This window comes from Amyelois transitella, chromosome 7 (assembly GCF_032362555.1).
Source record: "Amyelois transitella isolate CPQ chromosome 7, ilAmyTran1.1, whole genome shotgun sequence".
Taxonomy (NCBI): domain Eukaryota; kingdom Metazoa; phylum Arthropoda; class Insecta; order Lepidoptera; family Pyralidae; genus Amyelois; species Amyelois transitella.
In genome coordinates this window covers 8,792,511-8,936,689 of record NC_083510.1, presented here as the reverse complement: position 1 = coordinate 8,936,689, position 144,179 = coordinate 8,792,511, and the positions used below count along the sequence as shown (strand labels likewise).

The following is a 144,179-nucleotide window of genomic DNA, read 5'->3' as shown; positions in this document are numbered from 1 at the left end:
AATTCCTACAAGAAAGGAAATTAATGTGATTTTTCATTGTACGAAGGTAGTAACGCGGGCGTTTTTATAACTGACGTTTTTATAATTTAACAAACAACTGTCTTGTTGATAAGTACATGAATAAACTAAATAATTCAACAAATTAAACACAAATTGAAGTGTTTTAATACAATAAATTACGATTTTGGACTGCATAACATTAAAATATATCAATTCATAATACCGGGAAATGAAAATCATCGAAGCAATTAATTAATAAACAATCCTTGGCCCTAACCCTGCATTTGACGAACTTTATTATGTAGGCCGAGGCGACGCATCCACAGATCAGTGAAGATCATCTTCTTTTAGTACCTACTCTGTGGTAAATACCATAGAAACCGGAATAACAAGTTGACGTGCCTGTCACGTGCGACGCCGTTTTTATCGCGCGAAAAACTATCGCTGTTCCATTTCACGTCATAATAAAAAGCGAGACAACGATATTTTTTTGCGTGATAAAAAAGTCTTCAGGGGATGGTCAATTTTGTGGTAGTTTCAAAGGAGTTCATTCCAACGGTTAAGGTATGACTAGAAAAGCACGTTTCACAGGTTCAAATCCACCAATGACTAATTTTTCAAGATAATATATTATAATATTTTCCGAGTTCTCTGACCAATGCTCTTACAGTGAGGAATTATCGTGAGAAATCGTGAGAAAACCTGTATGTTAATGTGAGTAAGGTTCAAAGGTAACAAAGAGGAAATTTAAATTTCTCACAATTTAAATAAATAATGATATGTCCATTCAATGATTTTGTGAATTTTCGCTATGAAGTGAAAGTATTAATTTCAAACCACAAAAACATGCATTTCTATCTTCCCAGTTATTGCCGATCCATTTGATGCTGAAGAAGTAATGCGTGTCAGTCTACGGAAAATGGACGGATTAGACATCACAGAGGATCTACTAGGAAATGGGCATATGTTTGCAAAAGGTAATAAAAAATTTTAATGTAGGTATTTACTATCACTATGTGATAAGTTCAATTAGGTAGTAGTAGTAGTTGGCCTCTGTGGCGCAGCGGTAGTACGCTTGTCTGTGACACCGGAGGTCCCGGATTCGAATCCCGGCCAGGGCATGATGAGAAAAGAACTTTTTCTGATTGCCCTGGGTCTTGAATGTTTATCTATATAAGTATTTATTATAAAATATAGTATCGTTGAGTTAGTATCTCGTAACACAAGTTTCGAACTTACTTCGAGGCTAACTCAATCTTTAATAATATAAATAAAATTATTTATTCATTAATTATTAAGTGGCTTCAGAATAACAATAAGTTCAAGATGAAAATATTTAAATTAGGTACATACAGTAAGCAACTATATAAAAAATCGTAGCTATTTTAAATACGTAGGAGGTTTGAGAGAGGAATTCTTACTTATATTTGAAGCGATTTAGCCGCAAAACGGACAGACAAAAAATAGGTAGTAGGTAGGTAGTAATACTGAAGTATGGATACATAAAGTTTATCTTATTAATCTAATATACTCTTTTAGTACCAATTTGGCGTCCCCGTCGAAAAGTCATCGCTCCAATGCTAAGTCAAAAAAATTTGGAAATGTTTCTAGAAGTGTTTACGAGAAATAGTGAAAATATGATAGACAAGCTCACGAAGTTATGTGGACAACCTATATCCTTATCAAAGTATATTACGGCTTATTCAATGGATGCTATTTGCGGTAAGATCCCGAACACTTATTTACTATGTGACTTCAATTTAATAAATTATAATTATAATTTCAGGTAAAATTCATGTTGCAACAATATGTGGAGTTATTCATCAAAATAATTCACTTTTCAGAAACCAGCCTTGGAATCAAAATGGACATCCAAAATAATCAATACCATCCATTTCTATTGGCTTTCCAAACATTTGAGAAGATGGTTGTGGATCGCTTGATGCAATCGTGGCTCTACCCAGATTTTGTATATAAACTCATGCCTTGCTATCGCATTTATAAAAAACAGACTGATATACTCCAAGAATTTGTTAAACAGGTAGGTGATATCTAGGAATATAATTTACTATAATAGCTAGTAATAACCTCGCTGTTACTCGTGATGACAAAAATTGCCTTAAATTCCAACGGGACTTAAATATTTCGATTTCTATGGATAATATAATAGAGAGACTTCTATATTATCATCAGACGATGATAATATGGAGATTGAGATGAAAGACACTCAAATTCTCAATAAAAAAATAACCAATAACTTTCTTAATGCCAATGTTGATAAATATTGCATAAAGTTAAAACTTATTAACGCTATTAAAAAAGGCTACGCTTAACTATTACAACTGATCGATCGGATGAAATTACTGTGATTCCACTGAAAAGGTTAATCATTTAAAATTTCAGGTAATCTTAGCGAAACGGATAAAATTTAGAGACATTGAAAATGAAAACCTTGCGGAATGTGACCAATTGCAAAGTAAGTAGGTATATAAGAAATAGTTGGTGGAAATAAGTATAAGTATAATGATTGGTTAAATTTTGAAGACAAAATTTAAAATCTACTTTTTACCCGTAGTAAAGGTTATTTATTCGCATTTTATTCACAGACCAACAAAACAGCCGAAAGTCTTTCCTTGAACAGCTCATTGACATTGGGTATAATGACATAGATCTTCAAGAAGAAATGTTAGTTCTAATTTTAGCAGGCACTGACACTTCGGCGGCCGGCGCTTCGTTTACAGCTGTAATGCTGTCTCAGCATCAACACGTTCAAGATAAATTGTATGAAGAGTAAGTTTTTGTATTGAAATCTTTTCTTGCAAAACATTTTTAAATGTAGTATTTTTTTTTAATCTGGCCGAAGTGCAGAAACAGTTATATTGGGTAGTGTTGACCTCCCCTTATTTTTTTCTTAGAGTTTAATGGTAGTTGTGCACATTTGCTATTCTAATCAACATCTCTAGCTAGGTGCAAAACATACTTTATCCGAAATCCGCGTGTTCGCCCAATTCCAAAGTTATATTAGGAATACAAATGCTGGTCTAATAGTAAAGAAAAACATATTGTGTACTAGTGTGCTTCTATTCCTGTGCAAATTATGAAAGTCAATCAAGAGTAAGGCTAATAAATTAGGGATTCGTCTCTTTGTCGATGTGCTAGCAACCTGACATTTATGACATTTATATTTATGTATGTATACAAAGTGGATCTTACGCTCTCAAATATAAAAGCTAAATCGCACAGAAACCTGGGATCACCCAAAGGAAATTTTAGCTGATAATTAAGATTCGCTTTCCATTTCCAGACTAATGGAAGTACTCGGAAACTCCGACAGACCATTGGAACCTTCAGATATACCTCGACTTAAATATCTGGAAGCCGTTATAAAGGAGACTTTGAGACTTTATCCGCCTGTGCCAGCGGTTGTAAGAATGGTCGAGAAGGAATACATCCTGCGTAAGTTATGTTTTATCCTATTAAGGGTATTGACGGTTATTATAAGGCGTGTTTACGATATGGGAAAATACCATCAGGAAATCTGCTTATTCAGGCAATTGGATGTGAATCCATGTTCCAACATTTAAATCTGCTGTTCTTATTGTTTTTTTTTTTTTTATAATTTCGTTTAATGTTGTTAAATAATACACATTTTTACATTTCAGCATCTGGTTTCAAACTTGTGCCCGACGTAGGCGCGGTGATACATATTTGGGCTATGCACCGAAATCCTACGTTTTGGGGAAATGACGCAGAAGACTTTAGACCTGAAAGATTTTTGGATAATAATCTAAAGCATCCAGCTGCTTATATGCCATTTAGTTTTGGAGTAAGAAATTGCGTTGGTAAGATTAAACACTTAGTTACTTAAAACAAAGAAAAATCATTAAATTCAAACTGAAACAACTGTTATGTTACGCTAGTTTTCAAACCATGGCTTAGTTAAATTCAGACAAATTGTATTTAAGTTGGCCATATCCAAATCCAAAAGATTTACAACAAGTCATGTACCCTTATTGAATATTTTTTCAGCATGTAAACCTAATTGACTATTATTTCAGGTGCAAGGTACGCAATGACATCAATGATGACTGTTATTGCGAACTTAGTGAGGAAATTCAAGCTATTGCCACCGAAAAATGTTTATTCACATGGTTCTCAAAAACGCAAAAAGACCAAACCATTACGAACCAAATTTGACATTATCATGAGGCATGTAGATGGTTATGAAGTCCAAATTGAGGAAAGGAGATAGAATCATGGGATTTTTAATCTCATTAATACACTAAGCTCGAAGATTCTGAAGAAATTTCTATACTATAAAGAAAAGTGAACGATTAAAATATAAAATCTAAGTAAAAATTTTACTATTTATGTGTTTTATTTTGCTTTGCAGTTTGGATCCATAGAGAATTAATTTTCTATGAATATTAAAAAGCTAAATCCAAAAATCTAAATAATAGTTTGTAGCCCAGTGTATGCCTAGACCGTATACTTACAAATATTCAGATTATTTTAAGAACCTATCTATTCATTATTAAAAAAAATTAAACTTAAAGATGAGTTTCTTTACATTTTCACAACATGCTATCCATAGTGTATCTAAAATAGAAACAAGTTCTTATGAAATTATTTCTTTTATTACTACTACATACGTACATACAAGACCGCAAACCCCTGATCCATGAAGGAGCTTACAAGAAATGATAATATTATTTCGCAATTTACTACTATGTAGCTTTTAGGAAAAGGCATATATTTGTGTGCAACATTGATGATGTAATTCCAATATGGCCATAGTTTCCGGATGTCAGGAATCCTGCAGTTTCCCATGTTGAGATAGACGAGTTGCTGGTCAATTCTTTCAGGGGTTCTCAACAGTTGAGTATTTCCCGTGAAAGATTAAGTTTTTTATTTAACTTATAAGAAAATATACAAATGTTTGTTCAGCGCCGTTTATTGATTATTTTGAATTCTCTTTTCAAGACTTAGTTCAAAACTGATCTCAATATCAGTTGACGCCCAAAACTCGAAAACAAAAATAAAATAGCAAATGTCTGTTTATTAATGATTAGTAAAATGACTAATGACATGTTACAATTCCTAATATAATTACCTACGATTTCTCTTACGTTTGTGTTCAGATTTAGGTATAGATATTTTGTAAATAATAAAATAAAAAATTGCTGCAATAAATAAGTTTTCCATTCATTATCTTTATATTAAAATCAACGAGACAGATTAAAGATACCATTTTGAATAATTTGTAGTGCAATATTATATTAAAACGACCAGTTTGCTTGTATATTTTGCATAGGCGTGAAGTATTTTTTACAAGTACCAAATTAATTTACAAAACAGTTTATTTTAATGCATGATAGCTGGAAAAAATTGCTAAACCAGGCCAAGGGTTACTAAAATTATGTATTTGATTAGTAATTACTCAATGAAAATGTTTTGCATTGTGGAAAATAATTGAAGTATGTTACCCATGAAAGTCGTAATACGAGTAATGATATTATAAGCGTGGGATATAATTAAACAAAATATTTTTTTACGTTTCCACACCACTAATTTTATGTTATCTCGTAATATTTAAAATTTATAATAATACATACATACATAAAATCACGCCTCTTTCCCGGAGGGGTAGGCAGAGACTACCTCTTTCCACTTGCCACGATCTCTGCATACTTCTTTCGCTTCGTCCACATTCATAACTCTCTTCATACAAGCTCGGCGGTTTCGGGTACTTTTGAGCTGACCCTTTACCAGGACGTCCTTAATTTGATCAAGATACGTTCGTCTAGGTCTTCCCACTTTTATAATAATATTTATTATATTAGATTTTATATAAATAATATTACAATATTGGAAAATTTTCAGAGATTTCTGGGGGCCTAGAAAAATAGTTGAGCTTACCTGCAGTTCAGGTAAGTTCAATCAACTTGCACATGCACCTTGCGAGCTACCACAGTCGCGCGCGCGCATCCCGTCTGCACTGTCAAGGTAAGACAAAAATATTGTTATTCTAGAGTTCACAAGTTGGGACCTAGCCCTCCAAAGGGAACTTAAGAAATAAAAGGAATCTATGTTTACTTCAGGTCTAGTCATAAAAATCTGGATAATACCATGATATGAGTGATGAATTACTCCGATTTCTACGTAAGTTTGTGCGATAGTAGTTTTTGAAAAGAAATAAAAAAACAAATATCTTTTTTCTCTTTATTAAAGTAGTATTAATATTTATTTCTTTTACTATATTTACTCTACGTCAAAAGAAATTTACATATGTAGCGTAAAAAACTACCCCGCAAGGAATATACAGGTGATTACATGTTTGTGTGTAGGTATATATGATTACATATCAACGTTTATGCAACTGAACTTGATATGATAAGTTCAAATCCCAATTTTTATAATATTATTATTCCGATTTTAACGATTATGAACGTAATAAGAGTAGTATTACGACGCGCGCAAAAATAACAATTCAAAATTATAATATATTATTAATATTTTTATTTTCAGATGCATTGTTTCATTTGTGTTACGTATATGATGATCCTCTGCAGTGCACGACCCCCAGAAACAAAGGAATTATCCACGGAACATCAAAAAAGGTCACTCTTCCGTGACGTTATTGAATCACTCAGAATCCACACCCACTTACCAGAAGACACAAACCAAAACGACGAGAATAACCTTTATCAGAACGATGAACGATACTATGAAAATGATGCTCCGGAACTCCCAAGCGATACAGACTTCATACCTCGAAGAAATGATAGAATAGATACGCCACCACTAAAATACAGATTCCCTAAAAGTCTTGAAAACATCACTGAAAGGGAATCGGATGGTAATCATGAGGTAATTGTTTATATTGAAACAAGTACAGAGGTTAAACCAACCAAAAAACCTCACAAACGTATCAAAAACAAGGAGGAACAAAATGGCAGCACCGTAAGTCAAAATCCGTTGTTAGTACCTTTTTCTAATACAATGGCCGGACAAAGTCAAATAGGAGACAGAGAATCTCAAACAGTAGTAAAACCGACCGTTATAGTTAACCTACGAGGTACAGTCAGTCATAGAGATAGTGACATTAGACTACAGAAAAAGCAAAATTATACAATACCAGACATGGGTGGCAACGTTTTCAACGTTAAGCAAGAAATAAATTTGTATAGAGCCATGACTGAAGCGAGAAATGCAAGTGATAAAAATGTACAGAATACTGTAAAGCAAGAAGTGAAAATATATGAAAATGTAACCAAAAAGGAAGAGGACATGATGATGTGCGAGACAGCTGGTTTGAAAGCGCAGAAAGGCGAGCAAAAAGGACGCAGTATTGATGTGTTGCAAATATTAGTTTCTGTTTAGCTCTCATCAAATTTGTCGATTGTCATTAGAAAGTGTATTATGTAGGTTAGTCTATGTAGATGTTTTCTGCTATAAATTAGCTACTACTATTCGATTTAATTGCTCTGCATTAAAGAGTTTATAATATTTAGTTAAAAATAGAAATTTGTGGTCTAGTGATAATAAAGTAAGTAAATATTTGAAATGTGTATCGATTACGTTCATATCAGTATGTCATTACATATTTCATTTATAGTTGTACATTGTTTTATTTTCACCATTTCTTTGTAAATTAATTACTATTATTTATCGATTTCAGTACATTATCGGCACATTAACAATATTAAAGATTTTATTTAAATCGAAAAAATATCCATACAACAGTAACACAATTCATCACACATCACTACCAGATTTATCTTTTTAGATTTATAATAATAAGGCTTCAAAGAAAGCCATAATTTGTGTAAGCTTATGAAAGCATTTTAACAATTGAGTGTATTTGTCAAGGATATACACAGCAATGCATTCTAACTCCTAATTTAATGTATAAAATTTTTTGTCACCAATACCCACCCGATATTGTATCCTGAAGTCTGTGAGATCACATCCCAACAGAAGATATTCTATGGTATAGATACTATTATACTATACTAAACATTTTCCAAATATAATAATTACTGAACTTTTTAATGCACAAAACGTATAATTTACAAAATAAAACCGACAATTACTATCTATTTACATCAGAAACATTACCAGATGAAAGTTTTACTAATTGAGGAAGATGTAAACAGGTTTTTTATAAAAATATTCTCCCACGGCACCGCACTATGGAATACTTTACCTGATTCCAGTTCACTTCCACGTAGGTACAAGTACACTTAACAATTTTTATATATTTTATTGAACGAACACACATGAAAAGATTGATGAAAGATGATGAAGCAAAAAAAGTATGTAAGGATCGTGACTAGTAAACATGCATTAGCAACCTTCCGAAAAATAAAAAATTTTTTTAAGGAACATACACTTACATACATATGGTCACGTCTATATCCCTTGCGGGGTAGACAGAGCCAACAGTCTTGAAAAGACTGAATGGCCACGTTCAGCTATTTGGCTTAATGATAGAATTGAGATTCAAATAGCGACAGGTTGCTAGCCCATCGCCTAATAAAGAATTACGACATCCATGGGAAAGAGATGGAGTGGTCCTATTCTTTTTTGTATTGGTGCCGGGAACCACACGGCAGGAGGTTTTTTTAGGGAAGTTTAATATAATTTATGTATATTTTCTTTAATAGTTTCCTTCTTTCTTTCACTGAAAGCTTAAATATATAGCCCGACGAAGAGGAATTTTCCCAAAATATCTCGATTTTTTTTCTTCTTCTTGCTTAAGACATGTACCGTTACTCGTAGATACGCAAACACAGTCATAATATTCTATCTTCATAGTTCGTGAGATAGATAGATCTAAGTACCAATGTAGTTTCCAGGTTAGAATGTCAAAAGATTGCCATGACGACTGACATTACACTCTGTTTTATATCCGGGATTACAACAAAGACATTTTAAATCAATTGTTATATTTACACGCTTCTAATGCTATGATAATTAGCCGCAGCCAACGTTTTTGTTTTATTAAAATAAATAATTACAAACGTCAGCTTATTATTTAATGGATTCGTGACTTATTTTGTCTTTTTTTAGGTTAAAAGAAGAAGAGTTGTTCCCAAGCTGCCGACTGTATTTAACTTTGCCAACTCATTTCAAACGGCTTAATTTAAATAATGCAGTTGGTTATACATACTAAATTGGACCGAAACACAGGCTCCAAAGCATAACACAAACATAATAATACAATTATTTAAAAACTAAGAATACTCGGTTTAAAAAAATCTGCAAACATCTTAACTTTCGAAAATAACTTATACAAAAAGTATTACTTACAAATATACTTACATACTTTGCACATACGCCTGAAAATGAGATGCTTCATTTGTAGTCGACTAATTAAAAACCGTCTTGTAATTTGTCCTTTTTATCAGAAAACATCTTGACTGCAACATGCAAAGTTTATTCAAATAGGATGACCGTCCACAAAGCTGGAACTAGGTTAAGATAACTATCTTATTTACGTATACACATGCACAACATAACAATAAATACATTTTGTTATGTTAAAATTTATATAGAATAGAAAATTTACCTAATTGAAAATTTGAAACAAATTCATACATACATACATATAGTCACGTCTATATCCCTTGCGGGGTAGACAGAGCCAACAGTCTTGAAAAGACGGATAGGTTCAGGTTTTTGGCTCGATGAATGAGATTCAAACAGTGACAGGTTGCTAGCCCATCGCGTAAAAGAAGAATCCCAAATTTATAAGCCTATCTCTGAGTCAAAACAAATTCATTTGCAATCACATTCGTTTAAAGAAGTTATTTGTAGGTTAATAAAGAAAGCGAATAAGAGAATCAGTGGGGTGCCCATACATACATGAAGTTTGATCGACAACGGCGCAGGTTACAATCCCACCACAGCCATGAACCAATTACTCTTTATGAGTTATGTACATCGTGAGGAAACCTGTATTGGATGAAGAAGGATGGTGGGCATAGATGTACCTTAGGCTCCTCTCCAAAGAGGTGAGAAGTAACCAGGATGAACAAAAACCAAGATAGTGATGAAAGTAAATGAATAAAAATAAAACAAAATCTAAACTAAATTTCACTTTGCTAATTCAACTTTAAGTCAATATTTAAATTTCAAATTGCTAATATATATGTTTTAAGTATAGTAACAGAATGAAAAATTAAGTTATTCATTAATTAACATCTTAAGATAAAATCTTAATTGGGATATAAACATCAAGTTTTAATTTTATAGCTACTTATATTAGCGAATCATAAAATCTGTTTAGAGCAGGCAATTTTCAATCTGAATTATTTCAATCGTTTGTTATTCATCTCTACTTTTATATAACTTCATACACAGATACTCGCGAATTTTTAAAGCGGTAACACTTACATATGACTTAGGAAATAAATAAATAATAAGTATTGCCAATCGTAACTTTTGTAAGTAAAAATGATTTTCAGTAAAGCAATTTGACATGAGTATGAGAATGCACAAAATTTAACCACTTCGCCACGGAAGCAAATTGATAGAAAAGTCTTTATTGTTATTAAGAACTTTGACTATAATGAAATCCTTCTCATACTCGTATTATAAGTGCAAAGTTTTCAAGGAAGGAGGAGGTACTCTTTTGACGCAAAACATACTCAACCGATTTTCATAAAACATTTCAGTAACATAAGCCAAGACATTGGAATAATATAATAAGTTAAAAGTACAGGTGGACGAAGTCGCGGGCAACATCAAGTACAGTAATAATAATCGGCCTGATTGTCGTCAAGAGAAATTAGTATCGACAAAACATGTGAATAAGATCAATTCGTGAGGGGCAATTAATAAATCACTGAACGCGCAGCGACTTTCGCCTTTCGCATCCCTGACGATTTACTTATGAAACTCGATTCAACTCTGGCGAAAATTTTAAGTCTCAAAATGTTTATAGGATTCGTTATTCTTTAACACTAATTTTACAGAATGTTGATTAGAATTTACCTATATCACAAGAACACGCTGATGTAGTGTCTTTAGGACAACATATAAAATTTAATTAGTATTTATTTGTAATCATTAAGTTTATTCAATAATTATTAATATAAATAAAAACATAAAAAAGTATAAGTTACTTCTTATTGTTTATTTATTTTCTTGTATTAAGGAATAAAAACAGTCTTTTAGATGTGGAAGAAGATAAGGAACAATCACACAGCGTAAGTTCATCTGTGTACCATTCTTGCCAAGGTCAAGGCTGATATCGACCAATGTTTTAACAAAATAACGACTCAATACAAAATCGAGAAAGCGACAAATGGTAAATTTGTTTTGAAGCGTATAGCAAAAAGCTGCGGGATGTACCCAAGCACCTAACTTGCGAAGTGACCGTGAGACCGCACGGACGTGGACATCAGTTCTAAATTTAAACATATCGATATTTTTGGAAATGGCGCCTCAGTATTTCTCTGGATTATTGGTAAGTTAATATTTTGTAATTTTTTTTTACTCTCTTTAAGGTGCTACCTTATTTTACTCTTTGACTACAAGCATTATTTTATTAATAATTGACTGTTAGGATTATTTTTCTTTATTGATTTTTTTAATATTTCATATAGGTACACCAATATATAACCTAATATAACCAATTTTTTTCACAAAACATGAGTGTAATAGGAAATGTGTCTACAATTGTTGATTGTATTATTCTCAAATCCAATCGATTTTATATTCCTACATCCAATTATCTATGGGATGTAATGAATTGTAATAACTCCTATTACTTGGTGTCCACCAATTTGAATAGAATGAACTCGTGTTACATACTTGCAAATTTTCCCTTAAAATTAATCAGAAGTTTGTAATTGATAGTATTTGCAAATATATTATAATAATTGAACAAGATGGAAAGATTACGATACAAAAATAAATGACTCTAATGCATTGCATTTAAAATTGTACATAAGTACCTGTAGGCATTTCAAGTAAAGGCTCATTTGCATATTTTTTATTATAAAATAATGAAGATATTTTTGTTACGACCGCTGTCAGAAACGAATTTATAAATTGAATCCCGACCAAATTGCTAACACTAATTCATGAAATTACCATACAAAAACATGCACATTAAGGTCTGCTTCTGCTGTATACTTTTGTTTTGTTTTTATTTCGATTCTAGGTAACAACGTAATTGTAGCCCACTCCGGTTTTCAAAAGGCAAACTAGTTGAAGTTTCGTCGCGGTGTGCAATCTGACCTTTCTATTTGTTATACTTTATTGACAAGAGTGAAACGTTATCTAGCGTGGAGTAGTACACTACACAACTTCTCAGTCATAAAATTCACGTAATAATATAATTCTCAACATATTTGCGAGCGTTCAGTGTTAGACATATTTTTCTTCCTCGCTTGTTCAATTTCAATTTGGTTCTAGTTGTGCCGAGATTCAAATCGTAGTCCAAGTCCTAGCAACTATTTTTTTACCTGCTTTCTAGTTTTGTACGACTTTTTTATAGGTTCGAAGTAACCAAAATAATTTTTCGGGCTTACTCTCTGTAACAATACGTCCAGCCCAACGCTGTTGCAGGTATTAAACGTTGTATTTAAACAAGATAACAAACCTAAACCTAAACTAATACTGCGATATTATGCCGACAAAAAATATTAATTTGTGGGAAAAATTCTGCTTTTGAAGGCACTCTGCACATATTTAATTCATTCCACAGACATATAAAATAAGTTATTTTCACCATCTTGGCCCCCAGTGCAGAAGCATTTTTCAACACTGTCTAAATGGCAATAAACAGCTGATGAAATATTATATATATATATATATATATATATATATTTTGGAAGATACTTTACAGTAATACAACTCATACATATTGCCTATAATTAACACGCACAAAGCCACATACAGAAGCTAGTACTAAATAAAATATGCTATCGATGCGTACGCTCAGATACCTGTCTTTTAAAAAAGTTAAACCACCAAGATATGTAGTTTTATGCAGTCATAAATTTGCAATGTACATGTACTTAAAAAGCAAAATTGGAATTTGTATTCAATGATTGTCGTTGAGAAAAACAAGAGTCAAATACATAATGGAACTAAGGTATTCGGAGAATTGACAAAAACTATGTTATTCTCCTACTGTCGATCAGTGACTTTTATTCGATATCTTACCTCGTTAGATCACAAATTAAAAAATATAATTGTACCTTACAAACTTCCTCACATACTCCTATCACTCGTTCTCTTAAAGATATCTTTAAAAATAACTAAGAATATAAAACGTATGACTTACCCATTTCATCCCGTTTAGGAAATGTAAATCGACAAACAAAGCGCCATTGTCAAAGCGATAGCCATAGATAAATTTATCACTAGATGGAGTGACACCATACAATCATAGCTTAAAAAGAGGGCAATAATTTATGCAAAGCTGCTACGCGGTTTCTGAGGAATAATAATCTAAGACGCCAGCGGCTCGTAATATAAAAACGCTTCCGAACGCTTAACACTTGGCTAAGGGAGCATTATCATTGTCAAAAGACACATCTTGTGCTTTTCTCCAGAGAAGTACACTTGTCAGATAAACGCCAGGAGGAATAAAAGTATAAAATATTTCACATAAAAATAAGAAAAACATAAAGAGTTTTAACAAGACCTGTCTTATCAAGTCTCAATTTTTACAGACTTCAAAGCCGGACATCTATCTTTTTAAAGTTACATTTGATGACAATGATGACCCTACAATTGTGTCGTCAAGATAAACGGCTTGATACTTTTTGTTTTCCAACTTATACAGGTCATGACGAGCTATTATATACAACCACTTTCATAAAATGCAAGTGTGTCACTTTACTATTATAATTGTATTTGTATAAAACGTTTTAATTGAGTAGATTCTATTTAATAAACATGACTTTTGTGCATTTTATTATATCATTTTATTCTTTATGAAGCACTGAGTGCAACATCCAGTATATTTGATCAGTAATAAATATTAATGTATAAAAAAGTCTTGTCTTATCGAGTTACTGCGTTACTTAGTAAACGTATGAAGTTATAATATAATTATATTACTCTAGAAATATACAAAAGCATTAATTAAGAATATTTGAAAATCCCATAGGAACGAAAATAAAAGAAATTTTAGTTAGACGCGGGTTCAGCTGTGAGTAAAAGCTAGTATCTGTCTAAAGTGATTTGATTGCAATTTATAATGGCTTTGCCTTGCCTTGCTTTATCTCGACATTTTGGGGACAACATCGTGCCTGTAGATTGCTAAGCTTTTATATTAGACAATGCCAACGATTTAACTTTTTTTAAGATAGGTATTGTTCTATTTTATCTTTTGAACGTACATATGACCGCGACTCCGTTCGCGTAGTTTTACCAAACAGCGAAACAAATCTTCTCTTGTGACTGGTTACGTAAGTTTAATAAACAAAGTGGACTACGGGGTTATATCGAATCTTCCCACGAATATTTCGGAAAATCTTGTCTTAGTTCACCCCAAGAAATTGTAAATGGCCTTATATTTATTTTGTCGTTAAGTTTTTAGCTGTAAGTTTTCCAAACATATAACATCATAAATAAATAAAGACCATATATTGGAACCTACACCCCAAATCAAAATCTCTAGATCCAGCGATTAAAGCGGTTGATATGTCAGTCAATCAGTCGGTAACTTCCTTTATATTTCCTTCCTTTGTCTGCGACTTCACTCGCTCACATTTTCGTTCCACGACATCGTTTCGTTAAGAAGCGATACTACATTGTCTAAGCCTCCTGCACCTTTTTACGGGATGAAGTATATAGTTATTTCTCAGTACCTACTAAAAATACGTGCATCTTTATACGAGATTTTAACTATAGTTAGCTCGGGTGTTTAAAATCTCGCATCTCGCATGCACTATAGTGCACTAATAAAGCCAAATTCAAATTTCGAAGACTCATACCACGCTGCCATAAAAACCGTATGAAACTAGGTGAAAATATATGTTTACCATAAACTTTGGAGCTTAATCTTAAATAGTATGGACAATAATGGACAAGAAAGGTAGCTATCGCCAAATCGAACCTGATAACGGTGCCTCCTCACTCGACCTAGATTTTCGCCTTCAACGGTCAACGACACAATGACTCGAGGCTACTTGCCAATTGCCAATATCAACAGCTTAAATTGAAAACTTAAAGATAAGCTATAAACTATGATTTCGTTCGCCACAAAAGTTTACTGAAAAAGCTTACCCCTGTATTTCGCCCTTTAGAGAGTTGGAGGGGGAGATTTTTTTGTATACCAGTTTTCAAGCTGGACCAAGTAAAACACGTCTGCGATATAAAATTAAACAATCTGAGTCCTCTATAACGTTTTGCCATCTAACTGAACTTAAGTCTTGTACCTAATAATAATCCCTAATTTATTCAAGTCCAATCCAATCCCTTATTTATTAAAAGGTTAGGGATAAAGACGTGATAATATTTTTGTTTCTTTTAAAAATAGGGCCACTCCATCTTTTTCGTGGATGTCGTAAAAGCGACTAAGAGATAGACTTATAAATTTGGGATTCTTCTTTTAGGCGATGGGCTAGCAACCTGTCACTATTTGAATCTCAATTCTATCAAGCTGAACGTAGCTTATCAGTCTTTCAATTTGATATGGGTCTGTCTACATACATACTCGTACATACAGACATCACGTCTATGTTCCTTGAGGGGTAAAACTTAAAACAAAAATAAAACAAAACTATAATACAAGCCCAAGAATAATACAAGTTTTATTCTTGGGCTATAACCGCATATAAGTGCCGTCCGTTATTATTGGTTGTAAAGTTTTTGTATTTGGTAATAACTGGTAGATATAATACGATGGTAGATAATCCGTTAGTCGACTTCATTGGCCATATTGAGAAATAGGAAAAATAGCACAGATCCCACCAATAGTATTCGCACAAACAATAAAATTTAACAAAATTATTAACACGTCATATGAACTTGTGCTTATTTTAATTCAGACATTTCTTTTGAATTCAATACTGATAATCTTATCTCAATTCTTCAAAGGCTCTTGAATAAAATATTTGTTTGATAAAAACCGTCCGAATTCAAATGTAGTAATGTTTTTCCAATTTCGTATCTTTATTAAGACCAGTGAACTTTATACAGTGTTATTGACCGAAGCGGACCTAACATGTTTTGACAAAAGAACAAAACCCAGTTAATTGGACACCTACTTGTAAAATTAAAAAATAAAAAAAAAAAAACACATCGCACATGAACGCTACCAGTTTTTTGCTCAATCCTTTATTCCGAATGATAAATATATTTTTCCATCTGTCCAACACACTTGCTTAATTTTCAAAGGATATAAACTTTATTTTATAACATGTGCTAACGGTAGAACTTAGTTGTTTGCATTGTGTTTTTTCTTATTTCAACGGTATTTGATCTTATTGACTATTTTAAAAAAATAGACTTATGTTTATTAAGGAAAAATGAATCGAAATTTTTGTCAGTTTAGCTATCAATGTAATGGGATAAAACTAAATAAATTGCAACTAAAAGAAATTTAATAATACTGTTATATTATTACTATTATCATAAGATAAGGTAATATTTTTCCAAAGTTGTTCTAGTTTTGTTGATATATTCTACAATTAAAAAAAATGGTAATAAATTTTATAGCCAAAATAATAGCTCTAAAATTACGAAGCTTATAGACTTAATTCTATTTGGTTAGACCATTAATAAGGATGGGCTATTCTTACAATCTTAAACTATTTTTAGTGATTTCTTTTCGCTTTTACACTATCGTGCAAATATTACACATGACAAACTTAACAAGTTTCTCCTCACACGAACCACTTTCTTTTTCAAAGAGAAACATAAACAAATAATACTTAAATGATAATTTGGATCCAGTTTCCTCTATATTTGCATTATTTCATCGATGAGTTTATTCAAACTAGTTTGAAACTAGAACTCATTTATTTGACAAAGACTGTATTTTAAACATTTTCAAACACGAATGAGAAAGACGCAGTCTACCATAAAACTGTTCCAAATTTTTCAAGCATGTAAAGTATCACTTGTTATCAATGTGAATGATATAAAATACACGTCACGATGAGCGAGTGAAACAGACTAATATACATTTTTTTGGTTAATAACATGCATGCATCTATAAAACTTGAGCAAAGCATGTTTTGAGTCAAGTTTTGTTTCAAATATCCATTTTACCAATATCGTTTTATCGCATTTAGCAAACAATTTTCTTCTTCTTTTTCAGATCCTCTGTACATGTTTTCTACTAGAAGTGTCAAGTCGTCCGTCGAGTAATGAGTAAGTGTTTTTTTTTATTTTATAAAACTTTTAGAAGTACTTAGTTGAAAACTTTAAAAGATGTAACAATGCTTTCTAAAATGTCGTCTCGGGAAGTTAGGCTAGACAGTTAGATATAATATAGGTTTAGTGCTTTCTAAACTCTGTCTTTTGCGTCTTCTCCTATCAAATTTAAAATCGATACCGTACACAATAATCTTACCTAACTGATAGGTTATCCGTCTATCTAATCTTACAAACGGAATGAGTAGCATAACATTAAAATCGGTATATAAAAATACAATCTACATTAATATTAAGAATAACTTATCGCTCTTTAAGATCAATCTATAATTATGATTATAATAACTTGTCGAAAAGGTCTATATTTAAACATAATCCACACTAGTTAAACCAAAAAAACTAAACTCACTATAAATATAGCACTGAAAGCATCACTAACAATAACAACTACAGCAAAGGCTTTTTTAAGCCTTTATAAGGCAGTGGTATATTCCCAACAAATTAAAATTTTCTAACGTGTATGTAGTAATATTACAAAGTCAAATTTTGAATATATCTACCGCTTTATAAAGAGTTCCATATGTGCACTGAAGTATCTCAAGAACACTTGGTTCAGGTATGCCCTCTTCTAATTTATATTTATGCTTTTAATCACTGCTTTATTAGCGTACATGCAAAATTAATACATAGCTGGGTATGGTTTATTACATTTCAAAAAACTGTAATTAAATTTACAAATTTCTAATTTTTCAGGTTGACGACGCCAACAAATATAGAAGAGGATACAGAAGGAAACGAGGCAAAGCTATTAAATGAAAAAGAAAAATATTTAACACTTCTTGACAATACAAAAGAAATTTTAGACAAAATAAACATTGTGAATGCAGCATTAAAAAAACCAAATCGAAGACAACAAATAAAATACAATACTGAGTCACCAAATCCTGGTGGATATGTTCTTAACAGAGATATTTTAGAAAAATTACAACAAATCATTGCGTCTGGTAAACTACAACCGCTTTTAGAAACGAATAATTATCAAGAAAGTAATTCGTTAAATGATTTCCATAGAAATATCCAACGATATTCAAAAAGCTTGCCATACAACCCCCAAATTATGGCAGGAAATCAAATTACTCCTTCTGTTATACCACTACCATACGTTCAAAATATCCCTGTACTTGTTATGCCTACTTTAAATGCTTATAATCCAGGATCAGGACATGATTACAATAATGTTGATGGAATATCGCACTATCAAAACAGACAAGGGCTGCCATCATTACCCTTCCAATGGCCTTTGGCACCGTACTTTCCTATATTAATCAAAGATCCTTTCCTAACATTCCTTCAAGGAGGTGGTTGGAGCAATATCTTTGAGGCAGGACAAAACGCTGATGTATGCAGTAGAAAACAGAAATCTTCTGAACAAATAAATGAATTGACATTTCAAGATGCATCTGATAACGAAACAGAAAGCGATGACAACATAACAAAAAAGTTGACCATCAGCTCTAGGGAAGGAAGAGCCCTTAAAAAAAGAAACGTATCTAAATCTACATCTACAGATGATTCAAAAACTCAACAAAAGTCGGAAAAATTCCTATTAAAGCCGAATACAACCCAAAAACCTGCAAGGCCACAACCTGTTTCTTCAATTGAACCAACAAAGGATGTTAAAAATACTAACGAAGATGACGGTGATTTGCGATTTGGAGCGTTTACATTTTTCGGCGAAAAGAAGCCCGTGGCTCCCAGTCCAGGTTTTTTCATCAATAGACTTAAAGTTCGAAAAGGCGGTGTAGCAATCGCTGGGCCAGGAGGAGTTGCAACTGCTGGAAGGGGTGGAACAGCTATAGTAGGACCGGGTGGACTCGCCTACACACAGCCTGGCGGACTTGCAGTTGCTGGACCAGCCGCTCGCGTAGTAGCATTATCGCCAGACAGCAATCTCTCGTCAATAATCTCCCAGCTACATCACTTGTCAGCAAAAGATGGTTCTGTACCAAGATTTTTAAAAGAAATACCTGAAGGGAAAGTCGTTGCGACTGGCCCTGTTATTTATTATAATTCAAATTTTAATGATCAATCTTAATTTCTTTCTCTTATCTATTATCTTCACTTCATTTTTCATCTATCTGTATATTAACTTTCGTCTTTCTTCCTTCTTAGATTATTCCGAGGAGAACAGCGAAGAGGATTCCAAGGAGATAACGGAGAGTATAAGAGGGAAGAATATAATTGGAGGCCAGACATTTACCACTACAACCGTGGCAGATTTGTGAAAGAAAGACATTTAACAATTCATCCTAAGTTTATGCTCTTTGTGAAACCAAGGGCTTTCGCACTTACTAGCTCTGGTGTAGCTATAGCTAATCCAGTATCAAATGTAGTGATCTCTCAAAATGAGACAGCATCGATAGAACATGCTCCAATGGCAACAGCTGTGGCTGGTCCTGGGGGCATAGCTCATGCTCAATCGGATTTAAATTTATATGAATACATTAAATATTAAAAAGTTATACAGGATATGTGTAAGTCGACTTCCAGAGACTTAATACTCAATCTTTTATTCCTAAAATGCATTTAAGTTAGAAATAAGAATTAAAATTGTAGAATCTATGCAATTTCGGAAACCGATTCGACTGGATACTTGAATTATTTTCTGAATATAACGTGCATATATAAATATTTGTAAATTAGGCTTTAATTTTGTATCCTTAAAAAAAATTAGAAATAAAAATATATGAACGTATAGACTCTTTTATTTCTTCTAAACTCACAACTGTTACAAAATAAATACGACTTAATATTTTACTTACTGTTATATATATAACGGAGTATTTAATAATAAAACTTGGATTCCTAATATTTTCAAAGTGAATTTAATTTCAAAAAATCATTAATATTCTTTTTTATTTTTATTAGTGGCTCAGTACAATACTTACCCTTCTACGGCGGGGGCAAGGGTATGTACCTAGAAATAAAAAAAGATACATCAGGCAGAGTCATAAGCGAGTTAGTTGTATCAGAAGACAAAATCAGCATGGACAGTGTGATCAAAAATAGCGACGAAAATCTTCTTGCGAAGGTGCTTGCAGCAAATTTGCAAAGCTTAAAAGTACTATCGAGCAGTACACTTAAACTTCACAATTTGGGGAGGAGGACTGGTTCTTTAGACAATGCTGATAAAGAACGATTTAAAAGCCAATTAGAGAAACTTGGAGAAACAGCGTCGAATACAATTAAACTTATTGAAGAAGTTTCTGACAATATTGATGGTCTCTTCAAAAGTAATCCCAAAGTAAGACAATATCAAGAGGACGAGACAGATGAGGTATTTTTTTATATTTTTGTATTCAATAATTACATATATTTGTCACAGATACCAAACAAATTTTAATTTTTTATTTTATTTTTCGCAACTATGACAATTTTAATATAAATTTTATTTTTTAGATAAACGAGGAAGGCATCGGTATAGATGCCCCAAATGGAGATGATTCCTTTTCTGATGCTCTTTTAGGAGGTGCTACCGTTGCTGAGGCCAAACCAGTTGGTAAGAGTTTATACTAAAGTTAGTTCACAAATTTGACTTCATTTTTTAATTCCCTGTTCTGTGTTTATACCATAATAATAAACGTCACGTTTATAGTAAAGGCGCACCCAGGGCTCCTCTCCAAAAGAGTGAAGATGGACTAACGCCAGGAGGAATAAGACCTTTAATAAATATAACAATTTATACTCGCTTTCCTGAATTAAGAGTGATACGCCAATGAAGTATCAAAATGAACCCTCATTAGTTTAATTTTCTTCATATTAAACATGTTTTATAATATTCATTCCAGGTTTAGCTGTTATTGGAGAGAATGGTTTAGCAGCTTCAAGACCGATAGGCACAGCTGTAGCAGTATCGGGTATAGCTATTGCTAGACCAGTAGCTACTGCGGTCGCTGGTGTCAACCCTGCGGCCTTAGGGCTGAATTTATCAATCAACCATTCAAAAAACTGATATGATTACTCCTGAAATACTTACAATCATGATAAATCTAAAAAAGACATATAAAATCTAAAAGATATCTTTAGATTAAATAAGTGCCATAACAGTTTTAAAACAAAAGTTAAATTGATTTAGCAAAATTAAAAATTGAATTATAATCGCAATGAGTGATGGTTAATGACTCACATCATGATTTTTTACCCATTTCCATTCTAGGGTAATTTCATTTGCTCCTCGTATCCATTACGCAACTTAATGAAAATTTTGTCACATTTATTCCCCTTTATTATAACTTAAATACTTAAGAACTATGAAAATAAGTAAACGTGATAATAATGTCTAAATGAGACTAAAAATCATTGTAATAATGATCTACTTATAAATACAATCAATATTTATTATTTTTATTCTTATACTAATGATTAAATTATTTCCAATATGTGTCTTTGTCAATTCCTCAATAACAACCTCTGGTATGTTTGAAGGGTGGCAAATTCCCAGATTATTAAAAAAAAACCTATTTTATAGTACAGCATTTTTTAAGAAAGACGAGTTGGATATTTCATGATTTAGGTCGAAATTGGAGTTTGTTGAGGTCATAGGTAACGATATCTTGACTTTCTGTGATATAACAGAGATTAACCAAGCTCACAAACCGTTGCCCCATATTATCTATAAAATAATTTTTCACCCGATTGTGTTCTTGCCTGACTGGAGAAAAGCCTTATAGCCTATGACCACGATCCTGTATTCTACTACTCTACTATCTGCTATCCTTCTTCAAAACACAATACTTTTATGCAATCCATGAGTAACTACTTACATACATACATAAAGTCACGTCTTTGTCCATACCTACCCATTCGATTTTCTACTTATTGACTCAAAACTTACATAAGTCAACACCTAAATTTATTTCTTGAACCGATTCCCATCAAACAATGGAGAATTCTTCAACTTTATAATTATTTCAGACTTTCCATCCTTAATATCCATCTTGATTCTACATCACTATGCATAAGACATTTACTTGATAGCATCTCTATACTTACATGGCAATAAACAACGGTATCATATCAACGTGATATGAAACTATTTATTGTACATTTCATTTTACCAAGTAGTAGATTAACACCTTAAAAAAAAACAAAATTGGTACACTTGGTATAAGAAAATGTGTATATTGTTTTCTCAAAACTAATAATTTGTCTAAATTTTATTAAACCAGTATCTAGACTGTACTACTTCGCGCCTTTTAAATTTTATATAGCAAAATTCATGACAAGCATTATTCCCTAGGTAGAGTCTAGTTCTCGTATATAAAGTGTAAAGAAAATTATGCCCACATCTGAATTAGTGGCTTTACAAGTATCAACTCAAAATTCCAACTAAAAAGGTTTCAAAGGTTGATCCCGCCTGTGGGTTGCGCAGCTAGAATTAAGAAGATAAATAATAAGCTATTAAGTCTAACAACCTTTATTTTTTTCTGCTTTTGGCTTAAGTACCAGTTACACTCTCTTCATTCTGCAGAGGAACCAGGCTTTTGATCATGGATCCTGGATTGGTTGAATTTAACAACTTCTTTTTTAAACTGCTGTGTTAAATATAAAAACGGAATACGATTAATTTGTGGCGTGTGGTTTCCGGGCACTTCAGAATAGGACCACTCCATATCTTCCCCATAGACTTCATAAAACGCGGCTAAGGAATTGGCTTGTAAACTAACCTGTCACTTTTTGAATCTCAATTCTATCATAAAGCTATACAGATGAACGTGGCCTTTCAGTCGTTTTCAAGACTGTTGGCTCTGTCTACCCTGCAAGGGATATAGTCGTGATTATATGTATGTATGTTTAATTTGATGGTTTTACGTCTAATCCTACTCATTTACATGTTAATTTTACACGTGGTATAGAAAACAGTAATACGATTGAACACAAACACAATATGGATTATTGCATTTATTAATGAGTTAGTTTCTGACCGCGGTTCCGTCCGCGTTTCTCTCCCCATTTAATTCTATACTAATATCTATTTTACAACCACTTTCTCTGCATATGTCAGGAATAAGAAGACATCATTTAGTGACAAGCTTCATAAAATTTTACAAAAATCGGTTTAGCAGTTAACTTGCGAAAAAAGGTGAAACAGACAGAAAGACAAGGTTGTTTTCGCTCTTACAATAATAATATGGATTTAGTGCGCAGTAGTAACTTGACTCATTTTCCTGATTAAATTAGAATAAAGATACATAATAAAAACATATCTAACTAACATTGTATCGAAATAAGTTTTTAATAAACTAAAATGTGTCATAAATTTATTTAAATTAAAGTTATTCACAATCTGTATTTTCTGATTTTAGCCTAATAAAATTTGCAAAGTTTTCAAAAATCTACATCTATACTTATAAAGTAAGCTTATTTGTAACCCAGACAATGCACTGAACCTATCTCTATGAAATTTTGCATACAGAGAAGCGCGTAGGGTAGTTCCACGCGGGCGCAGTCGCGGGCAAAATGGCGAAATGCGGCATGGCAGCACTGTGAAAGTATATCTGTAAATTCCCACGGGATGGAAACATTTAAAACTATAAAATGGTGCTAAATGGTATTTATCATATATTTTTTCCAAGCAAATGGAACAAAATTGTGGTTTTTAAATTTCTAGTATTAGGACATCGATATAAAGGTAAAATATGCGTCGGCATTGGAAATCCCATTTGACTCACCTTACAATAATATGTTACTTCAAACTATGAACCACCAGGAAAGGATTAGTAATTGTTTTGTTATAAATTTTATGAATTATATAAAGTTTTAAATTAGCTTTTGATTGAATTTCTAGAAAAAAATCCTAATGTTACTCTTTGAATATCTATTCTACATAATATCTGGGCCAAAATTCGTAAAAATAAGTCTCGTAGTTTTTGAGTTTATTCGTTACAAACAGTTGCAGTTGAACCTTTACTCATATAGGATAATGATTGCACATCCAGTTGCCTGAATGTGCAGGTTTCCCTTACCGTAAGAGCATCGGTTAGTTTTCAAACTATGCATATATGTTCCGAAATATTCATTGTCCATGGTGGGATTTGAACGTGTACCCTTATGCGTATCAAACATCACGATTTGACCACCGATACTCTGCAGGTGACTGTGTGTAAGTACATACGTCACTTAAAAAATATTTCTAATTAATAGAAATTTGCTTAAAGTTAAATAGGTAACAAAAATTATAATTATTATCAATTTCCTTTATGAGTAATGATTGTTTGGCAAAAATATATTTTAGTTCCTGACTGTCTCATGCAATAGGTAAGTACTTTAGCCTTGTGGTTGTCGTGATGAGTAAACGCACAGAAAGTGCAATACAGTTTTGAGAAAATACGCAAACAAGTATAAAAGCATTCCAAGAAAAACCGTGTAGCTTTTTGTATGGAACATTTTGCAGTTCGTCATATATCACAAAAGAACGTTTATTTCTCTTATTTTTTTTTTCAACTGACTTCAGAAAAGAGGGTTCTTATATCGACTGTTTTTTTATATTTCTTACCCGATTTGTCATTACATCAAGTCGTGAACAGATTTTTAAAAGTTATACTCTCGACATCATCTCGTCGAAATATGATGATGGCAACTTGGATAAAACGAGAAGACTCTTTAAATTTTATAGACTAACTAGCTTTAACCAGCGGCTTCGCACGCAAGAATTTAGCACATTCTATAAAAGAACCTAGGTTTTTCGCAAATTGCACGGGATCATTAGTTTTTATTGGGACAAAAGGTGCCCAATGTCCTTCTCAACTTTCAAGAAAATCGCTTCAGTAGATAACGCGCTAAGAGTTAACTAACAAATAAACAAATTAGTCAAATAAAGTTGGGATTTAATGTAACTTCTAAAGGTAATCAATCATTTGCATCTGGTAATCATAATCTCAAATAGAAGTTTGAAACTTTTAAGGGCTTGTTTAAGAAAAAGTCACCAAAGTATCTCTGGGTATTTCCACATTTTCAGCTGTTATTTCTCGGATTCAATAAAGGTGAAGAATTTAACATTACCACAATATTCTTAGATGAAGATTCTTGGCTAAATGCCAGAAAAGTTTAGTCATAAAGTGAAGTCTTACAATAAAGTACCTGTTTGTGTGAAAATGTATTGCTTACTTCCGTATCGTCTGTTAACTGTATTGATAGACACCTAGGATTAAAAATTCGTTAAAATATTTCACTAGGCACTTTAAGCCGTTGATCACACAATTATAACGTGTATAAATAATATTACTTTTGCATACCTTGCGGTGAAGACAAAGCAAATAATCACAATTAACATTTGTGTTCCTTGCCATGTCACTCAAAACTTTGACAGCAGTTTATGCAGAGTCAACAATTCCAATAGCAAGCGACGATCAAAATTTAAGTTGTTAAATTTACATCATATAAGTACTTATCTCGTTTTTATCTCTTATGCAGTAGGCAGAGCCAATAGCCACAAGAGTAGAAGTCACATTAAGCCTGAGATTCATTCGTTAGTGACTGGTTGTTAGTCAATCAACTACTCGTAAAAGGATTAATCTCAAATTTAAAGGCTTTCCCTTGATTGACCGTTACAAAAAACCACACCATGTTTTACCATCACTTTCAAATCAGCGTGGACGCGCAAAATTTGAAGATGCGATTAATTTCATTTTTTAATGTTTGTGATGTTTTTCATAAGTTCCCATACATGGTGTTTACAACGCGTGGACAGACAGACATAAATATAAGAGGATTGAGTCCCGCGGCACATATTCTCCGTGCGAGTGGCGCGTGCGCGTGTTTCCCGCGCAAAAACTCTGTTTTCAAAATGGCCAAACACGTTGTAAGTAATTTTAAATTATTTTTTTAATAATTAATGTGGATGATAAGTGGAAGATTGCAAGGATTTTTTTCTGATTTTCACTCTTCTTTTTTTACTTTTTTTAATCGGCTTCCGGGGATATTTCTGAAATAGTTACTCCCGAAAGCGCATAAATTCATACAATTTGTTTTAGATTTTTTTGAACTCATTTCTTACAAACCTAAACAGCATGATCTCTAATATTTGTCTTAATGTAAACTATTTTTTTAGTTTATCAGATAAATCTGAAACTAATTTATGTAAAATAAACAAGATATTTAGTGAAAAAAAGTAAACTACAAATTAAATTATAAACTGCAATTAAAATGAATGAGACTTGTAATATTCATATCCATATTCATAAACATAGTTAAATCAACACTACTTAGTAAAGCACTATGTCCCATAGATTTTCAAGTAGCTAAGTTATGATGACATTCAATTTAAATTATTAATCAACATACAAATAACGTAGAATTTGTTAACTCTGACTTAATTTTCGTGAATACATTAAACACTCATTCTTGTATTCACATTTTTGTTAACTGATAGCAAGTGCCAAATTTGAAAGGTTTAATTATCAGTGCGGGAAAACATATATATGTTATTGATTATGTCGACAAAAGCTCCACCCGAGTAAAGAAAAGTTTCATTTATTTCCGATTCTCGTGGGAATTTCCGTATAAACATTTAACTATGCCACAGCTTTTTCAGTATTTTCGACTGTACTTTGTCTATCTTTAAATAACGCAACATTTAATTTTATAGGCATTGATTAATTGATGAGTGTTGCCCTAAACTGTAAAAGTAGCTAGGAATTTCTTATTTAACAGTTTACTTTAATTGCATACTTTAATATTTTTTTCCATCATTAAGTTATTAACTTAATAATATTACATGTAAAATAATGGTAAATATCATTACGCATTCTCCAAATAACAAGTTCACGAATGTATATTTTGTTATACCATACGTTAGCTTTTACCTCAAGTTAACAAGAATGACTAACCTTACTAGCTTAGACAATAGGCCATAAGGAACTAATTAGGTTCCGTACATTATCCACTATGCTGGAATACCATCAAGATACGTGATTTGCCTATTATTTACTTACATGACTCGATTGTAGAGGCATGTAATCAACCCCTACTCATGTAAAAGTAATATTGAACTTACAAATTTGTTCGGTTCTTGCCTTTATTTTTCTATATGTAATAAGTTTTATGCACTATAAAAATGCATAAAATAACACAGCTACAATAAAGCTACCCAAAAAATGCTTTCCCTTCTTCTAAAGCTCCACAATACTGTCTATTTCAGTTTCTTACAAACAGTTTATCTGTGTGTTAGTCTTAGTGAAAGTGAAAAATCCACTGATAAGTCAAGAATATTTCATAATTGTTAGTACTTTTTCTTAGTTCTACAGTTACCAGTAAAATCCAGTTGTTCGCCGCGTCCAGAGACAAGCGTTTTTTTTTACAAACAGAAGTAATTTTTTAAATTGTCAAACGACTACTATTACTTGATCACCCAATTAATACTTATTTTTTAAATACTCATTCAATGTACACTCATACTTTTTAAAAGTATATACTATTCAAAAATGTAAGTTACCCAATGTAACATTAATACCATTAAAACATAAGTTTTTTCAAACATAGGTACATGTACGTACGTACAGATTGAATTTATCAAAAAGGATGTAATATAAGCGTTGAAAACTTGTAAACATCTTATATCTTCTTGATAGACATCTGACTGTATTAAGGAGGATGTTAGCATTGGGTGACATTTTGTAATGGTTTATATTAACTGCTTCCATATTAGTAGCTTCAGAATTTTAATAATCTCATTGATAAACCAAGCCCTGTGGGAATGCGATTAAGTTTCTTAACCAGTTTTATTTTAAATTATTAATGATTCAACAATATATTATGAAAATTTAAGAAAAGTCGAATAACATCGGTAGATATTTGGGTTAGTCTAATGTACAGAATAGTGAAACTGTGTCACTAAAGAAACTTACAAAACTGACACATTTCTTGAAATAAATACTTTTTAAAGAAAATTAAATAAATAATTTTATATGTTATAGTGTCACTACTACTAAACTTCTTGTTAAATTATCGATGAATAATCCTATCAATTCTTCTTTTTAGTCTTGTTCAACCAAATCATGTGTTATAGCCTCCTTCAGTTGTAGCTACATTATTTCTTGCTATTTAGGCCAATTCAGTTGTTAATTTAAATCAATTAAAATTTGTTAGGATAAAATAGCTATAACATATATCTCAAATATTGAATTGGAACTTCACCTTACATTGCATAAGTAAATATCGATTAAAAATCCATTTCTAAAACGAGACCCTTCAGTACATCATAGCTTCAAAGCAACCGTGAAAACCAGGTCAAAAGGTAGCTACACTGAGCAAAGTCACCGGCGCGAGTCCTCTTCTGTCACTTCTTGCAATTACCTGTAAATTACATGCACTCGCCTTGCTTTGTGATGCAATAAGGAATGAAGACGTTGACATGCCCGCTGTTAAAGTGTGTGTGACAGTTTCTGCAATATGGGAAGGGGCGTTTTTGAACCGTTTTGTTTGGTCGCGATTTGTAACGCGTAACGAGGTATTAAATCGTCTTGGTTGTGGGACAGAATATAAATTTGTTTGTTTGTTTGTAAACTCTGTATTGCACATAAAAATTATTATATCAAATTACAAAACAGTTATTGGATTAAGGAGAATATGTACAATAGCGGACTTATTCCAATTGGGATTTTCTTTCAGTAAACCAAAATATATAGGAAAAATCATTAAAAAAGGCAGCGCACATGAAAAGCATTGATGATTGATTGCATGAAAATTCTTTCGGAATCTGGAGTGGTGGCTCCAACAAATCAAAGAAGAAATTGTGGAGATTGTGTGTGATTTACGATAAACAACAATGTTTATGTTGAAACGTAAAATTTATTTTGAGATGAATATAAAAGTACCTTAATACTCATCACTTAATAAGATTGATGTTTAGAATTCAGTAGCCAGACAGGTAATGATGGTTCATGATCTTTTCCTAATTGCCGTGGGACTTGGAAATTTAACTTATAAATACTGCGAGGTTATTTATATACAGCCGAAAATGTTGTCGATCCAGATCTCCTAAACGTTACTTTACGTAGTCATAAAAAATTTTTGCTAAATGTGGGAACGTAAATAAAATCTAATTCCAGGTAATCGTAAGAATGAATCTCATGATGAATCATGCGTGTCGTGTAGACGCAAGGAAGAGGTGAATGTTCCCGTAATAGTAACTGCTCAGCATATTGCTTTGGATGATATAATTTTGCAACAACAAAAAAGGTTCTGATAGCATGCTCAGAAATGAATTGTTTTTAAGTGTTAATAAGTCTTTGATCAACTTAAACGTTGAATTATTTTGATTATAGGTTATATTAAGAGTCAGAACTGAATATATCTGATTATTTTTTCCACATTTGGTTAATTACACAGTATAGAATATCTTTCTAGAATTGCCCTTAATAACTATGTATATCTTTCAGATGTTCTTCGGTGATTCTTTACTCCAAATTTGTACGATTCTAATCGTGTCCACTTGTATGAATTCTTGTGTTACGACGATTTTGGAACATGTACCAATGACGACACTATTGATAGTGAAAGGAGAGCATGTATTGTCTAATCTAGATGACGAATTCGATGACTACGAAGGCTGTAAGGTCGTAAACACTGTAACACGCAGTCCATACAACGAAGCTTAACTGGGTGACGGCCAGACGGATCCTACATACTAAATACATTCATACTTTTAGGTTCCTTCCGATAATATCAATCTTGTTTAGTCTAATCTGTATTTGGAAGCGGAGTTTCAATTAAGCTGATTAAAGTATATGTTATACTTATTGATAAGATTTGAAATGAAGGCAGTTTTAAAATGAAAAAGTGGATATATTTCACATTTTAACGCACAACGGTAAACTCGAAAAATATTTTACAGACAACAGAAATTTGGTGATGACCACACACAACATCAAAGCGGCTTTTTTTAAAGAGGATTACATAGAAAGATAGAATACCCTTTGTTGCACATAAATTGTAACAAAAATACATACATACATACATACATTTGGTCACGTCTATATCCCTTGCGGGGTAGACAGAGCCAAGAGACTTGAAAAGACTGAATGGCCACGTTCAGCTATTTGGCTTAATGATAGAATTGAGATTCAAATAGTGACAGGTTGCTAGCCCATCGCCTAAAAAAGAATCCCAAGTTTGTAAGCCTATCACTTAGTCGCCTTTTACGACATCCATGGGAAAGAGATGGAGTGGTCCTATTCTTTTTTGTATTAACAAAAATAACTTATCATAAAGTTATACTAAGGTGATGTACAAAAGTCGACCTTATCGCATTATGCAATCTCTTCCAGGCAATCACAAGAACATACCTAAGCCCCCTGGGTCACCTTCCCAGTGCAATCAGTCTCCGCAGGGCAGCTTGTGGCGAGCTGTTGGGGAGTAGCGACCCCACGGACCTGAGTGCTCCCAGGGGAGGCCCCTGTTCCTCGCCTCCGATCTTCCTTCGCCAAGGTCGGAGTGGAAACCGATGAGGGACAGGACCCCTACCTCTGGCTTGCCTTAACCGGCCGGTCAGAGTGGAGTCGCGAGAGCTATACGCTCGAAGGATGGAAGTGTAAAATGTCATAACGCCGGGGGTGCCTGACTGGATCACCATGATTTCACGCCCCGCAGTCTCACCTCTCGACATCCTTAGCCACCCACGCCGATGTTGCCCCTTTGTTACCTATCATGGTGACTGATTTGAGGGGCCCATTTAGTGAGTGGCGAGTCACCACCTGCCACATAATAGTCACGTATTCATGATTATGGCAGGTGTCCGAACTTCTCCAACAATAGCCCAGTTTAAATCCATCCAAACGTCAACTCCATAACCCATAATCCTTTTCCTTATTTTGTAATAGCTCCACCTCATAAGAGAGACAACATAACATCAACTTCTCCAAAGGGCCTCTACGTGTTGGATTTATATCCCCACGCAAGCCTCTCAAAAATCCGGGGTGTATAGACCCGTGAAATCTAAGAGGAGAAACATAATACCTAGTGTAGATTGTAGTCTAATTTCGTACACAAATTTCCTTGCATATTTTGATTCATCTTTCCTTGTTTAGTTTTTGATATATTTGAGTATTAAAATGTATCTTACCTCGTACAGGTACATAAAATCATAGATTGTACACATTGTTAAGTAGTGGTACAATGATTGTTCCTATAATGAGGTGACGGTCAGCTAATGTTCATACTTTTGCCTTCCTTCCGTCAAATAATAAAATAATACGTGTGCACATCCGTTAAGTATTGTCTCAGTTATATAATAGCTAGCTTTTATAAGCAGGATACATAGATTGTTGTTTTGTTGTATTCATTAATTTAGTTAGATACTCAACAAACATCTGTTGAATAAAATATTCAATCAATGTCACTGTTTTTCACATAGATTTCTCTAATACCATCACTTTTAGATGCATCTATCTTATGTTTGTCTGTCCCCAGATGCAACGGATGTTTACTTTGTTATTTCAAGTGAGTTACGAGTAAAATATCACCATTTGACAATTTTTATTCTGTTTTACAATATTTTTATGTTTACTTCGCTTTAATGTCTAATAAGTTATTGTAGATTAACATCCTAAAAGACGAAGGTTGACTCCTAATAAAATCACTGACGGTTGCTTTTTGTATCGCAACAAATGAATATGCTTACTAATTTATAAGCTCTATAAGTACTAAAAAACCCAGCAATCAACTGGCGCCAATCAGTGAAAAATCTAAAGAATGCATCGATGGTCTATCAGTAAACAATGTTATGTTTGTTAATTTATGTCTCGATGCTCTATGGTAATTGGCGATCATGTCATCGACAATTAAATCATCGTTATTTACAGTGATGAAACAGATTCCGCTAGAAAATATGTAAGAAGAATCATCATCACAATTTCCAGCTATTTGTTTCGAAGTTCTACTGTTCGGTCGTTTTGCCAATAAGTCCTTTAAATACATTCTTGACTCGATGGGTTATATTTTTCTAGATTGTTCGGCTTTCGGTCTTTTTTGGGTTGGGGCTTCAAAAGTGCTCGCTACAAATAGTTTTATGATACTTTATTGCTCTGAAAGAAATTGGCAAAGGTGTTATGACCAATGAAGTGTTCAGATTTTCTGAAGCTAACATTGTTATTGCTTTTATAACTATCCACATTTATTATCCCGATTACTTTTCTGTCATCTTCACGAAATGAGACGTTACATTCCTATTCTACTCACACAAATATACTAAAGAACCATCATTTACTAAAATTTTGAGCCCTATAGTTACTGGAGCCATCTTATTAATAATACGGGCCGAATAAAATCCGAAGAAAATTGATAGCAGTTAGACTATTTCGAAGGATTGCTGACAAACCTTCATTGCTAAACAGCAAATCACTAACATTATCATAACAGTTTATATAAAAGTTCTGGAAATATTTTAACACAATCCCTATAAATGTATCATGTCTAGTAAAAACGTAACGTATTTTTCACATTTGTTTACAAACAATCAATAGTTAATGCACATTGTAGCTGCGTGTAGGAAGTTCTATTGTGTAACACAAGTATGTTTACTGCATTGAATAACAATTACACTTTTTAGTAACCGTATGCTAGTTTACGTACTTGCATTTCTATGAATGTGAAAAAAATTACTTACCACGTTTTTTAACTATTTAATACGTATGTTTTCGGTATGTCTCATATGTTCTTCATTAAAAAATGTTTGTGTAAAAATGAATAGACAATAAGAGTAATCTTTAAAGCGAGAGTGAAAGAAAACTCGTAAAAATATAGGTACTGAACTTATTTTTGCAAGCTGATAGCTTTTCTCTAAATCTCAGACATTAGTTATGTTGCAAGTCCTAATTGCGTAGAAACATTATATATATTCAATCATACATTAATGTTTGAAAAAAGAATCATCCTGATCCCCCTGGGCTTATTCCCGGTTGCGTCCTTTACTCTCAAAAAAGATAGCGGGGTCCGTCTCAGGTCATAAGAGAAGCGACTTCCATTTGATATTGAGATGCACTTTAAATCCTAACTTATGTAGTTAGGATACACATTCAATCTGGTGAACATGCAAGTTTCCTCACGATATTTGCCCCGCTATAAGAAAATAAATTCATTAAGAGTGTCTACCTAATTAATATTTCGAACTCGTCACATATCAAAATCCTCTAAAACACACGTCCTTCAAACTCCTTCCACAAATTCAGTGCACGGCTCATTTCCACCATAAATCTCCAATTATTTGCCGTCCCGATCCATGGTGAGGTCGCGATTTTGCGAGTGTTTCGTAACCCTTCATTTTCCGGCCAGTCGGCCTCTGCAGACCCCGGCGAAGGTGAAATGGTGTTAGTCACACATTTGAATTATAATTAAGTCGTATTGTTTGATTGTCTCATCTTTAAAGAGGCAATGAGTTGACACGTACTTGGTTTTATCAGTGTCTGATGAAATCTCAAATTTCATTGTTTTAATTGCAAGCTAAGAGAATTAATCTATACTAATATTATAAAGCTGAAGAGTTTGTTTGTTTGAACGCGCTAATCTCAGGAGCTATTGGTTCGAATTGAAAAATTCTTTGCGTTGAATAGACCATTTATCGAGGAAGGCTAAGGCTATATAACATCACGCTGCAACTTTCCTAAAAGTTCAAAAAAAAAAGCGAAGAAATAATGGAAAATGTGAAAAAAGATACATACATATGGTCACATCTATACCTATCCCATGCGGGGTAGACAGAACCAACAGTCTTGAAAAGACTGAATGGCCACGTTCAGCTATTTGGCTTAATGATAGGATTGAGATTCAAATAGTGACAGGTTGCTAGCCCATCGCCTAAAAAAAGAATCCCAAGTTTGTAAGCCTATTCCCTTAGTCGCCTTTTACGACATCCATGGAAAAGAGATGGCGTGGTCCTATTCCTTTTTGTATTGGTGCTGGGAACCATCCGCGGTGAAAAAAGATGGGGAAAATTATTCATCCTTGAGGGCTTCAGTGATGCCCAAAATAAATATTCCACGCGGACGAAGTCGCGGGCATAGCTAGTTAGCATATAAAAAAGTTTGGTATCAAAAGCATAAAATGATTAAAAACACTTCTTTTTTTATTAATGTAAACTTTATTGCAACTAAAATAATGTAGATACTTAATGCCATAAGGCATTCTATACCAGTCGAACCTTTAGTTAGATTGGGTGGTTAAAAAAAAGATCAATTTGTGATAGAAATTCAACAATCTAAGACCTACTTCAAGTTTAAGGTGATTCATAATTTCTTCACTTGGTGGATATTGGTACAACAATCCGAAAAACTATAATTATTATACCAATTTCAACGGGTGCAGCATTTTTAAAGTAACAAGTTAATGATTAGACGTGGTAAAGTCGACATTACTGGGCGTAAAATGCTGAAATCTGTCATGTTTTTTTACTTGGACAGTTTTAAACAAAACAGTGGACAAGTTCAAAAAAAGTACGTCTAAATTTCCATGGAAACGGGTAATATATGGTTTTTTTACAGGAGAGCTACATCCTTAATCATTTATTAAGTCAAAGGTATAATTGTTGTTTATTATAAGTAATTCATATTCTATAAGTAAAGAAAATAAGTGCAGCTATTTACATAACATATAATTACATTTTATTTTTTCAGTACTTACTATCTTGCCTTTGGCTGGCTGTGAGTGCGGCGCCTCCTTCACCCCCGCGGCTCTACCAGCAGCAGGCGCCTGCGCAGCTTCAACAAATTAACCCGTAAGTACTGTTAAAAAGTAAAATTGTTTTTAGCTACTTGCTCCAAATACGAATACCAGCCATCATATACTTACCAACAATTTTCTCGTATTTTACAAATTATATATGCATAGCTAAGAATGCTTTAACCGTATTGCAGTGTATGTAGTTATTGTACCATCCAACATACCTACCTACCTATTAAAACAAGCTGAACTCGTTAATATATTACCTATGTCAAGTTTCGTGTGAACTACAAACTTGATGCAGAAACAATTGAAACATGTTTAGGAATAGGTGCGCAACATTATTAATTATTATTTCTACAGAAACACAAAGATTACTAATTCATTACTTTTTTTTTGTTCCAGTTACGATTACTATTTGGAAAATCAAGAAGTTGCCAACTATTACAATCAAGCTCAACAAAAACAAGGTAAAGAAATACACTGACAGCAAACACGTACAGGCAAGTTTTTTTGCCTTGAATATTATGAAAGGATTAAAATAAAATTTTGGTAAAAGATCAAATAAACAAATTAACTGGGGATTGCTCTTTTAGGCGATGAGTTAACGACCTGTCATTATTTGAGTTACAATATATCATTGAGCCACAGAGTCAGTGGAAAAGATTGAAAGGCCATTAGTCTTATCAAGAGACTTTGCTCTGATTACCCTATAAGGGATAAAGACGTAATATATGTATCTATGTAACTAATGCCTTCCATCACTCAGTTCACTTGTCCGAATTTTGTTAAGACTTGATAATAAAATACTTACCAACTTTTAAAATTCTTTGGACTAGAATATATACCTTGAGAACATGTACTTATAGGTTAGGTTGATTTTTTTTTTTCTTTTTTAATGTATATTCGTAATTTATATTTGACAGATGTAGCTACAGCTAGGCTTGTTTATTTCAGCTATTTTCATAGCTTGTTATCTTATGGTTTACTTTTATGGGGTAGCGCGGCTGATATACAAACTATTTTTATAATTCAGAAAAGGGCCGTTCGCGCAATTTACGGCTTAGGACCAAGAGACTCGTTAAGACAACTCTTTAAGAAAATAAACATACCTACAGTAGCGTCCCAGTACATTTTTGATCTTATAATGTATGTTAGGAAAAATACCTCTTTTTTTCAAAAAGTTAGTGCCACAACTGATAGAAATTTACGTAATAAACATAAATTAGTCATGCCGTTTCATAGGCTTAGCAAAGTCAGTAAATCATTTATGGGGAACTGTATACGATTTTATAATAGGTTGCCGGAGTCTGTTCTTGATATGCCCAACCGAAAATTCAAAGAGTATGTAAAGAAAGTACTTTGTGAGAAGGCTTATTATAGGACTGATGATTACCTAAATGATAAAAACATCTGGCTCGAGCTTGGCACAGGAACCTCGTAATTAATTGTAGTTTAATTTGAACTTAAATCAAAATTTCAGTACACTCTGTACATAAATCTTTTTAAAATTGGCAATCCATAAAATATATATATATATATATATATATATATATATATTTTTTCTTTTTTCAATATTAAATCTCACAAATATATAAATCTCCCGTGAACAATGTATTCTCCCGTCCACATTCTATTCTAAGTATAAATTAATATTGTGAAGTTGACGTTGTGAAGAAAATGCTGCAGTGCAGTTTGTTACCGCTTCTTCTGCACTGACGCCTTGGAAGCGGCAGTAAACTTAGTTTTTAAGTAATTTATTTGACGTCAACCAAGTTGTTAAACCATACGACAATTATTAAGCGATATAATAATATCCTATAATAATGAATAAAAAATTTTGAATTTTGAATTAGCGTCACAACTTCTTCATGCAATGTTGGATTGGTTTCAGGAAACCCGAACGCGGGCTCGAACGGCGCTCCCTCCAGACTTGAGACCTTGGAGCCCGACAGTGAGGTCGAGCTGATCCCCGGGGCGCAGACCCCGCAGCAACCACCACAACAGGTGAACAAATACATACATACATATGGTCACGTCTATATCCCTTGCGGGGTAGACAGAGCCAACAGTCTTGAAAATACTGAATGGCCACGTTCAGCTATTTGGCTTAATGATAGAATTGAGATTCAAATAGTGACAGGTTGCTAGCCCATCGCCTAAAAAAGAATCTCAAGTTTATAAGCCTATTCCTTAGTCGCCTTTTACGACATCCATGGGAAAGAGATGGAGTGGTCCTATTCTTTTTTGTACTGGTGCCGGGGACCACACGGCACTGAACGCAGGTGAACAAATTCATACTTTTATCGTACATACATACATATAATCATGTCTATATCCCTTGCGCGGTAGCCAGAGCCAACAGTTTTGAAAATACTGTTAGGCCACGTTCATAATATTGAGATTCAAATAGTGATAGGTTGCTAGCCCATCGCCTGAAAGAAGAATCCCAAGGGTATAAGCCTATCCCTTAACGTTCATCTATATATATTTAAATCTTTGCTAAAATTATGGACAAATTAACTTGTTAAATTTTTGAATTAGAGAGGGATTGTGGAGAGATTTTTGTTAAATTTAAGTTGTGCTAAAGTATTCTTTATGCATAGGAATGAGACAAACACGAACTAAAAATAATGAAAATGTGAACATGATAATTTTACATTTACAGAATCCAGTCTCGCCCAACATACCCGGATTGGTTCCCGGGCAACGAGTGTTCATCGTCCATATGCCAGTACCGGGATACAGGTCCCGAACATTCACATATTTGTATAAACTAAGTATACATTGAAACAAATTTGTATAAACTAATTATACATTGTGACGTTGAAGTAAACGTCGCAAGTTGAGGCGCGACATCACAACATACATATGTACTGCAAAGAAACTTGAGCTCCTATGGTTTTATCATATTATATATATATATATCCACTTACTTATCTGACATAACATTATCTGATATAAAAAAAAAAAGCCAAAAAAATTAAAAAGCCGGTTTTCGTTATATTATTATTAGTAAAAACTTTGTGTCATTTTATAAAATCACTTACATTCATACATTACATACATTCTTTCTTTGGGTATGAGAAAATATAATAATAAGAGAGAAAGAGATCTGGCCTAAATCTTAAAGTAGAGTAATAATGCCAAAAAAATAAAAATCATATCCGGCTTTTATGTGATATGCTAAGTACAAAACAAAGACAATCAAGAAAAAGATATTGTTTCAACTGGCTTAAAATTAAGCAATTAAAATAACCAAATTTATAGAACTTGATCACTCAGTTTAAGGCTTGTAATTTTATATTTTCTTACAGACCGGGAACTATTGGAGGTTACCAACCCGTGTACATTGTGGCCGCAGCTCCCCAGGGTAACTCTGCATACCCCGCTAATGGTGAGAGCATTAAGTACATCAATCTCATGGCGTTTTTGTTAGTTGTGCCTACACAAGAATGTATCCAGAAGCACATATCCATGATTTAGTAATGGTAAAGTTTTGGTTGATCCCAGGATCTGATGTTCTGATGATCCCAGAAACTGACAAGTGCATTAATAGATAAATTCCTTACTTAAAACTTAGAAGCTTACAGACCTAAAAGTTGAAAATATTTAACAACCGCAAAATTAAATTATCTCCTCTCTTCTACTAAGAGTGAAGAAGAAGAAGAAGTACGCTCCATTTTACTCCACCAAAATAGGCTATATGCACGTAACTTTTAAATATAAAAAAATACTAAATCCAGAAGAGTACCTAGTACCTAGTTAATTATTTTATCGTTTTTACATCTTATTAATTACTCTATCTTTCTTACCGCAGGTTACCAAAATGCGGTTCTCCTGGACCCATCAGGACAAGCCGTGATTTCTCCTATAGTTGGCTACCCCAGACAGTTTGGGATCGCCCAGGGAGGGAACCCAAACCTCCTCCTCGGCAGTCCACTCATCAACAGACCTTTTGATCTGGGGTACCAGGAACCAGTGATTGCCTATCAGTAAGTCTTATGTATTTTTTCATATACAAATCAAAAAGAAGTTTACAAAGAAGTATCCACATCATCATTCGTAAAAAAATACTACCCTAAAAAACCGCTATTATGTAGGATAACATTTTATTAAAAACTTTCGTGTTTACAAAAAGCAATGGATGTAAAAATTAAGATAAGGGTTTATTTAAGTTCTTATAATGTCAAAAAATTACTCGACGTACATTAATATAATATAACAATTTAAATCAACTCGTTCATTGATCATTGATTAACTGTTACATATCTTAATCCGGATTTGATAAATTAATTTGTTAGTAAGATGGTTGGTTATGTGTGTCTAAATTATTTATGTTCGCCTGAAATTCAATACATATAATATAACAGTATGTAACGACTAATATATTCCTTATATTATCATTAATGTCTAAGATGTGATTACATAAGTAAATAACCTATTAATCTTATCATTATAATTCAATTATTTCATTAGGAAGAAGTTTTAGTCTACAACATGAAAAACCCAAAGTCTAATTTAAAATCCATGCACAAAAAACTTTTCGATCTAGATTTTATACTTAACAATTCTTAAATTAAAGAATATATCTTCATTGTTTTTTTTTTTATTTAATTCATTATTTAAATATTTATTTACAGACCTGTGCCTGGCCCTCAAGGCGCTGAAGGTCCTAGAGGATCAGTCCGTTTGAACCAGTTCGTGGGTCTGCAGGGAGGGGGCAGTCCTGCCAACAATGCCAGAACCGGGAACAATGGTATGATATCCAGACTTGATGTATTGGATGGAAACTTTGGAATCAAATAACATAAAAAAAACCTAAGATTAGTGAGAGAATGAAGAGGTGGTTTCAGAGTTATATAAATTTGATAGAAAGGAAATAAGACTATTTGGGTAGATACTGAGATGAGAGAAGATAACAGCGTAGGTATTATGGGCAGTGAAGAGTCATCGGTTCAGAATGGGCTAATGAACTTTAACTTCTCCTTAGAACCTTACATCACGAATCAAAGCAGATCTGATTCTGAAAAAATGTAAAAATAGACAACCAATACACCAGATTTTAATTATTATTTATACTACATACAAAATATATATAAGTTAACCGTTCAACTTTTTCACCAAAAGTATCTATTACTTTGATAAGCATTTTAAAAATATTTTTATCGAATAAAAACAAAATTAAACAACCTTAGAGAAATCTTAAAAGAACTGTAACATAATATATATATTTTTTTTTTGCAGAATCCGAAGCCCTTACTGAGCCTAAAAGACTAGCTGAAGCCAGCGAGAGCAATGAAACAAAAGACCAAACAGAAGAATTGAGACGCCGACCAAACTCTGCTCAACAACGAAACAAAGTCAAGAAGTAAATAAGACACTTGAAGCCATGAAAATAACAACTGACTCAAAACAAGACTACCCTTGGATTTAAAAGAAAAACACTTCTACTAAACAAAAACAAATAGTAATTAAATCAAAACTGGTTAATATTTTATTTAAACAATTTGATAATTTAATTTTAGATACGTAACAAACTGAAAATATGAAGAGGGTTTTATTGTATGTTAGTAATCGTAACTATAGGTGATACAAAAGTAGTTTTAACAAAAATGTTCCTGATTTGAAATTAAAATTACGTTACTGCAAATTGCTCAATAGGTTCAAATGAAAAATCACATTAAAAATAGTGAACATCGTAGTACAGTAAATTTACATTAAAATACAATGATACTTCTATAATATTTATTTGCACGTTAGAGTGATTGGTTCATTTGAAAAAAATGTTCAGAATTAAATTATCATAAATTATACATTTTTATCGTACCTGATTAATGAAATATCAGATGTGTGCATGTAATATTGAAATATAATAAAAAAGATATTTTTGATGTTTTTTTTTTATTTTAAAAATATATATAAGTTTTAGTTTTAGTTTCTCTCTAAAAATCTAATAACAAAACAATTTTTAAAAAACAATACTTTACCTAGTTGAGATAATAATTTTATTTATCGGTTATTGTTTTCACATTTTAGATAAAAGTTGATCATTTAAATAACAGACTCATTTCTATTCTTATCACTTTCAGTTTATATGATGGAAACTATTTTTATCATTCAGAAATTCTGTTTTACAAAGAATAAAAACATAATGGTTTTCATCGATTTTTAAGCTATCCATGTTTCATGATATAGCCAAGATCTGCAATTCAACAATTTATTTACAACAAGTTTTTTTCTTAATAAATACCATTTTCTCACGTTTCCTGCTCGGGTAGGGATACCTACATCAACCCAACGGATATGAACTGTTCTTTATAGTAATTATGTGCTTATACATCAAATCTGTAAGGCAGATGATTGGGTGCAGTTGAACAGGTTTAGACATGCAAAAACCGGGATTCCCTTATAGCTGCGTTAGACCGGCCCTTGAGATATGGAGCGATAGCGCACCAGGCCGGTGCAACGGGACGACTTTCTACTACAGGGCTGACTATCGGTTGGATTTTTATATTTTACTACGCTTTTATTAGCTTGGGTTGTATATATGTATGTATGTAACGGAATCTTTGAGCTTAATTTTTATTTAGGCAAAAAGCTTCAGGTCTACATACATACATATAATTACTTCTGAATCCCTAGGGGAGTATACCGAGCCAACAGTCTTGAAAAAAACTGATAGGCCACGTTCACCTGTTTGGCTTAATGATAGCATTGAGATTCAAATAGTGACATGTTGCTAGCCCATCGCCTAAAAGAGGAATCCCAAGTTGATAAGTCTACCCCTTAATCGCCTTTTACGATATCCATGGGAACGAGATGATGTGGTCCTTTTCTTTTTACTATTGGTGCCGTGAACCACACAAAATGACATAGATTTGTTAAGTATTATGGATAAATAAATAAGTACCTTTTAAACAAAAAAAAGTATTACTAAATAACCATATTGAGATGAAGTAAATAAAATTTACATTGCAAGCCTATCTAAATTTTACTACCTATATATTTAAAGAAAAGAAAGAAATCAACAATTTATTGACACCCCTATAATATCAATGGCTAGTTTCCTAGCGGTTCCAATGGCACCTCGTCTGGGTGCACGGGTGCTCACAGGAGACGTATCGAGATAAGATAATAGTTGTTTTATGTCAAAATGCCGATCAAACTAATTTTGTATAGTAATGACCGAAATAGATAGACACGTTAGATTTCCGCTCGTTAAAATCCCTATCTCGCTTCCATCATGTGAATTTCTGGTTAGTATACCCCGTGAGGGATAAAGACGTGATATGTAAAATCCCTACAGGTTTGTCATGGTGGGTTAACACGCTTTTACATTTAATTGACATTATCATGAATGATAAAATAAATAAAACCAGCCTTAATTTTGTAGCTACAACACGTGTATTCTTATCAATATCTATACTAAAGGGTACTACGAATATGTAAAAAGTCCAACTTTTGTAAGAAGTAAAACCAAATAGATCGGTTGAAAATCTTAGAAAAGATTATATAAGTACACCGATTTTCATGAAATTTGCTGAGATATAGACTATACGTTCAGGAGTAACCACTTAGATTTAAATTACTTTTTTCACTTTTTAGAAATCCTTATAAAGTCTAGGGAAAAATCTTGTAAAAAATTAAAGCTCTGAAATGTGAAAAAGAAGATCGCCCTACAACTCGCCTCATTCAAATGCGTGATTGGCCACCGTTAGGTACTCAAAGTCATACTTTATACATCCCTGCGCGTGAGTAACGGTCATATATCCTGCCTTCATTAATAAAAATATATTTTATACAAACATACAACTGACTTTCCTTCAACAAACTGGTGGGCCTTACACTTGTAATATTAAAGTCTCGATTTGTATGAAATTTAAAAAAGTAGTAGCAAATAGGAAATTATAAGGGCAACCAGGTTTATGAAAGAAGATTATACATTATAAAATAGAGTAATGTTTGTGAAATATGCTAAGAGGAAATTGAATGTTGTCAGCTGTTCTAGCTAGCCTTTACCGTTCGGTAAATTATGTCATTTTTAAGGACATGTAGAAACATAAAGTTGGTACTAGTTTTGTATAAATATTTCTAGGGATTAAATAACTTTTTCATTATTAAACCCAATGTGTGTATTTACTTTTCATAAAAAACAAGAATTTTGTTTTTTTTTTATTCCAAGGCCTTAAATTTGAAATTGCTTAGTTGACCAATTATTATATGATTTTTCCCATTAACCTAGACTGTTAAATGCTTCTTAGACAAATTTTGTGTTAAACTTAAATTAACCCATTTCACCAATTCATTTTAATCATTACAAGAACAATACAACATCGTTAATTTCCAACGCGGGAGCTATTTTAAATGCGAAGTAAAAAGGCAGCCGTCACAGTACCGTAACTAAAGTCGACACGACCACACGCTACAAACCGAAACCATCATGTCTCCACGCACCATAATGCTGTTGGTAGCATTGGCGTGTATGTCACAAACATTGGCCAAACCGGTGCGAAGAAAACTTAACTTTAACATGTTCATCCTCCGGCCGCGTCCAGCAGTAGAAGACAGAGTATTACTCACCACCAACGGCGTTACAAGATTTGGACCAATATTGGAATATTTCCTCCAAAGACTGCAAGGTATGTTCTCGGTGAGACTGCCTCAGGATCCACCTCCAATCACATCGAATCATGAGAAACTTAACGCCCATTCTGTTCCCATAGCGGATAATGCAGAAAATGAAGTCGATAGTGAAGCAAGCACGCGCATGCCAGGAGTTGTCATTAAACCATCAAAATCCAAACCTGGTACTTATGAAGTCGAGATAAACGTCGAAGTAGAAGATGGACAACCAGAATCTAAAACAAAGAACTGAGCACTGCTTCAATTAGTGAAATTAAAATTTGCATTTATCGATACTGTGTCTTTGTGAAAGCGTATTCTCGAAAGTTGTTAATATATTCTTGCCATATTTTTAAGTTTTAAATAAATGTGAGTTTTAAGTACCAGTAACTTTTTTTACATAGTTTTCTACAGGGTTCCATAAAAATGTTATTATTTTGTAGCATTCTTTGTAAGTAGACAAATCCGCGTTAGTTAATAGATAGGTATATTAAAATAATAGGAGCTAGAGCAAACACATGATTTAGCAAAGAAACCTTGTCTGCGTAAGCAAGGAACCCGGCTCGTAATATAATAAACTTCAGATTACAGTCAAAACGTTTCTACGAAAAAATTGAATCTTAACTAAACTCATAATAAAGTTTTCACAATCTTCGGACCAAATTTCTTCATTGAGTTGTCTTTTTATTTCACTATAGAAACGTGTAAAGTACCTAATATAAATTGAAATCTAATAAGAATCATTTGTTTTCAGACTGACAGACAGTGATACCTTTTCATCATTAAAATCAAATATATCCAAACTTTCACATGTCATCATCAAATAACACCTATCTACAACTAAATTTACAACTGCAACCATTTGCGATTCGTTCTTTATAATTGGCTAAAAATAAACCAACAGACCATTCCAACTCATCTAAAGAACAATACCAATCCTACAAACCGCATTTCGCTTATTTTTACTGACCTGCATCGTGTGGCCTTGATACTGCATCATTACGCGAACATCCATCACCTGCTCCTATTAACTGAATGATTGGTGCTTAACAGCCAATGTGCAGTGAACGTTTCTCATCATCAAACGATATTAGAACCTGTTAAGACGAGAATAGAGGCTTTAATGATTATGTTCGCTTTATTGATCATTTTCTTTTTATTATTCAAGTTAAAGAAAGTACAGATTTGATTCTTTTTACTTATACTAGACTTTGCTTTTTTTTTTACTTATACTTATAATAGACATTAAAAACGCATTAGATTAAACAATAGACGTTTTTTATATATATGGTGCAGTTATAAGTAATAAGGCGATTTTTGTAAAATAGGTTTGTGATTAACTTCCATTTGACCCACTGGCTTACATGAAATGAAACAATTGTAATAATTTTCTTATTTATATTGTTGCAATTAACTTTTACTGTAGTTAGTTATATATGATTATGGTTAAAAAATAATATAAGGAAAATGAGGTGCACACCGGCAAAAATCTAGACATAAGTTTATAGTTAAATCTAGACATCAATCAAGACTGAATCATACTTCTTTATTATCTTTATTTTACAATTTCTAATCGATACCAATTTGAAAACACAAAAACTGATAAGACAATATCAACACCAGGTGACGGATTATCAGCACTTGCATCTGAAATGATGACTCACACAAATCAAGACGAAGCGCTTTCCAAACGAAAGGTGGCGAGAGATCGCAGTAATTATCCAGCGTCCGTATACCATGGGGCAATTACGATCTTTTTGCCTGAGACCCGTTATCTTAGCTTAGATGCGGAGCAAAAACGTCGCCGGCGCAGTGCTTCTAACTTCGCAGAGCGGCTCGCACGCTGCCATCATAGACTTGAGCAAAGATGTCTCCGCGCGTCCTCTTACTGCTCTTCACAATAGCATCTTTAAGCCAAGTAATGGCTAAGCCAGTACGAAAAAAACTGAATTTCAACATGTTCGTGCTTCACCCGAGGCAGGGCGCTCCTGAGTCTTCTGACAGTATCACAAAATTTGGACCAATACTGGAATATTTCACCAAGAGCCTCCACCGTTTGATAACGAATAAAATGCCACAGGAGATATCCACGAATACCACAACAAATACTCCTGTTTCTTTATCGAATATCCCGGTAGCCGATGCAGCGGAGAATGAAGTTGACAGTGAAGTTAGACCTCAAGAATTCATTATCAGACCATCGCTAAAAAATCCCGGAACATACGAAGTTGAACTGGATGTGGAAATAGAAGAGCCTGATGATAAACCTATGTAATGCATTGTTGTGAAACGGTGATATTTAATTTTGCATTTATTATTTATAATTAAGTGAGAGCTCGTTTTATTTTCTTATTTATTCTTGCCATATCGTAGTTATTTTAGTGTAATAAATTGTTTGTTATGTTATCCCATTCTATTTTATTTTTTCACTTAAATAGGTATTTATTTATTCATAATACTTAACAAGATAAATTTGAAGAAAACTACACCTAGCAATATTTTGTTTACAAACAATAGCCAGGTTAGTAGTTGTTATAATTTTTTATAAATAAGCCAAAAGCCCCATATCATCAAAAATCGAAAACTCTCTCAATTAAGTTACATTTATCGAATTTCTGACTATTTCTTTGTGCCAACTAGTACTAAAAAATATACGTATATTATTAATTCCGTTAAAACAAAGGCAATGGTCAGACAGAAGACGCTTCCTGTAAAAACTCGACTCCCAATCCAGACTCGTGGTCATGTCATCTTCGTCTTCATCGTCACTTACCATCAGGTGAGATGGGAGACAAATGCTTAATGAAATATTAAATTTTAAAAAAATAGGCACACACAGAGAGAGAGGTGAATCAACGGCCAGTGGTTTATTTAAAGATTAAGAAGACTTTGAATGAGTTTAATATAAATTTGTAAATTAAATTTATTTTCAATAAGTATTAACATTTCTAGTTTTAAAAAAATCTACCAATAGTCTGGTGTCGATAGAGTTTCCATGGTTTGTAATTATTTTTGTGCATTTCTTTGTAATGTCTTTATAAGTATAGACTGCCGAATATCAAAAGTATTCCATATAAAATTATCGACACTATAATGAAAGAATAACATATTATCGCTAAGTTATTTTTTGACGCCCTGATTTTCTGGTAACGAGAATAATACAGATCTTCAGTTCAGAACACGTATCATTTAAGATACAGCCAAGAGTCACAAGATGGAATTGCGATTCATACACAGGTTGCAAACCTAAAAATAAGAATCAATACGAGTATTTTTTGAATTCGGCGCGATATGAGACGCAGCTGGCTTAGACTATGTTATCTTGAATACCAGACTTGTATGGACGCAATATATGAATCTGCTGATTTCCTTAGTCGCATTTTACGAGATGCAGAGAAAATGATTGGACTAGTTCTTACCTAAAGTGCCGGAAAACACAAAGCACGTAGGTATATAATATACATATATTTATTAGCTTCCCTGGTTAATGGCGGGCGTTGATGAGTCAGTCACCTTTGTTCTTTTATGAATATTAAGAAGATTATATCTTACTCTAAAACTAGGATGTGCAGTCTCCACAAGTACCAATAACCTCAATGTTGTATCTATCTAACACAGATTTGTCATTTTCCATACTTCGATTTACGATGGAAAGTGTCTGCAATTTCACTCCACTGCAAATATTTCACATCGATAGTAACTTTCTTTGCCTTTGATTTCAATAGGGAAAAGCAATTAAGTGCAATGGCTTGTCAATATGCGTGGAATTGGTACTACGCTACGGCGACATTGTAACATCTGTTTATATGTATTTCGCCTATAACTCTTACGGAACCAACAGTCTCGAAAATAATGAAAGGTCACGTTCAGCTGGATATCGACAGGTTGCTAGGTCATCGCAAAAAACAAGAATTATAGCCCAAAAAAGAATGGAACAACATTTCATTTTCATTTACCAAAGGCCTAATGTTTGGAAAGTAAAAAAAGTCTCGCAATATAACCCGTTAAAGAGTATGTATTTTAAAAGCAATAAAAAGTACATATAATAATAGTTCCAACATGCATTTAGATACCATAACCAAATATTCTATCACAATAAATTAAATCTATATAGATATGGAACCCAATAATTACCTAATACTTTCCGCATATATACACGATAGCTCGTATCTCATATCGCGAATGTCACTTTTGTTTTACGATATGCAGACGAATAATTGTTTTACTTTATTTCAAAAGTTAGAAAGAAGTTAATCACTTTAGTCCTTTCATAAAAATGAAACGACTAAAATGTCTTATGAAATAATCTTAAATAAGAAAAATATACTAAACTCTTAAAAAGAAAGCCAAAGTACAATGACATTTGTTGTCAGTAGGTCAGTGTGCTGTCACTGTATGCATATCAAGCGCGCACGCGCAGGCTCGCCACTTCCTAACTACCAGAGTTAAAACTAACGTCGAAGGAAACGGATCCTTGAACAATATTAACATGGTGTTTTTTTATAGATATTGCTAACTAACTAGTATAAAAAAAGATATAAAAAAATGTGAACATTACTAGTTCAAAATTGAAACCAAAAATAAAGTAGTTGCAAAATTAGATGAAACAGTGAAAAACAACAAAGATGATTCGAAAACTATTAGTGTTGTGTTTAAATCTAGTGACGATTCGATCTGCGCCGTTGCAACCTAGCATGCAACAGTTGCAGGCGCATTTGTCGCCGATACAACAACAACTATTGGCGATGCAACAGATGGAGATGATGAACAGAATCATAGCTGCAAATTCGCCGGCTGTTGTGTAAGTATTGTAAAAAATCAATTCAATATGATAATTAATGAAAACATTGCAGAATTATTTGGACGTAGATAGGAATTTTCGAAATTTTGTATTGATTTCTTTATAGAAACTATGTTTGAAGTTCATACGTTGTAGGGAAAATAACTTACGGAATATTTTGCATATATTTAAGTACAATATTTACTTTATATTTAGTGTTGATTTTTTTATTTCAGAAATCCAGCACCAGTTTTACTTTTGATTCCAAACTTTTCGGGAATTCAAAATATTAATGACGTCATCAGTAACCCCAGTGAGATCAGCGCAAAAGAGTATTTAAAACTCAAGACGTTAATGAGTAATAATGAAAATGATGATACAGTTATAGTCAATGCTGAAGATGAAGATATGCTAACGGATAAACTTACAAATAAAGCCATATTGCTTTTACCAAATAGGGCAAGATTGTCAATAGGGGATATAATTTCGAACACTCCATGGCTACCAATAGAAGTTAACGTACCAGATACGATATCTTGGATTTATAATGGAATAGCCGGTATCATTGCTGGTATTGGCCAAAGATTTCCATTCAAACGACCACAAAGCCCCCAAACAACCCAAGATAATCTCAGGGTGCTACTAAAGCAACATCAATTACAACAGTTACAACAAAAAGTTAATGTGCTACCAATTTTAGTCGTACCTATTGATGCGCCTATTGTAAAACCCTAATCTCATTTTGAATTAAATTAATCGATAAAATTGAACGCAATTGTAAAGATATAAATAAATTTGAACTTTACAATTTGGATTTAAAATGTTTCATGTAAAGAAGACTGTCTTGTTTCGTAAGAAATTTTATTAATAAATTGTAAATATGGTAAATATGAAATGAAATAATAATATTATAAGAGTCAAAATGTGTATTTATAAAAAAAAATACAGTGGTTTCTATGACATACAATTATGTATTAAAATTTTAATCACAGTTATTTGTTCCGAATACATTACGAGGCAATTTTTTAAAATAATACATTATGTGTTGGTAACATTTAACTTACATTTAACATGACCAGGCTCAAGAGTGTAACCAAAGAGATATATATATAGTTCTTTTCTACATCTATGTCCCTTCGCATTTAATCTTTGTATTATTGTATTACAAAACTTAAGTGGAATCAAATTTGATTCTTTGGACAATATGAAATGTTACACTTTTAAACTCCGATCAATAAAATTTCTATTCATAAAACGTTTCTAATTTCACACATTGTTATCACATTCTAAATAGTCCTCACTACTCATAAATATCTTAATGAGCCTTTAAAGAGGACACACGTTTATGAATACCTTACAAATATCTAACTTAGCCTACTTCTAAAATGGCAACGTTATTAACCTCACCTCAATAATCAAAGTAGTTAAAAATAACTCATACAAAGTAACTCATCAAGCAATAGGCTTGATGAAATTATGCATTTTCATTTGCTTTATTTGGTTCCAGACTATTGATAAAATCGTAAGAGAAATCATTGGCTGAATAATTTCTTTAATAACTGCGATGACAATAAGTTTTAGTTTCCTATTTTAGTACAAAATCATGAGGATATCTCTACATATTTTGCATTACGTAAAAGAAATACGGCGCTATCATTATTCTAAATTAATTACTAACATTGTTATTCTTAATCTCAAAATGCACTGCAAAGTGATTAATACCAACTTAAAAAATCTTAAGTAAATATTGCAATATGAATTTGTCACTACGTCTTAGCAATTAATAATGCTGTCCAGAAACAGCTACTGTGTCATGGTCCACAGGTTGTCCGGGATTGGTTGCTCCTCCTTGGATGTCACTCTTGGCGACGATGATGGAGACTGGGTAATCGAAACTGTAGAAGAAACCACGAGGTGGGCCCTGGAAAATAAATAACCACTTAGAATTTATAAAGATACATTAGTCGTAAATTAATGATACTCATCTCTAAAAATACCGAGATTTTCATAATTCATTACTACCTAAAAAAAACTGTATACTGAATCTTTATTTAGCTGAAAAAACGGTTAACGATAACCGCTTAGAATCAAAATAAAACTTATAATGTTAGTTTCTGTTGTGATAGGTATACCAATGCTTATAAGTATAGGAGTATAGTAAGTTTAACACGCCTTTGATAAAACTGATGACAAAATATGGGATGCTCAAGCGGGATTTCGAAAGGGAATGGGATGTACTGATCAGGTCTTTTCCTTGCGGTGCATAGCCGAAAAGTTTTTGGCCAAGAGTCAAAAAGTCTATTGCACATTCGTAGATCTGGAAAAGGCCTATGACAGAGTTGAGAGGAATGAATTGTGGTCAGCACTTTCTATGCATGGGGTGAGCAGTCTCTTAATACGAGCACTGAAATCCTTATATGAGGATTCGAGTGCTTGTGTCAGGATAAACGGAGCGCACACTGAGTGGTTTAAGATTGAGAAAGGCGTTAGGCAAGGATGTGTTGCGTCACCGTGGCTGTTCAACCTATTTATGGATAGCTGTTTGACAGATTTGAAAGAGTCTAAAAGTGGATTAAGGATGAATGAGTTACTCGTCAAATGTCTGCTCTATGCCGACGATCAGGTTATACTGGCGTCATCAGCGGAGGAGTTACAGGAGATGGTAAACTGTATGCATGAAGCTTTAAAAGAGAAAGGAATGAAAGTGAACGTAAGTAAAACTAAAACACTGGTTTTTGAAATGGAGAAAGAAATGACAGCATGTAATATTTTGATTGGAGGAGAAAAAGTGGAGCAAATGAAAGAGTTTGTATATCTAGGATCAAAGTTTACATCAGATGGCAAGTATGATAGTGATATTGAAAGGAGAGTGAACGCGGGGAACATGGTGAATGGAGCTTTGCATGCCTTTATGAGCAGTCAGAAACTATCCAAAAAGGCTCGACTGGCTGTGCACAGGGGCGTGTTGGTCCCGACATTAATGTATGGGAGTGAAAGTTGGGTATGGCAAAAGAAGCATGAAAGCAGAATAAATGCAGTGGAAATGAGAGCGTTAAGGAGTATGATGGGTGTGAAATTGAGTGACAGGATAAGGAACAGCGTGATAAGGGAATGTTGTGATGTGAAAGAAGATGTAGTTACAGGAATAGAAAAGGGTATGTTAAGATGGTTCGGTCATGTGGAGAGGATGAATGAAAGCAGGTTGACTAAGCAGATATACAAGGAGAGTGTGGAGGGAAAGGTCGGAGTGGGAAGACCTAGACGAACGTATCTTGATCAAATTAAGGACGTCCTGGTAAAGGGTCAGGTCAAAAGTACCCGAAACCGCCGAGCTTGTATGAAGAGAGTTATGAATGTGGACGAAGCGAAAGAAGTATGCAGAGATCGTGGCAAGTGGAAAGAGGTAGTCTCTGCCTACCCCTCCGGGAAAGAGGCGTGATTTTATGTATGTATGTATGTATGTTGATAAAATCGCGATAGAGAGGGATATCACGATTGCATCAAAATCGTATAAAATCTGTTAACTATCACGGAGTTCTTACACGTAATAAAAGGGGACTGAAATACATAAAATGTAATAATAACTTACAGTAGGTTCAGGGTCTTCGTACTTCTCTTTATTGTACGAACCATCATCCAATTGGTTCTGTTGCTGTTGACTAGCCTGATACGTCTGCTGTTTCTGATACTGCTGGCTACTTTGACTGCTCTGGTGTTGCTGACCACCCTGATATTGAGACGGCACGGCTTGATATTGTTGATTTGAGGCAGCTGGTATCACGTCTTTAGGGCCTGATGGCGGCAGGCTGTACTGATTTTGCTGGGTAGAAGCGGCTGCTTGATATTGATTTGTAGAATCTTGTTGATTAGGGGGAACTGACTGATATTGCTGATTAGAGGGAACTTGATGATATTGCGAATTTGAAGCAGCTTGGTATTGTTGGTTAGAGGGAACTCCTAGATATTGCTGATTAGAAGCAGCCCCCTGATATTGCTGGTTATAAGCAGCTTGATATTGCTGGCCAGATTGATATTGGTTCTGATGTTGTTGGTGTTGGGGGTAATGCTGTTGTTGAGCATTGTTCTGATCAGCGTTATTTTGTCCAAACTGACTGATTTGGGGCAGGCTGTTCACATCAATGCCTTGTTTTTGCCATTGTTGGAATCTGAAAATTGCAAAATTAAAAAAATATATTTTATTGAACATGGATGGCAAGGTTGCAAATACAGATTCCCCAGAGATGAAAAAAAACTCATCAGATTTTTCTAGATAGACCTATCAAATAAATACATCAAATTTAAAAAAAAATTAAAAATACATCAAATTTACAAATAAAATTGTCACAAATCTTATTGCAATTTTGCCATGTATACCATTATAGAATCTTGGCTATCATATCCTATCATATAGACATCATGTCATTTAGTTGAGCCATGCTCCACTTTCGACAAAATAAAGGAGCCTTTTGTATGCAATAATAAATGTATAATTACTTCATTAGAAAACTTTACAAAATCAGAAACACTATCTTTACTTATTTAATTACACTGAAAAATAAATGTCGAGTCTTTATCTTAAAGAATAGACAACAATGTTATTGATGCGCCGTGTGGTTCCAGGCACCAATACAAAAAAGAATAAGACCACTTCATCTCTTTCCCATGGATGTCGTAAAAGGCGACTAAGCGATAAGCTTACAAACTTGAGATTCCTTTTTTAGGCGAAGGGCTAGCAACCTGTCATTATTTGAATCTCAATTCTACGAGTATTTTTAACACTGTTGGCTTTGTCTACCCCACAAGGGATATAGACCATGTGTATGTATGTATACTCGTATGTTATTGATTTTTATGTGGTCAATCGTTTGCGTTTAAAAAAAATATGTGGATTAAGAAGAAGAAAAAACCAAGTATGTACTTACAGCTGTTGTTGTTGTTTCTGTTGGTACTCAAGTGGATGGTTGACGTTATCAACGGCTTCTTGCCAAGCCTTCTCGTGGGCCAGACGAGCCTCTTTGACCTCAGCAGTCTCTTCCACTTGCTGTGGCGCGAATTTGGGGATGTTGTCCTCTTGGTGGAAACCCTCGCTGTCAGCCCAATAACGAACCTGTTGACATTGTATTTGTTAACAACCATGATAAAATAAAAATACATAGATATTGTCAAATCTTTATCGTGTTCCCTTTTCTGAATTGAGATAGTAGGTAAAAAGTTGCTAACGCATCGCCGGATATAATAAACATATCTCAAAGTTTTAATTTGTTTGAATAGTTATCGGGTTGAAATGGCTGAATACCCCAGCCTTACCTTGTGATGGTTTCCCTCTTCGGAGCTCAGTAATAATATAATTAGTAGTAAATACTAAAATTTACCAACCTTTATCAAATCATCGTTGCCGGGTCCCGCCTTATAGACGTATGAACCTGTGACGTCACCGGACCTAACCCGATTTTCAACTTTGGAAGACTCGGGTGCCTTGTAACCGTATGTGTAGGCGCCGAGGCCATCTTGACCGTGGAACTGCGCAGCATTGTATACCTGAAATATATTCAAATCAATTAAAAATGTTATTTTTTATAAATACTAACATTTATATAGATGATTATTTATTTAACGTAGTATAAATTGTATATAAATATTAGCGCACTTAATTCTAAATGCCCAATCATATTGTCAAACAGAAAATTATATGTATTAAGAAAATGTAACAATTTTTTTCATTATCATTATTGATCAACGTTTCTATATGAATTTTTTTTTCATAAATAGCACTTTACTGGGTTTTTCTCATAGTTATTTAGAAATACGATACATATATTAATAATTCATCGTTTTCTATTTCCTTATTTAATTTTTTAATCAATTTGAAATATTTTCTACATATACAATTTACTAAAATTACACATGTAAATATTCGAAATATTATTTACCTCTTCCAAATAATCATTGGTGTTCTCGATTTCTTTGCCATTCTTCCAATAATGACCTAGGGTTGGTCCTGCTTCTGCAGCACGGAAACTTGGGTCATTCCATCTCACCTGTAAAATATAATTAAATATATATAAATAACGCAAATTACTTAGATTGAGCTATCGCCGAAGTAGGTTCAAGACCTGTGTTACGGGCTTGTTAAGGGATAATAAGTTAGTGATACTATTTTTAATATACTTTTATCGATAAACACCGGGTATTAAATCTAAATGGATTTATTTCGATCAACCCATAATGTAAATAGTTTCATATAATATAGGTTTAACAATCAAAGTTAGTGCTAGAAAGATGCAAATGTACCTAGGAGATATTTTTTTTTTTTATTGCAAGGAAATTATTTTTTTCGGATGAGAATCTGTACAAATATACTTATTAAACCTTTCAAATTTACATAAACTCATTTTTTGTAATTCCTGTAAAAAAAGGAAAAAGGGGGAATTTTCGTTCAATGCGGATGCAGCCTTGAGCATACTCCAGTTTTGAATAAAGAATACTAGTTATTTACTAAGAACCAACCAATGGTAAGACGGCGGTGCGTCCAGACAGTTGAGGATCTGTGAACGGGGGGCTGTTCAGGTACTGCTGTGCTTCGTCAGGGGTGATATCCGTCTTGAAGATGTTCACTGGCTGGGGATCAGCTGAGGCCAGTACCACCTGGAATGAAATTAAAATGAAAAACAAATTAAAATAAAAAATAACGATTAAAAATTATCGCCACCTACACGCGCAGATTTAGCGATGTGTAGAAACATTGTTCCGATCGTAACCGTTCATTACGCTATATTAAAAATCAGATTATGAGACAATTTGTACCTGTACCAATGAAGAAGAGTGAAAAATATGTCGGCAAATTCAATTTTCAATGCTTAGAACACTTTTTTCTTGAAAAAGACTTCAACGAGCAACTTTAAGACTTTTTCTAATGTTTTTGATTTTTTTAACAATATAAGGTACAACTAAACTAATATTATAACGATTCAAAAATATTCAGAATATTCAACTTTGATTAGTGTATTTGTGTTTTACTCTATACCCTAAAAACTTATAGAAGACGAGAATACCAAATTGGGGTGTTACATACTAAAACAAATCTTTTTAATGTTATTCATTTCAATTCATTTAATGTTCATACCAGGTTTTAAGATGAATGAATTCCGACAAAGTTTATGAATACACAGGTTACGTTTATTTGATTTTGACTATATAAGGGCATTACGTAATTATTGACAACGGTCAAGATTGATCCGTTGACTCATCACTACGCATCTTCTCGACCCGGACCTTTAAACCGCATTAGCATTATTTGACCTCAGTCTTAGTATTCGATCTATTATTAAGTATATGACAATATGTAAAAACAAGGTGTTGTTGGTTGGTTGGTTCTATTGTTTTAGAACATGATTAGGACAATTTTTTTGTGCAAAAAGTAGGTATAAATGTATGATACATCAATATAAATAAATAAATATATACGGGACAAAAACACAGATTGAGTTAGTCTCGAAGTAAGTTCGAAACATGTGTTACGAGATACTAACTCAACGATACTATATTTTATAATAAATACTTATATAGATGAACATCCAAGACCCAGGCCAATCAGAAAAAGTTCTTTTCTCATCATACCCTGGCCAGGATTCGAACCCGGGACCTCCGGTGTCACAGACAAGCGTACTGCCGCTGCGCCATTGAGGCCGTCAAAATAGAGGCCTTCAATCAATAAAGAGGAAGAAAAAAAATACTTACTTTAACACTTGCATTTCCAAAATTAGATGAATTAGTAATAAATCCCTAGACGATTAGTCACTATTATAAGATAAAGGTTTATACATACATACGTATACTCACGTCTATATCCCTTGCGAGGAACACAAGAGCCATATCCAGCTGTATGGCTAAATAATGGAACATACATACATATAATCATGTCTATATCCCTTACGACGTAGACATAGCCAACAGTCTTGAAAAGACTGATAAGCTACGTTCAGCTGTTTTGTCTTAATGATAGAATTGAGATTGAAATAGTGACAGGTTGCTAATCCATCGCCTCCAAGAAGAATACCAAGTTTATAAGCCTTTCCCTTAGTCGCCTTTTACGACATCCATCACAAAGATATGGAGTGGTCTATATTCTAAAGTGGAAGGGACCACATGGCACAGGAAGGTTAGTATGACCTATTTTTACCCGCCATGTTGTTTCTGGGCCCTGGGCTCACCCATTACCACGATTGAGGAGTGACAGAACATAAAGCGTCTCAATATACCTAAGTTATCAAATTAAATTATAGTTCATATTCACATTATCGAACTCCTGTTTGCATAAAAAATACATATAACTATATCCGTTTATGTCCAATTATCATGACAAAACTATAGCAAATAAGGACAAGGTCATTCTCTATTCAATGTATTGTATTGGCACTGCGTCCGCGCAAGATATATGTGGGTATAACTAACATGCAAGTGCGAATATTGACCAAATATATGTAGCGAAAACGAAGCACTTAGTGCAGTTCCCAATAATAAAATTTTAAGTAGGAAGGCAAACAATATTTTAAATGTTTGAAAATTAACAAAGGTAATTTTGAGACATTCATATATATTGTCACGTCGATGTTCCTTGAGTGGAAGACAGAGCCAACTGTCTTAAAAAGATTGAAAGGCCAATCTTAAACGTAAACGTTACACTAAATAACTTATTCTCGTAGGTCGGATCCTGAATTTAAAAATGCAAATATAACGTTTACGAACTTAAAAATATTTGTAAACAATCCTCCAAGAAAAACATGTCTTTAACACAAAAAAAAATAAAGACTATTTATAAGCTTTTATTTTATGATAACATTGTCCTGCCCACGTGATATGGACCAATCTCAAAAAACAACATAAAAACTCCATATAAGGTAAACCTTTGCCTGACAATTACTTATATCGATGTTTTGCTGGGATGTATAATGAAACCAGATGCAATCACGAACCAGCCAAATTTGAAGTGAACTCGAGCATCGAGGAATCTTAAATAATATGATGTGATATTACAATTTTTTTGTTTCAATAAAAATATTTATATACAATAAAAATGAAATTCATTTCTAAAATACTATGCTTAACCAAATGTTTTGATTTGCATTACATGTTTTGTTATTTTGTTACAAAATCGGATTCCCTCAGTCCAATTCCATAATTTAAAAACTTGAAACCTTGTTTGTGAGAAAAGTCTTAAAAAAATCGGTTCGGCGAATCTAAAAGCAACCATTTTTTTATTTATCAAATTGTTAGTTAATTCTGTTGCTATTATAATCGATGACAGAAACATAAATCGGTTCAACAATAAACATACGTGTCTCATCAAAGTATCATAAAATCATTCATAAATCAAGAATGAATGATGAATGAATCATCAAGGCAAATAACTCAAATAAAGTATACTCCGGAAAAATAGTAGATTTTGATAAGTATCTATGATCTTCTTGGAAACCCCAGACTAGGTACGTAGTTTTTTATTACACAACTAAATGATACTAATGAAATAAATCAATTTAAATTAGATATGATTTATTTCAAGACATTCATTCTTACGCGAATTTGCTGGTCTATTCTTTGTTCTTCCGAAATTTATTTCTGTAACTGTTTGAATGAGTTTGCCTCTCTTTTTTTATTAAGTACTAATAATACAACAAAGAACATAAATAAGTTTGCAGAGATCGTTTGTGATCATGTAATCTCTACCTACCACTTCGGGAAATATGCGTGATTTTATGTATGTACTTATATTATAAGAAAAAATATTTTTTACATTAACTGACAGATGCAGAGATAACCTTGCTGTCTAGTGATTACAAGGGCTATATTTTTCCCAGGGATTCCCACGAGAATAAATTGACGGACATTGTGAAGAATTCTACTGAGAATTGCCCTCTACAGCGAACATTGACATAGATATAAGCGACCGATTTGCGACGCAGCAGGATGACTGAATATTTACATAAAACGTATTGTGGTGATTTACATAATAACTATTTCGAATGGTCACGCTTGGGTGTAATGTCTATTAGTGTACTGGCCAAGCTGTTTTGGGAGATGAGATTTTTTTGGTACCTATGTTACATTGTCATTGTACAGAAAAGGAACACATATGGTTACTAAACTGAATAGTCAGACAGCTTTTGTTCTTCTCTACTAATTCAAAGTGTAATACTTTGAATTAGTAGAGAAGAACAAAAGAAACAAAAGAAAAACATAATTATTAATAGAAATAAGAATAAAAAACACAGAAAATAAATAAGACATTCTATAATATTTCATATTGATAGCTCTTTGCGTTCCAATGGAAGTCCTAACAGGCTACTAAGGAAAAGGCTATTGGGATCTTGTAGGCGATATGCTAGAAACCTGTCACTATTTGAATGTCAATTCCAACATAAGGCCGTACAGCTGAAAGTGGCCTCTCAGTCCTTTCAAGACTGTTAGCTCTATCTACCCCGCAAGGGATATGGTGTGATTATATTTATGTTATAATGCATAGTTTAAAATATCATACTTATTGCTTATTATAATGACAACATTAGACAAAAAAAATACAATGTTTCTAAATAAGCAATCTCATTTGTAAACGTTTTTTCAAAGTCTGATGTCACCTAATCTTCAACCGTGACTAAAATTGTTATTATAGTATATTCAACGGTGATATATTGCTCTAAATTTTGATACTCTCAATATTTAATACCCGTGATCTATAATAAGGATCAATCACGAGGGTATTTCTGAGGCTATTAACCATTATATGGTTAATACCAAACTTAGCAATATTTTATCAAATCAGTCTGATCAAAATGATTTGATTTTATTCGCTATAAACAAATATATTACTATCCTCATAATGTTATATTTTCGTGTGAAAGTACGTACGTACCTAGTGCCAAAAAATTGAATTGCTGTAAGTTTTCTGTTTTACTTTTACATATACATAGACAACATTACTGTACAAAACAAAAATTACCAGAAGAAACATGTTTTGCTTGTAATAGATATTTAATAGGTATGTTTTGCGATAGTTATTATGAAATTAACGCTTCAAAATCTCGTCACTGGTTTTTGTTAAAATTTTTAATTGGCCGTCATCGCAAATAACTTATTAAAGTTCCGGTTTACTAGTGATAAATTGAAGTAGTTAGTTACTGTATAAGTTCACAATACCTTAATTAACTTTTTGTAAAGTTCATAAAAATTGTGGATGTTTTGTTTTTGAATAAAGTTTTCTTAGATATCGAAACATGTCATTTTTTCCGAATTATATAAAAATTACTTTACCCATTGAAGCGGCGAAAGGAAAAAGCGATCCAGTAGGTACATTTGAATCTATTGCAGATTCACCTTTCTAGTGAAAAAATTTATGAGACATACATATAACATGTTTACTATTTATCATAAGACCGTAGGCCACGTTAAGCTGAATTATAATTGAGATTCAGAGAAAGCGCTAGATTGCTAGCACACCGCCTAAAAGAATTATCTACAAAAAGATGACACATTCAGTGTACTCGAAAATACCTACTTTTCAATTGCAGGATCTTCTCAAAGTAATGTTTATGACATCTTTACAAAAAAGATCAACATGTTGGTCCTTACTCAAGCGCAGAGTTTTCTTGGAAGTAATAACCATGCAAGATAGTAAATTTAAAAATAACATCACAACGAACAAACAAAGGTAAGAATTTATGTTCCCATCAAACAAGTTGTTGGTGACAAGCCTTAAAACCGCTATCAAAAGCAATTATCATCAGGAAAGCCTTTAAACATTTAAATTCCAATCCCTTCATGGGATTGCCATATGTTTATCAAATTTTACTGAAAGGAGAACAATTTCTGATGAATTTTTTACGCAGTTTTGTCTGTAAAAAAAGGTTCAACTACAGATAGATGTATAGATTATGGATACAAAATATTTTTACACATACATACATACATATCGTCACGTCTATATCCCTTGCGGGGTAGACAGAGCCAACAGTCTTGAAAAGACTGAATGGCCACGTTCAGCTATTTGGCTTAATGATAGAATTGAGATTCAAATAGTGACAGGTTACTAGCCCATCGCCTAAAAAAGAATCCCAAGTTTGTAAGCCTATCCCTTAGTCGCCTTTTACGACATCCATGGGAAAGAGATGGAGCGGTCCTATTCTTTTTTGTATTGGTGCCGGGAACTACACGGCACGCCACACGGCACGGCACGGTATTTTTACACGAATAAGATTATTCCTCTTTCCCAAGGCATAGATAGGTAGAAACTACATCTTTTACACTTAGCACGGTTCCTACATTTCTTTTTAATTTATTTACCATAGTTACTTTCTTTATGCAACGCCGTCGGTTTAAGGTGATTTTGACCTGAACATTCGAAAGGATGTTTCCGACGTTTATACTACATACATACAATAACTATGACCATGCATACAAATAACCATGCATACCTCTTACCTGTAGGTGTACAGTAAAAAATAAAAACTGAATGTTAAAAAAGATTCCACTAATTTAAAAACACTAGGTAATTGATCAGAATAAAAGTCAGTTAAATTAAATTTTTTCTCACTCCTTAATTGTAGAGTCATGACCATAAACGTTCTTTACTTCCTCATTCATTTTCTTATATCCTTTCAATGCTCGTCTTGAAGTTGTTTACTTGCTAATAACATGAATAAATAATAATATACAATTTACATAATTCATTATTGTATAAAGACTACATGGTCAATTTAATGTTTAGGTCTCATCCATAAGTTTCTGAAGAATGAAGAAAAAATGTAATTGTACATAAAATTATCTATTTTAACACCAAGTGTCCATTGATCTCATTATTTTTACCGACAAATTCTAATATGATCACTCTTTACGTTGATAAAATACTGATTTCTATCAAAGTTTATTTTTGCTATTAAATATTTATTACTATTTTTGTACCAACATGGATGGACTACGAACATATCAGTTTTTTATAGGGAACCAATCTTTACAGGGTAACCTAATAAACTACATAGTTATATTGGACAATAATTATACACTCAATTGCCTGAATGAGTAAACAGTAAAATATGTATGTTTATCCTAAGTCTAAACATAGTGTTGCAATTTAACGAGATTTATGAAAACGAGAAAAGTAAAATGACTTCAACAAAGAATGTTTTTATTGCCCACAGTGAGACTTGAAACAGACAAAACAAGACAAAACATCTTGTCCTTACTTATACTACAAGTGATCTTGAAAATTGATGACGGGTGTTAATTTTTATGAGTTACGGCAATAGGAACTAGTGTTACGTCCTTACGGTTCAACATCCTATATGCATAATCTATTATTATATTACTAACTAAACACATGACGTATTTTTTATGTACAACCTCATTACTTTTATCTTTACCGAAAGGTCGCCCTTGCAGGGTTCATGTCATGTAACCGACTTTTGTCAAAATAACAGCTGTACAGTGCATATTGAAAACATTCCTAAATTATAGTGGAAATCAATGAATCTGGAATAACAAATAATCATTCAACAAGAAAGGTAAAGAAATTGGAACTTGAGGCACCTATTTTCTTTGTTATTAGTTATATTTATATTTGCCTTTTTATCTTTAAATTTTGTTCTTTCAAACTTTTTTATTCTTTTGAAATTTTCTCAATATTATAAATTTGAAATATGTTACCTTACCTTATATTAGTTTAGGAATTTATTAAAAGAGACGATTTCCCGAAAATCGGGATAGAAAATTTATGGTTATTCTCGCTTAACACGGGCGTAACCGCGGGTATACTCAAGTAATTCTCTAAATAATGTTTCTGAATGATATAGAACACACTCAAATCACGCTTTGAACGAACAGAAAATGAGCAGTAACAAAAAATATAATTATCCATACACTCGCAAAAACTGAAATGACTAGATATTATACGAATTTTGTTGTACTTACGAGTGTAACTAGTTAGGGATTATATATTATAACTTCTTACATTTTTCATATAAAAAATGTACATATGAACGTACGTATACTCTAAAAAATATCTATCACAAAAGTTTATTCTTTCATATATGTATTACTACAGTTACAATAACTCTTCATTTAGAGAACGCAAGATTATGAAAAATTATGACAGGTAGGTATGTATATAAAGATTAATTACGAGTCTCATTATAAGGTGTCGAGAATAATTGAGTATATTTTAAACATACTAATTACATATAGCAAAAACTATACAAACACGTGTAGTGAAACGTGAACATACTTTGTTTATTAATTATGTTGTTGAAATATATTTAATGAATGAATATACTTCTTCCTCCAGACGTTAGTCTTGGTCCCTATGACCCTTTTACCATGTTTCTTAATGAGGTAAGTCAGGTTTTTTTAAAGGAACCTTCGTCTTAACTACGCTACCTCTGCAGAAGAATCAAACCAACAATAACACATACAGTTGCCTGTATGTTCAGAGTTTCTCAGGATATCCCTCATCGCAATAGCATCGGTTAGCACTCAACATAACTCAGAAAAGAGTTATGGTCTGGTTGAAATGTCTGCGGTAAGATTTGAACCTGTGCCCGTGCATACACTTTTTTATTTGGGCACATTATAGGTTTCACCACCGACGCCCTTAACTAATATAATGCACAAATATTTTAATAGCTAGTAAATCAACTTAAAGGGTTATTACTGTTTAGCATGTGATTGGATTTGAAAGACAATCATGAACGGTAAATATGTTTGTGTAGGAATATAAAGGTTGTTGTGTCAGATAAATCATACCTAGTTATTTTTCTTTCTCAAGACTATATATACTCTATACTGAGATTAATTGACGGTATGAATGAACCCGAATAAACAAAGCAAATAAATATACTAATCAAATCGTTCTGATGAAAAGTTGAGGTTGCATGGGAAGAATGGTAAATGTAGATAAAGTAGGCAGGAATAATTGCATGTGGAATGATGTAGAGATTGTCTAACCTCCAGTAAGAGATAAGATTATCTGTGTGTATTTGAAAAGAAACAGAAAAACACGTATGGTAAAATTCTAAAAAAAATTATGTCGAGTAAAGTGTGGCTTTGCAGTATTTTTGATACTGTGTGAGTCATATATGGAGAAAAGATGTGATAAATCTTATATATAAAATTCTCGTGTCACAATGTTCGTTCCCGTACTCCTCTGAAAGGGCTTGACCGATTCTCATAAAATTTTTTGAGCATATTGAGTAGGTCTGATCTGCCAACATCTATTTTTCATACTCACAAAATGGAAAACAGCGTTTGCTGGGACAGCTAGTGTATTTATATATATTTTTTTATTATTGCACAGGACGTGGTTCATCGAGCGGGTCAGATAAATAAATTTATTGTAAAAAACAGGTTTAATGAAAACTCGTTTTATAATGATCTCATCTTGATGGTAAATCACAACAGGATTTCGTTTCAATGCAAAATTTAAGAAAATAATAAAATACCTAAAAAGAAGAATTACTTTAGATATTATTATTTTTTTAATTAAACTAGTCATCCTGGAAATATATCATAATCACAGCGTATTAGAAATCGCATTTCTCACAATGCATTAAAGTGATAAATACGTACTTTACATGCTATATGTACATACATACAAAAGAATTATCAATGTTTTTGGGATTGTCTGTCTGTCTCAGCTAACCTTGACCCTGCAGTGCCATCTTTATTAAAAGAATGCTGATGAAGAAGAAGATGTTCCATACGGTTATTACTAACTGATGCTCTCACGGTGAGTTATGATATAGACGATATGTTTCGTTCGGAAACAGGTACATTTTGGCAACCGATATGCAACTATAATTTAAGTTTTTTGATTGCGGAGGTCAGACGGGAGTTGGTTGATGTAAAAATCATACTTCGCACTTACTATTGAGACGAGGACGTAATTTAGGGACTTATGCTAAGAGAAAGATGACGATTGTAGCAAGTGACTAAAGTAAGCGTATAAATTTTCATTGTTATACTCGTATACCGATGATGTTTTAAGATCTGGGAATCTATCACAAAAGGATACAGGCCAAGGTGAGAGGCTTTTTTTTTTTTTTTTTGCTAAGGCTTGACCGCGTCTATACACATTTCAAAACATACTTATATTTATAAAAGAAATCGTGATTATACATCATTATTCTAAGATTGTAAATAAATTGAACGTAAAGGTATAATCATGCAGATCCCAATTTCACAAATTTAACTTTGAATATTATAGTTTTCGTAACATTGTATAGGTAGGTATATGTATATTCACATAACTTTATACTTCTTTTATAACCGTATAAAGTATAATATAAACTTGTAATTTTAAGGAATAATATATTTAATATGTAGTCAGTACTATTAATAATTATTTTTGAATTACAAAGTAAATAGATTTTTTTATTTTTAGTTAAATCAACTTTTTTAATATTCCCACATATCTCTGGTAATTAGTTTTTTTTAAAATCCAACGAAGTTAGATACATTTTAAATTTTCACAGGCTACATTTTTTACACATATATTTTTTAAATTTTTACACATATCCTGGGACCGTAAAAAAAATAGCGCGTAAAACTTACCGCAACGGCGAAAAATGTCACAAATCGAAGCATGATCGGTCGGACGTCTCACTAAATTCTCTCACGTATTCAAAACAGGCACGAGTCGCGAGCTCATCTCCTATATACGTAGCAATACAGCCTCCTATGACGTCACCACCCCGCACCCCCCAAAAACCCCTCGCATGCCTAGAAAACCTGTCACGGAACTCATCTTCACGAATCTTGAACTTCGCCTTTAATCCATTGCGTGCTACAAATGAAGTTCAATTTGTTACGCACTGCAAACTCATCTATGTATTGTTGTGCATATTTTTTAGTTTTTATGATCGCCTGTTATCATTTCTTGTCTAGTCTAAGTCTGCTGTTGTACACGGGATAAATATGATTTATGACAATACAGTAGTGAATTGAATAATGAAATGATTTATTGAATTAAGATGAAGATAACAATAAATCATGAACACATAAAAACACATTCACTGGTTTTCTGAACGTCCTGTAGAAATTAATATATTTTTGTAAACTCCGGAAAGTAATCTTATCGTGTTACAATAATTATTGTGGAATAATTATTTAAATTATAGTTTTAAAAAGATAAGCGTCAATTGATTTTTTGCGAATTAATGGCTTGGTCAGGGGAAAACCGCAAAATCATCAAGCCAAGTTAAATATCATTAAAAAATTCTTTACCTCAAAATCCTTAAATAAAACATCGGGCTGGCGACCTGATCGCTCATTGTAGGAAGTAAATTCATAAAATATACCTACGTGAACATGACAGTAAATTTATGAATGTCTACTTTGTGAAAAGAGTGTTCTCAATAAGTAACCTAGTCTAATTCTAATTGCGTGTTATGTGTTTTTTTAATTTTAAATGCACTTGCTAACTTTATCCCACTTCTTATATATGTTATTTTCTTAATGTCGTACTATCATAATACCACTGATAGAAATCGTCAAATCAAAAATTAAAAAAATCATACACAGGAAACAATAATTTAATCTTATCCATTCAAACTCATCATTATACTATCACTCGAAAACAAAAAAAAAATACTAACTCACGCATCCGGCTTTGATTATCAATGTCCGTTCAAAATGCAAATCTTGATCGATCCATGATTCCCAGAGCTATTATTCCACGACCATCACGAAAGTTCAAGGCTTCGGAGATGGCACATGTCTTGATAAGTAGCTTAGTAACCACGGATATGATTTCTGGACATGCCGTTTGGATTATGAACCGAAGATAATCTTGTCTCTCTTCAAACAACTTAACACCTGTGTTTATAGATGTTTCGATTCTCATACTCTTTTTTTGTGATTTTGAGTCTCCTCGCGATCATAAAATAAAATGGTTTTAATATTGTACTTAGGATAAGTTAAAACTTTTTCGATATATTAAGCCTTTGATCAATCAGTCTACTTTTGATATACACGTGTATATTTGATACAAATGTGTATACTTATCTTCCTAGTCTCTTTCACTTATTACGCTCCAATTTCGTTGCTAAACCAAAATTCCATCCAATTACCTCAGTGATGCAACTTATACGAATAAGTTATCGCCGCGTGCGTCTCTGTCCTTTGCTCGAAAAAAACATGACACCGGACATGCGCTGTTCAGCGACTTTAAATGATTCCCTCGGGCACTAAGCGGTTATAGAAAAAACATTCCATGGTGTTGTTGAAGGGACGGGCCTAAGGGAAATTAACTTACGTTCCTGTATTGGGCAGAAGTGCAAAAGGAAGCCCTTTTTGCTTTGCAGGAGACGAGAGATCTTGTTTTGTTTATCATACAAAACTTTATTACTGAAATAGAAAAATTACCTAGTCCTTATAATTTTTTATTAGGTCCCTTACGTAATATGATTATAATAATTCACCAATCGCCAGAGTTCGAAATATTAATCTTACTTGTTGAATATCTTCTTCCTGGTTTATGTAGCAAGCTCTCAATTTCATTAGGTCCTTTAAAAATATAGGGTGAACTCTTAGCCCTAAATCTTATAAACCAGTGCATTGACTGCAAATTAAATTTAAAATCATTATAAGCAACTCTTATATTGGTCATTTAATTAATTCTTCCTACTGTATATAGATAGATAAAACTCTTTATTGCACCATAAGAGTAAAACATACAAAACAACACAAAGCAGATATAGATGGTACAAAGGCGGACTTATCGCTAATGCAATCTCTTCCAGTCAACGTTTGGGTGGAAGGAAACCAAACAGGAGATCGGCGTTGGCGCAGAGCAAGATAAATAAATGTTTGAATATAATAAAATACATACAGAATATATATCTATATATAATACATATAAATACATACAAATACGCATAAATACAGATAAATACATAATAATAACATATGCTTAGGATAGAGTAGAAAGATAATAAGACCTAACGAGATTTTTGAAACTACATATTAATAGTCTATATATGATGATTTCTAAAGTAAAATATTATTAACCTTTTTTACATCTACACAGATATGATTTCTAATACTAAGTTTGGATCTGTCGTTATTGAAGAAAATACTGCAGTGCAGTAACCGCTTCTTCTGCACTGACACTTTGGAAGCGGCAGTAAACTTAGTTTTATGTAATTTATTTAACATTAACCAATATTGTGAATTATTTAAATTGAAAATTGTCAAATGATATGACAATTATTAAGTGATGTTTGAAATACCCATAATAATGAATCAAAATTTTGAATTTGAATTGGGGCACCAATTATAACTGTCGAATCAATGTCAAACAAACTGTAGGTCCGGCACTGCACCAGTGCACCGTTGCAACTCGTTGCACCACACTTAGACATGATAATGCCAAGTTACTTAATTATAATAGCTTCGACGAGCCATCGGCTTATGTAATCAGATTTATTGGTAAAGCTGCTCTAGTATTGTGGCAATGACCAGTAACTACTTATTGATTAATGATAATGTCACGTGAACTACAATTTCATTCAATGTTACTGTCTCCTAACAGTATAGTAACACAAACAGCTGGAGTCATATAACAGATATTGAAATACAAACACTTGTAAAGTACATATCTACCTGAGAAAAAGTTCAAATTGCTTGAGAGACAAAAATCTCTATTGATAAGATCAAAAGATATGCGAACAAAAAGGTACAGCTTTCCGCAGCATGACGATATGGAGTAGTATCTTGATATGAACTCCTTTTATTTCAGTTTCACAATGGGCAATGAGCAGTCTGTACGCGCGACCCACTTCCAGCCTCCGCCTAGAGATGAACCGGACCCAGATGACCTCCCTGAGGAGCACCACATTAGTATTTCAAATAAAATGGTAATTTATCATTATCATCTGGTACCTATTATCTCTATTCATCTATTGGTCATGATGGTACTCGTAAAACCTTATCTCTAGGGCGGCCTGAAAAATCCGACTTCAAGTTGGACATTTACACACAAACATTACACAATAAACAGAAAAACAATCCATTGGTATATTTAATACTTTAAATGTTTATTAACATTGTGAACAAATTGAAAAACTAAAATACAAAATGCTGCAATGTGGTGAAAGCTGGTAAAAGGTAAAGAAGAAAATAAAGTATATCAGTATTTAAGACTTACTTATTAAAAACAAGCTCTTTAACATAATGAAACAACCATGTTTTAAGCTAAGTTGAGCTCCACAGTTGCCGGTTGCCAGGGTTTTCGAGGCCAAAAGGTGTTTAAAATTACCAAATATATGTACTAGACGCCAGAAGAATATTGATGACCTAAATACATCAAAAGAGGAGACTGCCTCAAAAATCGTCACGACCTAATTTTTTATTCAAACTAGAATTAATTCTATGGGTTTTTATACGGCGCAAAAATAAAATAATCGGGCACACCCATCCATTTAAGCATAAACGGAAAACCGCGTCGTGTTTTTCTGAGTACTTGCACGATATCGGGTATCGGAAGTGCTTTGATGATTATGATATCAGTATAAGTTATGCAAAAAAGGAGTGATTTATGAATACCATCGGCTATGCGGTCACGCATTAGGTAGGTATTTTTTTAGACTATTTGCTCGGGAGATATGCAAAAAGTAGTGAGTTCTCTAGCTAATCTAGGTAAAATATTAAGTTAAGAACTGCTAGATTAAATATCCTTTGCATCAATAAGTTTCCCAATCGTACAATCTCTCTTTAAAGCTTGCGGTCAATTGAATAATCCTACAATAAGTACGGCAACATGGTGATGCCGATGTAATTTGAATTCCAGCACTTTATTTCACTTCCATCTCTAACCAGTAAATATTTTTGTGACTAAGGGAATAAGCACTACAATGCCAGTCGAATCATGATTGATGACGGTTGATAGATAATGTTTGATAGATCATAATTTTTATCAAGTTTTAGACGTGAGATGGGCATCACTTTGTCTTATTAATTACTGGCATACATATTCCGGAATCATGTCCTTAGACGGAACCTCGAACTCCTCTCCAGAGAGGAACACCGGTTCCGCCACCGGAACTAATGCCAGGAGTATAATGATCGTTTCTACGACTTGCAGTATACGTGATGGTAATTTATCAGGTTGAACGTTTAGTAGAAGATGCAACTCTCGCGGGCGGTGCGGCGTCGGCGGCAAGCGCGCAGGCGCCACCCCGCGGCGATTACAAAGACAAAATATTCATGGAGAAGCTTACTTGCCTTGACGAAAACCACTCGGAGAAATTGGGGTTGGTGCCTTTCTATTTTAAGCTGCATTTTGAAACGTATTTTATATTTATAGATATTTATTTATGCCCCAGACAACGTACAGACTGCCACAAAACTCGCTTCTTTTTTATATCACATTTTCTTGAGAGATGCCGGAGGGACGCCTATGATCACGATTCCTCACCGCAACCGGTGTGCGATCCTGCACATCATATTTTGTCAACATATTAAATATTTACAAACACTATCGTTGCAGACTAACAATGGAAGATTTAAGAGCAACCGCGCGTCGCATAGAAATCCGTACGGCCAACATGATCAGCGTTGAGCCAGTCTGCGCAGATTGTCACGATAAAGTGATCGAATGCTACAAGAATGTTAACGGCCGCGAACATTTTGTCAAATGCTGGGATACTGTCGGTTTGTTCACATGCCAAGTCTTAATTCGTTACAGGGTAGACAAGAGCCAATAGTCATAACACAAAGGCCGCGTTGAGCTGGATGGATCAGGAGTTTAGATTCACAGATAGTTATAAGATGCTATTGCTAGACCATTACTAAAAAAATACTATTTAAGATATGCGCCTCAATAAAAACAATGTTGAATCCATCACTATATCTACCTACTATACTACCTATAGTGTACCTTTAGGCACTAGGACCTTTCTCATTCGCTAAAGAAATCATAAATCCATATATAAAAGAATGTCAAGTATATACCTAGTTAAATTATGTATAAAACTACAGGTTTATTTAATTTTAAGCCTTTTGGTTTTGTATTCCACTTCTGTATAAAGGCTATCCCCTGTTTCCTCATTCATATTAGTTCAAGGAAATATCTAACTACATACAGAAAATTTATGTTATACCCTAATACTTTTATTATGTTACTTATGATACTGCTATATCTGAAATAGTTTTCCAACACCCTTAAATTTCAATATTATTTCTATTTTAGGTGCCTTCTCAAAATGCGTGCAAGACGCAACAACGACTCGTCTTCGTGCGCGCACGCATAAAGAAGCGCGGGAGCATGCGCGGCGCACTCGGCACGTCGCGCATGCCCGCGAACATGCTCTGAGGGACCTAGGGCCACCGCCACCAGACCACGAGGAACAAAAAGCCAGTGATAGCTAACAAACCTAGAACATTTCAAACTAATCTTGAGCCATAGGAACTATATGCCGATACTACTTCAAGCCGCTACTATAACTATCAACTAAATAAGCACTGAAAATCAATCGGTAGTAATTTTCTGAATAGATTTTAAGACTGTAAATTCGAAATCAAAGATGTCTTAGATCTTATTTACTTTAATTTATTTTAAAAAATGCTTGATTTATCTAAATATGTCTATTTTTATTATACGCCTTAAATAAATCCTTACAATAAACTAGTTAAAGGCCACTTTCTTTTTGACATCTTCAACTTTTTGATTGCTTCTGATTTGTACTGGAAATTTCCGCATTGCAATATCTTCTTTCGGGGCAGCAACATTTTTAATGGCTGTTTTATTTTCTTGACGATTGTTTGCAGGAGAACTAATAGCCTGCGCGTTACCATTTGCCGTCAAAACCGCCAGTTTTCTGCGAAGTTCTCTTGCTTGAGCTGCGCTAGCCAAGTGAGCAGCACCCATGGATACCACTTCAGCTCTCAGTTTTACAACTTCCGTCCTAGAAATAAATAAAAAAAGACATCATTTTTCCTGCAAAAGAGAATTTAATGCCTAAGAGGATAAAAAATCAATGTTACAAATTTCAAAAAACATTATCAATCATTATAAATATATATATGTAGATAATTAATCGTGCGCAGCGAAAGTTAAAAAAATATCCATAGTTAGTGCGATTTGCATTGATTTATACATAGTTTTTGGTCAATAATACTCACTTCAGATGGTCCACCACTCCAGGCAGCCACCCATTGGCAGTGGGTTCGCACAGCTTTCCAAACCAAAGAACCAGCTCCCGTCTTTGCTTCTCGCATAGACCTTCCAGTTGGGTAATTCTTTCTTCGTACTTTTCTGTAATTATTACAGTTAATTAATCCTTAATTTATTGTTGCCAATCAGTTAAAACCTTCGATCAACTATATACCATTCAAATTTGTGGATCATAAAAGTATATTACAACATAGCACACAAGCTTTAAATATAAAACCTGTTCATTGTGAGTAGTAGATATTAACATTATAGACGAAGGTCTAAGGTTAACACTCTCAATAAAGCTACCATCATATCAGCCGTTGGACATCCACTGCTGAACATAGGCATAGGGGTATGGGCCTATTGGGAGAGCCCAATAACTTCTACCTAGCTCAGTTCGGAGGCAACAAACATCCAACATTTCCCCCGCGGACTTCACCAGATGCATTGCACCACAGCCCGGCCACAATCGAATTCGTTATTTGTATACGCATCAGTTAATTGTTTTATCGTTCGTGCAGAATTCATGACAAATGTACCACTCAAATTAACTAGCTGTGCCCGTGACTTCGTCCGCGTGGAATAGTTATTTGGGCATCATTGAAGCCCTCAAGGATGAAAAATTTTCCCCGTTTTTTTCACATTTTCCATTATTTCTTTGCTCCTTATAATTGCATCGTGATGTTATATAGCCTTAAGCCTTCTTCGAGCCAGTTGTTTCTGAGATTAGCGCGTTCAAACAAACAAACTCTTCAGCTTTATAATATTATTAGTACAGATTGAAGAAGCACTCATTAGTGTTCGGGTAGTATTGTATTACGGGGGTTTGTTATTAGCGGGAGGCCGTCCTACTCGAAAAATTATCGGCGATCGCTAAATGCCTGCATGAATAATTTCTCAGTCACAATACGCAATTATCTTACCAATCAATTTTCTGTCGTAATGCGCACTGGCACCACTCTGCTGCTCCCAGATGGTCTGTTTCTCTCGCAGCAATACGTCTATCTCGTTCTGTTTATTGGCGAGTTCTCTTCTTAGCTGGAAAAGAGAGTATGTATTTTGAATTTGAACATCCATACAACAGAGATTTGTGTTTTTGAACTAATAAACTCAAAAACTAGTGGACGGATATTGTCGAAATGAAAAAGCGCGCGCCGCATCGTGGTTCGATGCCTAACTTAATAATCTCTACACAGTATAAAACAATCCATGAATCGTTTATTTAACAAAAACAAAGTCGCTTCACGTTGTCTGTCCCTATGTATATTTTAATCTTTAAAATTGCACAGCGTTTCTCGCCACAAAATACGTATCATTAAATAAGGTTTCAACCGATGTTGAAAACCGACCAAAAAATCGCGGTACGAAACCGCGGGCAAAGCTAGTATTAGAGAAAAATTTGTATTTTTGTATTTAATAATATTAATAGGACTTGACATACTTGTTGCATGCGCTGAGGAAACCATCGTGCCTTTTAAAATATAACAACGCCATCTATGTGCGACAAATGCACTCTTTCGTAAACACATTTACCTGGTTGTAAATAAGAGTTGGTTCACTTATATCTTAAATGTTACCTATTATAGTTACTATGTAATACTAGATTTCGCTCACAGTTCTGCCCGCGAAAAGGTAGACGATGAAACACAGTTTCTTCAGAAATTAAATAAATATGTTATTTATTATAATAACAGTACTGAAGTGATGAGCAGGCTAACTTCCATTTAAATGTTTATAGTTATAGTTTCGAATCGCAATACAGAAATGAAGAAGTATGCTATTTATATAATCATGATCATTACAGCTACTTTGTTGGAGGCAATCTGCATCCAACTTTTATGTGTTGTGCATATTTTATATAACAAACATATAACCACGACTATATCTCTTGTGGGGTAGACAGAGCCAACAATCTTGAAAAGACTGATAGACCATATTCATTTCGTTTGTTTATATAACTTGTAATAAAAATAACACTTTCTTTATACTTTACCCTAGAATTGGTCTGTTTCATTTGTATCAAATTCTTTGCCATTTCTTGCCTTTTATCTTCAACTTCAGCAAATATTGAATTTCCTTTAGCAGCTGAAAATTAAGTAAGTACATGAATATCAAACAAAAAGAACAACTAGCTATCAATTATCTATTTTCCTGTTCTCTAATACAGATAAGTCACTTCGGAAGATAAAGGAATAATATTGTTATTCGGAACCAAACTAGGAACCATCACATTTGCCAATCTCAATATATAATGCGGACTACCTATAACAATGGCCTGTGCCTTGGCAGCATTAACTAAAAGACCAAAACGGCTTGACCAATCTGCATTCCTGTTCAAATCCGAACAGTTCACTAGCTACTAGATCACACCAATCTGAGAAGCAATCGTTCAGTTTACTACCAGTAAGGTAAGATGTAAACAGGTAATGACTCCCTTACCATGTGGCTGTAAGTCTTGGGTGTCTGAAGTATACTGTAGCAGCGTAGCCCTGGCTTCGGCTAAGTCTGCCAGTGCCACTGCTTCCCTCTCTCCTGCTGCTTTGAGCTCTTCCCGCCGTATATCCGCCGCAATACGCATCTGTGCCATTTCTGTCACAAGTTCCTCAGTTCTCATCCTCAATGACAATATCTCAGCTCGTGCTTCATCCAAAGCTATATTTGCTTTAGCAGCTTCTGACTCTGCTGAGGCTACAGCCGCCTTGGCATCATCCAACTCAGTTGTGTCGCGACCTGGACTCTCGCGTTTGTTAATCGTCTGTTCCTCTTTCAAACGACGAATTTCACCTTCAAACTTTTTAATTTGAATAGCATGTCTAACTTCCAATTCTGATTTCTCTTCCCGCAATATTGTTATTTCCTCTTGGAGACATGCAATTCGGTTGTTCAACTCATTTCTACGTTTCTCTCCTTCTAACTGGTGGCTTTCTAACTCGGCGTTTACATGACTCAGGACGTCTAAGGTGGTCTGATAACTCAGTTTAATGTTGTGTAGTTCTTGTTTTGTAGCATCGTAGCTGCTAGATAAATTTTCATGTTGTTTTTTCAAAGAATAATACTTTTCGGACAATTCACCGTTTGTAATATCAGCCTCAGTTATACCTGATTTGTTACTTATCGTTGAATAATCCATATTGTAAGATATTTAGAATAAAGAAAACTTCTCTTATCTATCTTAGTCTTAGATCAACTACAAAATAATTCAATTCAAATTAAACGAACATGAACCGAACAAAAAGTTGTGGGTGGGTTGTCGATTGGATTTGACTTTGATTGACATTCAATTGACATTTCGACTATGTAACCAACCTTCATCTAAAACTTCCCCGACCATTTTTTAAATTTAGCTGTAATAAGTATACTACACATTTAATGTTCCCCGTTTTCATACACTTCATTTTTAAAGTCATATATTTAGTACAAACTTTCGATGATGGGTTTGAGCGAAAATTTGTAAAAAGATTAACTCTTTTTCGTACGCTTTGTGGAAACTTACAAAAGTGAGTAGCAAAGCAGTAGCAGTAATACAAAGCAGTAATACAATCATATTATGATTATGTGGGGTCCGCTTTTCGATATGGCATTCTTATATGAGGAAATTCCTGTCATATGGAACGTGCTCTTATAGCTCAAAAAGCGTGTATCAGAGCAATATGCAACGTAGACCCTCTGACATCATGCAAACCTCTGTTTAAAGAATTAAAAATATTGACTGTTCCATGCCTATATACATTCGAACTATGTGTGTTTGTCAAAAATAACCCTAACTTATTTAAAAAACGAAGTGACACTAGCAAATATAGCTGTAGACATCCTAATAGACTAAATCTACTCATCTCAACCACTAAAGTAAAAAGCAGAAATATCAAATGGCTGTCAAAATATACAACGGCCTCAATGAGGATATAAAGTCGCTATCTCTGAATGCCTTTAAAACTAAATTAAAACTGTGGCTAAAATTTCGATAAAAAATAAATTTTAGCAAGAACATTTAATATAACATTATTTTAATTTTCATTTCAATTTTCATTTAATTTAAATTTTCGGTATTTTTGCATGCCATGACTGGTTAAATGCGCGAAATGTATATGCTTTGTAACACCTATAATTGTACCACATTTATAGCAAATAAAGTAAGGTACCCGCGGGTATCAAGGCCTAGCTAAGGAAAATTTGTAATAAAATGAAAAATATCCAACATAATCAACAACTTTTATTATTAATCAGTCATGTACTTAAATTACTACAAAGTTCCAGTCAATCACGTGTTTACAGAAAAAAAAATATACCGCGGGTACCTTATTTGTATTTGTATTGTTTGTATTGTATAGCGTTGATGCATCGTAGTTAGTTTATTTTTGACCGTCCCATGGATTTACGGATAGATAATATGATTTAGTGCAAATTTTCAAATGTTTTTAAATAAATAAAAATTTAATCTTTAATAATTATCAAAATTGTTATTGGTAAATACTTCTGTACATTTTCATTAGTTTATATACAGCGAGCGAACTAGAAATTATTATTTATTTGAACTCTTTACATTCTTTCAAGTTCTCTCTTTTCTTTCTTCTTCGTGCCGTGTGGTTCCCGGGTGCCGTGTGGTTCCCGGCACCGATACAAAAAAGAATAGGAGCACTCCATCTTTTTCCCATGGATGTCGTAAAAGGCGACTAAGGGATATGCTTACAAACTTGAGATTCTTTTTTTAGGCGATAGCAACTTGTCACTATTCGAATCTCAATTCTATCTTAAAGCCAAATAGCTGAACATGGCCCATCAGTCCGCTCAGGACTGTTGGCTCTGTCTACCCCGCAAGGGATATAGACGTGATTATATGTATGTATGTATGTATCTCTCTCTTAAAACCGCCGAGCTTGAATGAAGAGAGTTATGAATGTAAATGAAGCGAGAGAAGTTTGCAGAGATCGGAGCAAGTGGAAAAATTTAGTCTCTGCCTGCCCTTCCGGGAGAAGGCGTGATTTTATGAATGTATCTTTAAAAACTTTACTCCCTAAGTTTGTAAAGAAATTAGATTTGTTGGCAGCATTGCATTTTGACATTCATTATATTGACAGAAAAATGTTTCTTTGACATTGACCTTTAGGATATTTTGTTTTCTCAAGTGCTTTAAGCAATATTATGCAAAGAACTTGATTTTGTCTTAGAAGCAGAGATCGGAATAGGTAGATTGATTTTATGTACTTGCATCATGAATTACCATAGAAAGCATAACATGGATAAGCCTCTTTTCCGAGATTCCATTTCAGTATTTTTTACGTGAACGAAGTCGGGGGAAAACAGCTACCACTAATATATTCTTCATCCCACTTGTAAAAATTCCAGAAAAAAATTCAATAATTTGCAAATCCCGCAATCCCGGACGGAGGCATATCTGATGCAATTCAATCTACCTATTCCGATCTTTACTTAGTAGTGATCATACCTAAATTACATACAATTTTTCTTGGGCCATTACCGTTTGTCTTCTTTCTTATAGGTTAGGGGTTAAAGGCAACCCATGAGAATGATATAGCGTCTTAAATTGCCGAATTTAAACGGGAACTATATTTTCTATCACCAAAATTTATATTTGTCATCAAGTTGTATCACCTAATAAATAGATCTATCGCCACGAAATATTTTCGTTCTCAGATAAACAAAAATTGTTCCCAGGTATGAATTATCAAATTAATGTTAATATATGTGTAAAATAAGAGATCGATAACCAATAAAATTATATTGAATTACATGAATATAAACTTCGTTCTTATAATAACAGTTTTGTTACTTAAATAATAGCTCTGTGCTCAGAATGGTAGATCTGTCACCAAATAAATCGATTATCGATCCCTGACTGCGACTCCTTTTTATTTGATATTTACAGTAGCAACATTTTATTTCGTTCAGATAATAAATTAATAGTATTCGTTACCAATTTAATACATCAATTTATAATTTTAATGAAAAAATGATCAAAGGGGCGGAGACAAATTGGCGCGCTTTAAAAATTGACCAATCCGGCCTCAACGATGGGTAGTAGTTAACTATTGATTATTTTAACTTAATTAAGTGTTTTATCTACTATTCTGCTAGCCATAAGCCAGCTATTTTAAACCAGCGCTGATTGTTCAGTGGTTATTATTTTTAAGAATAAATATTGATTATTTTAACTTTAATTAAGTGTTTTATCTACTATTCTGCTAGCCATAAGCCAGCTATTTTAAACCAGCGCTGATTGTTCAGTGGTAATTATTTTCAACAATAAATATTGATTATTTTAACTTTAATTGTTTTATTTACTACTCTGCTAAAAATTTTATTTAAATATAATTTATACTACCAGTGGAAATTTAGAACCTTGGGAGTCTAGTTAAGTAGCAGAATCTTTTGGTTGAAACGATGATGACAACCCTAATTTTTTATTTGAACTTAATGCAATTTTCTAGTAACATAATATGATTTATTGGTGATCTCTTTAAATTAGTTTGCTTAAATACTTATTAGGACACACCTATTATAATACATACAAAAACATTTATTTGGTACTAGACCTTATATCTCAGGATTTTAGGTGATTTATTGTGGAACTGATTTTGCATTGTTTGGTGACTACATTTTGGTGACAGATCTACTATGTTGAGGACAAACCCTATTATTTAAGAAACACAAAACTAATTAAATTGGTGATAGCTTAAATGATACCCAATTTAAACTTCTTTCTTCCATTGATCACTAGCGACCTGTTCTGGCTTCGCACGGGTAGCATAAAAACCATTCCTCAGAAAACCCTCTTTCCAAAACCAACAAATCAGTCCACAACTTTCCGAGATTAGCGCACACATACATATAGATAAATTATAGAGGAACTTTATAATAATAATATGTACCGTGTAATAATAAAAATGCATTATAATATGTTTTCACTGCATACAGGATTTAGTTACACATTGGTTAATTTCATTCCTAATATTTACTCTTTTTGATACTTATTCATACCTACTGGGAATCAAACCCAAGACAGTCCCAGAGATAAGCTTTTATTTGTTACCACACCTATGGGATGATATGCAGATTCTTATGCATATTTGGTGTACTGAATTTCTCAACGACACTAATAGGATAACTTACGTGTAGTAATCAAGTAAAAAACAGTTTTATGTACATCACAATAATTTATTTCATAGTAAAATGGACATAAGTAGCTATGTCACCTATAGTCCAATATTCATATGATTAAATGCAATACCTTAAATTTACCTACTCATGAAGCAGTCCATAATTTTTAAGTTCAATTAAATAAATTTTAAAGTTTTTACTTCTTCTAAAAATTACAATGTGTAATAAATTACACTGACGTGTAAATATAACAGTATGAAGCCTTAATATATAATTAACTAAATAATAAAGAAAAGCGATATCTTAAAAATATAATATTCCTTAAACCTATTAGTTAATTGGTATTCAAAAATCGAATATTGTTTTCCATTTTAATGTCACATCTTTTTAAATTATGACTTGCAGTAAGTGCCAAATCTGAAACATACAAGACTTCATATCGATGTATAGTTTAAGTAAGCGCTTAGAGCAACGCGGCTTTCGTTAACACGGACGGAATCCCGCGTTGTTCTTAAGGTTTAGCGCGAGGAATTGTTCCAATTTATCTAATTATATGAATAATTATTCATTCACATGTTTGAGTTGACAACGTTATTAAAATATAACTTTAAGTTTATAAAAAAAATATTAAATTATTGTAACTAAGATTTTAGTCACCATTAGACGACGCCTGCGGCTCCACCCGGTTATTTACCTCATATTCATAGGCATTTCGCCCGTGTAAATCCACAAATGTTCTTGCAGAGATCTTTGGTTAAACTGACGTCGACAGATAATGTATTCATACGGTTTCTTTCCAGTGTGTATTTTCAATTGAGCCTTTTGATTCAACAGCGTTAGACAGATTGCACATTGAAAGGCTTCTCGCCAGAATATGTATGTATGTAAAGGTATTATATTAATAATTACAAATATGGCATTTAAAAGGTGTGTATCAGGACCTCTATGATAGTCATGTTTAAATATAACAGTTTCTTTGGCTAGCCTTTTTTTCTCAGCTTCTCCTTTTTGAGGACTTAGTAAATGAGTTGTTAGTTCATGATATATGACCTTTTTTTAAAAGACAAATACTGCACTTGAATGGTGTCTCGCCAATATGCGTTTGCAAATGTGTTTTACATTACTCTAAAAACAAAATCGACGATTGCCATCATTGCATTTACAGGGCGCTCATTGGATAGACTAGTCTGCGCATCTCTTCGAAACTTGTTTTTCATACACATTAATCTTATAACAGGATCTTAAGTAATATTCAAGCAGTCAGTTATACAGACATATTTCTTATAATAGGATTTAAGAATGTGGCAACACGGAATACCCAGACAGACTGTAGATAATATGATACTTGAATTGATGATAGTTGAGCTAACTTATAGCTCTTGTGTTAAAAAAACTGAAACCCTAACAGTAAGCATAGAGTCAATAACATAATTTTATCTTATGTACCTACATTAACAATACATGATTTACACACCTAATTCCTAAGTACATTTGTCTAAAATAAAAAATTATATTACAATTTATTCTTTACTACCAGCGTGTTTACATCCCACATGTCTCTGTAAATGATCATTACGACCAAACCGCTGATGGCAAATCATACATTCAAATGGTTTCTCACCAGTATGTGTTCTTAAATGAGTTTGCAAATTATGTTTGTACTCAAATTGACGTTGGCAAATTTCACATTCATGAAGCTTCGCGCCACTATGCATTTTAAGGTGAATTCTTAAATGACTTTTTTGATTGTACCGTTGATTACAAATTGTGCATTCAAACGGTTTCTCACCAGTATGTGTTCGTTCATGAATGTCTAAATGAGCTTTTCGATTAAATCGACGATGACAGACCTTACACTCGTGTGGCATCTCTCCAGTGTGCGTCTTCAAATGTCTTTGAAGATTTTCCTTATGGGTAAATCGAACCTCACAGACCTGGCACTGATGGGGTTTTTCACCAGTGTGAGTTCTTAAGTGACTTTGCAGATGATAATTCTGATAAAAGTTACGATGACAAATCTCACATTCGAAACGTTTCTCACCAGTATGAGTTCGTATGTGGTCTTGTAAATTTCCCTTCCGACTAAATCGACGTTTGCAAAAACTACATTCGAAAGGTTTCTCGCCGGTGTGCGATCTTATATGTTCAGCGAAATACTTTCGAAGTATTTGACGTTTACATATGGGACATTCAGGAAATTTCTCACCAGGAGGTTTTCGTTTCCTGTTTGTTAATTTTTGTCCAGTTTTAATTATGATTTCTGGTTCCAATCCAAGACTAGCAGCGCCATCTGTAATATGAATTTTATTATTAGATTAGATACACTGAAGACAATTAAAAGCATTTAATACAGTTTAACAAAAAATTTCAAAATGACATGAAACCTAGCATGGCACCAAAAATTATTCATAGAGATGTATGCATGGATCCCATCATCATCATCATCAATCATTTAAAAAAAAATAATTACAGGTTAATATAACAATCAAATGTCTCAACAATAAATAATAACTTTTGTTAAAAAAAGCGTTCAATCTATATCCTTTTTTTTAAGTTGATTAAATTTATAAAATTTTCTCCTAAGTGTAACAAACACTTTCGTAAAAACTGCATCAAAATCAATTCCATGAAACGTGAAATATCGTGGACAAACATACATTCTCATGAACATATGTACATAAAAATAAACATACATATATACAATCACACATACAAACATACAGACATACATACATACCAACAAACATACAATGTACATACATGCATGCAGGTCAAACTGAGAACAACCTTTTTTTGAAGGGGGTTTAAAACTTGGTTTCTACCTTTAGACTGTCCATTGTCATCTGGTAAATTCATGTTCAGCTGGGATGGTGTCATACAAAAAGGCCCAGGAAAAGGCTGCTCAATTCCGGCAAGAAGTGTCCTCGGAACAAATAAATTGATGTCATAGTTCATAGGGTCTTCACCACTAGCAAATTCTCTGAAAAAATAATTATGTTATTACATTATACAAATTGGGCAAAGTTTCAAATGACAGCAACCATGAGCAGACATATACCAATAACTATTTTCGGAATTATATTATATAAGTTTGAGTTCTTACCAATGTTCTACAAAAAGTACTTGTTTTACACAAGGGAAATTTTTTGGCCCATCAACATAATATTCTATGTATTTAGTTACACAAAGCACAACCCCTCAAACATCTTTCTCTTTGTTTGTAAAATCATACACTTGCTTAATTCTTCATAAATTGAAATGAGGACCTGATTAAAATTGAACCTGTATTGGGAGGACTTTACATGAAGCAACTTCTATTTGACTTCCGCAACCTATACAGGAGAAAAATTTGTAACTAAATACCTAAATGTGCAGGATTCCTCTCAATGTTTTTGTAAATGTAAGAGCATCAATTTCATTTTTCAAAACTTAAAAATTTATTTCTAAAATGCATTAAACAAGATGCATGGTAAATAGATGGTCTGATGGAGAGGTCCTATTCTTATAAGTCAAAGCTGGGAACCATATAACAAAGAAAATAAATAATAAAAACCTACCCATTGTAAATATCTTCATTCCTTATGTCCCTTTCTTCCTTTTTGTTAGTTTCCTCCTCAGAATCATCACCATCTATCTTCAAACAGTCCAAATTGTCTTGTGGTGGCAGGCAAAACAGCGGATTCTTGCGGATGATAGAATGGAAATCAGCTCTTAGTTTTAAATACTCCTGTTCTGCTCGGTCCAGGACATTCACAAGATCAAGGCATGTTTTGCAGATATATCTTACAAATTCTGAACAAAATGGTAACTCAGTGTTGGTGAATCTACTCAGGAAAGAATGCAATGATGTCCCAGAAGCAGCTGTTTGGGTAGTATTGATGTCAAAACTCTCAAAGCTTCTTGCAACACAAACCACACATTCTTGGGCTTCTGGCTCAACAAACTCGAAGGGCACACTCTCAGTCTTGATATTTTCAACGATTTTATCCTCAGAAACTAAGTCAGCCAACTGAACTAACTCTTCTTCAGAACTGGCATTGGATTGATCCATCATGAACAAAATCGATTCCAGAACCTATGAAATAAAGTTGGAATTTACACAAACGTACATTCACTTCACATGTTTTAAACAAAACTTAATATAACTTAACAACAAACTAATGATAATAAACCGCCAATTTCTTTATGTCTGTGACGGTAAACGGCGAAAAGAAATAGTTAAATATTTAATGCATTTTATGCAAGTACCTCAACTCAATGACTTGAATTGAGAATACATACGCGATCAGTGCTTGAACTATCTCTGACAGGAAAACGCTAATTCAATGTAAAAAAAGCGCATACATACATAAAATCACGCCTCTTTCCCGGAGGGATAGGCAGAGACTACCTCTTTCCACTTGCCACGAAAAGCGCATGTAATAATCTATTTCTATCTTTTAGTTTTTGCCAACCAGGAAAAAACATGTGCTCACCTAAAGATTGAAATTTTTTACGAATAAAAAAAATTACATCCATTCTGTTTTCTTCAACAGACATAATAATTTAAGTAAAATTTGATGAAAATGAAAAACTCTCTTTTACATATATAGTTTAAAGAAGTTCTTGATTAGTTTTAATGAACACTAAGCGCTAAGCTCTGAACTTTGGACACTAATGTGCCAAAAAAATCGCAAAATAAAGTTAGCGCTGTAAAACGCTGAGTTGGTAGCACTAAGATTGCATTTTGACATGAGTTGAGCTTGAGCCACAATTTTTTGTTTGACCTACGCCATCCTTGGAGTGGTATTGGGACGTACCATTAGTTACCAACTGTCGAAATTGAAGTTGCGTTTGCTTAGATCAAATATAGGACTAGATCCAAAACTAAACATAAATAATAATAATGAAAAAATAGAAGAAGTGCATTCTACAAAATTTCTAGGTATCTTAATTAATAGTAAATTAACATGGACTTCTCATATAGAGCAAGTTTGTACTTAATTAAGTAGATCAGCGTATGCATTGTTTTGGGTTTCGAAAAAGGTTAAGCTAAAAGTTGCTTTGGTGGCTTATCACGGTCTTGTACGCCTCATTTGAGCTACGTTGTAATATTTTGGGGTAACTCACAGGATAGTATCAAGGTTTTTAGAGCCCAGAAAAGATGTATTAGATCAATGTGTAATCTACTAATCTACGGTCTAGAGATAGCTGTGTGCCTAAATTTAAATCGCTAAGAGTATTAACATTCCCTTGTGTATATATTGGAATTATGTTTATTTGTGAAATCCAATCCCCATTTATTTCCGAAATTTACGAAAACAAGAAAGAGGACAAATGACGTAAGAACACAGTACAACAACAAAAACTGATTACAGGTGGACATAAAACTGCTATGATGGGCAAAAATGTAATGATATTATTATAATTTAATTATTATTAATATGCATGACTCAAGAATTATATAATTATTTTTAATTGACAACAAATAAGGCTTTTTTAATTTTTTATTTAATCTTAATTTCATTCTTACTCATTAATTTAATTGCTTGTATGTTGACATATGAATGAATATGACATTGAAATTTAATTTTAATAAGATATTGTACGTCCATTAGGACAGCTCACAGTGATTGTTTTGTGATCATCACTGTGAGCTGTCCTAATGGAACACAGTACAGTACAGTTACATATTAAATATGTAACAGCCTTTTAACCTGTGTTGCACAATAAATATATTTGATTTGATTTAGATCCACACACTTCATAATATTACTACACATGTGACATTTTTAGCAAGTCTCAATTTGAGTTTTATTTTTCAGTTTAATTCTCTAAATTTTAGGTTGGATTGAAGAGATCCTACTAAGTCTTTGTCCTGTACCGTTTTATATTTTTTACCGCCTTACAAAACAAGGACACAGAGGCGATTTTCTTTTTTTACAAAAGTTATTAATGTCTTTTTATATAAATTCATCATTGATCATTATTTTTGGTCATGTATTCGATTTTTAGTTACCTGAAATCTTGAAACGTGATGATCGTGTACAAAAGCACCATATTGTGGTCGCTGATGTAACCAAAAAAGCGCATTTTTGCGACGAGAGCACTGGGTTGGCATCCCTATTAGTGACTTCCTCAGAGCATTACCAACTCAGGGATTACCCCGCAAATTTTGGGGGAAAGCAAATAGGAATATTTTTTTGGGGATTGATTTATTGGGGGATTTTTACGTGTCTAGTTTTTTTTTTTAATTATAGCATCACCAATATATTGAAAGCAATAAATATGTCATCGAGTGATAAATTTATTCTTCCTTGTACACTATAGTTATATGCCAGTGTTAGTTGTGTCATTTTAGTATCAATCTCTCTCTCTTGTTTGTTTGGAATGTAGAGTACCTATGTATATACCTTAGAAATAATGGTTTGGAGGTAATTTATTACAGTGTTCACTGAAAATATGATATACCTAGATTAGGGTGTCCCAAAAAAATCAAAGTTGTTTTTTTATAACGCATACCCTCTAATTTTGTTCGAATGATGTCAAAACTATCGTATATAAAATTTCATCTACTTAGAACCACGGCAACCCGTGCCGACTTACATCGGGAAATGTGGGTACTTGTTTACTAGGCGCGCGGCAGCGAGCGTACCGACATTCATGTGATTACTTGTTTGTTTTATGAGTGAACGCATTGTTTTCTTTCAATCAAGATGTCGATGGAGTTACGCAGTTCAAAAAAGGATATTTTCTTAATAGGGAACGTAAAACATCAAATTACTGGTTCAAAACTTCCCTCAAATGGACAAATACTCGCAGTTCTATTCTACAATATTCGTGAAGTGAATTTAAGTGTAAATGAAAGTGCAAATCTAGCTATTCGTGAGTGCATTATTTATTGGGAAAAGGCACGTATTCCAACTAAATCTTTTCCTTTTCGTTAAGAAATTAGTTAATTTATACCAAGTTTGGAGGGATTTACAAAAAAAATCTAAAAAGACGCAAAATGTGTTTCAGCTGCGTCGACAAGATTTTGTTACGAACTTAGACAACTTATTTGATATTGCACATGCCGATGCGCTTCAATTAATAAAGATTGACGAAGATAGGATCTTCTTACAGCGACAGAGAGAGCCAGGTCGGCCTGGTCACTTAGCTGGAGTAGACAAAAAACTGGCCGAAAAAGAAGAAAAGGCGCGAGTTATGAGCTTTGAAGAGCAAAAACGGCGTGCTAAACACTTTTCAACTCTGTTGCCTTCAACTTCATCTCATGTTCCTCAAGAAGATTCATCATCTGATTCTGAAAAAAAAAGTAACACAAGAAATAATTCCTATATCCGTTGAGAGCACACGACCCGAGTCTTATATTTCTGAAAGGAAAATTTTCATCACTCCAAAATTGGTTGCTGCATTAGATCGGTGTCAGATAAGTATGAGGAATTCTGTTTATATAATACAAGCAACAATTGAAGCTCTTGGACATAACATTGACGAATTTCTAATAAGTAAGTCAATAATTCAAACAGTTCTTACGGAAAAGCGAACAGAGCGCGCAGAAGCAATTAAAGTTGATTTCCAGAACAAGGTACCAGATACTGTAACCGTCCACTGGGATGGGAAGCTATTGCCCGTTTTAGATTCACGCAAATGTAAAGAAGAACGTCTTCCGATAATTATTACATATGATGATAAAGAACAACTACTTGCTGTACCTAAATAAGACAACTCTTCAGGTCGTGAACAGTCAGAAGCTGTTTGGAATGCTCTTTTAGACTGGAATCTTGAAGACAAAGTGCAGATGCTGTGCTGTGATACTACTGCTTCAAACACAGGTCGCATTAATGGCGCCTGTATGCTCCTGGAACAGAAATAAGACAGGGAAATGCTTATATTTGCATGTCGCCATCATGTATACGAATTAGTACGAAGGCGTATTCGAAACTAAAATTAACCAAATTACGACGAGCCCTGACATCCAATTGTCCAAAAAATTTCAAGAAAACTGGAAAAACATAAACTCTGAGAAAATAAGGAGTCATAAAGAAAAGCTTTCTTGTCTGAGTGATGCAAATATTAATGAACTGCTAGAGTTTTACCGGAGTGAGTTTACTAAAGATATTGTTAGAGACGACTATCGCAAATTAATAGAGCTTTCAATAAAGTTTCTTGGCGGTAATACAGATAAATTTAAGATACGGCCTCCAGCGCCATGCACCAAGCTAGGTGGATGGCAAGAGTTATTTACTCTCTAAAAATATCATTTCTAAGCACGCAATTCAGAATCGCAAAGAAGGAAAAAGAAGCCCTCCTTGACGTCTGCCTTTTCATCGTCACATCTTACGTCAAACCCTGGCTGCAATGTATTTTGGCAGTGAATGCTCCTTACCAGGACCTGCGTTTTAAAAGCCATGAAGGCTTACGAGGCAATTGACAAAAGTATCTCAAAGGCAGCTTTACAGAAGTTCTGTCAGCACTTGTGGTATTTGACCGACGAGGTGTCTATCTTGTCTCTCTTTGATGATAGTGTAGACCAAGAGACTAATCTAGGTTACTAACTTGTCCAAAACGATTCCATCAGCTCTTGGGAAACGGTACATGCCATCAAAAGAAGAACTCTGTGGCCCACTCTATGAAAAAAAACTCGAAGACTTCGTTTCCGCCAAAAGCAAATCTTTGTTCACTCGGCTGAAACTTGACGACAGCTTTCTCAACGAGTCTCCTTCTTTGTGGTCAAATAATGCTTCATTTCAACAAGCTAAAATGAAGGTACAGAATTTAAGAGCAGTAAACGATACCGCCGAAAGAGCAGTCAAGTTGATGCAAGACTTTCATGGCTTGATCACTGTCGAAGAGGAACAGAAACAATTTTTATTACGTTGCGTACAAGAACACAGGCAGATACGAGTATATCCAGACTGTAAAAAGCAAACTCTGAAAAGGAAATATGAAAAATAAAGCCCTTATTACTATTTACTGATGTTACTATGTTTTATTTATTGGATTGAAATTAAGTTCTTAAATCTCCCTTATCTTCCCTATTTCTCCATACTAGCTTTCAGATTCAAACTTTGAAGCTAAGTCGGCACGGGTTACTATTATCAGATTGCAATAATACTTCATATTTAAGACTTATGGGTCAAATCGAAAAAAAATAGATGGTATGCGTACCCAAATTCCCAAAAAAAAAAATCGCCCTTATAGCCTGGGACACCCTAACCTAGATATAAAATAAATGTCATTATTAAAAAATGACGTTTAAATCATCGCCGGACGAAATTGTACATAATTTAATAATTACATACATTTAAATAAATTTATATCTGATTTCAAAAAATCGGCTGATGAAATAATATTATCATTGATATTTTTATATATTTAATACATTATAAGCAAAAAGCATTAAAAAAATAAATATTTTTCCTTCATATTTTATATGGATATTTCTTTTTAATTAGAGCAAAAATATTATACAAGTTCTTAGAATTTTGGCACTGAAGAATCTTCGTTTAGAAGAGTCTTATTGCCCAGCTAGTAGGTAGGTAGTGGGACATCGAGGGCTTTTACTTTTAATGAATGAAATTGAATCAGAGAGCTATTGTGTATTTGGTGCAAGATATAACATTACATTGTTCATAAATAGAGAAATAAAAAAAATACATGATGCGACCAAAAGGGTTTCTACTCAGCATATGCATTATGTATGATGAGGTTACATTACACAAAGCGCTGATTTTCAGTGTAAGTAAATATTTTTGAGAGTTGGGAACACTCCTCAGTAAATAGTTTTGTTTTGTATTGTAGATTGATAGGTAATTATTGTACATTACAAGATTACAATACATTGAAAAGTGACTAAAAATAACAAGAGGAGTGTGAAAAAACATTGCGAAAGAAAAACTAAAATTGAATTTGAGGAATATGTCATCTCCGCCCCCAACAAAACCTCCCAGAGGTGTAAAGCAAGGAAAAGAAACGGTAATCTTTTGATAATTTATTGACAATTTTATTTGACTAGTTATTTTTTCGTTAAGTATTACTAAGAACATAATAGACAAATAAAGATTAAGCATTTTCACCTATAAAAATATTACAATGACCATGGGTTATTTCTTTAGGGTTTTCTGTTAAACAGGATACTTAATATAGACAGACACTTTTGTGTAGGGTGTCATAGATAGATACTTGGTGCTATCTCAGGATCGTTCTTGTAACAATAGCTAGGAGGATGAGTTATTTGAATAATTTGATCATCTGGTAACAAATCACAAATGGGATAAGCCCACCTTTTATTGTTGTTTTACTGACTTTGATGTTTACTTATTATATTTATGCAACAAACTATTCCATAATTATTTATTGTTTAGAGTGGGCTGCTTATGTCAGTGATTCGAACACTATCGGCCAGTGAAACAAATGAGCAGAGGGAGAAAGAAAGAGCTAAACTTGAGAAAGAATACAAGAAAAGTGATGCTCGATTGGATGAGTTGGTTGCTACTCATGCACAGGAAATTATGGAGGTCATGCAGGTAAGTATTTTTTTTTTATATTGTAACATGTTAGTTTGTATATTTGAAGCTGAAGAAATTTAGGTAGTGCAGCACCACACAAAAAAATGTTCCTTTGGATATTTTATTTCCTACATTCGGGAACTGGTTTGTACTGTTACCCTTGATTCCTGATACTTCTTTCACTTCTTTCTTTTTTTTTTCTTTTCTATATTATGGCTTCCACCGGACTTTCGGTGATTCTGCCAATGTCATGGTTTGAAGAGACACGAAGTTAAAAAAATGGATGGTATACAATCTGAAAGGAGAAGGTTAACAAATGTACAAACACAAAAAGACAAACACAACAAGTAGGTATTGTTAGTAAAAGAGAAGACAAGTTAATGATTATAATGTTAGTTTATAGACGGCCTATAATGTTAGATTATAGACGGCCTCTGTGGCTCAGCGGTACTACGCTTGTCTGTGACACCGGAGGTCCCGGGTTCGAATCCCGGTCAGGGCATGATGAGAAAAGAACTTTTTCTGATTGTCTTGGGTCTTGGATGTTTATCTATATAAGTATTTATTATAAAATATAGTATCGTTGAGTTAGTATCTCTTAACACAAGTTTAGAACTTACTTCGAGGCTAACTCAATCAGTGTAATTTGTCAAAAAAAAAAAAAAAAAAAAAAATGTGTAGTGAGTGTGTAAGGTATAAAAGTTATGCAAAACAAGGGACATACTTAATAGGGAGATTTCGGAAGTTAAAAAAAATAAATAAATTTGTAATGGGAACTATAGTTTTAGGTTATTTTTAGTTATGAACTTTGCAATAATATAACAGAACCGAGTGTGGACAAGAGAAAGAAATGAAATAATGTCTAAATTTAGATGGGGAATGTTAGATGGAATACACATTAATCATTCTCTGCATGAAGTACCCAGAGTACCCACTTTTGACCTGACCTTTGCCCTAGAGGGCTTCCATTATCTTCTTCTTCCTGGCTATAGTCCTGGTTGCATTGTCACTACTCTGGAGAGAAGCCTGGGGTAAGCCCTTGATGATAGATCCTAGATTGGGTGAGTCAGGTTATTACACAAAGTGACTCCTGTCTGACCTATCATATGGTGACACATCCAGTTGCCTTAATGTGCAGGTTCTCTCATGAAGTTTTCCCTCATTAAGAGCATCAGATTAAAACTAATGTGAATAACTTTGTCTCCAGAAATTCAGCAGTGTTGGTGCTGCTTTGACAGTGTGGGGCCAACATTGCGATGCTGCAGTCGCACGTTTAGCCGCGTGCCGCGGTCTACTACGGCTGAGAAGGGATGACCTTCGCCGTCTTTGGGCTGATGCTAGAACGCATCATTATGCACTACAAATGTTGACAGATATGTAAGTGGAGAATACAATTTAACAGTAAAACTGAAATGTTATGGGCGGCCACTGATCCATGGCACTGGTTCACAATAGACACAAGAAAAAAAACTTTTGTCATATGCATACTGTTCCATTTATTTTCAGTTTTGAAGAACAGTATTTGCAAGTTCTGAAATTTGAGTACAGTTCATGTACAATTTTAATATTTACATACAGTTCAAGTCAAGCTATTTTACTGGTAGGTAGTAAGGTAAGTACTGGTTGGTCACGCCTATATCCCTTGTGGGGTAGACAGGGTCAACAGTCTTGAAAAGACTAATTGGGCACGTTCAGCTATTTGGCTCAATGATAGAATTGAGATCCAAACAGTGATAGGTTGCTAGCCCATCACCTAAAAAAAGAATCACAAGTTTGTAAGCCCATCCCTTACCCGCTTTTACGACATCCATTGGAAAGAGATGGAATGGTCCTATTCTTTTTTGTATTGGTGCCGGGAACCACACAGCACAACACTATTGAGATATTATATAGTTCTTGCGACATGAAGAGCCCACCAGTAGGTCTATCATCACACGACACGACACCAAAAAAGCAAGCCATATCCATGCTACAGCCCCACCTTAACATGTCTTTGCAACCACTAACTTGACTGTGGAGTCTTTTCCAAGACTAATTATTAGCAACTGTAAAACACTAGTGTTTTGTTACAGTGAACGAGTCGTGGTTTCCGAGCGAGAAACCCGCGAGCTCATCTCATCAGGCCGTGTTTTGGCCGCAGCTCATACTTTGAGAGAGGCCCTTGCTACTGCCGACACTACCCTGTCACATGTAGACGCTCTTAAGACTACACGGCAACATTTGGAGGTAATTTAATGTTGTTTAAAAATCATTTGGACAAGCGGAATATCAATTCAATCTTGGCCAACCACTCTGGATGAGTTTATTCGCTTAGATGTGAAGTGATTGAAAAGTAAAATGATTTTGACTTTGAAGCAGATTTGATCAGTTTCTACAATTTACACTACTTTTTATATTACATTACTTTCAATTTTCTAATCTATGTACAGATTTTGTTTGATTTATAATGACAATAAATTTGTCTATCGGAACTGTTTTCCATTAGCGGAGCGCGGACCATCAATCAAGTAGTAAAGGGTGCAACTGGGATCACAAGCAAAAGACTGTGTTTTCTATTTCAGGGCAAGAAATGCGAGTTAGTCGAAGTAATAGTTCGTCGACTAAGCGAGGCTGTTTATCGTGACGACCGCGCGCCGCTGTCTCGACGGCTTTCTGCTCGACGTCGCACCGCTCTATTGCTGGCTGGTGTGTATTATCTCGTAGTGTAATTAATGTTTTATCTTACATATTGTTTATATCAGCTTGTTTTTGTCTGTGAATTGAGATACGAGCGATGCGTAAGGGATGTAGTATCGTGTTTTATACCTGAGAATTGAGGCTATTTTGACGCCTCTTAGGAGCAACATTAACGCACATAGTGTTCCAGAGCGAAAGACACTTTTTTTAATATAAATTAGTAACCATAAAGATAATATTTTTTTTTTAGAAAATCAATTCTATTTTTGATTTCATATTCCATCGATCGATTATTATATTGAAGCTTTCCGATGATTGTAAATTGTTTCAGAATTAACAAAAAGTGAAGAGGTGACGGACGCATATCTACAAGATATTACACCGGAATTCGAGGCTTCACTTTCTGAAGAAGACAAAACATTTGAGAGTACCGTCATGATATCTTTGGAGGCTTTGGGTGTCCTTGAACAACTGAAAGAAGCTACCGAGGTGAGATGCAAAGCTTTTATAAAAATTCTTTATTTTCGGGAAAAATCCCTAATAAAATGTACCGTCTCGATATGTTGTCTCGGTATGTGTTTTATTATTATTTTTAAAAATTGTCATTATAATTAGATAGGTCTCACAGTTGTCTATATGTGACTATAGAAAGTTGCAATTTGGCATGAAGACTAGCCTACGCTTGGTGGACTGAGGGAGAGAGAATTCCCGAAATTGCCAAATGTATGGGTACTCCCGTACATTTGGCAATTTCGGGGCAGGCATTTGGCAACTGGGTTTAAAATTTGCATTTATTCTCTTGAATGTTGAACCTTTTTGTTCTTAGATAAACTCTTTAACCGTTGGGTTCCTGGGTATAGGGCCCAGCTGAATTAGGTTACTATATAATTGAATTCTTTTACAGAAATTCAAAGTCCAAATTCAAACGGAGCTGCTAGAGGTAATCGAATCAGTGTCCCGTCGCATCATAGACGAAGGCGACATAGAAGCGGACGTGGAGTGCGAAGAGGACGGTGAGATACAAGACGGCGATTGTGTGACAGAGACGGGGCGACCGCTAGCGAAGCTTGTGACGACATTGGGTGAAGAGTTTAGGGCTTGTGCCGCGAGAAATAGGAGGTGTGAATTTCGTACAAATATTTGGAATTCGTAATGTTTTATGTTGTTTGTTTGAAAACCTGGAAATTTAATTGCCTAGCAAAGTAGAGATGACCATTTCATATTTATATGGACGTCTGTACGCAGCAAAAGACTAACATTACCAATGTGTCAAAATACTTATTACTATATAAATGATACTAATTACGTACATATGAAAAAAATTACATGTGTGTGTGGTATTAAATTCGCAGTGAGATGATTTACAATGTGATTATAATTCCAGACTTCTTCAACTGTGGCGGGCGGCGTTACAACGTTACAAAATATCTGATTCGTGTCTGCATACAGAACAACATTATTGGAGCGCGGTGCAACAAGTTGTAAGTATACAATACAATTACTCTTTATTGCACCACAATAAATTGCAGCAAATTCACATGTATTTAAAAACATTGCAGCAAAAGTCCATCTCATCACTAAAAGCGATCCCTTCCAGGTAACCTGCGAATTGTGAATAAAACTTTACCCAGATAAAAGATTAGCAGGTGGGAGGTATAGTCATATAGTATGAGTTTGAAATAATCTCTTTACTGGAACACAAAATGCGAGTATATACTACTTAGTAGTGTTAGAACTTGTCAGCTACATAAGTTAACTGTCCACTATTCGCAAGTTGTCCTATTTAATATAGAAAAGTTGGTGGAGCGATGGATTTTTGTAGACTAACCCATATGCCAATACCAACCTTTGATTGTAAGAGCCGAATGCTCTGATTTAGCTTATGCTTTCAATAATGTATTTTCTTGACTCCGTAAGAGTTCTTTAGGGGACATTTACTTTTTTACCACTCACCACTAAGGGGCGATACGTTGCTCCTAGCATAGTTATGCCGAGTTGATATTTTAGATTTTTAAATGTTTTCAACGTGCCTTTTCTTTTCAAGACTGTTTGCTCTGTCTACCGCGCAATGTGGGTAAATCCTATCTTTTATCCTGTATCCTTTGCGTGGAAGACAGAGCCAACAGTTTTGAAAAGACTGAGAGGCCACTTTTAGCTGTATGGCTTTATATTGGAATAGAGATTCAATTAATGACAGGTTGCTAGGCCATCGCCTACCAGAAAAAATAAATAAAAAATAAAAATATTTTATTGGGTAACAAAATCATTACAAATAATAGTAATTGCTGGGGCCTCCTTTTAAGCGAAAAGGCTTGTGCCAGGAGGCTCCGCTCTTCTTATCGCTAGATTACATTGTCACCAATATAATATATAAAGTTTTTACATGCTATAAATTTGGAAATAATATAAATAGAAAAATGTATAAAAGAGAATATAGTTACACTAGCTATAGTTACGTTATACATTGTTACTGATGAATGTCTCCAGTTCATCATAGGTTTGATTTCTTAACCATGTTATTAACATAGATTTGCACTCATAATAGGATTTGTTATATATATACAGTGTTCTATTAATTTTATTATATAAAAGGGAAGCACGAGAGTTAAGCTGCACCCTTGCAAATTTTGTATTTGTGTGCGGAATGTCAGCAACGGCGTATCTTCTTCTTCTCCCTGCAGTGTCAGATTTAAAGGATAAGGTTTTATGTTTACCGAGAATGAGTTCCAGAATGTACAATTTCCTAACAGACAGAAGATTACATGTCAGATATAGTTCAGAAGTCGGGAAGTCTTTCTTTTTTAAATACATAACTTTCAATAGCATTCTTTGTGCTCGTTCAATTTCCAGGAAGCGAGTTTTTAAAGCACCGCCCCAGATCGAGATGCAGTATGTGATGACAGACTGAACTAGTGAGATATAGATATTATTTAGAAGTTTTCTAGAAACTATATGGCGTAATGTCTTAAACATCCATATGAATTTACGGATCCTAGCTGTTATTATTTCAATCTGTTGATACCACGTTAACCTCTCATCAACAACTACACCCAGATACTTAGTTTGGTTGACTTTATCAATTGAAGGACAATTGCAGGCAGAGTTAGAAATATTGCCACATGAGTGAATTTTTATATCGAAATTTTGAGTGGGTTGCGAGTTAGTGTAGATGCTGTAACAGATATAATTTGTTTTAGCCGTATTTAAAGTGAGAAGGTTGTTTTTAAGCCACTCAGCTAGCAAAACCATGCCTTTTTCTGCATTTACACGAGCATTATTCCAATTTGATCCAGTAAAAACGATACAGGTGTCGTCCGCATAAGTGACAATTTTTGCGTTTTTAAGTGCTAGGTTACATAGATCATTTATATAAATGAGAAATAAGGTTGGACCAAGCACACTTCCTTGCGGGACACCGTAATTTACGTTTACACTTTCACTTATGGTACCGTTAAGTTTTACTCTTTGGGTTCGGTCCACGAGATAATCCCTGAAAATGGAGAGTTGTGTGCCTCTAATTCCAATCTTTTCCAACTTGTGTACAAGGATGGGGATGGAAACAGTGTCAAAAGCTTTCTTAAGATCTATGAAACAAGATAAGCATTTTGTACCTTTGTCTAAGTGACTAATTATTGTTGAGGTTAGTGATTTTATAGCATCTTCGGTAGAGGTTCCATTTCGAAAACCGAACTGATTATTTGAAAGAATGTTATACTTATTTAAGTAATTTATTAGCCTAATATTTAAAAGCTTTTCTAATATTTTTGCTACAACAGTTAAAACGGAAATAGGTCTATAATTGTTGATGTCTTGTCTGTTCCCACCCTTATGTATAGGGGTAATAACAGACTCTTTAAGTAAAGATGGAAATACGCCCTTTTCGAAACACAAGTTGGAAAGATGTGTAATGATTGGCGAAATCTCAATTTTAATAAATTTAATAAATTTTGTGGGGATATCGTCCCACCCAGGAGCACTATCCTGTTTTAAGTGGTCAATTATATTTATAACCTCCTCACAGTCCGTCTCCAAGAGACCAAAAGAGTGGGATTGACTAGGTAGGTTATGTAGGTATTTATCTATATTATCTTGAGGTGTGGTGGCCTGAATATCATTTGCTAGTTGACTGCCGATTTCGGAAAAGTAGTTATTAATGTGATTAGCTGATTCGAGGATTGTAGGTTTTAAATCATTTAGTTCAGAATTTAAGTTACTATTTTTGCAATTATAAGTTATAGTTTTAATATTTTTCCATAATTTTTTATTGTCATTCATTGCATTATTTATTAAATTTCTTTCGTAATTTTTTTTAATTGTCTTAATTATTTTATTGCAGAAATTTCTGTATCTGGAGTAAGTAATTTTTTTAATGATATTTGTGGGATCACTGCGAAAATGTTTTTGTAAAGTATTACGATTTTTAATGCATTTCAAAATTCCTTTTGTCATCCAAGGTTTTATAGTACGCTGACTTTTAGGGATTCGCACAGTAGTGGAAGTTTCATTTAGGGATTCAATAATAAAATTTGTTAAGAAATACGTAATTTTATTGGGGTCTGTGTGTACAAAGTACAATTTGATTTTAATTAGTTGCATGTTAGATATTTTATCAAAATATAGCCCTTGTTTTTCTCTGAAGTTTGTCGTATTAACCATGCAATCTGAGCTTGATATAATCGTCATGAAAAATAATAGGGCAGTACATATAGTACTTAGCTTTGTCTTGTAGGTCTTGTTACTTTTATTTTCTTGTTGTTTTATATGAACTTCATGATTTTGTTTGCATTCAGACTGCTCGTTATCTTCTAGGAGTATGGATAATTTCGTAATTGGACGTCGTATCTGCCCGTTTCTTGTTTTTAGCGTCACAACGCGAACATAGCCATCTTGGCCTGGATGCAGCTCTATAACTCTACCCAAATTCCACTTCCCTGGGGGTAGGTTGTCATCATGTATAAGAACTACATCATTGATTTGGATATTTTTTCTTGGGTATCTCCACTTAGACCTTGATGTCAACTGAGTGAGGTATTCAGCTCGCCAGCGCTTCCAGATGTCTTGATATATCTTTTGAGTCAAGTGCCAGCGTGTTCGCATGTCTCTTTCCGTCTCAATTAATGTGAGTGTTGGACCTCCACTCAAAAAGTGAGCTGGGGTGAGATAGTCGAAATCTTCAGGATCTTCTGAGAGGGCACATAGAGGTCTTGAGTTCATGCATGCCTCTATTTGTGTGAGCAGAGTAGAATACTCCTCAAATGTGAGTCTTTGCTCACCAACGACTCTTTTGAAGTGAAATTTGAAGCTCTTGACGGCTGCCTCAAATAAACCACCGGCTGATGGCCATGCTGGGGAATTGAAATGCCATGTTATCTTCATGCCCGTGAGAGAACTCACAAAATCATCATTGAAGACTTGCAGAATTTCTTGATACTCTTCTTGTAATATCCGGTTTGCTCCCACGAAATTCGTCCCGTTATCACTGTACAAGTGACTTGGTGTACCCCGTCGCGCGGCCATCCTGCGTAGAGCTGCAATGAATGCTGACGTCGACAGGTCCGAGACTAATTCCAGGTGGACGGCTTTCGTCGCCATGCAGACGAACACCGCAACGTATCCCTTGCTGGTTTTTATTCCGCGACCCTTATTGGCTTTGACGAGAATATGTCAAGTGTAATCGACACCCGTATGTTGAAATGGGCGAGAAGGATTGACCCTTGGACTCGGTAAATCTCCCATTATTTGTTCTTGAAGACGGGGATTATGTTTTTTGCAAGTAACACACTGGCGAATGTGTTTTTTCGTAGCCCTGTTGCCACTTATTAGCCAATATTTTTGTCTAATTAGCGCTAATGTTACACGTGCCCCGCCATGTAACGTGACTTTATGAGCGTCATCAATAATTAATTGAGTCAATCGACTTGCGTACGGAATAATAATTGGATTTTTCATATCCGCACTAATTCTGGCATTTTTTAATCTTCCACCCACTCTTAGTACTCCTTGTTCATCTAGAAAGGGTGTCAGATTCAATAGTTTACTTCTTGATGTTAATCTCTGACTGTCTTTTAAACTTGTAATTTCTTCACTAAATTCAATCTCTTGTATTCTCTTGATAATCTTGATCTTAGCTTCCCTCAACTCCGTGAGCGTAAGATAACTTTCTTGATGACTTCTTCTTAAAAATCGGCGTACCCATGCTAGTACGCGGATAACTTTTGAGAATGAGCTAAACTTGCAGAGCAGCTCTTCTTCAATACTTTTTTCTTGCTTCGCGACGTGATAAACTTTATTAACTTGTTTTTCTTCTTCATTGGTCATATAAAGCATAGGCGATTTATTGGTTTTGTTTTCGTATGTTAATAACCACGACGGTGCTTGCCACCATAGGGGGTGGTTGATTAACTGTGTTATCGTTAACCCACGGCTCGCACAGTCAGCTGGGTTGTCGGTAGACTTGATATAATGCCAACTTGACGGCGGAATGACGTTTGTTATTTGGCGCACTCTATTAGCTACAAATGTTGTCCACCTATCCGGGTTGCCTTGTAGCCACCCCAACACAGCTGTGGAATCGACCCAGCCGTAGATCTTCATATCGTGGTCAGATAGACATTCTTTTGCCTTGAGCATCAATTTGGACAAAAGATGTGCACCGCACAGCTCCAATCTTGGTAAGGTAGTTTGTTTATTGCGAGGTACTAATTTCGACTTTCCAGCAACCAATGAAATTTTAGGCTCTCCCTTTTTAAATATTTTACAATATATGACGCACGCGTATGCCTTTTGCGATGCGTCACAGAAGCCGTGTAATTCAATATCCGAGACGGCCTTTGTACCTAACCATCTAGGTATTTTTATTTTATTTATGTTTGGCATATCTTCTTGGATTTTCAACCATTCAGAGTTAATGGATCTTGGAATCTCGTCATCCCATTTAATGTCTAAGTCCCAGAGACGTTGAAATAGAATTTTGAGTTTGGTGGACAACGGCGTGATCCAGCCTAATGGGTCGAATAAGCGTGATATGTCCGACAAAAGTTTTCGTTTTGTATTTCTTGTCTTGTCTTCAAAATTTGGCTCAATTTTCGATTCAAAAATAAATACATCTTGTTTTGGTTTCCAATGCACTCCTAGTGTTTTACTTGACTCAAGTTGGTGGAAAATATAGTTTTCTTGGTTATTAAATTCTGTGTTTTCCTGTAGTAATTCTTGATAATTTGAGTTCCATTTTCTCAGATTTAATCCACCTTTCTTCAATAACTTGATAAGATCTTGTTTCATTTGTTTTGCTGACTGTATTGAATGAGCACCGTGGAGAAGGTCATCCATGTAGAAACAAGTTTTCACGATGTTGGCAGCTTCAGGAAAAGCTTGTTTTTCGTCCTCAGCCAGCTGACGCAAAGTCATCATTGCAAGGAACGGCGCGGCCTTGGTGCCGTACGTTACCGTAGTAAGTTGATACTCTTGTAATATGTCTGACGCTTCATCGCGCCACATGATTTTTTGATAACATTGATCTTCTGGTTGGACCCATATCTGCCTGAACATCTTCTCGATATCTGCAGTAAATGCGATCTTGTACTGGCGCCATCTCATAATTAATTCCAAAAGGTCCTTTTGTACATGTAATCATTTAGGCTTGTTCCGTTGGAGGTCTTTTGAGAGGCATTAAAAACCACGCGAAGTTTTGTGGTTGTTGAGTCCTCGCGAATTACGCAGTGATGAGGCATGAAATATTCTAAATCCTGCGTTGAACATTCTGCCGGTGTCATATGACCTAGTTCCGAGTACTCTTTGATAAACAATTTGTATTGTTCGGCTACTTTCGCGTTTTGTTTAAATTTCTTTTCCAATTGAAAAAATTGGGCAATGACTACATGTCGTGATGTTCCAATTTCAGAAATGTTTGATTTTAGGGGAAGTCTGACTTGATATTTTCCGTCCACTAATCTTGTTGTTGTTTGCTTATAATATTTAATGCATTCATCTTCAATCTCGTTCGAGGGGGTGTTACTTGATATATCTTCTATTTGCCAAAATCTTTCTATTTCTTCCAAATCGTTAATTACAATATTACACTGCATAGTTTGCGCTTTGCCGCACAATATCCACCCGAGCCTCGTTCTCTGCGCGATAAGGCTAGGGTTGTTAACGTTCGCTCTGCGAATTCCATCTAATATAATACTACCGTAGATGTCTGCTCCGAGAAGAACATCAATAGGCCGACAAATATTGTATTCTGGATCGGCCAATTTCATATCACTCAGTTGATCCCATGGCAGGCCGGCAAACGAAAAATGCGGTAGGTTTCTTGTCAAACTCTTCATGATATAAACATCAATAATGAAATCATATTTTTCGGTTAGTGATGCGCATTTTAGGTTTAAAGTACCTTTGCAAGATGTTGTTTTAGTGCCGATCCCAGTTATAGATCCGCTGCACTTATTTCTCGGCAGCCCTAACAGCTGTGCGGCGTTTTCAGTAATCAATGAAATTTGAGAACCTTGATCGACGAGAGCACGTAACATATAATACCTTCCATCAACTCCTTGCACCTTGATGATAGCAGTGGCCAATAATATTTCCGACGTTCCTCCATTTTCAGTTACGTGTACTCCCTTGGACTTATTTTCAGATATATTAGCATTACTTGGGGAATTAACAAATGCGTCATGTAGGATAGAATTGTGGCATCCATTGCATTGGCGACATCTCTTGTTTGATGTGCATGGTTTGCCATAATGACTAAATAAACAATTAAAGCAGTAATTCAATTTCGTAATTGTTTGTTTTTTCTGTATTGCTGTCTGTTCTAAAAATTTATTGCAATAATAAATGTTATGTTCATTACTATTGCATACCGGACAATTTAGTTTTCGGTATTTAGTTTCTTGCTTGTAATTAGAGAGAGCCTTGTTGCTTGCGTAATTTTTATATGGGTAAGATTTTTCTTGTTTGTAGGATGTAGATGGAGCATTTGTACTTGATTTTGTGCCGCTTTCTTGCATGCGACGTGATGACTCCAGGGTGGTGAACTTGTTTTCCAAAAAATCCAGGAATTCACTAAGCACTGGTAGCTCTCGAGGGTGCTTCAATGACGTCATGTAATCATTGTGTGTCTCTACATCCAACTTTTGCGACAGTATATGAACGAGAATAGGGTCCCAATTTTCAATGTTTATGCCCAGGTTTTTAATTGCATTCAGACATTCTTTAGTGACGTCATGAAGACGCTTAATAAGATGCGACGACGGTTGTTGAATGGTTGTTAGGTTCATGATGGTGTTGATATGTGAGGTGAATATGAGCTTCTTGTTATTATATCGGTGATTTAGTATCTCCCAACTGGCGAGATAATTTTCTGAACTTATTTGTAAATGTTGAACTAGTCTTTCCGGCTCACCTCTTAATTTCCCTTTGAGGAACTGCATTTTCTGAGCGTGAGACAGAGAATTGTTGTTGTGAATAGCCTCATTAAATAGGTCTTTAAATGAGACCCACTGCTGGTAATTCCCATTAAAAACAGGGATTTCTAGCTGCGGTGTTGACTTTTCTCTGTAGGCTACAGACCATAACTTGCTGTTTATGGCTTTTTTGATGTCGATAAATTTCCTTTCATGCTCCGAAAATTTTTCTTCATAAGTTACATCTATTTCGTGTGTTTCACTGTCAATTTCCCAGTGCAAGGTATCGACGGCCTTCCAACGGGCCTTGATTGTAGTTAAAGCATCTTCATACTCCCATTTCTCACTGAGTTTATCCACGTCGATGCTTGTTAATGCACGTGAAAATGCTTTTAAGTTACTTGACTGCTTCCTCATCATCTCCTCCAGCTTGGTCATGTTAACTTGAGACTTAGACGAGTTACTTGCCTTTTCATTGTCACCTACATTTTGCAATTCTTTGCCTAAAGATGTCACATTACCGATAGATAACGTTCATCAAGATTTACGCAAGATTTACGATCTCCTCACAGTGCGAACAAGGATGCTGGAGGACTATCTAATATTTGAGATCAGGCTGCCACTTATCAACAGGGATACCTTCGAGATGTTCAAGCTCATCCCGATACCTAAATATCAAGAAGGAAAAAGTATCAGACTGGTTCCAGTATCGGATTACATTTCAATTAACATGAGAAAAGATACCTATATTTCATTGACAGAAAGTGATATAAAAGAATGTCTAGTACAGTCAGCAACTTATTTTTGTAACAGCCGCAAGCCAGAATATCATATGAGAAACGGAGAAAATCTATGTCAGCTTGACAACACAGAATGTAAGACGGTCATTGAACCATGCAAAGATCTGTGGATTGAATGTAATGATGTAAATACTTACATGTATTTTTGCTGCAACATCTGTAACGTACGTGCCATATGCATGGAAGAGATGACAGGGCACCAGCTACAAGGGTCTGGTCTAATAAAAATTGGACATGGTTGTTTATTGAAGTCAGACAAGCTGACTATCTACCCATACAAGTCACACTCCACTGAAATCAGGATTTCGCCTGTTTTTGACACACCTGTTATGGCACCGATAAATAACGTCATTAATATTACGTTTCCTCAATGGTCTAATAACAACCAATCACTCGGAAATCTTTATCAAGAATCAGATCAACTTGGAAAAATAATAAATAATCTAAAAGAAGAGCAAGTCATAGAAGAAGCAGATGGTATAACACACCATGATATACACCATTATGTGATGATATACGTCATCTTGGGACTGATCGGAATAGCTGGCATGATTATTGTTATTCGAAAAGTTCATTGCCGGTGGCAAGTACCACAAGAATCCGGACCATTAGAGCTCTCGTATACGCCGCCCCTGCCGCGTGAGCGAGGCTTCGGAACAACCCCCGCAAGAGAACACATGGAGCTGAATTAAACTCAAGATGCCTAAATATTTTTGTATTGATTTTTATAATGTTTCCTTTTATTTTAATTTTCATGTAACATGTAATATTTTATCATTTGACTTGTGCCCACAGCATCCTCATCCCGCCTTCGGGAATATGTACAAAGTACAATTTACCGCGATTGACGATATCGAATTTTCTGCTTAATTTCATTTTATTTAGTTCACGATTACCAATTCAAGTGTGCACACGTCACTTTGTTCCTTTATTAATAAACAAAATATTTTTCTATATATTATCAAGTTTTATTTATCAAGATCATCAAGCTATCAAGAGGAGTCTCTGCTCCTACACTGTGCAAAAAAGTAGATCAGGTAAATTTTTCTTATGTAAGTAATTTGCTGCCTTTTCAAAATTTAGTTTTTTTACTGTTTTGGATATAGGTTTATTTACTTTTGTTTTAGCTACTGATAGAAATGTTGTGTAGTGATCAGTTATAGTAGTGTGTAAAATTGATATGAATGCTGTATGTTTTTTTCGGTTTATTTTTAACATAAAGTGATCTATACACCGATTTTCCCTGGTCGCTTTATTATGCCCGGGTAATATTCCATGGGAAGATAACATGTTAAGGTAAGTCATTCTTTGATTTATTTCATGTAGTTGGTCTTTTGGGCTCGGTATTGTATTAATATTGATATCACCCGCTACAATAATATTGCATGATTTTATGGTACTTAAATGATTACAGAGTGATTTTATAAAGTTATCAGGGTTAGATATTGACGGAGACCGATATATACCGAGTATGGTGTGATTAAGTACGTCTACTTGTAGACAGGACGCATGGGTTAGTTTTATTTCTTTAATTTTAGGTTTGAGTGTTTGTTTTGCGTATATGACTGTACCGTCGCATTGATTAAGGTGAAAAGTAGTAAACCCGGAGCAGTAGTTATCTAAACTGGGTATTGGTTTTTTAGGGTCAAGATGGCATTCAGTTAGTACCATAATATCAGCGTCAAAGGTAAGTGTGGACATATTTGCCATAAAATCGTCGAAATTTTTGTAAATACTACGAATATTTTGAGCGATCACAGTAAGATCAGTTTTATTATTTTTATAATGATTAATTAGCTGTGTAGTATCACATTCTACTGATCGTGCTATGTTGAAATAGTCCAAGTCGGTAATAGCTTGAGCTGTGTCACACATTTATATATATGTAAGTGAATACTCGGTGCGTGATGAGCAATAGGGTAATACTATCATGTTGGTAAGAGAAAATATATACGAGTGAAACTGTACTGTATTTTATAAGCGAACAAGGTTTTATAGACACTATATGCAATTCTACAGGAATTTCTTTAAGTTCATTATATATATAAATGATAACTGAATGTACACTTAAATATATTATTTTTAGGCGTAGTATTCTTACATACATAATTATATACATAAGAGCGAATGCAATTGTATATTTACAAATTAAGTAGTTACATGCAGGCTGATAATAATAAACAAGGTAAAGAAAAAAATAATAAATATCCAATAGTATAAGACTCGGATTCATTACGTCAGCGGTGCTATTCAAGTTTCTAGGTAATGTAATAAGTTTACACCGTAATATATGAACTAATGTTATTATACTATTGTTTTGGTCAAAGCTTGTGTTGTTTTTTTTATTTAGTGCATTTTTTATCAGAGCGCCGTACACTGGATGGAGACAGTAATATATGGTTTGTGATTGACAAAATAGAGATATTATTAATAAATATAAGTAACAGAACCAATAATAAGTGGCTAGGCTTAGTCACTTTTCCATGATAAGTAGTTGGATTTGGGCTTCGCTCTTTACCAGAATAACTGGTGAGTTGTCTTCTTTTCGCAGGTATACACGACCATATGCAGTCCAGCAGTACTTGTACGTTTTCGACTTTGCCAGGTCCCGAGCGAGGAAGTGTAGGCGGGCAGCTTTGGCGGTCAATTGCTCAGCCACGAAAATTGGCGTGTCTTCCTGGGTGCGCATGCCCAAGTGTTTGGCGGATAACTTTGTTTTCTGTTTTGTATTAAAGGCTTTACAGGACCTCAGAATATCATTTTTTACAAGAGTGGAATTTGTTTCGACAATGATTGGAGTGTTTTTTATGTGTGAGTCACGCTTCCCTCGAATCCTGTAAATATCGCGGATATCTGATCTCTCGATTTTGCTACCTACAGTTTTGGACAGGTTCTCTGCAATAGAGATGAGGTCCTCCTTGGTTTCGTTTTGCTGTTTAGGCACATTTTTTATTTCGAAATTGGTTTTTCTGCTTTCCTGCTGCGAAACTTCCAACTTCTCTTCTAATATAGCAATATATTTTCTATCTTCTCTAGATTTTTCTTCTAATGATTGAATTTTTTTCCTAAACTCCTCATTTTGTGTTGCCAGAAAGGCAACCGAGCTCTCAATATTGCTGTTTATCTGCTGGATACTTTGTAAAGCAACTGTGTTTTTTTCAAATTCCCGCTTCTGAGAATCCATCAAGTTCGCAAACATACTTTGCATTTCTGCCCTCAATTTGGAAAGTTCACTACTGTGGTCATCCTCTCTTCTTCGTTTAAATCTGGTCGATATATAGTTAGGAGGGGTGTCTTGGGGTTGGGAACCACCGCAGTCAACTTCAGTATCCGATAATGATTTATCCATATTTAAGTTCCGTCTACCAGATGTCTTGTCTCCCATTTTTTTAGTTAAAAACGCACTATGTTCCTCAGTCTCAGAACGCTTCCACTACAGCGCTAGCAAGTACCAGGATATCATAAAACACACGGAGCAGCCACTCACCGTTGAAGCGAGAGGTACAAATCTTTCCAAGCAGCTTCGCTTATTGTGCGAAGGGGACGGAACATGCGTGTACGCAAGTAGTCAGGCGAGATAGCTATTGAAACTAGTGCAAGGGGCGGGATCAGTCAGAGTGCGAGGGTGACGGCGAAAGCGCGCGCGATAGAGATAGCAGTATGAGGCTGCTTACACAATAATGTGTAATAATGATGGCATTTGCATAGGCGGCTTCACAAGCGCAAAAAGGACAGGTAGTGTGGTCGTATATACAATAATATTGAGGACTCACAATGATATCTTCTGTGTGTGTGTGTATAAATCCTTGCCCGCAGTCGTACGTGTATACCTTCTGCTGCTTATGCTTTCCTAATTTTTGGATTGGATTTTTCGTTCACAAATTTAATTTTTGAATTGAATTTAGTAAGATATAAAGTCCAAATACACGTTTACACCATATGGCGGTCCGAGGGGAAGAGGAGGACCAGAGGAATCCAAGTATACATATCAAGGCATATCCCTCAGTCGCCTTTTACGACATCCATGGTAAGATATAGATTATAGTATGTTTGTATATATGTTTTCAGTTCCAACTGTTACTGACTGAATACTTGGAGATTGAGAGTGTTAACCTCGCCGCTCAGAGGTCAAGCGGCACCGCGACTGAAGTCGTGGCAACTGATCTGCGTATAACCGACTATTTCGCTAAGAAACGCCCTCAGAGAAGGAGGACCAAGCTTTTTAAACTTACTGGTAAATATATTTAGTTAGCTATATTGTTCAATATAAACTTAAAACAGTCCCGCACGATACGGGATTAAAAATGGGTGAAATTTTATGACGTATCCATAATAATACCATACATTTGCGCGGGCGAAGCCGCGGGCAAAAGCTAGTCATTCATATTCATTAGTTCATAAATGTTCTCAAAGCGGAGGATGCCCAAATCAAGGCAAAAGTCGAAGTGTTTTTGTCATTTTATTCCCAGATAATCTCTGTAACTTAGTAAAGTCCCTTTTGATATCCACAAAAATATGATTTATATTCTTAAAAAAAATATATCTTTACTGATCTTTCCAGTCTGATCTTATAAAATGAACCCCGTCTGTCGTGGAATCGATATGTTTTTGATATGGATAGATTTCTCAATGTTTCAGTTATTTGAAGTCGAATTATGTTAGAAACTCTGTTTCACCTGTTCTAAGTTTCACCTTCACTTATTTCGCTTGTAGACCTTGTTCTTTGCAATTTAATTTTTTTTTCAACCTATATATATGTGTCCATTAAGCTAGCAAAGGCCACCCGGTTTATGCCGTCCACAAACTTCTATCTGAAGCATATTTAAACAGTACAGAATTTTTTTATTTTTATTATTCCAGCGCCGGTAGCGGGAAGCCCTAGGTCTGTGGCGCGCCGCCCCCGCGCGGCGGTATGTCGCCCCGACCCCGCACATTTACATGCCGTTCTGCCAGCGTTACATGCTCTCTGTGCGCATATTGAACCACTCACCGGGTATGAACTATGATTAATTTCAATAACTAATAATATCTATTAATATATTATTAATCTCTTATCAGATAAATAGCAGTCATAAGACTTGAAGGCATATATCGCTGCAATGATAAGAGTATCATAAAACACAAAATAACATAAACATAACATATAATCACGTCCATATAAGAATTTAATATACTATGATATATACATACAAACAGTCACGTCTATATCCCTTGCGGGGTAGACAGAGCCAACAGTCATGAATCACTAAAAGGCCACATTTAGCTGTTTGGCTAAATTAGAGAATTGAGATTCAAATTTGCTAGCCCATCGCCTAAAAGAGGAATGCAAATTATATTAGCCTATAATTATATAAAGTGGTCCTATTCTTTTTTCTGTTGGGCTGGGAACCACACGGTACTTATAGAATATTATTATTATTAGAAAGAAGTATGCAGAGATTGTGGCAAGTGGAAAGATGTAGTCTCTGTCAACGCATAAAAATCTATAACATACATACATAAAAATGTATGTATGTTAAAGATTTTAAATATTTTCTCCTTTTGGGCGAAGAGCTAGCAACCTGTTACTATTTGAATCTCAATTCTATTCTACAAAGCAATTCATCTGAACTTGTCTTTTGAGCCTTTTTGTAACTGTTGCCTCTGTTTCTGGATCAAAATGTTAAATATGCGTGTATGTTAATACACTTTATTTCCTCAGAGGCGGAGAATGTTCTCTGCGAGCTTTCATCACGGACTACGTCCGTTGGGGGGAGAGCTCCCGATTGGCGACAACTGCCCGCAACTCCATTGACGAGGCCATGCGAGCGCCCGGGGCGTGGCGGGAGCGACAGCCGCCGGCGCAGACCGTACGGACAAAGATGGGGTGAGATTCAACCACATGATACATATATTCATACGTACATATTATCACGTCTATATCCGTTGCGGGGTAGACAGTGCCCACAGTCTCGAAAATGTTATGTTTTTCCTTCGCCGCTTCTAGTTCAGGTTTAGAAGGATTTTTGTGCGGTAGTGTGAAAGTTCTAGATTGACGACGATAGCCATAAATGTCTTAACCAAAGCCATGCAAACGCAAACGCAAAAGAAACTTACAGTTTACATGTACTAAGTTTAAAATCTAAAAATGTTGAGTTTATTAATGGTCAAGTTTTCATTCCATCAAAAACCCGCTCCAAAATTCATCTCTCCTCTCATCTCCTCTCAGGGTCTACTGGAAGAGATTTCTTTTGAAATAAGTAGCACCTTTGTACTAGAATTACTGTAATAAATTCTCCTGTATATAATTTTGTGTACATAAATAAATAAAGCCATACAACTGAACGTTGTCTTTCAAGATCGTTAAGGCATATAGACGTGACTAAAAATATATACATTTTGTATCCAGCGAGCGCCACCGCATGATATTCACGTGTTGCGGCGACGCGTGGCGCGCTGTTGCGGACGCTGCGGCCGCGGCGGCGCGCTGCGGGAGCTGCGGCGGCGCAGACGCGCTCAAGGCCACCACTAGTTAGTACATACATCACTGTCTTTACAGCAGCCAGCGATTATTATCATGAAGTATAAGTGACTAGACGAATGTACGCTGATAAAATTAGAAACGTACTGGTGAAGAATAAGGTCAAGATTACCCTAAACTTTACATGGTAGGTTTATACATGAGTTCGTTAATTTAACGTTATGAAGGTTTCTTTATTGGTTAAAAATAAACTTTTGATAACCCGAGTAAAATAAACGTTGGCAATGTCGTAAACATGCGTTTCTTTCTCAAAGGTGCGCTAGCGGCGCTGGCGACGCAATGCCGCGCGGCGCACGCGCGCCTGTCGCCCGCGCACCCGCCGCACCCGTCGCGCGCCGCGCGCTGGCTGGCGGACGACGACATAGTGCGCTTCCTGCAGTCTCTGCCCAATTGGAGAGTCGCTATATCGCAGAATGGGCCTACGGCGAAACATGATGCACAGGTGAGTACTATATTCGAATTTGGGAATCGATGTACTTATTTCATTTTCCGCGCGTTGATTGGCTGAGGATAATGAGAGCACTTGATGTTGTTTAGTGGCCTCTTATATCGTCTACTAGATAGGATTACGTTCCGTTCTGCCGAAAATCACCTGCCAATCGTTGGCATTGTGAAAATCACATAAGTGGACTACAAATTGTATAAATGCTGAACAAAAAATGTTTAACAGGAACTACGTGAAGCATACGAGCGTGAAGCAGAAACATTAGTGTCGACATTGGGCGACGGTGCTGTAACAAGAAGAGAAGTGATCACTGATGTCAACGCTTTGGCAGACCTTGCTTTACTTTGCGAAACCATGGTAATATCGTTGGCAGATTTCCATTTTTATTCTTTTGTTTTTAATTTATTTTTGACTTTAATGAATCTTAAAGCTATGGCAAGTTAATTGTAAATCATTCTTTGCTAATCAACATTAAGAAAACAACAAAAATAACACTTTAGCTAAAGCTCGGTGTGCACTTAAGAGATCTTTACGTGATAGATTTGACAAAGTTTTTATAGATCACTTCACGTAACTACCGCCTTGAGATTTTGAAATTAGATTCTTGTTCTACAGTTATCGCCAATTTTTTATAATTTTTATTGATGATCAGTATAATCGAAACTCATGCCCAAGATGATATAAAACTACTATACTATATTGCTTTTAATTTGATTTTCACACATTTTTATAAAAATTATAAAACATTCCAATAAAGATTATGTTTGTTTCTTTCCGCCCCACAGGACTGGCTATGTACCAACATAAGGTCTTTACCGGCGTTGTTGAACGCACCGACTTCAACAGGCGGCAGTTCCGTCAAACTGACTGACAAATTCATGAACGATATCACCTCGGCCGCTATGATCTTTGAAGAGATATCTCATAAGTGCCTCTTGTTCCTACATTTGGAGGTGAGTGTTATCTTTAACCGGGAGTACCTTCTGTATTCTAGGCCCTTTTTTTATTGATTTAATTTATTTATATTATATTTGAGCAAAAAAATAAATAAATTGTAATCTAGTATATACATACATATAATTACGTCTGTATCCCTTGACAGAGTCAACAATCTTGAAAAGACTGAAAGGCCACATTCAGCCGTTTGGCTAATAGAATTGAAATTCAAATAGTGACAGGTTGCTAGCCCACCGCCTAAAAGCAGAATTCAAAGTTTATAAGCCTATCCCTTAATCGCCTTTTACGACATCCATGGGAAAGAAATATAGTAGTCCTATTCGATTATATTATATTATATATTAGTCCTATTAGAAATGTGGTAGATGTCGTAGGTTAAATAATTTACCACTCCAGGGGTTCTCTTGAAGAAATTTAGGCATTGCCGGCCATACTTCTTTGGTTACTTTGAAGAACTATGAAGAATTTACATACAGGTGGAGCTTTTAAGTTGATCTATGTACAGTGCAGTACATTATTAGATGAGAAACGATCGGCTCAGATTGAGAAAACAAAATAATCAAACTCTCCATTTAAGTTCAAACTTCGGTTTATTACTTTCAAAAAACTCCTTTACTCGGCCTGCACTATAAATTTGAATTATTATTTTAATTTTCAGATGAGAATTCAATGCGTTTACCACCTAGGGCAAGAGGAGCGCGATTCGTCCAACTCTCAGTCCACGGGCGGCGACGGCGACGGCGACGCGGCCAGGCTTGCGCAGGCGCTGCTCGCCTTCCACGAGCGAGCCGCGCCGCTCATCAAAAATTCTACCAAAGCTGTGAGACTTCATAATGTTTCTTGTATTTTTTCTTCCTGTCATAGAGTCTCTCTCTCTCTCTCTCTGCGCATTCACACTCCACCATAGTGCTTTGGGGCCTGGGGTCCGCTTTCCTACATTTGCCTTCTCTTCCTCTTCTTCTCCACTTTGTCCGGTCTTCGGTGTCTTCAGTTGTCAGACCATTGGTACGCGCATTTACCTTCCTGTCAAAGCGTACTCCCTAATTAAAATCCTAGGCCAAGTCTACACTTATCAAACACTTGGTCAAAGTTGCGAGACTTTATTGATCTCAATAAATAATGTTTCAAGTTTGTTAGCAATGGGTGTTGGTACTTTTGTCCTTTAGTCAAGATTCAGGTGGCCCCAGGTAAACCGGTAACTGTGCAAGATCAAAGGCTGATTTGCATGAAGACGAAGCCCGAAGTGATCTAACCCACACCGATCCGTTCGCTAACCATACCTTCCCGAATTGAAAATCAAATTTTTAACCATACATAGAAATTCTAAAGTACCACATAAATGCAGTAAATAAATAAATACTAAACATACATACATATAGTCACGTCTAAATCCAGCTGCTCGGCTTAATGATGGAATTGAGATCCAAATAGTGACAGGTTGCTAGCCCATCGCCTAAAAAAAAAGGATCGCAATTTTATAAGCCTATCTCTTAGTTGCCTTTTACAACATCCATAGGAAAGAGATGGAGTGGTCCTATTCTTTTTTTTTGTATTGGTGCCGGGAACCCTACGGCACGGAATAAATAGAATAGAATAGATTTATTTTCAAAATTGGATACAAGGTATCACTTATTGACGTCACACCACTTAAATCTAATTATAACTAATACCGCTTCCGAAGCGCACGTGTAGAAGAAGCGGCGGAACAAACTACACTGCAGCATTTTCATCGGACGTCAATATACAAATATATATCTCTTAAATCTAAATCATGGACGCAATGCACATTGTCTACATAAAAAAAAAATGAATGTGTAGGAAGTATAGTTATAAAAGTTATTTATTCCGACAGAAGAAAGAAGGAGAAAAGAGGAGAGAAATAATCTGTTTAAAAATAATTATATTATTAACATAAAAATCAAGAACATGTAACAATGAAAATTATTTCTGACATAACCCACTAACAAAACCATGGCAACCGTTGCTATGGGCGTCTAGCAAGAAGGTATTTCAATACGAAATACTAAAATGTATATTTAATCAACCGACAGTACATAATGGGTGGCGTGGGGGAAATGATGTCCGCGGCGGTGGTGTGGCGCTGGCAGGGGGAGGGGCACTCGGGCGCGGCGACGGGCGCGCGGCTGGCCACGCTGCGGCACTGCCTGGCCGCGCTGCGCCTGCCGCACGACGGGCTGCACCGCGCGCACACCTACCTGCACCTGCTCACTTGCACTCCGGAGGTCAGTGTTCATGCACTTTATATAAATATATACGGGACTTACACAGATTGAGTTAGCCTCGAAGTAAGTTCGAGAGTTGTGTTACGAGATACCAACTCAACGATACTATATTTTATAATAAATACTTATATAAATAAACATCCAAGACCCAGGAGAATCAGAAAAAGTTCTTTTCTCATTATGCCCTGGCCGGGATTCGAAACCGAGACCTCCGGTGACACAGACAAGCGTACTTCCGCTGCGCCGCAGAGGCCGTTATATTTATGTTATGTTACGGGAAAAATGTACTTAAAAACAAATGCAACTAGAACTCCACTCTTCCTGAACATTGATGAATTACATTATATACAGGGTGACATTTAAAACAATTGCATCCTTTTAAACATAGACTATACCCATGCTTCTGAGCCGTTTGAGCCTATTTTTATTTAAATTAAACGTCATCATTTTCACATTTAATAAACCCTCAAAAACTACGTCACACGCTTTATTAAAGACCAATACTACAAAAAGAAATTAAAACTAAACATGTAAATAAATGTCTGAAAAATAAATTATTTTTCTAGTATCAAGATCAAGTAAAGTACAGAGTTGTCGAGATCGCTCAGCTGAATGAATTGTGTCGTTGACCTCTGAACCTTACGCGTCGCTTTTCCGCCGGCCGGGGTGATATGACGTATTCATCGGACGGATCGTGGATTTTGATACTTTTATTTTTTCGTACTTTCTGAAATATGAACTGATATTTTTCTATTAACGTTTTTAAATATCCTTTAGATGAGTACACTTAACAGTTAAATTTATGCAGTTGAATTAAAAGTCACACTGTATATGGACTAGCTGTCGCGGCAAACCTTCCCAAGTAACAATTAGGCGCTAAAGTAAGATTTATAATAAGTCTATAAAAGCGCTAACTAGATTCTAAAGTGGTTTATGGGTGTAACAAATTAGTGTTAGAGCGCGCTCTAACCCTACTTTACCCCCGAATTGGGCACAATTTTTATATTACTTAAGGTTGTATAATGACGGTATACAAGAGTTATGGTAATTGGCTAAGAGGTACAATTAGTGCTATAAGAAAGTTATTATAGCGGTAACAGGATCTCTTAGCGATACAAGAGGGGTAAATAAGCGTCAACTGACTCCTTAAGCGGTACAGTAGAGATACAAAGGCGTTAATTATATTTTCAAGCGCTAAAAGGGAGGTAAATAGGTGTTTTGTAACGGTCTGAACGCTATTCAAGATAATTAAACTAATTTTGTGATCTAATAATAAATAATTTTATTTTCAATGGCTATAAGTTTACGACTAATGATTTTTATATTAAACAAAAAAAGTGATATTGTATGGTGAGAAAGGAAGCATATTTTTGCTGCGAAGGGAAGTACACTGTGAATATGTTACATATTTATTGGCAAATAATTCGAGCGCCCGATGTATGTTGTCTATTTACTGAAAACTTTTCCACGTATTTACAACAATTTTTGTTTATTTTGGTTGCGACGCCATTGTCAAAAACAAGTAGTCAATATAAGAAATACAGTAGTGACCTTAAGCGCTATTACTTTACCTTTAGTCACAAAAAAGTAACAATAGACGCTATAGGATCTGTTATAGCGAAAAATTATACTCCTATTTGACTTAAGGTAATGCAAGAGAGTTTTGTATAACTTCAAGCATTTGGTTCTATATAAGATTAAATAAACACTATTGTAAGGCTGGTAGCGCTTATTAACGCTATTGTGCAACTTTAGGTTCTTGTAAAGAGTTTATTATCACCTGCATAGCACTTTTGGAGGTAGTAGCTAATTCTTATTCTTATTTAGATCTTAGAGTTCTAAGATTCACTTAAAGCTATAACACAAAATGCTGTGCATGTACAACAGTGTTAAGATTTGCCATAATACATCCATAACCTTTAAGCGCGCCTAATTGTCGCGCTTGTAACTCTGTATTATAAGTAGAAGTGATATACGTTACTTGGTACGCCACTTTATCGCCAATAGTCATAAGTGTTGCTACTGTAATGCCTTTGTAGCCCACTAAGTAACAAAATAAGCTCTAATCGTCGCCTAAATGTTTGTTGGGTTGTTCTGACATATAAATATTTTTTATGTAATTTTATATACTAGCTGACCCGGCAAACCTTGCTCTGCCATATAAATAGTTTTTATGTAATTTTCAGTTAAAAAAAATGTTAAGGGTGGAGAACCTTTATAAATATCTATACTAATATTATAAAGCTGAAGAGTTTGTTTGTTTGAACTCGCTAATCTCAGGAACTACTGGTTCAATTTGAAAAATTCTTTTTGTATCGAATAGACCATTTATCGAGGAAGGCTTTAGGCTATATGACATCACGCTGCAAGTTTTAGGAGCGAATAATGGAAAATGTGAAAAAAAAAACGGGGGAAATTATTCATCCTTGAGGGCTTCAATGATGCCCAAAATAACTTTTCCACGCGGACGAAGTCGCGGGCACTATTATACTATATACTAGCTGTCCCGGCAAACGTTGTTTTGCCATACACGTATCTACACCTGCTCACTTATACTCCCGAGGTTTGTTATGTTTGATTCTCAGCAATCTAGAATGAGACTACTCCATCTTTTTCCCATGGATATTGTATGAAAACGAGCAGTGTAATGCACCTCTTACTATGATCCAATAAGGGTTAGGTTCCCCTGCAAACGATCCCGGCGGGATGGGCCTAAACTGCATATTTCCACTTGCCACGATGACTGCATAGTTCCTTCGCTTCATCCACATTCGTAATCGATAGTTATTTATACAAGAAATGATGATTGGCGTTAACAAGGTTCTGGGATGAGACAGAGAAATTCTACAACACAAACTGTTTGGATAATAAAGACTAGACATAATTTTACAAAATGAAAACTTGTAGTCGCTCTGTGATCTACTTAATTGTTGACTCTTAAAGTTCGTGGATTCAATTAAATTCTGAAGTTCAATTATTCAAACGTTAAGTTCTACGCTCGAATGGGACAATTAAAATAAAGTTGTGGCTTAACCTAAACTTGTGGCTAGGACTTCGTTCTCGTGAAAAATGTCATGAAGGTCTAGCCTATGTCTGTGCTATATTAAATAAAAATAGATCCAATCGTACGAGTATTAAGAGATTAATACGATAAGATCTAGTTATTAAATCTCACCACTTTTAAGGATTATATACTTAGCGTGGATAATATATTCATTCGTATATTTTGTTGCAGGAAATAATAACGTCTATACGCGAGAAAGGCGCTCAGTTCTCAGAATTGCAGTATTTGAACGCCTTCAAAGTGATTGGTACGCAACAACGGTTGTCCCCGGCGGATATGCGCGCGCTACAAAACCAGCTATCTACGGCTTTGGGTCACGTCGGAGTCACAGTTTAAAGACTGAGATTAAAAGAAAAAAAAAAATTGAAACGACATGTTTGAAATCCAATTATATTGTTGTAAGTCCCAGTTTTAAAATGGCAATCAACGAAGGTCTATGTTGTTATGTTAAAAACCTATGTTATTGTTATAAGTTGCAATTATAAAATGTTAAATAATTTATCGCTGTATTAGTTGTAATAGCAATTATTGCTGGTCTATAATTATAGAGTTATTTATATAAAAATCATTATATTGATGCTACAAATGTATGTATATCGAAAATAAATCATATATTTTATAACCACAGTTTTTTTATTTAACTCAATACGTCTTATTTACCACTGCACAATCAATCTTTACTCTAAGATTCTTATGTACTAGCTATAGACAATGAACTACATATATTTTGGTATACATACTTGTTAACTACCTACTTTAATTTTTTGATCTTCACCAAAGCTTTTTGCATTTAACGAGAAGCTTCGTGCCTCGGCCTAAAAGACATGTGCTAATAGATACATACATATAATCACGTTTATAACCCTTGTGGGGTAGACAGAGCCCCCCTTAGACGTTCTAATAGAGTCAGGTGAAAAATAATAAAAGTAAGATAATTTAGATTGCAGTTTCTGAGATGTCAGTTATAAGTTGAACAAATACATTTTAATTCCTAATTTCGAAACTATATAAGTCTGTATTTTTAAATCCAGTGTTCAATGTTCAAATAAGTAGTCCGAAAAACAAAACATGTTGTCTTACGTCGGCCTTGGCATCACCTGGGAACCTGCTTGAATAATGTATGTGTTGTTTTGTATAAATAGGGCTCATCGGATTACGGGATTCCGGTGCCTTGTATGTAGTTATAAAGGCTTTGGTCCTTAATTAGGTACACAAAAATGAATATCAGTAGGTAAGTCATATTTTTCATTGAGCGAGTCAAGGACATTATATTGCCGTCGCAATCAATAATGCAGGGAATTGTCAAGAAATGAAAATGTTTATCTTAATATGATAATTTTACAGTATACTTAATAGTAGTTTTAGTTTTAGCCACAATCATACAAGCTTTCAAGGTAAATATAACTTCATACACAGATGTAATTTTCCAGATAGGTATGTAAAAATGTTACCCTATGGTGGATTTCGGTAGAGAAGAATAAAACAGCAAATCTATCTGTTGATGTCGTGAGAAGAGACTAAGGATAACTTTCCTGTTTGCTCGTTTTGATGTCTGCGCCTTTTGAGCACTTTTTTAAATACCTAATATATCACGCTATGTCAATATTAGGTGTAAAAATCGGGTTAAATATCTTGTTCATTGGTATATGATAGACTTAGTACAACTTACCTACCTATTCTGAATGGGGAAAACGGGATTCCTAGATAAAGATAAGATCAAAATGTAAGACCGCCAGTTAAATTTATTTGCATACCCTACTGTCACCAAACTGCATGAATTATGCATTGTCCGTGCTGAAGACGGGCGCATCCGGTCATTTCTGTTTCCCTAGATGCAATAAACTATGTATGTACCTAGTAGCTGTTTATGTATTATATAAAACAGGTCCTGTTCTTCCGTGTATACTAACACTACACACTAGATAATAAGCAGAATTAACAAAAAATATTTTGTTGCGATGTGCTAGCAATCTGACACTATTTGAATCCATCATTAAGCCATACATCTGAACGTGGCCTTTTGGTCTTTTCAAGACTGTTATACCCCACAAGGGATATACCTAGAGATATGAGCATATGGGTGTAATTTGTGGCTAAAATAAACATCCCGTTATAAGCAACAGCATCGTTAAATTTTTAGTCTTCTTGACAGAAGACTTGCTTCGGCTATCGTCTCATGAAGACTGAAAGTCTATCGAAATATCTCTATAGAAATAATCTTATAGAAATGTCGGAAGGTTTTAGATAAAATTGCGCAAAATAAAAGTTATTTCGGTTGCTACCTCCGCCGACCTGGTCATGACGACAATGCCTAGATGTCCAATGAGACAATAAAATAGCAATGATAATTTCGTTTTATAGATCAATAGTATTTTGATGCAAAAAAAAAAAACGACATGGTGTAATTTGGGCAAGTTATGGGCAACAAAAACAGAATGGCCATTTTTATTGCTCATCATAAAAATACACAAATAAAAATCGTAGGTAACAAACAAAAACAAAATGAATTTAATTTTTAATTGGTTGATTGACTTTTTTATTATTATGGGACCGCTTGAATAAAGAAAGAATTACGTAGGCGTTTCGCGATACGAGTAAAGTGAATTGTCAGTCAGTGTTGTAATCATAGACATACGAGTACATACAGGTTGTCTGTTAAGTCACGTTGCATATTGAAAGGGAACATTCAGTATGTGATTCTTGCTCCAAATATTAATTAGAAGAAACCCCTAGTAATAATTTTACCTAATATCTAACAAAAACAATAAGGGTGAGAATCTACGCGGGCGGCGCGAATTCAAACGACGAGTTATGAACGCTGGCGGCTGCGAGCCCTTGTTGGATGCACGTAGCGAGAGCACTGGTTATAAGGTATTTTGTTGGTTTTAAATTTTATGAAGCAACAAGCTTGTTTATGATTAACTATGCTCTTAAAAATGAACCGTGATTTACTGGTACTTAATCGCGCGTAAAACTAGTTAGAAAGTCTACTATGTATGTATAACTGGTTAGTTGAAGCATAGAATATGTGGCTTACAGCTATGTAGTTTTTTGGTAGAGTAATTAGGGCATCACTATTTTTTCCTGTGTATGTCTGGATGTCATTTTAGAGGGGCATTATGAGACAAAAATAGGGCGGACCAATAATTAAAATATATGTATATTATAAATAAAAATACCTATGTAGGTACGCCATCATGGTTCAAGTAATTGATTTTAGGTATTATCTTTTTTATATTAGGAACAGATTAAGGACATAGATAAACAAGCAGTCGATCCACTTTAGTAAATGGTTGTCCTTAATTTATCAACGTCACTTTATTTTCTTACGGCGCAAAGAGCTTTTACTGAATAATTTACTTGAGCTACATATGCTTTACGAACTATAATGACATTTACGTATCGTAGATTCTATGAAAATTTTAACTTTGTATACCTATTGATCGTCGAACAATAATAAGCTTTTACAAAGAATTTTGTAATAAGATTTTACTTTGTACTTTTGTACTGTCCTATTATAGGAATCTGGATAATTAAGAAGATTTCTGGGGTCAATCCCTACCCTACATGACCTAGGTATTCCTCGTTTTTACTTTCACAGAATAGTTTGACATTATTCTTAGACTGATGCTAATTCACAACAACAAAAACATAATACTTTGATAATCCTGTCCCTAACAATTTGCAACTTTATTGAAATTTGTTTTCAGTTCTATCCGAGATCCATTATGCGCAAACCGTCTACCAACAAATTATTTTATGCAAACAAAGCTATTGCATGCGTCTTTTGTGACGAGCGTCGTGAGGGCCGCTGGGAAATAAAGTGAATAATGTCGCGTAGACCGAGACTTGCTGCCGACTTGCAAGCATGTCAAATCTGTGGCAGCCGAGTGATAAATGTCTTGAAGAGGAGTATTAAAAAATAAACTGTAAATAAATTATTTTTAAGGGAATCACTTAAGTCCTCTTACACACACATTTTCTTCTGGATCGAATGGTGTATAGTTTCGTTAGTTGGATCACACAGCACAAACTTAGAATTACTTAATCCTATGCTTTTTAAATGTATATTTTTGTCAGTAGGTATCTATAACGGGTTTCATAAATATTTTTTGTCAAACCCAAACCACCGAACGAAAAAGTAATAGATATTGAAGGTTCTTCGTATAGCCCAATAGGCGAGGAAGACTTAAAATATTCAATACAAATTTAGGTCATCAATTTTTATTTTATCTAGTAAAACTGACATTAGAAAATAATATATGTTTAGACCATATACGGCTGATTATACTCGATGCATCCGTTGGCGAGCAATGCAAACGATTATTAGCCATGACAAGTTTCAAACAAATTTACGTCGGATTATTACACATACTTCAAGCGTACAGTAACTTCAGAACTAAGTTCTTGTAAACTATGACGTACTGACAGCTTGCGGGCATAAGCTGGTCACTACAAGCAGAACAATGAAATCCCAGTGTCGACGCGCGTTAATCCTATTTGGTGGAACGCCCGAGGCTCGGTGGACAAACAATCCTACCTCACACCTCCTTCAACAACCAGAATTAAGCGGGAATGCCTCAGGGAATTAGCTACAGTATTGTTGCAGATTCAGCTGAGAATATTGTGTATAGATTTTACAATTCACCGCAGACAGCGCCTACGACGATGCTTTTTAATCCGTTTTGTGAGTGCAATCCGTGATTACTTACTTACGAGTACCTAGTTTAGTATTGTCTCATGACGTGTATTTGAAAAAATAATATTATTTAATACTAAGTATGTCTTTAGGACTTCTTTATCTCACAGCTAGCAATTCACAAAACTGTCATAGATCTTTCAAAAAATCAAGTCAGAAATAAAATTAACAGAGCAACACAACTTGTGAGAAGAGCGGGATCATTTCTGAACTAATGAGGAGACTAACACAGGATAAAAACATGCTCAAGCCTTGTCAACAGTGTAACCTGAAACCTATTTAAACATTCAGTACAACTAGAAGGCAAATGAAGTCGAGATTAATTTTGAAGCGAGCAGGAAACGCTACCGTCCCTATGCACGTGAGACAACATAGCGGACTTGTTGAGTGAAATATTCAGGATCTCGCGTAGGGTTGCCACGTCACAATACCTATGGCCGGATAGACCTGTAAGTTTGGCCTCACATTTACAAAGTACGAACGCCCTGAGAACCGGACACCTTGAAAACTTTACGATTCTTAAAAACTGGAGCAACGTTTTTTGAGACGTAGGTACATTTAAATTAATGCTGGAAACGGAAATAATTTTAGCCGAACGGGCAATCAAAAAGCCTAACTTTGTCTGGCTGCCTGTACGTCTGTTTAGTTAGAGTAAAACTAAAAAAAGCCGGACATACTGGACATCGTAAATAAGGCGGACAGGCAATCAAAAAGCTTGAGTATATTCAGCTTTATCCGTACGGCTAGTAACCCTACTCTCGCGGAGGTATGTAAACTCGGAAGGAGCTGAGGGTCGCATATTATGCGCGTTTACCGGATGCCTCTCGCTGTTGACTTTCCTCAAATGGATCCGACTTGAAGGATATTATGAGCATAAGGAGGTAGGTATTCAAAATAGTATTGATTTCTACCGCAGTAGCACATTGATGATTTACTTGTCTCTGAACCACATTCTATTTCTTTTCAGATCTACGTTATCTGAATAATATTTATAATGCTGATGTATTATAATTATATTCCTCATATGATTGTCGAAATTTCACAATAAGCAGACACATCTGAGACAGGTATATTAATTCAGAAAGTTCCGTAATAAGACAATGCACGACACGACTGCACGTGGTGTTCCCACAATATATGGAAAACATAGAAATGCATCATCAATTGTTTCTGACACTTTCCCAAAGCTGATCTAAATTACTCAAGTATCTATACATGCATATAATAATTTGATTTCTGCCTACTTCTTTAGCTTCATTGTTATTTATCAGTATTTTCATGGAAGCTTGCAAGTTTAAAGTTTTCTTATTAATCTTTATTGCTCTACACATCTGCACTCTCGTTATTTTAAATCCATCTCTAGCTTCGTCTCACAAATGCAAGGCTGCAGCACGACGTAGTCCCGAGTTGCCTCACAAATGGAGCCGCGCGCTTCCTTCCGTTGCCACAGGAGATCCGCCCGCGATAGTTCCGCGCGTCCCCAAAGGTGACCTAAATTAGGAACAACTAGTTATATTACTGCCGCGAGTTACTTCGAGCGAATTAACTCGTTCCACTTTCCCATTCGAGCAAAAGTTTTATGTTGACAATTTATAGTACTGCATTAGGTATCCGGAGAGTTAAAAAAGGACGGTTGTGACGGGATAAATATCCGGCCGGTTCAGTATGTAGTCCGACTTTGTAAGATGGAATAAAAGTTAAATGATTAGGTACCGCTTTATATTGCATATCTAGCTTAGCGACGAAAATAATTTCAAGATTAATTAAGGCAAAATTTCGATCATTGCTTTCGCCTAAATTATTTTTTACACGTGTAGGCATGTACCTATATGTTTTGAATATATCTTGAAAGCAAATAAATGTTCGGAATATGAAAGACATTTAATTTTAAATCAAGTGAATTGTGAATTTAGACATAGGAGGTTGATGCCTCAACATGCTTAAGGGAAAATATTGAGGGCGCGTCTCAACAAGATTTAATTTTTTTCCGGCGCCATTTTATTTTATTACTGGGTTACCTTTTTATGAAGACTCTTACTTTTTATTATTTATTTACGCAGCATTTGGGCTTAAATGAAATATAGTCGTGTCTGTACTGTTGAATTAAATTCTGTACTGAATTACGTTTTCACCTGTTTATGATATCTAAGGATATTTTATCTTAAAGAACTTTAAAGACACGAGACACATTTCATTTTCAAGTAAATATTTCATTAAAATTCTTTTTAAAAATAACATAGTCTTTAAAATTAACATAGTCTTTAAAATTGTAGAAATAAACTATAAATATTGTCATCATATTATTACAGACAGATGATAAACACATTTGTATCTTTAGTTACTTAATTATTTTTGAACATCAGCTAATTTATTTCATCATAGTTAATTTCGTTACTAGTTGAGGAAAGTTATTTATTGGCCTTACCTGACCTTTAAATATTTGTGCTTAATTCGACACTAACTCTCTATAATTAAAATAACTGACTAAACAGTTGTTTCCTGACCACTCGCAATTTCTAGTTGAAATAGTTTGAATAGTTTGTTGGATATTCAGTAATAAATCGTGAATAGTTTGGCCATTTTGTTTTCTGTTTGTGTGTTGTGTGCGGTATGCGGGGAGGGGTGAGGTCGCCGGCGGGCGAGCGCGGGTTGGGAGTGTAAATTATAGAAAGATACAGATAGAATTGTTACCTTTTTGTTACTCGTTACTGGCACAAAAGGACAGGCACGAGTATATGGCCAATTGTAAAAATCATGTATAAAATATTTGTTTCAATAAATTCATTAACAAAGCGTATAGTTTCAGAGAATAAATTTGTACTTTCTTTGGATTAGCTAGGTGACAAAATTCAAAACATACCGAAAAGAGATGCTTACATACCTTAAGATTAGGACAGTAATGCGTGATAGCTTACCTAGATATAAACACAATGAAAAATTGTGTGTAAAAGTAATACCTACAGGTTTAAAATTTGCTGAAGATATCTATTTTGAGACACATATTGAATTATATCAAAAGTAAGTTCGTGACTCCCATTATGGAATACTACTTCAACGACACTGGTAGAAAATCTATGACACTCTTCGAAGAACAACGCTTTTAAATTTGGGATTCTTTTTTGGGCGATGGGCTAGCAACTTGTTACTATTTGAATCTCAGTTCTATCATTGGCCTATCAGTCTTTTCAAGATTGTTGGCTCTGTCTAACCCGCAAGGGATTTAGACGTGACAATGTGTATATATGTACGAACTCTTCTGTAATCTCGATATGTTGTGTTAGGGGTGGCTGCCCATATATCGCGAGCTTTCTGTTATGGACCATTACCAGCGCATTACTGCGCTTATATGAAAATTACCTACGATACAATTTCAACAAAAGAAACGCGAAAATACCTTCGAATACGAATCGTTTGTGGATTATTTGTTCGAAAAGTCTGAAAAGGAAACAATTGCGACTTCGTTTGTTCCAGTATCGGTTTACCCCGTCGTGTTAAATATCACTTTACATTTATTTGACGTAATTTATCCTCAAACAAAACACGTGTTAAAATTTTCTGCAAATAAGTTTAAATTTAAAGTAATGGATACTTTCGAATTCGGAGATATTTTTTCGGGCCTTTGAGCTATACTTACCTATTTTCTTATCGCGGTTACTTAAAGTCATAAGGGGGATAAATAAGGAAGAGCAGCCCAAGGAGTTCATATCTATTAATTATACATACATACATATAGTCACGTCTATATCCCTTGCGGGGTAGACAGATCCAACATTCTTGAAAAGACTGATAGACCACGTTCAGCTTTTTGGCATGATGATAGAATTGAGATTCAAATAGTGACAGGTTGCTAGCCCCTCGCCTATAAGAAGAACCCCAAGTTTACAAGCCTATCCCTTAGTCGCCTTTTATGACATCCATGGGAAAGAGAAGCAGCGGTCCTATTCTTCCTTTTTATTGGTGCCGGGAATCACACGGCAATAATAATTATTATGTATAATTGTTTGTAACTGTGTAAATTTCTGTGCAATAAAGATATTACAAACAAACAAACAGACAAGTATATCTACCACAATCATTTCCGTTTTCAAGTCCTAGACATGACTATGACATAAATTCAAAACCCGCACTTTTGATTTTCGTATGACGCGGCAAGTCAAAGATAAGAAGAATTTTATACTACTTCACTTTCATCAAAACGATTTTTTAATGTAACGAGTATAGTTTGCGTTAGGTACGGTCGCGTTCATAATTGCAGTCATAGTTCGCAAAACTTTATAGCTTGCAGTCACCGCTGTCACTCACACATTCACACAAATAACACAATAAACAACAAGCGGTTAAGCGTTGGGTAACGCGCCATCAAGAAGAGGGTAGTATAAAAAGTCGACCGCTCAGCGACCGTCGTCCGCTAATAATCAACACAGCGACACGCCACACAGCGGAGATCCATGGTGGAACAGTACGAAAATAATGGCTTCATACCGACCAGAACATTTGCGGAACAGTTCGACACATCAGTGGTTACTGTTCGTCGAGTTTGCATCGTGAGGGACTATTCCACAGACAGCCAGCAAGAAAGCCGTATTTATCCGAAATAAATAAGCAAAAACATTTAGAATTTGCTCGGCAGTATTTGGATTTTGACTGGAACACGGCGATATTTACGGACAAAAAGTTCGTTTACGTCATCGCAACACGGTAGGCTTCATTTATGGCGAAGAAATGCAACTCGGAATGAAGAAAAAATATTGTGCCAAATATGGAGTCTGGACGCATATCTGTAAATATGTGGGGCTGGATGAGTGCTGCTGGACCTGGAGAACAGATGTGGATAGCAGGACGCGCTACAGCTGCTCATTATGTGCAAGTGCTGGAAGAAACCATGTTACCAACTGTGCGGTGTATTTATCCGATTGATGATATGCAATATCATTTGTGCAAGACAACTACCCTGTGTATCGAGTCCATATAGGTAGTGCGTGAAAGGTTCTGCCAGTTTATATTAAAACTACTACTTAGATAGTATTTTAAGGACAGCTTCAATATCTTTTCTTTATGAAAACGAATAATTAAGCTGTAACCTTAATAACAGGAGATAGGTAAATTAGTGTAATATGCTGTATGTATACCTTTATATAATCATCAATACATCAATATGTAAACAAAACTATAGGTAAACTGTTTCAATAAAATTTACTAATTTTAATTATTGAATGTTTTATTTTGCTCCCTCTTGTTTAATATTTCTTGCTGATTTCCGTGTTTGAAGACACGGGTATCGTAATTCTTAGATATCAGTTAGTTAGTTAGTCAGTTAGTTACTTAGTTCAAATGGCACCTTGAAACATTAAAAATTGTCAGTAACAATATATTTTTTTTTTAATAGACAGAAATTCCTTGAATAACTTCGGAATCCGCTAGTAACTAGAACAAGCGAGTGTGAGCAAGCGAGATTATCTAATATATCTTTGATCTCACTTGCACAAACGAAGTAATAAAATTGCTACCCAATAACTTTCAAAGGAACCACTACCTATGTTAGGGTCGTGTGCAGACAAACTTTCAACTTTATTGAAATGATATAAGTCTGGCAGTCGCAGGCTTCCCTCTATAGGCAAATCTTATGCAAATAATGAGAGACGACGATATCTCGATCGACAATTATCGGGCCCAGTTCGGACATCGTTGATTACCCTCTCTTTCTGTTTTGTTATGTTATATGTCATAGAATAATAAACTGTTTTACTTGGTAATCATTGGTATTAAAGACCGTATTCATTTGAAGGAATATTTATTCTTTTTAAATATGCATGTGTGTGTGTATCTAGTGGAACCACAGTGCACGCTATTTTAACCCGTAAGAATTTTAAAACTATGACTGCAGATATGAACGCGATCGTACATCAGTCTTTTTTGATATTTGATGCATCATAACTCCTCTTTTTTATTAGGAAGAAAAAAAGAGATCTACCTTTTATAAATGCCATTTAGTCTTAAACGATGTGAGCGAAAGACATTAGTTAGACCATTCGTAACTTTATTCGTTCCATTTTACTTTTTCGCCAAATTTGTGAAGTTTTATTCGTCATCTTCCTGCGAGCGAAGTGGAAAACAAGGCAATCACAACTTTGTGACGGAACTGAGCAACTTCCAGGCGAGTCTGAGGCAAATTGACTACATTGTGTTACGGGAAAGAATTCGTGTCACTGTAAAATACAAAGACGACATAGAATTCGGAATCATATCAAACTACTAGAGTGCGTCAATGGGCAGTAATTTCTTACGAATTTTTTTGGAAATACTTTCTTAATGCACTCCGAGGCTTCATAACATACATACATTCCAGGGAGCTTACATACAAAATTTAAAAATTCTAGACCCGGCAGTTTGGGCTGTACATTGAGATGCGTCTATCTGTTTTTTTTTTATGTATTTAGTTGAAAAGGGTAAGTACTTATAAAAGTGTCGTCGTCACTGGTGGTGATGACATCAGTCACAATAAAGTTTTTTTTCTTATTAGCTTTACAACATACATAGGTACCTACATATAGTCGTATACGTCTCTATCCCATGCGAGGTAGACAGAGCCTAGAATAGTCTAGAAAAGACTAAAAGGCCACTTTCAGATGTATGGCTTCATGATGGAATACGGATTTTCTAGCCCATCGTCTTCAAGCGGATTCCCAAGTTTATAAGCCTATCCCGTAGTCACCTTTTAGTTCTAGTCTTAAGTGCTGAAAACCACACGGCACAAATTAGATTTACAAATCAGAGTTGCCGAACGGCGATATGTCATTCGTATAGTTTTAAATACAATATGGTATTTCTATTGTCGTAAATTTTTCTGAACTCTATGATTGGCGCTTAAGCAATACTTGTTTGTTTCTCGCTTCTTTATTTACAGTTTCTTGATAAACTTCGAACTTCGGAGGATGAATGATCTTGAGTTTTAGCATCGGCGATATTCAGATCCTATGATGTTTTTATTTTGGCTTAGTTTTTCTATAGAATTTTTTGTCGTAGTATTTTAATTGTAGCAGAAACAACACAATAATATTTTTTACCGAATCATCTCATAATAGATCCAATTTTGTGTTTTCAGTTTAAAACAATATTATTAGCAGGTAAGTTAATCATTCCTTATTTAAGGAAGGTTAGGTTTGCAAATTATGTCGTAATATCACGAGGCCGATAACAATTAACATACATATTTGTATAATACAATAAATATGAAGAACCAGATTGAGTGAAACACGCCTAAATAAAAGTTTCAAATTTCCAAATAGTAGTAACGTTTTAGTCGTCACCTGCTAACCGGTTTGCTAAATTCTTTGCTATATGAATATAAGTAAAATGATATTTAACATTACGATGGATTCAGTTGTAATTTTATGAGATTACATAACAATATATTAGGAACTAGGTACGGAGAAACCTCAAATATATTGATAAATTGTTTTGGCTAATACATTGAGATAACGTAAGAGAGCTTATGCACTAGTCCTTTAGCTAAGTTATTATTTTTCTTACGCGTTGGCCACAGCTGATGTCATAAATACATACATAAATATACGCCTGAGGGTTAGGCAGAAACTAGATTTTTCCACTTGCCACGAGCTGGTGTAATGAAATCATACATGACCAAAATGAGGATATAAGTACCTTACCTATATAGATAGGCACCTACAAAGATGTTCAGGAGGTTTGATCAGATATAGGATCCGTAATGAACACTTTCGTGGAAGTTTTGAAAGTTGCACTTATGCACGAAAAGACTCCCAAAGTCACCAAGGTCAGGTAATGATGCGAAGTACGGAAATGTAGGGTTGCTTTGAAGCTGCTTAAAGAGTAAAGAGGAACACCAATTTAGGCTACCATTAAATTGGTGTTCCAACATAAAAAGGATACTGAAGATACCTATATACACAAACCTATAGATAAACCCTATTGTTAGATGTGACTACACAAAAAAAAAAATTGATTGGCGCAAAATAGAGATATGACACCAAATATGAACATGTTTATACAAACTTCTAACGATAATCATTATATATATATATATCTCACTTCGCATTCATACACTGCAGTGTATGAAAGAAATAATATACAAGACACAGTAAAAATCTAATCAACTCTAAATTACAATTGAAAATGTTTAATGTACATATTTAACTTTATATTCATACCCTGCAATGTATTAAACAAATTATAGACAAAACGCAGTGTAAAATCACTTAGTAATATCACATAATATCGGAAGCAAATACCTCGCATTCCACGGGAACCGCGGGACAATAGAAATCGAGTTGTATGATATATCTGCTGTTCCCGGATCGTGCACAATGCGAGCAAGCTTGAACGTGCCCCGGGACTTTAGAGGGAGAAGAAATCTTTGAACATGGGGTATTTCATACTCCTTGAAAGCTGAAAGTGTAAGGCGATGTCAATTTAATATTTCAGTTTGTTTAATTAATGAAATATATTTTATTTGTGCATTAATGTGCACATAATTTTTGTGTGCATTATTACGGAATTTTTCGTTCCCAGATCAACCGACATCCTAGTATTATTATAAGGGAAAAGGAACAAATCGCAGTCTATAGCATGTAGTCCGTTCGTAGCTGTGCTACGAATGTACCTGTGCTACGATGCTACGAATCCGAAGTAATCCTACTACTAATACATTTTGCTGCCGATAAAAAGCAACAAAACAAAACATTAAAAGCCACGTAATAACTATATTTATTTTTATAATTGCACGTAATTGTTTCTTTGCACTTTGCTCTCTTCTTTTAGGCGATGAGTTAGTAACCTCTCCATTATTAAGCTTTATACTACTTTTATAATTAATGTATTTTGAGCCAAGTCTTTGCAGGCGTATACACTAGACAAGTAATATTATTCCTTTATCTGTTGAAAAAATATCAACGAACATTTATCATTCTCGACCATCTTACTTCAGGGAAATTATTCAGATTCGCATAAAAAGTCTTGAAAATACTGACAGTTGGCACTCGATCTACTGGGATTTCTGTAAGAAAAAATGGAGCAATTTATATTTTAACTAACTTGGAAAGGTATTAATTTTAGTTTATTCTCTTTATATTTATTGAAGTTGTACCTTTATTTCACTCTAGTCTCAAGTTATTACGAGAACGAAGTAAAAAGGTTCATATTTTCTATATTGGGATCTTACGTTTCTACATTGGGTGACATACACGCAAAAGGTCAGGTCAAGAGTACCCGAAACCTACGAGCTTGCATGAGGAGAATAATGAACATGGATGAAACGAAATAAGTACGCAGGGATCGTAGCAAGTGCAACTATGTGGTCTCTGCCTACCCATCCGGGAAAGAGGCGTGATTTATGTTATTATTATTACGGATCTAATACGAATTTTGCATGGGGACTCAAAAAGGTTCTGTGCGAGTTATAAAGTACTATGGGTGAAATAAGCGATAGGAACTCATATTTCTTTTCTGCAAGATCGTTTCGTGAACACGTCCACGGGGGCAAGATATCGCTCAAATTGTTCCAATATCTTTCACGAGTATTTGACAGTCGCGTGAAAAATCGCTAAGGAATTTCACGCGATATTGTTATTTTGAAGACGGTTTATTTATAGCCGTATAAATGTTGAATTTATTTCGTAACTGCAGGTAGTATTTGCACAGGAAGAAAGCTTGGTGTCTGTTTGTTTATTAGCTTTTAATCTTATGATTTCTAATTCTAATAAACCTTTTTATATAAGTATACAGTCCATTAATTACCTATTACTTTCAGCATAATTACATACATATGTTCATTCGTTCTTAAGATTCGGTCGTATTTCGTACATTCGAATTTTTGTTCATTTCTGTATCATTCTATTGTATTAGCAAATAAACCGTAAAGCTGAAAGTTTCCTTTCAGTCTTCAAGACAGTTGACTCTGTCTTCATCGCCAGGGATATACATACACAAACTTACCCTTTTTCCAGGAGGGGTAAGCAGAGACAACATAAGAGATATTGACGTGACAATATGTTAATCATATTCATTTAATCACCATACATAAAAACTGGGTCATGTGTGAGATACGATAAAGATATGCTGACAACGATTCAATCCTGAAACCGTCTGAATAAATATGTAAAAATGTTTATTAAAGGATTTCAACAAACCACAACAGCCTGTTTAAAGGGCTGGTAGAAACACCTTGTTTGTTCATCGCTGGCTACTACTCATTACATCTATCTTCAAAGCAGCTTTATTATTTTACCGCCTTACTTTCTTTTTGTGCGTCGACGGTTGAGAGATTAGACTACGAGGAAAAATGTGGAAAATTCTCCGGGACCAAAAGTCAACGATTGAGATTTTTATCCGATATCCAAGAAGGAGGAGTTATAGTTTTCGACTTAAGATATATTTTTTTGTAGAAATTCGATTAGCAATATTCGGTAAAATATACATATCACGTCTATATCTCTTGCCGGATAGATAGTATAGATAGTAGCTTTTTAAGACAGTCTTAAAAAGACTGATAGGCTACCTTCAGCTGTTTGGATTAATGACTTCAGTAAAACATTTATTTTTTATTCATTATTAAAAGTCGCATCCCGGGCTCCTGGTCAGAGAGGTGAGGATATACGCCAAAAGGAAGAACTTGTAGAAGTAGAAACAAATAAGTTCTATGCAGCATAGCCCTATACTGCATAGAACTTATTTGTTTCTATAATATCTTTGATCAAATAAAACAGACAGTCATGGCCTCATCACATAGAATCGCATTGAGTCGCAAGTTTGTTCCCACTCTTGCCTTTGCTAGCAATGGCCGATGCAATACAGCGTCGCGTCGCGCCGTGCGGCAACGCGTCGCCAGCTGCCCCCATTAATTCCCCGCCGCCAACACCCGGCCGCAGTGTGAGAATGACAGCACTCGTTTGTTATCCAGTAACGTTGTTATTACTCCGACACTATCTATTAACAACACTTCTTGCGCCGTTTTTGCGAGTCTGCCAACGCTCAAGTTAATCTCGCGCGGCACTGCCGACGTAATAAAACTAAACATAAACCAAGAGCGAAGTGGGTGTTCACGAACACGTTAAAACATAATGATGCCATCAGCTGGAAGTGTTATTTCAAGTGTACGAGATGCAAAATGCAACGACGTAGTCGGGACCTTGTTTGGAAATGAGCTGAAGTTCATGTTGATACTAATCCCGGTTCACTATGTCGAATTCATGGAAGGGTCTTATTCACCCGGTATTTGCCATGTTTAAATTAACCCTTTAAATTGACATGACAACAAGAAAGCTTTTTGGTCCCTCATGTCCATTTTCTAAAATTAGCTCTTCGAAATATCACCACTCCTAGTTGTAGACTACTGAGTGGCGAAAGACTTAATTCATATATCATGTCTCCATAAAAATATTACTTACGAGTAGGTATGTTTCGATTTCGATATGAATAGATTAAAAAGTAATTTTACTTTGTGGAAATGCTAAAAAATAATGGTCGAATAATCTTAATTACAATCTTTTTTAATCCGGCGGCTGATGAAGGTGCTATAGATTCTTGATAAACATAAATACAACATTTTAGACAACTATCGCTAAGTATGTTATATAGGGGTTGCAAACTGCTCAAGTAATAACAAAGGTCTTACCCGAATTTGCCGGGGTGTATGGCACTAAATAATTAACGAACCTTGAATTAGGAGTTAGGACACTCCGACCTTGCGACCGGGCTCATTTTACGATTATGGTGACAAATTTAGAAGTTTACGATCGATATTATTTACATATTATTTAATATTCGCTTCCATTCTGGCCGGCGGCGGCGAACTTCTCATCAGATGGTTTTAGTCAATTAAGAGAAAAGACTTATGAACTCGAATGCTAAATAATATATGTACTACTATTTTTGCATCGCAATCCCATCGCCATCTTCAGCATCGCAGCCTTCAATTCTTGTCTTTTCCTGGCTCTGTCTACCCGTAGATAATAAAGGGTTATGTGCATGTATTATTAAGACCGTTGTAAAGATGTCATGTCATTTCTTTTTTTAAAACAAATATCCTAAATATGTTCCTAAATATGCTCAACCGGTAATCGATCCTATGCTGAAGGCAGTAAAAATTACTCAATTTGAACAGCTACGTCGTCTTGTCGTAGTAACCTTATAAGTTTAAAGCAAACAAAATTTCCTATACCCTGCACTTGTGATGTAAACAAGGGGCTTTCATACCCCAGTTTCTAGGAAGGCATACTTATTTTGGAGACCAATTTCCCTAATAACCTCGGCGTTTACTAAGGAAATTGGCGACTCCAGGCGACACTTTGATCCTTCCTGAATGTTTTCCTAAGGGTAACAACTTCTGCTGCATCAAGCATGTCAGTCATATCATAATAAGTTGATTTGGTACTAATATTACGCCATTAATTTTCTGATTATCTGATAACTATTGACTGACCCTAATGACCATTGACTGTTCTGTTCAAAGTTATCAAAAAATCAAGAACAATAAATTTTTTTGGAAGAGTAATTTTGTTTTCACTTTATGATATTTTGTTTTTATAGATACCTACTGAATCAGTTTCATTATCTAAACATGCTTTGAATATTTCATTGACCAATAAAAATTATCAAGTTCTATCAGAAGTAAAAATAGGCCTGAATTTCTTTCGAGTTCCCGATTTTATAACTATACCAATACCTATATTATCGTATTCAGCTACAATTATACCAGCGGGCGGTGTCTCATGCCCTGAGAGCCAATTTACATGATGTAGGTTTCACATCGCCCCGATGCCCTCGATTTGTCGTAAAGTTAAATGGATTCTCTAATTACAAGAATACAAAGCGTGACTTTGTCAACGGAGTGACGAATCCGTCTCAGGGTAAATTACAGTTGTCTAGCGAAATGTAATCCGTTTTGGAAATTGAAGAGAAATAATCTTCGTCACAATAGGGATGGATCTTGAGTAATGTGTAATCAGCGTAGTAAAATCTAAAATGGCTCCTTTCAAACAACGTCATCCTTTGTTCTCGTAATAAACTGGCGGGGCACAAAAGAAATTTTTTACGTCCGATGTCATCCGGCGAAATTTAGAGGTAGCCCTGATAGGGATAATGGTTCATGAGAAGAGCTCGCTAGCATATATGCCATTAAGTAAATTATTGTGTTTATCTAGGAACCAAACATTCATGGCCCTGGATTATCCGCATAAATTGAAATAGGTATCCATAAATTAATGCAATATGGTAACGTATTTCCTTAGCTTGTTTGCATTTTGAAAGTTATGCAACAACAGCCGTACTTCATCTAGTAAATTTTAAGTTTTGTAACGAAAACAATTAAAATTTCAGTAAATGTGGAATCAACCAGTCGATATATATATCACACTATAGTGTGTGTTATCATGGGACTCCACATTAACTCAAGTGAAATAGGAATGTGCTATGGAAATACTAGCCGTTCCTCGACTGTTTCACTTTTGTAGGAACATACATACATAAAATCACGCCTCTTTCCCGGAGGGGTAGGCAGAGACTACCTCTTTCCGATTGCCACGATCTCTGCATACTTCCTTCGCTTCATCCACATTCATAACTCTCTTCATGCAATACATACATACATATAATCACGTCTATATCCCTTGCGGGGTAGACAGAGCCAACAGTCTTGTAAAGACTAATAGGTCACGTTCAGCTGTTTGGCTTTAAGATGGAATTGAGATTCAAATAGTGACAGGTTGCTAGCCCATCGCCTAAAAGAAGAATCCCAAGCCTACCCCTTAGTCGCCTTTTACGACATCCATGGGAAAGAGATGGAGTGGTCCTTTTCTTTTTTCTATTCGTGCCGGGAACCACACGGCTCTTCATGCAAGCTCGGGGGTTTCGGGTACTTTTGACCTGACCCTTTACCAGGACGTCCTTAATTTGATCAAGATACGTTCGTCTAGGTCTTCAACTCAGACCTTTTGTAGGAATTTTGAAATATTACCAACTGAATGTCATTTTGATCGTTATTATGAGTACCTTTAGATTGATTTTCTAATTGACATGTATCGGTATTATACTTAACTTTACCTATACTTGAGCAGTACCTACATATTGCTTATCAGAATTTAGTAAATGTGAACTTCGCGTAGAAACTTGTGACAGTATAAATTATTACCGATTAGCGTTTGCCCGCGGGTTTATCTCCGTTATAAACAGATACATATTCTGTTAAAATTTCCCGTTAATGTTTCATGGTGGAAATTATCTATATCTTATGATTTATTGCGTTAAGCTTAGGTGGTCGAGCGGTTAAGATCGCGTACCTTAAAATGTGTAATGTTGCATAGGTTCTAGACACTAACGCCGCCAATAGATAAAATCTCTGGTGTACATAAGTTCAATTGGAATTAACTAAAACCACTTGACTGATTGAATTGACATTGACATATAGCTTGATTAGACGTCCAAGAGTAACATCATCTTCTGCCTCTTGGCGTAAGTCCCGGTTATATCCTCACCTCTGTAGAACAGTCCGGGGTGCGCATTTGATCATGATACCTAGACTGGGCGTAAGTCAGGATTCAACACGAAGCAACTCCTGCATTAAATGTCATCCACGATCTTTTACAGCCTTCTGAAGCAACATAAGGTCCATTTATCTCTGGAAATCTCTGAATCTAAGCTCCGGTGAAAAGTCTTGCGTACATATAAAATCACAAAACACTTTTTTATAGTATGTCCACAGCGCGGTGGGCCGGAGGTGCGAAATCACTGGTCGTTTCCGGTCGGGCCCACCCCGGATATTGAGAAGTCTCGACAGAACGTCCCCGGGCCCTGGAGCCTATATCGATGGCGATAAAAGAAACGCTGATCTTACGCAATGTCACCCAATCAATAAAATAAATCTTATACCTTTGCGTACTTCTGTCATTGTGATACAATGAATATGGATTGGTATCAGGTATGGATGAAAAATATATAGGTAATTTAAAAATGTGTGATTTATTCTTTAGTTTAATTATCTTTATTATTAGAGGATTCGAAATATTTTTTCCAATAGTATTAAAGTCTTGTAACTATTAATCACGTACCATATCCATAAATGGTTTGCGGAATAGATGTCTGTATAACAATGGAATAAAGTCGAGGGTACTCCGCTCCAAAACCTACGATTCTTTTGCAACTCAAAAAAAAATGCAATAACCTTAGGTCAAATTTATTTAAAATCTAGACAAAGTATTATATCTAACCATGAACTTCGTTACGTAAGCTGCCATTATGATGATGCTCATATTTACATACTTACCTAAGTTTCATCTAAAGCTTCTAATGTAAGGTTATAAAAGCGGACTCAACATCAAATAAGATAAGTTGTATTTTTGATTATACTGCCTAGTACAAACATATTTGGTGTGGTCGGTAACTGGTTGACAAGGTTAATGATTATGTAAATAAAAATGTTGATGCGAAGATTAAAGAAAAAGGTAACGAAAAGATATTTTGGTAGGCATGATTGTTGCATTGCCCATATTTTGTTCTATATGAAATTTTAAATTTTATATCATTAAGTGTGACATTAACATGCTATTATTAATTTCGATGAAATTTGACACAGCAGCGGCTGCTAGAAGGCCACACATTCACAAATGTAGACAAGCCATTGTCCTTTATATGCACTCTCTCTTTAAACCTGAGCTTAATCAAGAAGATTGAGAGATAAGACGTGATGTCATCCTTAGTATATTCTAATATTCAAATTTGAAAAAAAATTAACTTATGTACAAATTATCAGTGCAAGTAAGTATTATATTATATACTTAAGTTCAAAGTTAACGTTTAAAACTATTGAATGAAGATTTACAAGGGCGCGCGGGAGCTTCACAAGACGCTCAGGAAACGTTTTTATCTACATAGCTAAGTTGTTTGTCTGTAATATCCCTGTATGTCGCAGGTTTTTAAGCCGAACAACTCGCACATCATTTGAAGCTCCACAAAATGTAGGGAAGAAATTTACACAATTTTTCTCTTAGTCAGTTACCACGGTTTTAGTATCCGCCGAAACTGCACTTTGCACGCTAGCACCTATAGAAAATAATAAATGGGTCGTTAAGATTAAGCTGCTCTAAAATGTTTCCTAGTCGACAAAATATGTTTCCCTTTTCTTTTGCACAGAAAACTTCACCATTATTTCTGTAATGCTCACTGTGACAAAATCGTGTACTATTTATATTTTATTTTAAACGTAGAAGAGCCTGGAAGATTTAATGGAAAGACGTACGAGCAAACTCTTGCCGCCATAATATATTCACAATGAAAGATATTGAAATTACTTTTATATGTATGTAGTATCCATACTCCATCTCTTTCCCATGGATGTCGTAAAAGGCGACTAAGGGATAGGCTTATAAACTTAGGATTCCTCTTTTAGGCGATGGGCTAGCAACCTGTCACTATTTGAATCTCGGTTCTATCATTAAGCCAAATAGCTGAACGTGGCCATTCAGTCTTTTCAAGACTGTTGGCTCTGTCTACCCCGCAAGGGATATAGACGTGATCATATGTATGTATGTATGTATGTATGTAGTATATTAATATATAATTTTTTCTTTATCATTTACGCAAATCTGGAACGGATAATTTATGTCGTAGAATAGTTATTTTATAACCTCACTTTAATATACCTACGTCTTATTGTTGGTTCATTCATCTTGAATAATTCTCCCTTGTTAAAGTTTCTAAATTGTATAACAACTATTAATTTTCTCTATCATTATTATTTTGTCTCTATTCTTCTTTCCATTTTTGAGCTTCAGTGATATGATCTGCTCATAGGCATTGCATTAAATATGTAGGGTCATTCAAAATAATAATCTGTTTGCCTTTATCATAGTCAAAAAATTACCTGAAAAACAATATTAAACGTGAAGGCAAAGCGGGAAATAAAATGTCTAAACATGCAGATTTCGCACAAGAAAAATATCGTTGGGTTCATAGACACAGAGGGTTAATGTGTTGCGATTTGGTAGAAGGATCTTGATGAAGGGCCATCATGGGAGACAAGCGACTATTTCCCGTGACATATGGCCCGGCCATAACATTATTATGATGGGTTTCTTCATTTTGTCCTTTTTGCCGTCCGGATAGCCGTTATCTATCAAGTGTCCGATGCTAACTCGGACATATTGTGTGTTAGTTTTCACACATATGAAGTTGGAATTATTTAAAATTATTTTACAGCGAGTATGAAAGTTAACACATAGCTATAGGTAACTTTATACTAGATCGCAGGAACTGACATTTGAAATGCAAACTGTTAAGGTCCCTTGAGAGTATAAAGAATATAAACACTAAGATAAGTACCCGCACTACATGTTATAAATATTTATTTGCTTTTGACAACCCTAGTCAAAAGCAAATAAATATTCTATTCTATTCCCGAAACCGCCGAGCTTGCATGAAGAGAGTTAATTATGAATTTGGACGAAGCGAAGGAAGTATGCAGAGATCGTGGCAAGTAGAAAGAGATAGTCTCTGCCTACCCCTCCGGGAAAGAGGCGTGATTTTATGTATGCATGTATGTATAAGATTTCCCTAAAATCTTACAGAAGGAAAAAGGGCATTTATTACATAAAATGTAAACAAATTTGTTTGTCAATTAACTACCTATTGTGATTCGATGTGATTGTGTGTTTTATTGACTAAAAATTAAAAATAAAAAAAATCCTGTGCAGTAAAATCTCATTTAAATACTGGAAATAAATAACGATACATTTTTTTTTAAATCGATACATTATTAAAATTTAGTCAAGGCAATATCATCCCATCGCACAATTTCGATCCCGATAAGAGACAGGTCCGCAAAATCCCCGGGTTCTTTATCCTTACACCATTGGCCTTTTTTAGCATCTTTGGATGTAAATTGGACGAGTCTCAAGAGAACAAAGCCGGTAGCCAGCCATGGACAAAATGATAAGATACTCTAGTCTATTTCATGTCGTACTAAAATTAAAGGTAAACAATCTTGATACCTAAGGGTTTTTGTTGATAAATACAATATTAATACATATAATAAAATAGAAATTGACTGATTTTGTATTAAAAAGATATTACCAACAACTATTTCAATGCCGTTGTGACATTCAAATAATTTTGCAACAAGCAGATGTGTTAGGCTTGGTTCAACTTAAAAACTGGTATACGAAAATTTCCCCTCCACCTCTCTAAAGACAGTCAGGTCAGGTTTTTCAGTGAACTTTAACGGCGAACCAAGTCGCGGGTAATATCTAATATGAAATAATTTATAACCATGCGAAGACAGAACAAAATAAAATACGTAACAAATATCTCACTGAATTATGTTTGTTGTTCCAACCATAGTTTATTTTAAAAATGTATTTTTTGATTAAAAGACATTTGAAAATGGTTAACCTTTAAATTAGTACGTAAAGAAATGGACTATAGCACATTTCGCCTAAATAATGACACAATTTCGTCACACCTCATCTCCTGAGCGTTTCCGGTGTAAAGTATTCAGTTCGTTATATAAGTAAGACATTTTAAAAGTAAATTCTTCTTGGCGAGTCGCAATGGCTTTTTGTTTAAAGTAGAGTGAAGCTTTTTGCGCGCCTTTTTAATGTGCACGTTTTGTAAATTTATACATGTTTCTATATAATATGATTTCTCTTTTTATCATAACGAAAGTTCAGTCCCTATTTGATGCGTAGGCGTTGGTATAATTAAAAAACCATGGTATCAATGTATGGAGACGACGTTAATCAGTTATAGATGAAGTATTTAAATTAAGAATTTTATTCGCAGAAAAAGCTAATAATTGTTGTAGTTAATAGAAAATAACCTGTGTTGTGTTGAGTTTTATCCTTATAATAAACTCGCAACACCTCTGGGCTTTCAAAGTTTGGACTCCAGCTTCAGGGATAAGAGAGGCGACTTGTTTGAGATAAACAATCAAAGTTTGTCCTGCTATTTCTCTAGAAAATATCTTTTTACATTTTCGGTGTATTGAAAACCACCAGTTCAACAGCAAGTTTCGAAGAATGTCATATTTCCCGTTGCATAACAATAAGTTGCTGACGCTACTATAAGGCTAATCGCACATCACGGAACCTTTTGGTGATATTTCTTATATTTATGACAACGTCATTATGTTATTTCATTTTAATTTTTTTTAAACTCATGACTTCTCATGTTAATTTGAATAGAATAAAAAAAATTATACGTCCCGCTATCAAAACTATGGTTTGTCAATTTTTCACATTCTTATTTCAAGTGGACGAAGTAAAAGTTCAAAAATGTATTAATCTGTAGAATCTGAAAGAGTTTGAGATATTGGTTTGTGTAAAGAATTTTATGTTTTTTTTTCAGTGATAATACGGCTAGCTAGATTTAAATCTAAAGCTGTAATACCCTTGATACTGTTGTTTACAATAATAAGCTAAATTACAAACCCGAAATAAACGAGGAGACATTGTGAGGTTTACGGTAAGTGCCGGTTCAAACTCCATACACGATGGCCACCTGGGAATCTGCATGAATTATATAGGTGTGTAGTCCGCTACTGTTTCCGCCTCAACACACCGAGTTTCAAATAACTTTACCTATTGCCGCTGCGTGTCGGTTCACGTTTGCGATGTTCAATACCTTACAATACCTATAGAGGTTATTGGTTATTTTGTGAAAGGCCAACTGGCCGTTTCGCTCCATGTCAATTGATAAAACTTGACTGCTTATTATTTATTTGTACACTTTGTTTAAACGACATTGTTTGTCAAGTAATATTTTTTCAATATTTGTGTTCTTACATTATCAATGTGGATTATATAAAACTATTCGTGGACGGATTTAAGACTGTCCTTAAAAGGACCACACTGAGGAGTGATGTGCTTTTAAATTGTCCCTGATTCTTGCGTCACATTATTGGCATTTTTGAAAAAAGTTAGTAAAATTTAATTTAATTTAAAATCAAGGACAATTTTACATCACGGAAAGTAGATGTTAAATTGGCAGACATTTCTAGTAGTGTAACAGCATTTTTACATTTGTTCTTTGAAAAGTACAAACTCACGGCGCGGGAAATAGTTTATTTGTTCCTGCTGCATCATACGTCGCAACAGGGAGAGACTTCATCCGTTTGTCTATATCGTGTCAGTATAGCGGAGAAAAAAATCCTCAGAAATGTTTTCCGTATTTTGTCGGAATATGACAGACAGTGAACACTGAATGGCGGTAAATTATTTGTATTCAATCTGTTGTGGTGTTTAAAACAGATGTAGTATTATAAATTCAAGCATTATAATCCCCAGGGCTATGTGTGATTAGATAAATAGTTGATTACCTACCACCAAAAATGGTGAGGGAAAACATCATCATAGAACCTGTACATTCAGGCAATCGGATATATTATATCATGACCAATATGGGTAAGGTTCAGATGGATATCGCTTCTTGTAAAGATCTAAATAACTCATTATAAGATCTTGGTGATAGGCGTTTCAAAGGCTTCTCTTCAGAGAAGTGACAAGGCATTTGGGATTAAAGCCAATAGTATGCTTATAACATTTATGTCTTTTTTGAGTAAGTTGGAAAAAATCTTGTGATATTGATAAGTACAACGCTTTTAAAAAGCGTGTCATTATAACTATTTACATTAGTCAACCAACAGGTGTTGATAAACAAAAGTTGCTAAAATACCTATATTGAGTTTGAGACTCGTACTTCACAAGATTGCAGTTTCCATACTTAACAGCAGTTTGACTGTTCTGTAACATAAATTATCTGGTTTATTACCAGCACTAACCAACTGGACATAAATCTGAGGTCCCTTCCGACCATAAATAAACTCTCTTGGCGACTGTCAATCCTCCACAAAACGCTTGCCATAATAACATTGCAGGTATATTCGTAAATGTATTATGGATGAATATATCTTTTGGGAGAAACAAACTGTGACCTAATCTCGAAATGTATGTTAGTATAAAAGTTATACATACATACAATCACGTCTATATCCCTTGCGGGTTAGTCAGAGCCAACAGCCTCAAATAACTAACTGAAAGGCCGCGTCATCTGTACGGCTTAATGATGAATTGAGATTTAAATGGTGACAGGTTGCTAGCCCATCGCTTTTAAGAAGAATCCCAAGTTTATTAGCCTTTCCCTTAGTCGCCTTTTACGATGTTCATGGGAAAGTGGTCCCATCCTAAAGCAAAACAAAACAAAACAAGAGTTAGGTATGTGTTTTTGTCCTTTTTTGACTATACCCACATTATGTCAGATGCATAATTGTACAATTACTTATCTATTACTTTCTATACCTATTATGTGAATTTTCCTTTAATAATCCCGTTGAGATGCTCGACGAATGTAAGACAAAATTCAGTTGAAAACGTTTTTGTTTGTCCATCGCGTGATGATGTTTACATTTTCGGTACGTGGGAAGGAAAAAAGTAAAGATATTAATGCAAAATGAAGAATTCCGCGATTTGACGTGAGAAAACGAAACTCGTCCATCATCCTCACTTTCGTAATTTATTTTTAGCGAGACGAACTCATAGCAATGTTGTCGCAAAATATTTATACTAATGATAAACAATCATACAACTTTAGGCATAAAAAAAAATATATGGGTTTTCTCAAAATAAATTTGCCCATACGCAAAGTCGTGTTAGAATTTCATCATTTTATTTGAGGTATATTTTTTTATATTCCTGTTTTTCTAAGTAAGAAATAATTATATACAGATTTGTAGATTAACTCATCTGCTTGTTTTATTTATATCTGTGGATTTCGAATAAAAATTTTAAGGACGGAAGTAATACAACAACGATAGCATTAAAAATTCATACGGTATATGGTTTCCAAATATTTCAAACGGCGATGAGAGGAAGAAAGAAAGAGACCCAGAACTCATTTGAATGGTAACTAATATTTTAATTTCCGCACTCCACTCTCAGGTAACGGAAGATTGATGGAATTCATAAATTATAATTTATTCAGTACATTTTTAGCAACTGCGAGGGCTTGGGGCCCAGGGCTCTATAATCCAAGGATTCAATCACCGGCCCAGCTGCAAGATTGTTCAGGCCACTTAATTTAATGTGATGTTGGCTGGAATTAGAGAGGGGGTCATTTCACACGGGGCGATTGTTCAATATTCAAATAATCTATTTTAAGTTATATAACGTAGAGTTAGGCTTTATTATATTTGTCTATTTTAGTTGCCAATATAAATATTTACATTTTAACAAAAACTCGGCCATTTATGAACTGTTATAGATGATTTTATATGAATCACATCAAGATTAAATAACAATCTTTAAAACACAAGGAACTTTTTTAATTTACTAAAAATGATAACCTAAGCTATTCAGACATTTACAATCTTAATAAGCACAAATATAGTCGGTAATCTTTTATTTATAGAAAAACCTCATACTTTTAATAACACAGATTGTAAACAAAGTTGAATGTTCCCTCCAAGGCAAGGAGGAACCAGGTAATGTTTTTAAAACTTTAAGCGACTATCAAGCTCATCAAGAACAGGTTATCTATAAATAAGAATCGAGCTTTTATTAAAATTCTCAGAATAGTATTTTGAGCTGGTCGTGCCGAGATCTAGTAATATGGTTGGTCTTATAAATGTATTATTAAGTGCGTCTCATGGAAAGTTATTTTGGAACTATTAACTTAAAATGCCGTGTGACCAAGAAATGTGGCCTAAAAATATCAAGGTTAAGTAAGGAAGCTTTGTATGGTCTAGCAAGGTGATGCCTTAACCCTGAAGTCTTAAGTAAATGGCAAGAGGCTTACGTCAAGCAGTCTCACTGGACTGATAAGTATGCTGAAATAGAAGTAATTATATATGTTTTTCCTCAGTTGCTGATCCTCTTGATAGTGACTATTCGAGTAGCTGTCGTGCTTGCTGACCCAACTGCTAAAATTTTTGAGTTCAAAAACACCAATGATGGTCAAGGGAATTACGAGTTTTGGTAAGTCATTTTATGTCAAATCTACAAATAAAAATAAACTGTATAGAAATGGAAGTCAAAATTAGCCTATAAAATTAATAATTTTAAGAATATCTGAATTAGCTTTAGATAAAAAGAGAAATTACCCAGGTACTTTAGATCTGATTGGAACATATATCCATGTATAAGGATATTTATTTATAGGTATACAAATTAACAATGTCTATGGTAGCCGAATAGCCGGTACCAACAGCTTGGGGATTTTCAAAGCAAGAGTGAATAAGTACCTATTAGTTTAGCTTCTATGCCTCACCTTTTATCTCATCTTGCTTCAACAAGCAGATTGTGTCAAATGCACTCAAGTTTCTAATGTTTCCTTTTTTGTATTTTTAGGTATGATCAGTCAGACGGCATTTACCGTTGGCAAATTGGTAAACTCATGAGGACCAGCGATGGCAGACCATACATCCATACCACCGGAGGTATTTTTTAATTTAAAAATTAACTTTTAATTGCCATAACGACCGACTGACAACGATCTCGACCCCTTTCTCATCATCATCATGGTGGTTTTTTGAGGATCCAGTCTTGGATATAAGCCTCGTTCCTCTTCTTCCACTCTTTGCGATCTTGTGCCCGGCTTATCCAGTCTCTGCGGTCTCTGCGGTGTGGTCGGATGTCATCTCCGTGGTAGTCTAATAAGCCCTCTAGAGAACCTTTTCTAGATGGATACAATATTTTTTATACTTTTCAATATGCCTGCACATTTTTATGCAAGGTTTTTCGTTGAGGGTACTCCTTACCTGACATTTTACTAGAACTTTCTTGATTAAAATCAAGGAACTGTTGTCTAGGCATTCGTTTTTTAACGTCCCCATTAGTTTATGCTCAGCTGACTAATTCTTTTGTGATTTATTATCAACAGGTTATGTCTACTATGACAACAAAAAGAAACTACCTGAAAATGGAGTGCATCAGGACTTACCAGTGATTGTTAACTTCGTCGCAGATGAAAATGGTTACCGGGTGATATCGTATGGTAGTACGCCTTTTGGTGTTCCACCACGCCTGCTGTCGGGTGCAGTTGGATAAAGGTGTTTGGTGATTAAATAGATTAATAGAAAATCTATTTAGT

At 34.6% G+C, this 144,179-nt stretch overlaps 10 protein-coding genes and 1 pseudogene across 11 annotated transcripts in view; 8 read left to right on the top strand and 3 right to left on the bottom strand.

Annotated features, from left to right (window-relative positions):
* Window positions 1-4,364, top strand: part of LOC106139777 (cytochrome P450 4d8) — a 5,837-nt gene extending 1,473 nt beyond the window's left edge. The window contains exons 3-10 of the mRNA XM_013341274.2: window positions 867-977; window positions 1,540-1,722; window positions 1,845-2,041; window positions 2,404-2,476; window positions 2,607-2,790; window positions 3,305-3,456; window positions 3,663-3,842; window positions 4,059-4,364. Coding sequence (XP_013196728.2) covers window positions 867-977; window positions 1,540-1,722; window positions 1,845-2,041; window positions 2,404-2,476; window positions 2,607-2,790; window positions 3,305-3,456; window positions 3,663-3,842; window positions 4,059-4,252 — 1,274 coding nt within the window. The 3' untranslated portion in view covers window positions 4,253-4,364. The remainder of the gene's footprint in view (window positions 1-866; window positions 978-1,539; window positions 1,723-1,844; window positions 2,042-2,403; window positions 2,477-2,606; window positions 2,791-3,304; window positions 3,457-3,662; window positions 3,843-4,058) is intronic.
* A 1,545-nt stretch (window positions 4,365-5,909) lies between these two features.
* On the top strand, window positions 5,910-7,462 carry LOC106139764 (uncharacterized). Its single transcript, XM_013341259.2, has 2 exons — window positions 5,910-6,006; window positions 6,529-7,462. The coding sequence occupies exon 2, from the start codon at window positions 6,529-6,531 to the stop codon at window positions 7,381-7,383; it is 855 nt and encodes a 284-aa protein (XP_013196713.2). The 5' UTR covers window positions 5,910-6,006; the 3' UTR covers window positions 7,384-7,462.
* A 3,913-nt stretch (window positions 7,463-11,375) lies between these two features.
* LOC106139763 (uncharacterized) lies at window positions 11,376-21,790 on the top strand. The gene is made up of 7 exons (XM_060945134.1): window positions 11,376-11,476; window positions 17,294-17,346; window positions 18,103-19,425; window positions 19,522-19,828; window positions 20,282-20,686; window positions 20,809-20,908; window positions 21,198-21,790. The coding sequence occupies exons 1-7, from the start codon at window positions 11,447-11,449 to the stop codon at window positions 21,359-21,361; spliced, it is 2,382 nt and encodes a 793-aa protein (XP_060801117.1). The 5' UTR covers window positions 11,376-11,446; the 3' UTR covers window positions 21,362-21,790.
* A 4,353-nt stretch (window positions 21,791-26,143) lies between these two features.
* Window positions 26,144-40,909, top strand: LOC106139762 (uncharacterized). Of its 2 annotated transcripts, none has more exons than XM_060945173.1 (9): window positions 26,144-26,209; window positions 35,013-35,113; window positions 35,464-35,528; window positions 36,953-37,065; window positions 37,727-37,806; window positions 38,376-38,455; window positions 38,879-39,053; window positions 39,702-39,817; window positions 40,306-40,909. In XM_060945173.1, the coding sequence occupies exons 1-9, from the start codon at window positions 26,195-26,197 to the stop codon at window positions 40,431-40,433; spliced, it is 873 nt and encodes a 290-aa protein (XP_060801156.1). In that variant the 5' UTR covers window positions 26,144-26,194; the 3' UTR covers window positions 40,434-40,909. The 2 variants fall into 2 exon arrangements, with proteins under 2 accessions (XP_060801156.1, XP_060801155.1); XM_060945172.1 differs by having other exon boundaries at window positions 36,947-37,065.
* A 7,233-nt stretch (window positions 40,910-48,142) lies between these two features.
* On the top strand, window positions 48,143-49,386 carry LOC106139760 (uncharacterized). The gene is made up of 2 exons (XM_013341256.2): window positions 48,143-48,484; window positions 48,700-49,386. Exons 1-2 carry the CDS (start codon window positions 48,309-48,311, stop codon window positions 49,196-49,198), a joined length of 675 nt encoding a protein of 224 aa, XP_013196710.2. The 5' UTR covers window positions 48,143-48,308; the 3' UTR covers window positions 49,199-49,386.
* LOC106139774 (putative uncharacterized protein DDB_G0279653) lies at window positions 49,372-65,158 on the bottom strand. The gene is made up of 7 exons (XM_013341268.2): window positions 65,057-65,158; window positions 54,971-55,108; window positions 54,394-54,501; window positions 53,840-54,001; window positions 53,386-53,570; window positions 52,053-52,629; window positions 49,372-50,384 (listed from the first exon to the last, which is right to left on the bottom strand). Exons 1-7 carry the CDS (start codon window positions 65,087-65,089, stop codon window positions 50,244-50,246), a joined length of 1,344 nt encoding a protein of 447 aa, XP_013196722.2. The 5' UTR covers window positions 65,090-65,158; the 3' UTR covers window positions 49,372-50,243.
* On the top strand, window positions 61,935-70,873 carry LOC106139759 (uncharacterized). Its single transcript, XM_013341255.2, has 5 exons — window positions 61,935-62,013; window positions 68,244-68,361; window positions 69,611-69,756; window positions 69,993-70,156; window positions 70,695-70,873. Exons 2-5 carry the CDS (start codon window positions 68,251-68,253, stop codon window positions 70,871-70,873), a joined length of 600 nt encoding a protein of 199 aa, XP_013196709.2. The 5' UTR covers window positions 61,935-62,013; window positions 68,244-68,250.
* Window positions 70,874-71,050: 177 nt separating this feature from the next.
* On the bottom strand, window positions 71,051-74,874 carry LOC106139776 (protein Spindly-B). The gene is made up of 5 exons (XM_013341273.2): window positions 74,100-74,874; window positions 73,654-73,745; window positions 72,584-72,698; window positions 71,627-71,759; window positions 71,051-71,409 (listed from the first exon to the last, which is right to left on the bottom strand). Exons 1-5 carry the CDS (start codon window positions 74,788-74,790, stop codon window positions 71,130-71,132), a joined length of 1,311 nt encoding a protein of 436 aa, XP_013196727.2. The 5' UTR covers window positions 74,791-74,874; the 3' UTR covers window positions 71,051-71,129.
* Window positions 74,875-78,832: 3,958 nt separating this feature from the next.
* On the bottom strand, window positions 78,833-83,330 carry LOC106139775 (zinc finger protein 391). The gene is made up of 4 exons (XM_013341272.2): window positions 83,289-83,330; window positions 82,334-82,851; window positions 81,599-81,756; window positions 78,833-81,066 (listed from the first exon to the last, which is right to left on the bottom strand). Exons 1-4 carry the CDS (start codon window positions 83,313-83,315, stop codon window positions 80,297-80,299), a joined length of 1,473 nt encoding a protein of 490 aa, XP_013196726.2. The 5' UTR covers window positions 83,316-83,330; the 3' UTR covers window positions 78,833-80,296.
* A 3,637-nt stretch (window positions 83,331-86,967) lies between these two features.
* On the top strand, window positions 86,968-87,946 carry LOC132901916 (uncharacterized; annotated as a pseudogene).
* Window positions 87,947-88,518: 572 nt separating this feature from the next.
* On the top strand, window positions 88,519-115,808 carry LOC106139758 (exocyst complex component 4). Its single transcript, XM_060945254.1, has 18 exons — window positions 88,519-88,733; window positions 89,123-89,284; window positions 90,474-90,643; window positions 91,339-91,492; window positions 91,828-91,951; window positions 92,274-92,431; window positions 92,847-93,061; window positions 93,327-93,423; window positions 106,215-106,380; window positions 107,007-107,139; window positions 107,848-108,012; window positions 108,535-108,656; window positions 108,921-109,108; window positions 109,337-109,468; window positions 109,897-110,064; window positions 110,727-110,888; window positions 112,120-112,311; window positions 115,547-115,808. The coding sequence occupies exons 1-18, from the start codon at window positions 88,677-88,679 to the stop codon at window positions 115,709-115,711; spliced, it is 2,730 nt and encodes a 909-aa protein (XP_060801237.1). The 5' UTR covers window positions 88,519-88,676; the 3' UTR covers window positions 115,712-115,808.
* Window positions 115,809-144,179: the final 28,371 nt, after the last annotated feature.

Bases quoted from the DNA above. Each gene is read 5' to 3' on its own strand.
- LOC106139763 (XM_060945134.1), top strand. From the start codon at position 11,447: ATGGCGCCTCAGTATTTCTCTGGATTATTG. The intron at 11,477-17,293 runs GTAAGTTAATAT...CTTCTTTTTCAG, and splicing joins AGTATTTCTCTGGATTATTG to ATCCTCTGTACATGTTTTCT. The intron at 20,909-21,197 runs GTAAGAGTTTAT...TATTCATTCCAG, and splicing joins TGCTGAGGCCAAACCAGTTG to GTTTAGCTGTTATTGGAGAG.
- LOC106139760 (XM_013341256.2), top strand. From the start codon at position 48,309: ATGATTCGAAAACTATTAGTGTTGTGTTTAAATCTAGTGACGATTCGA. The intron at 48,485-48,699 runs GTAAGTATTGTA...TTTTTATTTCAG, and splicing joins GCAAATTCGCCGGCTGTTGT to AAATCCAGCACCAGTTTTAC.
- LOC106139774 (XM_013341268.2), bottom strand. From the start codon at position 65,089: ATGCTTCGATTTGTGACATTTTTCGCCGTTGCG. The intron at 55,109-65,056 runs GTAAGTTTTACG...ATTTCATTCCAG, and splicing joins TGACATTTTTCGCCGTTGCG to GTGGTACTGGCCTCAGCTGA. The intron at 52,630-53,385 runs GTAAGTACATAC...TGCAATTTTCAG, and splicing joins CAGAAACAACAACAACAGCT to ATTCCAACAATGGCAAAAAC.
- LOC106139759 (XM_013341255.2), top strand. From the start codon at position 68,251: ATGGGCAATGAGCAGTCTGTACGCGCGACCCACTTCCAGCCTCCGCCT. The intron at 68,362-69,610 runs GTAATTTATCAT...GTAATTTATCAG, and splicing joins TTAGTATTTCAAATAAAATG to GTTGAACGTTTAGTAGAAGA. The intron at 70,157-70,694 runs GTTTGTTCACAT...TTTCTATTTTAG, and splicing joins CAAATGCTGGGATACTGTCG to GTGCCTTCTCAAAATGCGTG.
- LOC106139775 (XM_013341272.2), bottom strand. From the start codon at position 83,315: ATGTCTGTTGAAGAAAACAGAATGGAT. The intron at 82,852-83,288 runs GTAATTTTTTTT...TTTATTTCATAG, and splicing joins TTGAAGAAAACAGAATGGAT to GTTCTGGAATCGATTTTGTT. The intron at 81,757-82,333 runs GTAGGTTTTTAT...TTATTTTTTCAG, and splicing joins AATGAAGATATTTACAATGG to AGAATTTGCTAGTGGTGAAG.
- LOC106139764 (XM_013341259.2), top strand. From the start codon at position 6,529: ATGCATTGTTTCATTTGTGTTACGTATATGATGATCCTCTGCAGTGCA.
- LOC106139762 (XM_060945172.1), top strand. The intron at 37,807-38,375 runs GTCCCGAACATT...ATTTTCTTACAG, and splicing joins ATGCCAGTACCGGGATACAG to ACCGGGAACTATTGGAGGTT. The intron at 39,054-39,701 runs GTAAGTCTTATG...ATTTATTTACAG, and splicing joins GAACCAGTGATTGCCTATCA to ACCTGTGCCTGGCCCTCAAG.
- LOC106139776 (XM_013341273.2), bottom strand. From the start codon at position 74,790: ATGGATTATTCAACGATAAGTAACAAATCAGGTATAACTGAGGCTGAT. The intron at 72,699-73,653 runs GTAAAGTATAAA...TCTCTTTTCCAG, and splicing joins TGAAACAGACCAATTCTAGG to CTAAGAAGAGAACTCGCCAA. The intron at 71,760-72,583 runs GTAAGATAATTG...TAATAATTACAG, and splicing joins TTACGACAGAAAATTGATTG to AAAAGTACGAAGAAAGAATT.
- LOC106139758 (XM_060945254.1), top strand. From the start codon at position 88,677: ATGTCATCTCCGCCCCCAACAAAACCTCCCAGAGGTGTAAAGCAAGGA. The intron at 89,285-90,473 runs GTAAGTATTTTT...CTTTGTCTCCAG, and splicing joins AAATTATGGAGGTCATGCAG to AAATTCAGCAGTGTTGGTGC. The intron at 106,381-107,006 runs GTAAATATATTT...TTATTATTCCAG, and splicing joins CAAGCTTTTTAAACTTACTG to CGCCGGTAGCGGGAAGCCCT.